General features: G+C 43.0%; 11 protein-coding genes and 2 pseudogenes across 15 annotated transcripts; 7 read left to right on the forward strand and 6 right to left on the reverse strand.

Moving 5' to 3' along the window:
- Nucleotides 1-12,221: 12,221 nt before the first annotated feature.
- Nucleotides 12,222-14,103, forward strand: LOC133922518 (desmethyl-deoxy-podophyllotoxin synthase-like). The gene is made up of 2 exons (XM_062367882.1): nt 12,222-13,197; nt 13,283-14,103. Exons 1-2 carry the CDS (start codon nt 12,292-12,294, stop codon nt 13,904-13,906), a joined length of 1,530 nt encoding a protein of 509 aa, XP_062223866.1. The 5' UTR covers nt 12,222-12,291; the 3' UTR covers nt 13,907-14,103.
- A 904-nt stretch (nt 14,104-15,007) lies between these two features.
- Nucleotides 15,008-18,112, reverse strand: LOC133922519 (uncharacterized). Its single transcript, XM_062367883.1, has 5 exons — nt 17,902-18,112; nt 17,569-17,621; nt 15,834-16,022; nt 15,659-15,739; nt 15,008-15,579 (listed from the first exon to the last, which is right to left on the reverse strand). The coding sequence occupies exons 1-5, from the start codon at nt 17,953-17,955 to the stop codon at nt 15,414-15,416; spliced, it is 543 nt and encodes a 180-aa protein (XP_062223867.1). The 5' UTR covers nt 17,956-18,112; the 3' UTR covers nt 15,008-15,413.
- A 4,528-nt stretch (nt 18,113-22,640) lies between these two features.
- On the forward strand, nt 22,641-26,506 carry LOC133922520 (PTI1-like tyrosine-protein kinase At3g15890). The gene is made up of 4 exons (XM_062367884.1): nt 22,641-22,901; nt 23,600-23,759; nt 25,309-25,571; nt 25,648-26,506. The coding sequence occupies exons 1-4, from the start codon at nt 22,867-22,869 to the stop codon at nt 26,312-26,314; spliced, it is 1,125 nt and encodes a 374-aa protein (XP_062223868.1). The 5' UTR covers nt 22,641-22,866; the 3' UTR covers nt 26,315-26,506.
- An 8,291-nt stretch (nt 26,507-34,797) lies between these two features.
- LOC133923236 (desmethyl-deoxy-podophyllotoxin synthase-like) lies at nt 34,798-36,428 on the reverse strand. The gene is made up of 3 exons (XM_062368655.1): nt 35,523-36,428; nt 35,168-35,424; nt 34,798-35,113 (listed from the first exon to the last, which is right to left on the reverse strand). Exons 1-3 carry the CDS (start codon nt 36,426-36,428, stop codon nt 34,798-34,800), a joined length of 1,479 nt encoding a protein of 492 aa, XP_062224639.1.
- Nucleotides 36,429-38,956: 2,528 nt separating this feature from the next.
- On the forward strand, nt 38,957-40,655 carry LOC133920679 (desmethyl-deoxy-podophyllotoxin synthase-like). The gene is made up of 2 exons (XM_062365276.1): nt 38,957-39,862; nt 40,032-40,655. Exons 1-2 carry the CDS (start codon nt 38,957-38,959, stop codon nt 40,653-40,655), a joined length of 1,530 nt encoding a protein of 509 aa, XP_062221260.1.
- A 1,541-nt stretch (nt 40,656-42,196) lies between these two features.
- On the forward strand, nt 42,197-45,487 carry LOC133923237 (desmethyl-deoxy-podophyllotoxin synthase-like; annotated as a pseudogene).
- Nucleotides 45,488-45,915: 428 nt separating this feature from the next.
- Nucleotides 45,916-50,676, reverse strand: LOC133922521 (uncharacterized). The gene is made up of 5 exons (XM_062367885.1): nt 50,123-50,676; nt 47,774-47,912; nt 47,020-47,246; nt 46,757-46,930; nt 45,916-46,668 (listed from the first exon to the last, which is right to left on the reverse strand). The coding sequence occupies exons 1-5, from the start codon at nt 50,330-50,332 to the stop codon at nt 46,582-46,584; spliced, it is 837 nt and encodes a 278-aa protein (XP_062223869.1). The 5' UTR covers nt 50,333-50,676; the 3' UTR covers nt 45,916-46,581.
- Nucleotides 50,677-53,532: 2,856 nt separating this feature from the next.
- On the reverse strand, nt 53,533-60,600 carry LOC133922522 (probable sucrose-phosphate synthase 2). Its single transcript, XM_062367888.1, has 13 exons — nt 60,306-60,600; nt 60,101-60,190; nt 58,863-59,071; nt 58,456-58,519; nt 57,239-57,937; nt 56,986-57,093; nt 56,701-56,832; nt 56,401-56,577; nt 55,844-55,897; nt 55,689-55,751; nt 54,876-55,580; nt 54,621-54,748; nt 53,533-54,106 (listed from the first exon to the last, which is right to left on the reverse strand). The coding sequence occupies exons 1-13, from the start codon at nt 60,492-60,494 to the stop codon at nt 53,830-53,832; spliced, it is 2,895 nt and encodes a 964-aa protein (XP_062223872.1). The 5' UTR covers nt 60,495-60,600; the 3' UTR covers nt 53,533-53,829.
- Nucleotides 60,601-74,187: 13,587 nt separating this feature from the next.
- LOC133922523 (pyrophosphate-energized vacuolar membrane proton pump-like) lies at nt 74,188-80,793 on the forward strand. The gene is made up of 8 exons (XM_062367889.1): nt 74,188-74,548; nt 77,622-78,196; nt 78,389-78,768; nt 78,852-78,938; nt 79,028-79,358; nt 79,609-80,019; nt 80,098-80,157; nt 80,285-80,793. The coding sequence occupies exons 1-8, from the start codon at nt 74,299-74,301 to the stop codon at nt 80,489-80,491; spliced, it is 2,301 nt and encodes a 766-aa protein (XP_062223873.1). The 5' UTR covers nt 74,188-74,298; the 3' UTR covers nt 80,492-80,793.
- An 801-nt stretch (nt 80,794-81,594) lies between these two features.
- On the reverse strand, nt 81,595-84,432 carry LOC133922524 (uncharacterized). 3 transcript variants are annotated; one of them, XM_062367892.1, is made up of 5 exons: nt 84,271-84,428; nt 84,063-84,141; nt 83,857-83,987; nt 82,335-82,393; nt 81,595-82,185 (listed from the first exon to the last, which is right to left on the reverse strand). In XM_062367892.1, exons 3-5 carry the CDS (start codon nt 83,974-83,976, stop codon nt 81,843-81,845), a joined length of 522 nt encoding a protein of 173 aa, XP_062223876.1. In that variant the 5' UTR covers nt 83,977-83,987; nt 84,063-84,141; nt 84,271-84,428; the 3' UTR covers nt 81,595-81,842. The 3 variants fall into 3 exon arrangements, with proteins under 3 accessions (XP_062223876.1, XP_062223874.1, XP_062223875.1); XM_062367890.1 differs by lacking the exon at nt 84,063-84,141 and having other exon boundaries at nt 84,271-84,432; XM_062367891.1 differs by lacking the exon at nt 84,063-84,141 and having other exon boundaries at nt 83,857-83,996; nt 84,271-84,430.
- Nucleotides 84,433-89,932: 5,500 nt separating this feature from the next.
- LOC133922525 (protein S-acyltransferase 24-like) lies at nt 89,933-92,994 on the forward strand. 2 transcript variants are annotated; one of them, XM_062367894.1, is made up of 7 exons: nt 89,933-90,215; nt 90,527-90,584; nt 90,714-90,791; nt 90,880-90,978; nt 91,200-91,278; nt 91,356-91,504; nt 92,091-92,994. In XM_062367894.1, exons 1-7 carry the CDS (start codon nt 90,208-90,210, stop codon nt 92,520-92,522), a joined length of 903 nt encoding a protein of 300 aa, XP_062223878.1. In that variant the 5' UTR covers nt 89,933-90,207; the 3' UTR covers nt 92,523-92,994. The 2 variants fall into 2 exon arrangements, with proteins under 2 accessions (XP_062223878.1, XP_062223877.1); XM_062367893.1 differs by lacking the exon at nt 89,933-90,215 and having other exon boundaries at nt 90,354-90,584.
- A 6,391-nt stretch (nt 92,995-99,385) lies between these two features.
- On the reverse strand, nt 99,386-102,456 carry LOC133920680 (uncharacterized; annotated as a pseudogene).
- Nucleotides 102,457-117,726: 15,270 nt separating this feature from the next.
- LOC133920681 (protein RGF1 INDUCIBLE TRANSCRIPTION FACTOR 1-like) lies at nt 117,727-119,272 on the forward strand. 2 transcript variants are annotated; one of them, XM_062365277.1, is made up of 4 exons: nt 117,727-117,852; nt 117,950-118,198; nt 118,301-118,441; nt 118,754-119,272. In XM_062365277.1, exons 1-4 carry the CDS (start codon nt 117,844-117,846, stop codon nt 119,066-119,068), a joined length of 714 nt encoding a protein of 237 aa, XP_062221261.1. In that variant the 5' UTR covers nt 117,727-117,843; the 3' UTR covers nt 119,069-119,272. The 2 variants fall into 2 exon arrangements, with proteins under 2 accessions (XP_062221261.1, XP_062221262.1); XM_062365278.1 differs by having other exon boundaries at nt 117,731-117,852; nt 117,953-118,198.
- The last annotated feature ends 9,255 nt before the right edge of the window (nt 119,273-128,527 follow it).

Genomic DNA, 128,527 nt, shown 5'->3' on the forward strand with positions numbered 1-128,527 from the left:
GAACTCTACCGAGCGGCAGGAGAATGGGGTTGGAGATAGCCCGACAGGTGAGCTCAGGAAGCTCCATAGAGTCTCACAAAAAAGGAAGCCCAATCCATCGTGATTCGTCTCGTCGTCATCCCAAGTGAGATGGATTTGCGCGCCTGGCCTGATGTACAGCGGCCACAGTGGCTGGGGCACACGGTTGCCGAGACCGGACGACGAACCGACCGGACTTGTAGCCGAGAGCCCGATATGATCCAACGGTGAAGTGCCGGGGGCCCAGGGTGGGATGACGAGCCGGTGCTTGGGAGAAGCGCACGGTTTTGTAATTAGTCTTTATTACGAGGAATAAGTTTAAATTACTCTTCTAAATTATAGTTGGTGTCCGAACAAATTCTAAACTATTAAATCGTTTATTTTACTTCCTCCAACTTCAAATACCGAATCACATAACCTCTAGAGTGGTTTATAACAACGAGTTTTATGACATGGCAGCCACATCACACATTTTTGCCACGTGCCTACCACGTCATCTCTCTCGTCACCAGCTGGCCTCCACCTTACTGCTCCTCGGCGTGAAGGGACGGCGCGTGGCATGACGATGGGGCTACGCGCACGACACAGGACGGTGGCGTGATAGCGATGCATGGTCTCGAGCGACGCGGGAGTCCACGATCGCAAAAAGGGAGAGCAGAAAGGGGAAGTGGCGCCGGATAGGAAGAAGGCCATACAGGTTAGCTCGGCGGTGGCGCGCTGGCTGGCGACGCAGGTCGGGTTGGCGTGCAAGCATCACCTGCTGGCAGGGCGACGTGGTGCGCGGGCGGGCCTAGGACCACGAGTCCGGTCAAAATCTTTGATCGCGGTAGGCCTCCTGTTGGCGTGCACACTACCACGATGGTGCTCTTCGTTGCCGGTGAATGCAGATGCCAACTAGTTGTTGGGGGTGACACTAGCATCAACACCTCACGGAGAACTCAGCTGAGTAGGAAATGGCTGTCCGGCTTGGCCAGAAGATGGCCAGTGATAGCGACCACAGCGTGGCGGCGCTTGACGCCCATAGAGATGCGCGCCAGCATCGGGCCGGAGCAAAACCATCGTGCGCAGAAAGGTGTAGCAAGGATGCTTGGTGCTCATGTATTCATGGACCCAAGAGAGAAGCAGCAGACATAGGACGCGATGGTGAGGGGCAGAGAGGTTCGCCAGTGTCGGGGAAGAAGATGTCGCGGGCTCGAATTTGGAGTGGAATCGGCGAGGTTCGCATGGGGAAACAATGGCGAGTCTCTCCGCGCTCTCCCTCTTGCTCCTCGTGGCTTAGGGCTCGTGGATTCGACAGCGGCACTTCGGATTTGGCGGCGGTGCATCAGGATTCGGCAGGCGGCAGCTTGGCGCGCCGCTCTTTGTGTCGGCAGTGAGGGAGAGATGAGAGGGAGGGAGTGAGCAGAGGGAGTGAGAGGCATTAGGAAATGGCACTCGGTGAAGAGGCGGCAATGATGGGGAGTGCAGTTGTAGCATCTATGCCCTTAGATAAGTGGATAAGTATTTCAGTGATTAATAATAACCATATTATTGTGACTAGTGCGTATATTTTGAAGGAATTCAAATTCTTTAATTTACAATGATTGAATAGTTTTTCTTGATCCCTCGTAGAATTCTATTGGTCGATCAAAGGACTTTTGTGTCAAGATTAAGAACCTTCTAATTCTAAGTGTCACAAGGTGATGAAGGACACTTGGAGTAGTTATAGGTCTTCTTTTGTCTTTTGACCGTACTATAAAGGGGGGCTAAGTGTTGTAGCTTGATCTAATTGAGTCTAGACATAGTTGGATGCACATTTGCAAAAATCTAGCACTAGGTAGTTCAAAGAAATCCATGGGTGAGAAGTTGAGAAGTTAGAACTCAAAGTCGATTCAATTGGACGAGTTCCAAGAAGTTTGTTCTCACCGGATTATCCGATGTGAGAAGGTTTTTTACTCACCGGACTATTTGTCTATTCTGAGAAGACTTCAACTGAACTCACCGGATTGTCCGGTGATAGAAGAAATTATACACTGTAGCATTTAACAGAAGAGTCATTTTTCAGAGAAAAGTGAAGTTATATACACCGGATTGTCCGGTGATCTGAAGGGTTCATACACTGGACCATTTAACATAAGCTTGGTATTTTTGGAGAAAATCATAGTTGAACTGACCGGATTGTCCAGCGACTTAAAGGATTCATCACCGGACTATTTAACCGAAGTTTCATATTTTTGAGAAATAGAATATAACTCACCGGATTATCCGGTGATGCTATGCGGAAGAACACCGAAGCATTTTGCAAATGTTACTGACAACTGTCAAATCAGTAGGTGGAAAAAGTTAACTCACCGTATTGTCCGGTGTTAACAGAGACGTGTGCACCGGATCATCCGGTGTTCACAGAAAAAGTGAGTGGTTGGGCAACGGCTAGATTTGGACCTCTAGCCTATATATAACTCCTCACTTAGTTCTATTCATCTCTCTTGCAACCCAAAAGCATTCATACACATTGTGTATCATCTAGAGGCAAGGGAGAGCACTTGAAGTGATTTGCAAGTTCTTAATTGAAGATTAAGGACTCTATTAGTGCTCCAAGAGTAGTGAGTGTACATCTAGTTATTGTTTTAGGTTTGATTGGGATCAAGTGAACTAGTTAGCTTGTTACTCTTAGTGGTTGGCAACACCTAGCCGGTCGTGGAAATTGGAGGTGTTCTCGGTGAGCTTTTGGAGGTCTTGTGGGAGCCTCGGGAAGTTCGTGTACTTGGTTTGATGCCCGTCAATCTGGAGATGGAGAACTGGCAATCACTAGTGAGCACTTGAGTCTCGGTGACTGAAGGGGGAGCAACATTCTTATGTGGATGCTCCAACGAGGATTAGTGGAGAGTGCCAACTCTTCGATACCTCGGGAAAAACTTAGTGTCCTCTTTCCCTACTCTTGTTACATTCCGCCTTTGCTTCTAGCATTTCTTTCATGCAAGTTTCAATTCCGCACTTTACTTATGTTCTATATGCTTGCATGTGTGTTCTTACCTTTCTAGCTTGCTAGATCGTCTAGTTGCTTTCTAGGCTAAGGTTGCTTCTTGTTCTAGAAATTGATAGTTGGTTTAGTTATTAATTAGTGCCCTATTCACCCCCCTCTAGGGCCATTAGATCCTTTCAGCAGTGCGCGGTGAAAGCGGGGAGGATAGCCCAGAAGATAGAGAGAGAGGGTGGCACACACAGTGGGCTACCACGTCAATGAAACCACCACCACATCATCAAAATTGTTGTTGCAAACCACTCTAGGGGTTATGTGATCCGGTATTTGAAATTCAAGGGAGTAAAATAAACGGTTTAATAGTTTAGAGGGTTATTCGGACACCAGGCATAGTTCAGGGGAGTAATTTGGACTTCTCCCTTATTACGAAATACTGTTGGAGCCGTGGGCGCTATCGGTCATCGGCCACATGCACCAACTCACAGGTGCCATGCCCTGCGGGACCTCGTGCAGTGCCACAGCCCACTCATGATGCTTCGGCTCGACGAGCTTCCCGTCACGGTCGCCTCGTCTTGACGCCGCTCGCGAGGTCATGAAGACCCACGACACCGCGTTCGCGTCGAGGCCGATGAGCCCTATGCAGGAGCTGGCGTAAAAGGGCACCGATGGCGTCATCTTCACGCCCTACGGTGACGGCTAGATCCTGGAGCTTAGGGGAAATCCCAGCACCCCATCAGTAAAGAGTTAATTTGCAAAAAAAAAAAAACTATTCGTGTGGTCACAAAATAACCCATCCATTAGTGGGATGGTGAGATCAATTGTAGCCTTTGGATGGGAATTGGACGAATGACATTCGTTGTTTGCACGTTTGCACTCATTTGCTTGTTTTCACCAAAGATTTTTCCACACAACTTACCCTTGGGTGTAAAAAATTACCGATTAGGCCACTCGGTGTTTTGGCACATGAATTTTTTGTTGTTCCATGTTATAGATCAAGGGATGGCATCTTCTCCACTTGATCCAAGACCTATTGTCAGGTCCCATCCCCTCTCTGACTCTTATCGCCCACTCCATTGCCACCCGATGTTCCATTGCCCATCACTCATTGAGCCTAAGTCCTCGCCCCCACCCCTACCCCCACCGCTTCCTTTTTTTACTCCGGCAACCTTCTCCATCGCACACTCTCTCTAGACTTGGCTGTCATCACCAGATCCACAGTCGCTGGCCTTCGCCTTGCTAACCCTGTTGATTTGACACCCCATCCCCAACATGCCCATCGCTGGTCCTCTACCATGACCGGTTTTGCCCCCGCAACATTGCCACCCAACTGTCTTTTTGGCCTACCTCTCCGTCCATCACTCTAAAACCACCAACCTTTGGTAAACCCTAACCGTGAACCCAAAGTCTCACCTCGCTAGAGAAGCTTCCCGTCAACAGAAAAGGACCAGCCAGTCGGAGCAAGAATCAAGTGTCATGATTTTAAGGTCCAAAAATCGAGTGAGATCGACAACATCCAAAACCTTGGGTGTTTTATAGCAATTCCGTTTATGATTTTATGTGCGTGTTACTTGTGCGAAGCACGAGGTCTAGACAGTTGACTTTATTTGAGTTTTTCGTTTGTATTTTGTATGGATGATGTGCTGAACGCATGGACTTTTTAGACAATTCGAGATTATATTGAAAGCCATGTTTTACAGTGGAGGACCGAAATGACGACAAGAGAGGGGGGGGGGGGGCGGGGTGAATAGGAGCCTTCAAAAAATCTTCGACAAGAATAAGTCCTATGTCCAATTCAAACCCAACGCACCTCAAGAACGAATCATAACTAAGCGCAACACCATGTACAACGAAAACAACATAAAAGTGTGCTCACAGCAAACAGCGAAAGTTCTTCGACCAATACTAATGAACAATACCTCTGGCTGGTACTAATGAAAAGTACTCTGGCCAGTACTAATAAACAGTAACTCTGACCAGTACTGATGATTAGTAACTCCTACTAGATGGACAGTAATTCTGCCCAGATGAACAATACCCAAGCAGTGCACCGACCTATGAGATAGTCCAAAAAAGATCTGGTCACTGAAAACATTTGTTCACATATGTTCAGGATAGGAACCGGAAGTTCCGAATTGATAGCAGAACTTAAAATCTAAACTAGAAACCTAACCAAACGTGGTCCAAATCTAGTGAAATTTTAGCCAAAACTTTTCACGTATATGGTGAATCTTTATGCAAAAGATCTCCTCAAAGAGATCAAGAATTCACCCTCGATTTCATGGATTTGACAAACATCACATAGAGAGGGAACTTTTAGAGAAAAACAACTAAAAGGTGCTTGTGTGAGAAAATCATTTTGGAATCACTCTAGATGTTCTCACACATGTCCTAGCAACCTTTTGCCCCAACAGAATCACTCGAAACTGCTGCCAAAAGCAAAGAGTGAAAAATCAAATCTTCAAGAACAAGAGATTGAAAGGAGGGAGATCAACAGCATCACAAATTTGCTAAACAACTGATGAATAGAAATAAGAACATAGAAAGATTCATAGGTACATGGCTTGGAAGTCACCCTTCATCCTCCCACTTTTGATGAGATTATGTTTAGAGCTATGAACCTTAACTTCTCTCTTTGAAACTCTAACCAAGCCTAAGAAATATTCAAATGAAAATAGGTCCTGGAGAGATCAGTTTGCACCAACCCTCTCCCATATATATACGCAAATGGACAATTCCAAAAATTCCCCTCAAGACTAATACATAGTTATTATCCCTGAAAGGCAAAATGGTCTAACTCTTTTGTTGTCCATCAGATGGACTCGACGCTTTCATGACTCTGCTTCGTCTCCACGCAAGCTTTGTGATGATGCCACGCATCCTCTGACTCCGCCTTCGGTTTTGAGGAGAAACCGAAAAAACTGTCTTGCATGCTTCTCCAAGCATGACTCCTCGATGTTGATGTGTGTCTGACCTCCGCCATGACATTTAACGCCTTCAAGTCTTTGCGCTCCCGCCACCGGGCCGCCTCTTGACTTGCCATCGTCTTTATGCCTTGACTTGGTCAACACCATCTTCATCACCCTTTTCTCCCCCACCATGTTCTGTTGCGCCCTCCATGTGGGCGATGCGGATCGCGCATGGCTCCACCCGACCTTGCACGGTCCGTCGGCACCAAACCTCCACTTGACCTTCACTGTCTTGTCGTTGACCGCCATGTCACATCCATACACTCACACATCATGAACTAAGAAATATGTCTCTTCGTCATTATCGATGTAAAGAGTATAGGGGTTCCCCACCGGGATGTCCCGTGACGACCGATTTTTTCATTATCCGCTTTCGTTCTCTAGCCCAGGCCTATCGCGCGACCAGTTAATGCCAGCGCGACCACAGCACTGGCATTCGCAGGATTTCCCGTGACCACCAATTTAATGTTGCTACTCATGTCATTTTACTTCCCTAGGCAGTTCACCCCGGCTGAGGCAGCGTGGCCGGCGCAGGGCTACCATGTCCCGTCCCTCAACATTCATTGTTGCGGGACATGCTTGCAGACAAAACAGGGGGCGTGGCAGGCGCATGTGGGAAACCGGCGATGGGACTGTGCAGGCCGGATGACCCGAGTGCGATAAGCGAAGACGTGTCCGATGGATGGGACGAGCATTGCAGCACTCCAAGGTAGACACAACGCATATGTATCCTATAATGATAGCCTATGTAGATCGTCTAGTTTGGTATGGGTCTATTTGATAGGCCCACGTGTGAGACTCCTTTTCTCCTGAGCTATAAGGGGAAAGGAGTCCGCCTTGGTAAGAGGAGGGCCCCGGAAAAAGAGGCAAAGCAGAAACCATACTCAATGAGAAGAATACACAGGATGTCGGGCTATTACCCCAAGGGAACATGAACCTAGATAAACTCTAGTTTTCTTAGATTAACACAGGTACATCCCCTAGAACACAGATCACGCACCCGTCTTCCGATACACTCCGAAATCAATGTCAGGGATTAACCCTCGACATTTGGCGCACCAGGTAGGGGGAGCACTTTTGAGTTCTGATAAGTGTTGTTAATTTATTTTGAGCTACCCATGTTTGAATCCCCGATGGCCGACGAGTCCCGCTCTGAGGATCCGAGTTGCTGCGAGGTCTTCTTCATGGGATACGACCCAGACAAACCCGATATGTTCTAGATTCAGGACATTGGATCAGGATTCGAAGGCTTTGGGATTCGACGAAGAGCAGCAGAGGCATCCATGTCCCCGGCGCTGACGGGTGCTCACGAACCGCGAGCTACGAGGGAACCCACCTCATCAACGGTAGCCCCACCTGGAAGAGCGCTCACCGCGTTGGGACGGCCAACAGCCCATCCCTATGGTGCAAACCGAAACCATTGGCCAGGTATGATCCGATTAGGTAAAAGAGTACCTAGAAACTGATCGGTGTGTTGTTTCTTCGAGCAGGTTCAACCCAAGGATGAACAGAAGGGTTCACACTTTGCACTTCTGACATGGGTAACAACCACTTCCCGTTGGATACGAGGATTTCAGAAAGGTGACCCTCTCCTCCCCCGACACTGACCACCCATCAATAGGAAGAGGGAATCCTTGTCCTACCTTTAGTTTTCAAAACGGTACTGGTCGCTAAATGAGGCACGCTTCCTCCGACCAAGAATAAACGAGCACATGATCCTGCACAGCAGGTACATGGTTCAATTCTATTTTTCCAATTATTAAATGTGTAGCGGAGTATGAGGGCCTCTTAACTGGAACACGAGCATCACCCGCACGAGGGAAAAAAACGCTTACGATCGATGAGAGACTCGCTACTAGGTGCAACCCTAATACCAAGGGGTTTCCTGTGCTCGGACCAGACGATGATGATATACCATTCCTAAGTGAGAAACCTAGAGCAACGCGCCAATGACCAGGAATTCACTCACGTCCCTCGCAAGGACTACCTCCTTGGCTGATGGGCTGGTCCGTCTGTCTCTTCTTGCGAACCCGTCCTGGTTGGAGTCTTTGAAAAAAGGTTCACACGACCACCCATCGCAGTCTCGGGCCAACGTGGAAGGGACGCTCCGCTTGGAAACAAAACACCAGAGGCAACACCTTTGGAGGCAATGCCTCCCTCGGTGCTGTCGACCTCGGATAGCCATCATGTGATCGTCCTGTGCAATTCAAGTACGACCTGGATGAATCAGATCTCGAACTACCTACAGAATCAAGTAACCCCTAACGACGATGTGTTAGCATAAAGGGTCACGTGGGCAGACTGCGAGAATCCTCCTTGGTAGAGGGACACCTTTACCACCAAGAGAGCAACAACTCTTTACTGAGTTTTGAGTTTTTTCCCTGCTAAATTTTGAGTTGTAGCCTATAAATAGTCCCCTTATTGGTCCAAGAAAGTTCTCTAGGACTTCCATTCTGATTTCTTGAGCACTTAGCTTCCTCCTCTCCCACTTTTGGTTTAGTGATTGCATTTTTTAAGGTGTGAGAGCATCTAGTGCATTGTTTTGTAGCATTTGAGCTTTGTGGCACTAATGATCCTTAAATCAAGCGGCATCGACTTGTTACTCTTGAAGGTTACCTACTCCTAGACAGCTTAGAGGTGGTGGCACTGTTGAGCCCTTTAAAGGAGATTGTGAATGAGCCACAATGGTGATTGTGAGAGGTTTTGAGCACGTATCACTGGAGTGGTAAAGTGCTACTCTAGTGGAATCGAGGTATTAAGTAGTTCATTATACTAACTCGGCTTAAGATAAAATTACTCGTGGTGAAAATTGCATACTTGATAAAGGAGTAGTTAGAAACTTGAACTCACCTCAACATGGACTAGGGATGATAGGCAAATCACCGATACCATGGGATAAAATTATTTGTATCTTCATGTGGTATCTCTTATGTTATTTATATTCATGCAATTTACTTTATGCAATTTATCTTTTTAGAATATAAATTGTTAAACATCACCATAGTATTGTAAACATCGACATAGTTGTAGCTACTTTATTTTGCCCTAGTAATCTCTAGTTTAACTTTTGCAAGTTTAATTTGATCGTTTAGCAATTAGTTTTGAAACCGTCTATTCACCCATATTCTAGTCGGTATCCTTTGATCCTACAACTGGTGGCGCCATCGGTGCCTCGCCACACCACCAAACCGCGGCCCACCGCTTGTCTGGCTGGCTCCCTGTACCTCCCTTCTAAGCCCGGTGAAGCTCCAGCACCCCAAAACCCTAAAACCTCTAACCCTAACTTTGCCGGTGGCCACCGTTCTTCATCGCCTGAAATCAAGTTGGTTTTCAGGCGGGTGAAGAACAAGAGGATTGTAAAAGAAATCAATGGTTGTCTCCTGCAAAACAAAAAGAAAAAAAATAAGGCAGCTATGTTAAAGTTAGTATCCATGCATGCACCTATAATAGCTGAATATGTGCACTACGCATAGAAAACATCCATGCACACACTTACACCTATGCACATATGTAAATCTATACACTACACACAGATTAAATAATCATATCTTAGTAAAATCGACAGAACCGTCCATAATTCCGCATTGTGGCTTCTATTGTGAGAGACAACATTTTTTTATTTGGGGGGTATGCCCCGGTACGCTTTTGGGTAGGGAGCGAACAAGGATATAATATTATTCAACATGTTAACATGGCTTGGTGCATTAGTACTAACATGTACAAAATCGTACTGTCTCCATGTTGACAAAGAAGAAAAATCGACAAGAAATACCGAAGAAAATGAAAAACATTGGACTACTATTTAATTAATGGTTCAGATGGATTTTATACATATCTGTCTAATTGGTTGTCGACAGATTTGTCCTTCAAAATATGTCTAATTTTGAATCAAACAAAATCTGCCACAATATTCTGTCTGTTTCTCGTAAGAAGGCGCGACATCTGTCAACAAATTTGACAAGACAGGTCTATAGGAAAAAAGCCATAAACCCATTAAGAAGCCCAATCCGTATAAAAAAAATACAAATCAGAAAATAGAAACCCACAAGTTGAGCAGCAAGCCAACATGATCAAAACACAAGAAGTAAGACCTATATCAATGAGACACATTGACAAAATTATTTTACACATAATCTTGTGCTTTCACTTCACTAAAAAAAAGGGCAAAACTCTACAATTAGCCCCTCATCAGTAAGACTCCACATTCACAGATACATTTTTACTGGTGTTCAACTTGACTAAAAGCTCTCTAAATAATATAAGAAATACTTCAGAATAATACTTGGAGAAAAGAAAACACGACGAGAATAGTACAAAACACAATGAGTTGCAGCACTAACTGGTTCATAGTAATTCTTGCTCCACTTGTGTCTGCGATATTGTCTCACTGAACAAGTTATTGATAATTTGAACACGAATGTTCCGAATATCGTCGTGAGAGAACTCGTCAATCAACTTAGTCCCCAAATCTCCACAATTATGTGTACCTGATCACAAAGACACCACAATCAACACTACAAAAACAAAGTTTCATAGACAAAAATTACTCACGTAAGCATTAAAATACATAAACTAACGGTAAATAGATATACGGAAAATAAGCCCCATCAAACTTACACAATGTTTTGCTTAGAGACATGTGAAAAACCAATATGGAACATGTGAAAAAGTATCTCAGCAACAACAAACTCATCCCGCACAAGTACGAAATGTGGCACCTTTTAATACCATAGAAATACACTAGTAAGATGTAACAAAAGAGACATAAAGGTACTACACATAAAGAAATAGAAGCAACCACTGGGAATAAAGAAAGAAAAAGCGGTAGAGAAACACACAAACATGCATGCATGCGTGCACATAGAGAGAGATCTATACACACTGGGAGCAAGGTAGAGGTGACATATGTATAGAGAGAGGTAGGGATAAGGATAGTTACATAGAGAAAGAAAGAGAAAACATAAAGGTAGAGACAGGAAGAGATAGAGAGAGGAGTTATATATAAACAGAGAGTTAGAGACGAAGATAGAAATAGAGATATAAAAAGAGATAAATAGTATAAATAGAGAAAAATATATAGAGAGAGATAGAGAGAGGGAGAGATACCTAGACACAAAGATAGAAAAATAGAGACATAGAGAGGTAGAGACAGAGATACATAGAGAGAAAAAAGAAAAACACGCAGAGAGAGGGGTAGCTATATATAAACAGAAAGTTAGGAATAGAGACATAGATAGATAGATAGTAGAGAAAGAGAAATAGAGAGTTAGAGACAGAGATACGTAGAGAAAGAGAGATTTAGAGAAACAAAGATGGAGAGAGAGCATCAATACACATACATATTTATAGAGATAGAGATAAAGAGAGAGACATATTACACTCAAGAAAAGAGATTGAGCTTATTATAAACACACACGAGAGAGAGAGAGAGACTGCACATATATCCGCACGTGTACATGGGTTTGCTTGGAGGAAACACATACAGGTATGCACGCACACAAAGCAAAGGGGGAGAGTTAAGATGCTCCCGCCGAGCAAAGATGTCCTACAAATTTAGATCTTGACATGCAATTTGGTCGACTTTAGCTTCCTGCTGAAGTTAGGTTAGCAAAGGTACCTCTAGCAAAGTCAGTACTGTTCATGGGATTAGTTATAAGAGGGAAATAAAAGCTTTTTAGCGTCCTTTTTAGATCAATGCAATCAACAGCCATAGCAATCCGTCGGCTATGGTGAGAGGAGGTGAGCAATTCAAGAGAGGTGCAGTGCAATGATAGAGAGTGGAAAAGAGAGAGGGAGTAATCTTTTTTTTAAAAAATAAGAGAGAATTTGCCGGTTGCTTTTCAACTAAGAGCGGGGCACGAGTTCTCTAGCCTCTTCCATAGGTTGCTGGTGCATATCCAAACCCGATAAATGAAAAAATCTATCGGAGGACAAATCAAGTAGCGCACAACTATCAAAGCATATTAGAAAGCCACAAATTAGACAGATTTTTTAGCACAAAATCCACCAATAGACAAATAGCAAAATTCTAAAATAAATTAGATACATAGTTCTTGCAAATTCTAGAAAAGGCGTCAAATGCAGTCAAATGCACAGCCATAAGCCGTACAAAAACTGCAGCTTCGGATGTACTACTGCTCTGATCAGCAAAAACGCACGTACAGCAGCCAGCAGCTCCTGATTAAACAATCAAGTGTTCGAGAAGAACGGGATTAATCAAAGTCAACCATCAATTACAGATAGTTTATAAAGTCGCACCCACGTACACATCCGTAGACTACACGGCACTGCAAGCTTGATCTTCCATCCTTGAGACCTTGACTCGACAGTCGACACTAGAGCTCGTTAATGGCCATGGCCGCCGAGCTGTCGCCGTACTTGCTGCTCCTTCCACTCCTCGCCTTGCCTCTCGTCGTCCTCGCGCTGTCCCGCCGCGGGAGGGACGATGCCCGGCGGCGGCTGAGGCTCCCCCCGGGGCCGTGGGCGCTGCCGGTCATCGGCCACCTGCACCACCTAGCCGGCGCGCCACCGCACCGCGCCCTGCGGGACCTCGCGCGGCGCAGCGGCCCGCTCATGATGCTCCGCTTCGGCGCACTCCCCGTCGTGGTCGCCTCGTCGCCGGACGCCGCGCGCGAGATCATGAAGACCCACGACGTCAGCTTCGCATCGCGGCCCATCGGGCCGATACTGCGGCGCGTGCTCCAGGGCGCCGACGGCGTCGTCTGGGCGCCCTACGGCGACGGGTGGCGGCAGCTGCGCAAGGTATGCACCCTCGAGCTTCTCAGCTCCCGCCGCGTCACCTCCTTCCGCGCCGTGCGCGAGGACGAGCTCGCCCGCCTCCTCCGCTTCTTCGCGTCCGCCGCAGCGGCGGGGGCGCCGGTGAACCTGACCGAGCGGATATCGGCCTTCGTCGCGGACTCCGCGGTGCGCACAATCGTCGGCAGCCGGAGCGAGCACCGCGACGCGTTCTTGCGGCTCTTCGAGGAGGCGCTCAAGATTATCCCAGGGTTCAGCCTGCCGGACCTCTTCCCGTCGTCACGCCTCGCGATGCTCGTCAGCCGCGTGCCCCGCATGCTCGATCGCCGTCGCCGTGAAATATACGCCATCGTCGACGCCATCATCCAGGAGCACCAGGAGAAGAGAGCCGCCGGCGTGGACGAAGACGAGAACTTGCTTGACGTGCTCTTGAGGCTCCAGAAGGACATGGACTCGCAGTACCCTCTTACAACCCTCAACATCAAAAGAATCATACTTGTAACCTCTCTTCACAATCGTCGATACCTCCACGATATCCCCCCCCCCCCCCACACCCTCGATGTTCACTCTGTTTCTTCCACAGGACCTGTTTGTTGCTGGCAGCGAGACTTCGGCGACGACGCTGAAGTGGGCAATGGCTGAGCTGATGCGGAACCCGACGGTGATGCGGAAGGTGCAAGACGAGGTCCGGGCAGCATTCGCCGGCCACGACAAGGTGACCGAGGACGGCCTAGCCAACCTAAACTACCTGCAGCTGGTTATCAAGGAGACGCTCCGGTTGCACCCGCCGGGGCCGCTGCTGCTGCCGCGGGAGTGCCGTAGCCCGTGTAAGGTGCTCGAGTACGACGTGCCGCAAGGCACCATGGTGCTTGTGAATGCGTGGGCGATAGGCAGGGACCCGGCGCACTGGGACACGCCCGAGGATTTCGTGCCGGAGAGGTTTCAGCAGAGTGGAAGGGACTTCAAGGGGACAGACTTCGAGTTCATCCCTTTCGGCGCTGGGAGGAGGATGTGCCCTGGCATGGCTTTTGGTCTGGCGCACATTGAGCTCGCGCTCGCGGCGCTGCTGTTCCATTTCGATTGGAAGCTACCGGAAGGGATGAGCGCCGAGGAGATGGACATGGCGGAGGCAGTTGGGATCGCGTCACCCCCAAGGTCCGACCTAGTGTTGTTTGCTACCCCTCGGGTGCCGGTGCCAATGGATTGAATACACATTCCCACACCCGCTTTATGGTTTTTTCGCTTGCTCTAAAATAGGTGTTGTTTTAGGTTGTACGTAGTTAATTATTTTAAATTTTAACTGTAAACTATTTTTTATATATTGTGTTTGGATATTTGAATAGGGTATGGATAGATTTGTCTCGATAAGTATTTTCATAATAATATACTTTTAGTTATATTTTATCAATATATTATAACAAAATAATAATTAAAGTTGTATTTTAGGACCGTGCCTATATCAAAAGACATTTATTTCGGAATCGAGGAGTATATGCATAACTAGAAGAAGTATCTGTGCAACAGTGGATACTATGTATTCAATTCATGTACTGAACCATACCTAATCACAATACTTTCTGGCCATATCCACTTTCGTGTGTTAAAATTGTCCGGACAGTTTCATACAGCTCTGCCGATAAGCCATTTAACCATTCTGCCCTGTGCCCTCAAAAAGCTCAACTTGATAGATCATAGGTTCTGAATTGCCTGAGAACCCAATGGGTCCTGGGAAAGCTTCTGAACCTAGCGAGAAAATGCTATTGGCTGTGTCTATCTCTTCTACTTGATAGTCATTCATTCTTTAATTCCTCTTACATACCTATGATTATTTCCACCTGACGCAAGTGAGCAGCCTTGATAAACCGTGTGTGCAATCGAACTTAGCGCCTGGGGGTGCTCGTCTTGGACTTGGAGCACGGCGTACGCGAAGGGGAGAACATAACATGGAATGCAAATGGAATGGGTTCCCTGGCTGCAATACCTGACATTCAACCATGGCAATGGAAAATTGATTGAGGTTGGTGCGTTTCCTTCGCTGATCCTGCGAACTCATCCTGAACTTTGATGAGATGGCTCTTTCCTCGCAGGGACTATTGCATGTGAAATCATTTCAAGAATTGCAACTGTTGTTTTCAACGGAATTTTCTAAAAATGTGTCCTCGCCAAAAACAAAAAAAATCAAGAAATTAAGGGAAGTGGGGTACGATATCCGTACGAAACAGACATTTCGGTTCCATTGCAGATTACAGAATATAAACGAGTGTCATCGCCATATGCTGAAAGCAATGCATACAACAGAACATCAAAATTTCTGGTAAAACAATTTCATAGGAATGGTAATAACAGACAAAGTATACAGTACGACAACACAGCAGGCATGTGACAACGGGATCCTAGCTCTGCCAGGTGTCACGTTGATCTCAAAATTTAGAAATCCTTCTGAATTTTCTTTTCAAACTTGCAGCATAAGAGCCTTACAAATACATAACTAAAACTTGAACACAGTCAACCGTACGTACAGACCTTTGATTTCGTACAAGGAACATGCGTACGAATTGTTATACATTTTAACGCCCAAGGCTATGCTGTGCTGCATTTCGCATGCAAAATTCATTCCTTTCAAAGCCATCAAATGATCGACCCCTTGAACATATCAGTCGTTGCTATGACAGTCTAAACACGAATCCAGAAAATGCCTCATTCTGCCACACTCTTTAACTCAGAAAATTGCCCTTGGATGAAAGGAGACGCAAAGCCTTATTAGCATTCTTCAAAACTGCATTGGATCTTGGCACCTTGTTTTTCCTTTGCTCCAAGAAATCAAGGGCATTCTTCACATGTTGTGTCGACCAAACATCTTTCAACAGAATTGTCTTGGGCCTGATAAAGACATTAGCGACCGCTGGCATAAGTATCATTTCAGAAAATTCATATTAGATAACAGGAACATGAAACATACCCAGAAGTTTTGGATATCTTCTTCCTTTTTTGAACCTTCTGCTTCACATTTTCTTCCTCAGAGTCTGACGAGAAGGTATGCCTGAGGAGGCCAATGAAGACAAAGTAACCAATGAAGTCCAGCTAGTCAGAAACAAGGATTTGAATAGCTCACAGTGTAAGGGAAGTGCACATACTTCTCACGTGCTGCAAGCATTTCAATTACACTATTGGGGAGCATGCCAGGCATAGTATATGTCTCCTCATTCCCCTCATTCTGTTTGGTATCTTCATCTTTTACTTCCTGTGGCGCCGGCTTATCTGGTTTAGAGGATGTTCTTCGTTGAGCCCACCGTTTCCTCCGCTCCTTTCCCTCCCGTGTTGCTCTGCAAGAACACATAACATTATTATCTCAGAGAGGCTCAAATTAAAAGAAATAGTGATAGCACCCTGGTGATCACAAGAGCCCAACATGATTCAGGTAGCTATTCCCATGGGTGTTCCAGAAAAAAAAAAAGGAAGAATGTAAAGGCTAACCATAAATCATAACAACTATATCATCAGATAGCTGCAGAATACACCATGTGCTATGTGCAGAACCGCATAGACATTAAAAACAAATAAATCACATATAAAAGCTCTACATTTAGGCACAAACATTATAAATCAATCTGTACAAGGAGACCATTTTTCGAGATTAATCAAGCACTGAGAATAATATATTTCTAACTATAGTCATTTGGTTACGGGCCTAACAAAATCTATACTGGCAATTGCATATTTTTAAACAGGAGAACAATAGGGTAGTTAAAGCAGGGCATAAGGTATCTAGCATAGTTCACGAAGACGAGTGGAACTAATCTCCATAGCAAGTATCAAGTAGCCAGGGGCGGACCTAGCATGGGCTTAGCCCAATTCATTAAGGGATAGCACCCCGTCAGGCCCGTGTAGCACCCCTTCCCCCAAAGCAGCAAACTAGCAAAGCCCAGTTCCTTGCCTCCCTCAGTCCTTGGACCTGCAAGAAAGCGAGTGCAAGCGGCGAACGCCCCTGCCGGTGGCGGCCCCTTCCCTGCCTGATTCAGTCCGGCACTTCGGTCTCCAACCGCCCTGCTCCTGGTGCCCCTGCAGCCTACGCCCTTCCCAGTCCCGATTTGGTGATTCCCGACGCTGCCAGCCTCCGGCCACCCTGCGCTGTGCACCACTGCGCCCTGCAGGTCCCCTTCGGCGGTCTGCCCAGAGCCACGAGCCTCCCCTGCTGCCCCGATGGCTGGCGCACGGCGCTGCCCCTGCAGCTGCAGCTCTGCAGGCTCCCGGCCTGGCTCCCCTGAATCCTGATCCTATCAGGCCTCTGCTCCCCAGTTCAGGACTTCAGTTGGGCATTTGGCTCTTGGCTGTTACCTGTTAGCTCCCAGCTCCCCTACACTACACTACATCCACTCAGGTTGATTCACTCAATAACTCATGACCCATTCACATAATTCTTTGTTCAGCAATTCAGCATCTTGTGAAAGTGTGAATGATATGTTTCAATTTCGAATCGAACTATGGAATTAGTGTTACTGAGTTAGGAAGGAATTAAATTGTGTTTGGTCAATTGCAAGTTAGCAACATTGCGTGTCTGTGTTTATGAATGCTCTTATGCTCTAATCTATACATGACGTTATGTTTTGTATTTTTAAATTTACCATTTATATTTTTGTCAATTGTCATGCAATTCTTATTTATACATGCTATTTTACAGCATTGAAAACTGGTTAAAATTTTAGTGCTTATAAATTAGCAATCCCTTGGTTGAAATCCTGGGTCTGCCACTGCAAGTAGCAACCACTCGCATTGAGTCTTTTTTTTTTTTCAGGAACAAGAACAAATTAAAGTAGCGCATCGGGCAGCAGTGTGTCCATTCCAGCCAATAACGAAGCATAGGAAACACACCTGATGACACTATCCTTCTCAACTTCAGTGATCTGTTCGTGCTTCTCAACACCCTAAAAGACAATAAAAATCACTCAGCATCATCTCGACAGATTTCATCGTGAACAAGAAACAGGATTACAGCAGAGGTAAGTAACCGACAACCCTAATCCACAAAAAACACATGCTTGATAAACCAAATTGACGGCGCGTGGCAGCGCAATCCTCTTAAGATCTTATCTACTCGTCTACCCACTGTTTGCTAGAGCGGTACATACACACACGAAGCGTATGAAATCGTGGTCTATCCCCGCGTGGGATCGGGTCCTCGAGTGGAAAAGAACCAAGATGCACCTGGACGGCGGTGAGCTCCTCGGGGGCGCCGTCGGAGTCGCTTCCGCTGTCCATCCGAGCGAACTGCTTCCTGTATCCTCCTTATGGCGCCGCCGGCGGAGAGCACCGGGAGCTTCTGCTGGTGGAGAGGTGGTAGCCGCCGCCGCCGGGAGGGTTTTGGGGGTGTGGAGGAGACGAGGCTGGAGTAGCCGGGTGTGTGCTGGGCTTTCATCGAAGGCCCACTCTTAAGGAGAGAACGAAGGGATTTTTAATTTTTATATTTCGAAAATCAAATATTTATAAAAATAGACGTTTATTTAAAAAATATAAAAATAGACTACTGTCGCCCATTTCCTATTTTTATAATTCTTTGATTTTCGAAATAAAAAAAAACTCGAGAAAGAAGTGGGATCCTACGTGCAAAAAGCTCATAATTTGAGAGCGCAGGCAAATTATTGTATTTTTTTTTCAAGTTCAATCAGATTGTAGTTCAGCTTTAAGTGGCTCTCCAAGAAATAAAGTTCGAGTAAAGAAATCGCATTCAAAGTGTTCAACCAGAGTTTATTTAGTACTCATATAAAATTAAGTTTTGAAATGAAGGATGTAATTGGTTGTCAAATCACATTTAAAAGGCTATGAAACCATAGGACCATAGGTCACGGAATTGTATTACTCCTCTACCTTTACCTTCTTTTTCATCTTTTATTTTCTTTAGGGTTCTTCTCCATTCAAATCTTGTATAGAGAGTGATTCTTTAAAAAAAATAATTCTGTGTTTGAAAGTGATTCTTCAGTAATTTTTTAAAATAAATTATATAGAAAAAGTGATTATGTGCGAAAAGTAAATCATAGAAAACTATTTTTTAGCTCCCTAGCTTCTAATTCATTTCAGATAATCACTCTTACGGATTCCACTTAGAGAACTAAAAGCTGAAAATTACTGTTTGTCAGAGCTTCTCTGGTTCCAACCAAAAAACTACTCTAAAATCTCTACCAAACAGACCCTTACTTCTTCTTTTTCCTCTAATTTTTAATAGAGTTTTAGCCTGTTAAGCCCCAGCCCCTTAGATCCGCCCTGAGTACAAACCAAATTATTTTTAGTCATTGGCCATTAACACATAGGTTTAGTCATTGGCCATTAAACACTTGTGGTACACGGTTGGACTAGCCACAGGCGGCGTAACATTAGACGCTAGGGTGTGGTCTGGTCAAAGTTCACAAGATCACTTAAGCTTCAAACAAGAAATAAATAAAACGTCTGTTTCACCGAAAGTTTCAACATGGCATCACCATAACAACAGCTGATGACGTGTTTGTTTCTGTGCCGTTGCAAACGAGTCCCGTGATGCTAGGGAGCGAAGGGCGCAAGGGGAGAATGGGTCAACGCAGCCCTTACACGCATCCAGCGGAACATCTTACCGTCCCGGCTTGAGACTTTGGCAAGCAAAGAATATAATCAATCTCATGATGAGAGCGTCAATCGTCCAAATTAAGGGGTTGTTTGGTTTCTTACACCAAAGTTGCTTGTCAGAAAGAAGTTTATAGAGTGCATCTGCAATGGCATTCTGATCATGTGGATCAACTAGGAGACCGTTGTTCAGAACCTGAATTAGCATACACCAGAAAACAGACAGTGATGTACTGCAGTTAGTTGAAATGTTTTTTGAAAAACAAATAACAGTTACCGATGCCATAATGGAAGGCAAACACACCTGATTAATTTCAACATGGGCTCCGTTTTTTGTTGCAATTATAGGCAAACCATTCATAGCAGTCTGGTTATGGATATAACACATTTTTTTTACTAAGGGATGGATTTATATTAAAAAGATAGCACAGTATGTCCCCAACTTGCATCGCACCCTTGATCATTTCCCCTCGCTCTGAACCTGTGTCTACCCTAAGAAAAAGGAAAAATACATTGAGGTCCTTGAGGGTCTTCTCCTTCGCCGAGCTTTGTGTCTCCAATCGCCGGCACCGAAGATGAACGCCGGCACTAGAGGCAGCTGTCCCAGCGAAAGGCTCCGAACTTTAGAAGCAGCCACATCAACCAGCGCCCTAGGACCCCTGGAACGCATCTAAATCAATGAACGTACGTCGACAACTCTTTCACCGGATGGGAAAGAAACCTGGCGCCACCACCTCCAAGCCTGAGGAATGGCCAAAAACAACTCCGCGATGGCTCACTAGAGAAACTCATGCCAAAGCCGCCCGAAAGACCGATTCGGTGCCGGCGACATCGCCACCAGCCCGAAGAAACAACCCAACCATGGGGATGAACCAAAACAGCATCACCTTCGCCAAAAGTCCAACCAAAACTAACCTTCTTCTGCCATTGCCGGAGTTGTTGCGGTCACCGGAGATGGTGAAGAGGAGCTTACCGCTGGAAGGAAACATCATCACCGCTGCCAGCCTGCACGAGACCTCCTTTACGGCCGAACGATACCCTAACCTTCCTAATTTTATTGAAGGAAAACGAAATATATACATCGGTCGTCGATCTCGCTGGTCCCCCCGCCCCCCACCTCCGGTGCTGAAGTGGCCACCGCAAGCGACAAGGAAGCGACGAAATCGATGCCAAAACTCGAAACACCCTTCGGTCGCCCCGTTTCTAATGTAGCAAGGGGAAAGCTCTCACCTGCAAGTTGATGGCCCTTTGAATATTTTATATGGATATAACACATTGGATGTAATTAGGAAACTAAGGGGTTGTTTGTTTCTCGCCTCTAAGAAATCAAGCCAAATTTTGGTTATACTAAAACTAAGGTCATGCAAAATATTGTTTGATTTGAGATCAAGCTAAAATTTTAACCGGCTAAAAATAGGGACGGCCATTTTGGACATCAAAATCTTGACTAGCTTTGCTTTCTTTCAAAAATTTGGTTGGCCTAACGACGGCCATTTTGGATGTCGAAATCTTGCCTAGCTTTGCTTTCTTTAAAAAATTTGGTTGGCCTAGCGACGGCCATTTTGGGCATCAAAATCTTGCCTAGTTTTGCTTTTTTTCAAAATTTTGGCTATTTTTTCGAGACGTAATTAAATTTTAGCCTTAAACTAAACGAAAACTAAATTCGCTAGACATGGCCAAATTTTGGCTTAACTTCTTAGACGCAATAACCAAATAGTTCCTAATAAGCCAAGCCCAAATTTGGTTGTGGCCAAATTAAGGCAATACCAAAATTAAGCTCTAGAATTAGTGTTTAGTTCACGATCAAACCAAAAACTAAGATACTGTCAAATCTGAGAGCATGTCATATAAGACCTACATATCATTAATTTTTTTTTCCAAAATATAGCTAACATGGATCTTGTTTCGTAGATTAAATCATAAGAAATACAAGGGTTCAATCGGATTACAAATATGATACATAGTTTAGAACATATAATCGTTTGAAAAATTGCTAATCCAAAAGGAACCATTTAACACAACCAATAGCCTTGGTTGCTCTGTTTAATGTAGCTAGGCATACCAAAATTTGTTGAGGTTGACCAAAACTTGGCTTTGAAGCAAAGTACACCCAACTTTTTTTTGACATGGCTAGTTATATACCTGATCAAACAGCCTCTAAACGACTTTTCTTAATTGTTTTTGCATATGTGAAATGCCTAAACTAAACGGACCAATAAGGGTTTCTTGTGCTGGGGCGCTGCTCGTGATGCCTTTCCTTCTGGTCCTCGGCTTTTTTGGTACTCTTGCTTCTTTTCCTTTGTTCTTTTATTTCACCCTCTTTTCACTTTTGTTTGCTCTTTGTGGGCTCTCGTTAATTTTTTATGATAATTTTGCACAATTTTATATACTATCATCTTTTTAGGTCGCGTTAAAAACATGATCTTACACTAGGTAAGATACTAGCAAAACAAATTGCCAATAATAGGGGCAGCCAACTGAAGCTAACAATATGATTCAAAGTTTGTACGAACTTCGTTCGTACCACGGGCATCTTCTCGAAACGGCATTTGATTCTGCGAGAAAGTCCACACGAAGAATCCAAAAGAAACGACATTTCAAGTTGAAACGGTCAAGAATAGGAAGCTGCTTACCAATCCATTCAAAACTCGCATAAAAATTTGTTTTCTTGGCTACAATATAATAGTACACCCTCATGATTTGTACTTAGCAAAGTCTTCCGCAGGGATGGTTTTCTTTTGGTCAAACGTAGCCATCATCCAACAGCCAAGCCCCACACCGAGCATTCTAGTATTGTTTAGTTACATAACGAATTAGAATTGAATAATTTTATTTATATATTTTATGTTAGGATGATTTATATATAAATGTTTGTTTGTGAGTGAGATAAAATAAATTTATTTTAGTATCTCAGGTCTATTATTAATCTCACGTTCGAAATGAGACGACTGTATTCTACTATTTTATTTTTAAAAAATAACTTCATCCTAAATTTTTAAAAAATATTCTTTAATTCCAAACTACCCTATCTAACTACTCTCCAGCTTAAAATAGAATGAATCTGCTCCGTGACATCCGTCCCACAAACCGAACTATACTAAACCGCCCGCCTGTCCACACGGCAGCAGCAGGTCATCGCCCGTGGCCCCACGCGTCAGCCACCACCCGACCCCGACCCGTTACAGCGCCGCGTGACGTTACCGCGCCAGTTTAAAACCGACCGTTACACCAGGTGGTTCATATCCCGCCAGTCAGGCGGCGCCACGTGGGCGCGGGGCCCCGGCAGCTCGGCGCCCCGCGGGTGAGCGGACCCCGCCCGGGCTGCGGCTTTGCGTATGGTAGTGGGGGGAGCGATTGGTGCGTTGAGCCGACACAACCCCCGAGAAACCTCTCTCTCTCTCTCTCTCTCTCTCTCCGCTGTCCCGAGGAGGCGAGGACGTCGCGGGCGTCGAGAGGAGGCGGCTTTGGCTCCCACGGCGAGCGAGCGCCTGGCAGCGCGGTCTCCGGCGAGCTGGGAAACGCGCGGGCTCGTGCTGATTTGGAAGTTTTGAGGTGTCCTTGCTGCCGGGGCCTCGGGCGATGGGGTGGGCATCCTGCTGCAAGAGGTCGGACGGGTGAGTGCTTGCCGGCTTGCCGCGCCGGGGATTTTTGGTCTTGAAATTGCGATTTGGGGGCATGAACTTGGGTTGTTCGATTAGGCGAGAAGGGCGGGATGACTGAGGAGTGAGGACTAGTGGGGGTTTTGGGGGAGCTGGTGGAATAGTTTCTACTCTTCTTTCACCCTCTTTGGTCTGCGTGGGAGACAGATAGGGATATTTTGGGGGAGCTGGTTTGTGTGCAACTTTACCTCGGTTTGTTACACGAAAAAATTGGTCTATCTGGGGCTACGACTTTAGGAGCAATTTATTTTGTTAGGTTTGAATGCTTGAGATGTGAGATGATTTTGTGAGCTTGATGTGTTTTCGTGCGTTGGTTAGGTACTTGGGTGAGCAGCATGTATAATCGCATCTTGATTTGGAGTGAATGAAGTGACACACTGATTGGATGTTTGAACTGGTGTATTAGTTCAAATTTCACTGTTTCCATTGGGAATATTAGTCTTAATTTGCTGGCAGTTTTTTTAGGTGATTTGCAGTCAGGTTGAAAATAACAGAATGTCAAATTTATGTAGTTTGTTCAAAATGTGGTGCTTCTTTGTGGGGAAGAGTTGGGTAAAGTGACAATATTTGGGGGCTGCATTAGCACCTTTTCTTTCCTTACTGTACAATCTGCTAGGTAACTCACGTCTTCTACTTCACTGTTGTGTTCTTAGGGCTGAACCTGGTAAGAGGAAGAATAAGAAGGACACAACGTGGCGGGTCTTCTCGCTGAAGGAGCTTCAGTCTGCAACCAACAATTTCAATTATGATAACAAGCTCGGCGAGGGTGGGTTCGGCAGCGTCTACTGGGGCCAGCTTTGGGATGGATCACAGGTGCAGTCTCTCTTGAAAAAGGAAACGCAACATCTTGCATTGTGCTGTGTGCACACTTTTGCTGTATTTTTAGCTTCTAGCGTTTTTGGTATTGTTGGTAGTGATGGAGGGACCTGCTGATGGTGATGATTGTATCTTAGTTTGTTTATTTTCACCTTGTAGTGTTGTTTTTGGTTCTAGCAGCATTTGGAATCTCAAATGGAGTTCACAGCTGTTCTGTGAATATTCTTTTGAAGATGACAGCCATCCAAACTAGACCTTAGCTTGAGATCATGTTAAGCATGAACTTTTTGGTCCTAGAAGAGCGCTGACTTTTTCTTACTACTAAAATTATAGCCATAGCATCGTTGTAGATCACATGATCAACTAACTATATATGATAATAGGTGTAAGCACAAACTGAAGAGGTAAAGAAACCACATAGCATAATAGAAGGCCAGTTAACAATCAGTCAATCACAGAGTCTTGACAAATACAGACAGTTCCTCTACTTTTCCTATGTGTATCTGTTTTAATCCTCTTCACCTAATATTCTAGAAGCAGAAAAACATATAACATCACAATATTTTTGGATGGAAGATAAACAGCTTGGGAGTTGGGAAGGACTGGGTAACTGAAGTCCCCCATTGGATTTATCCTTTTTACAAGATTTAACATAGGAGAGATAGAGAAACGATGCTAAATATGATGATAAATTTTCATGATCATTATTGAGGAGGATGGAGTTTGATTATGCTGTGTTGACACTGATATTGCAACGAACTAGCTTTTGGTGCAATGGCATAACCATAAACTGCTACAGCTTACTGGTTTGTGTTTTCCTGGGATAACAAACATACAGACTTGCTAAAGTGTTAAGGGTGTTATTGTATACTCGACTTATTTTAGTTAAGGGGATATGGCTCCATTACCCAGATCGCAGTCAACTAAAATTCTATTATACCTGGGTCTGCCTGGACCTGGCATGTTCATAAACTTTTATTTTTTCTAGTCCATTCACATATCAATCACTTCAGCTAGTTGTTGTTGTTTGAACTCTATAGCAAACACCTAATGGATCCAAAAGTTTGCATTGTTCTTGCTATATGTATGAAGTGTATTTTCATTATGGGCATGGTTAAATAAAAATGGAGCTCCTGACTCATGGGCAGGCTATACTTAACGATCTATTATTTGGTAGTCTATAACAAAAAACAAAATCCCCTACATTGAAGCTTCTTGATTCCTTCTACATTTCCAAAAGTTGTTTACAAATATAAGCGGTTATAAGAGCCTTCAAATTAAGTGGGTTTGAACTGTCAGGGCCAATCTCATTCATGCGACAACAGCTTATTGAAATGCTGGAACAAAAGATTAACAACTTTTTGTGGGATCTTGAGCTATGTGGTCCTTGTGGGCTCTTTGGTTTGTTTGCGTACAGTTTGAGTTTTTCAATAAAAGTTTCATGAAAGGACCACGTACGTTGTATTTACTATTTACCGTGTACAGTTTCAGTTTTTCAATAAAAGTTTCATTTTCTCTGCAACTTAACGCTTCAGTCATTAAACAGATTGCCGTGAAAAGGCTTAAGAGTTGGAGCAACAAGGCTGAGACTGAATTTACTGTCGAGGTTAAGATTTTGGCACAAGTGAGGCACAAGAGCCTTTTGAGCTTGCGTGGATATTGTGCTGAAGGCCAGGAACGTCTGATAGTCTATGATTATATGCCAAACCTTAGCTTGCACTCTCACCTTCATGGACAGCACGCAGGTGAATGCAATCTTAGTTGGGAACGAAGATTGAAGATCGCCATTGATTCTGCAGAAGGGATTGCGTAAGCCTCACAACATCATCTCATCATATTCATCATACTGATGCAGTTTTACATTTATAATCTCTTCATTTTGTAGTTATCTTCATCACTATGCTATGCCGCATATCATTCATAGAGACGTCAAGGCGAGCAATGTTCTCTTGGACTCGAATTTCCATGCCCGGGTCGCTGATTTCGGGTTCGCTAAGCTCATTCCAGATGGCGCAACACATGTCACCACAAAGGTGAAAGGTACACTCGGTTATCTTGCACCGGAGTATGCGATGCTTGGGAAGGCCTCTGAAAGCTGCGACGTCTTCAGCTTCGGAGTAATGCTTCTAGAGCTTGCCAGCGGAAAGAAGCCAGTTGAGAAACTAAACCCCACTACGAAGCGAACCATAACCGAATGGGCACTTCCACTCTCCCGTGACAAGAAGTTCAAGGAAATTGCTGACCCAAAGCTCAAAGATGGCTTCGTCGAGGATGAGCTGAAGCGAATGGTGCTTGTTGGGCTTGCGTGTTCTCAGAACAAGCCAGAGCAGAGACCGATTATGTCTGAAGTTGTTGAGCTGCTCAAGGGAGAATCCGCTGAGAAGCTTTCCAACTTGGAGAATGATGAGCTGTTCAAGCCTGAACAGACCAGCTCGTACCAGGGCTCATCCGGACCAGATAGCTCAGATTGCATAATTGAGGAGAAGAGTTCCAAAGCAGATGTGATAGAGGAGGCAGTCGATTCCAGTGAGACTGTGCCCTCAGCAAGGTAGTCTGAAGCATAGGATGATATTGTCAAGAGGTGACATGAGCTCCCAATCTGGGAGAAGTGTGCTTATCTAAGTGTATTTAAGTTATTCCTTGTTAGTAGCAGGTTATTTGGGTGCTTCCCTACCCAGTTCACAGATATCCTCGTCTGTGTACGGTCAATTTGATTTGGTGTGGTTGTCTTATGGCTTGTAAAATTCTGCACATCTGGGGCTGTTGTTCACTGTATTGTTGTGATTACCGTGTATCTATCTTAATTCATCAGCCCATAGTTCATCAAATTGGTCCTTCCATGGCATTCACAAGCAGGGAAAATGATCTTTTTCACCCTGTACATGACTTTCATGTGCAATTCTACCTAAGATGGTTCCTTCTGCAAGGTCATCGGCAGGGCATCTCTAACAATACAATTTTCAAAAGATATTGTTCCCAATTTTACATACATCATAATACTTAGAGCTATTTTTTATTTTATCTCTTTCAAAAATTAGTTTATAAGATTTTTTTTCACGTCAGCAAGAAAGATTCCCCTCCATATCAGCTTTATCTCTACCTAATTTACTTCTCTTTTCTCTGTATGCTATAATAATAAAAGTAGCTGCTATAGCTGCCCTCAGTGTAAGAAATTTCTACGTAACTGATCATCGCTCGAAATGCTTGCCGATTTCTCTGTCAGTGTAAGAACTTCCAATGTACTGAATGAAATAAACAAAGCAGACCCCAGAGCTAGGCTGGGTATCTGAAATCGGCCCTAAGAAGTAAGAATGTTGTGGCTGAAACAACCTGGTGCCAATCAAGCAGTGCATCCAGCTTTCCAGGCAAGATTCGGAAGTTACAAGACACAGGCTAGTGCTGAAGAAACAAGTATGGGTGAGCCGTGAGCCGTGAGCCACAACAATACGAAAGCGCCCATAACCATGTCGCACGGATACATGTATACAGCTACTAATGTAACTCGCTAACCCATGAATATAATAGCATGCAACTAATGCAAATACAACAAGATTAATCTAATAATTACCCCCTAATCTTGTTGCCTTTATTTCAGTACCTCATCGCCAGGCTTCAAAGTAGCGCTGGCTCATCGTCGGCATCTGCCGTGACGAGAAACGCTTCTTTCTCCTTCTTGCATTTCTTCTCCCAAGAGTAGTGCCCGTACTCTTAGCAATTGTAGCAGCGCACCTTTGCCTTGTCAAAAGTGCCCTTCTTGTTGTTGTTCTTCCAACGTGCTTTCCACTCCTCCTCTGTGAGGAGCAATGGGCTACCACCTGTTTCAGCTTCATTATTATCAATCTCATATCTCTCCTCAACGGACTTGAGACGGCCGGTGAGCTCTTCAATGGACAACGTCTTCCAGTCAATCAGCTGCTCGATTGAAATGGCCACCTGTGTGTACTTGGGGGGGGGGGACAACACGAAGGAATTTCTTCGCCACGGCCTCATCTTCCAACGTGCCTCCCAAAGTACGGATGTTGTTGACGAGGCCCGTCAGTCGCATGGCGAAATCGTCCACAGACTCGCCTTGCTTCATGCGGATCAACTCAAACTCTTTGCGTAGAGACTGTTCCTTCGCCTCACGCACACGCTCAACGCCGATGCGTATTGTGCGCACCGTCTCCCACACCTCCTTCGCCAAGTTCTTCACGGCAAGTGTCGACAACATCTCCGGTGGCACCGCTTGGAGGATGGCTGATAGTGCCATCCTGTCGATCTGGTAGTCCGCACCGCCGGGGTCGATGGCCTCCCACACTCCTTGAGCCTGCATGTTTATCTTCATCAAGAGAGACCACTCGATGTAGTTCGTGGATGTCAGCATGGGGTAACGCACAGTCACCTCCGCCTCCTTCACATGCTGCACCACTAGCTCACGATTGCCGTCGTTGCCACTGTCGCTCTTGCTGGCATTGCCGTCAACGACGCGCGCTCGGGGCGAGGATGGTGCCGTCTTCTCACCGGCGTCCGCCATCACAGGCTCACGAATGCCTAGCTCTGATACCAATTGTTGAAACACACACACAAAGGCAAGCAATAGCACACGAAGAGGAACCCACAGAGGCTTTGCGGCACAACACAACTTGTGCATTTTTATCTTGTTTCTCTTGAACTGAAATGAATACATGGTCTGCTATTTAAACACACGCGCACACAATAGCTAATCACCTTGCCGTATCCCACGATGTGCACATCTAGCCGTAGGAACCGGTATGCAACAACCAGTGCCTAAACTAACTCGCTTACCTGCATGTAACAACTAGCACATGTCCAGCAATTTTACTCGGTTCATCACCGTACCAATGCATGCGTCCATGCAAAGCTCCACTTGACATGTTCTTTCTCCTGGACGTGCGCCACGACTCGACCTGCCGCGACTTGGCCGCAACACTGACATATGCATAGCTAATTCATGTAACACAATCGTGCACTCACCTCCTGGCTGGCGATCAGCTCTCTACGCACTCCTGATCCGGTTACTACGCCATGCGCACGTATACATGTATACAGCCACTAATGCAACTCGCTAACCCATGAATACAGTAGCATGCAACTAATGCAAATACAACAAGATTAATCTAACACTGTCCTTGGCGGGGAGGTGGGAGACGACGTGTAGGAGGATGTCATCGGGGAGGCCACTGATCTGGTCTACTCCGTCGCCGTCTTCGGGGTCCTCAGCGGTGGCGCAGGAGAGGGACACTGTGGTGGAGACGGGCGGCTTGGGGGAGGGAAGCGTAGATGAAGCCGAGCACCGTGTTCTGGCGGCCGTCCAGCGACCCAGGGTCCAGCCCGTGGCGCATCACCGCAAGCATCGTGTCGTCCATGCTGAGGCTGTCGCAGCGCGGGCGCGGCCAGCACACGGCGGTGGGGATGGTGACCGTCATGCCGTGCGCGTGGAGTAGGGTTTTGGTCGGAGAGGCGGCGCGGTCAAGGGTTCACTGGACTGCAGTAGCAGCGGTCACCGTTCCACTGCTCTGCCGAGGAGCCTGGAGGCTGCTCCATTTGGTTCGACCTGTACATGGGCCGATCCAGGCCGGAGCTGAAGAAGCCAGCTCAGCCCAAAAAGCCTTTAAGATGAGTTTGCGTCTCTAAACTGGAAAGCCCAGCCCTTTCGATGCGCCGCCGTCTCGCCGGAGTCTCTGTTCCTCGTGCCGGAACCCTCGTTGAGCCATCTGTGTTTTTGTTTCAGTTTCTCAACTGTGCTCAACTATGTCATTTATGTATTTCTTGGAGAAACATGATCCGTTGGTATTACTCGGAGAACATTATCCATCGTTTTCTTTACCGAAAGAAAATAACTCATTTGTTGGTTTTGGTTTAATTACCATTGTTGCAATCACCCGTACCGCCTTAGCGAGTTCAAAATGTTACTATAAAACATATTTTATATATTTACCTATTTTAAAAACCCCAGTACAACATATAGATATATACATATACTCAAAGAAAATTCTGTTTTGATATGACACACAAGCAACAATTTTAGAATTTGATTCCTAATAGGTTGTGGTATAACCACCGCCACTAACCTCCTAAGCCAATACTTTGTTCTCTTTTCACACTGCTGGTTTCTGAAAAAGGAACCTTGGCTGTGTAGGCTGTTGCTCAACGGTCACTGACGATTAGCCAGAATTCTCCTGTTTTGAACCTTGATCGAGCCTTCTCTATGTTTTTTCGTTGATTGTTATTATTCTCTGATACAAAGATACATAGATTTTATGCACATTCTAAAATAAAGATATGCTGCTCACTGTGGAAATGTGCTTGTTTCGCTCGGCCCTGACATCGTTTGAGCTACACTGTCGTCTCGTCGAAGAGGTCTGGTGGCTCACGTGGATGACATCGTAGGAGTCATCCGCTGATAGGATCGCACTGAGCTAGAGAAGCAATCGAGTGCGAATCGAAGTAATCGGAGAAAGAACAGAAAGAAACCTCTGGCAAAATTGGGGAAAGTAGCTACGTACGGCTACTGTATTCTACTTACAACTCAAGCAATACATCAAGTCTGAAATGTTCTCCCCACATATGACTTGGCTGATTAAATCCCCCAGTTTAATTATAACATTACAGCGATAAAATGAAGATTTAACTGAACTTAACAGAATAGCTTAATCTATCATAACTGTAATTCTCTGACAAAAGTAACAGAAAGGTAATAAAGCAGGCAGGCCAGTTCTCAGCCGTTGATCTCCAACAAAGAGGTATCCTGCGATCCACAATGTCCACGTGTCTTTACTCTCCGCCTTTAATAGCTCTGTCATGACTATGCCCCCCTATTGCGACAACACTTGCCCCCAAGTGTCTGATGGAATGAACAACTGATGGTGCTGGTGTTGAAAAACCTTGAGGCCACCACTCCTTGATGATTTAGCTATAAAAATCCGGAAAGGTCGATATGATGAAGTCCCTATCCTCCCAAGTCGCCTCATCAGGAGTGTTGATCTCCCACTGAATGAGCCACTGGGTAATCATTGAATCACCTCGAGGTAATGCTCTTGTCTCCAGGGCAACAATTGGAGTAGATTTGATGCAGTCATAAGAGTCCACCATTGGAAGGTCTTCAGAAGGAATTGCTTTAGGGCCGAGATGACTTTTGAGCTAGCTCACATGGAACACAGGATGAATCTGAGCTTGAGGTGGAAGTTACAGTTTTATATGCCACAATACTAATCTTTTGTAGAATTATGAAGGGACCATAGTATTTGGTTACAAATTTTACAGAATTTCTGATTCCAAATGCCATTGTTGATATGGCTGCATTTTTAGATAGACAAGGTCACAAATGTTGAAGATTCTTTCAGACCGTTTGAGGTTAGCAACTTTCTTCATTCTTGCTTGAGCTTGAGATAAGTTAATATTCAGTGAATGAATCATACTGTGTTTCTCATGAAGGAAGTCCTTGGCTGCAGATTCAGACCAGGAACACTCACTTCACTTACCAATGGAGGAGAAAATCCATATAAAGCCTGAAAGAGAGTGCACTTAAGGGGTGAGTGGTAATTTTTGTTATACCACCACTCAGCAAGAGGTAACCAAGAAGACCATCTTTTGGGTTTAGAGAAGACCATGCATCTCAAATAACTTTCCAAACATTGATTAACACGTTTGCTTTGTCCATCACTTTGTGGATGGTAAGCGAAGCTGAAATTGAGGGAAACCTTGAAAGATTTGAAGAGGGCTTTCGAAAAATCACTTGTGAAGATCCTATCATGGTCTGAAACAATAGTAGTTGGCAATCCATGAAGCTTGAAGATGTTGTCAATGAATACTTGAGCCACTGTGTGTGCACTGACAGGATGAGAAAGAGGCAGAAAACGAGAGTATTTTGTCAACCTGTCAACAACCACCATAATGATATCCTTGCCACTGGAATTTGTTCTTGATTATTAAATCATTGAGCTTTCTGTAATCAACTCAGAATCTCCAGGTTCCATCTTTTTTTTAGCTAAGATGGAAGGTGAGGAGTAAGGACCCTTACTAGGTTGGATCAATCCTTGCTCTAACATTTGTTTTACTAGTCTTTCAATCTCATCTTTTTGATAGTGTGGAATCCTATATGACCTCAATTTAGGAGGAGTAGTACCTGATTTCAATGGAATAGAATGAGCACAGCTTCTTTGGAGGCAAACTAGTAGGTCCAGAGAATACATATTTGTACTAGTCTAATAGAGAAGTGATTATCAAATCATATTGTTGTTCCTTTCATTTTCATAACTTATAAGCTTGAGTTATAGGATATAACCCACGACCCCTTTAGACAGCAATTTGTCAAAGTTTTTAGTAGATATTGAACAAGGATTGTTAGCTGATGAATAGTCATCCAAACATAGCTGGTTATGGCCACGCTTCTGAATGGTCAGTAATCTGCGTTTGAGGTCAATTTCTATAGGGTTGTGTTCAAAAATCTAGTCACAACCAAAAATGAGATCATAACTTCTGAGTTCTAGCAGCTAAAAGTTGGAATAAAATTTCTCTTTGTTGATTGTGTATGGACACTAAGGAACATATCCACCTGATTTTAGCTCACCACCCCTAGAAAAAATCACAGCTTGTAAACCTATGTGTTGAATTGAGCATTCAGCCTTGTGGGCAAAGGATATGTCCATAAAACTATGTGTACTGCCACTATCCACAAGTGTTATAGCCCTTTTCCTGCCCAATATTATCAACAAGCAGAATGTTGAAATAGTTCTAGTACCTTGTACTACTTGTTTTGATATTTGCATGAGAGATGATGACTGAGGCATATCTTCTTGCTTAGGCCGAATGTCTTGATCACCATCAGAACAGTGCAACTCATCTTGTTTCAGGGAAATGGCATGAGCACCTCCTTGATAAAATCTGTATTTTTGTTTGTGTTTTGGAGTCCATGGGACTAAACATTTCTAACATGTACTTGTATCATTTGTCCTGGTGGTAAGATTTGGCAGTTTCTCAATCCTAGTAGTATTTTGCACTCTTTGGGTGACCTGTTGAGATGTGGCAATTTTTTGTTATGAGCTCATTCCCAATGGCTATTTGGTTGATCCAACAGGGTATGTATTATAGTATTTCCTGCTCAATATTGCTCTTTCCAGATCTAGTGCAATCACATAAGCTTCCTCCAAGGAGTTAGACATGTGTGGTTTGAAGAAGTGCTTGATTTGGTCTTTTAGTCCCTAACAAACATCTAATGTAATAATATTTCTAGAGGTCAGGATGTTGTCTTTCCATTCTAGATATGAGTTCTTCAATTATCAATGTATAAGGACACAATTGTTTCTTGAGATAATGAATGAAACTGTTCAACCACATCATAGACACTATGTTTAGCAAAATGATTACAGACCATGATGCAGAACTAAGTCCACTTGAGTTGCCTTGGAAATAGACGCAAGCTTGCCACCAGTGCTCTACATGCCCTGAGCAATATAATGTTACCATAGAAACCCACATATCAGGAGGAACTGCAACCAAGTCAAAATACTTTTCATATTGTCTTATCCATCCATTTGGATTTTCTCCTTGGAATGTTGGGAAGTCCAATTTGGGTTTGGATATGGAGAGGTTAAAGGAGTTTACCTGTTGTTTGTGCCCCCATTTGTCCTGATGTAACTAGTGAGTTACTAGTGTAACAGACCTAGAATGGGGTGGGATGTAACTATGTTGGATGAGACAGTATGTAGATATATCATGTGACTGTGGTCTCCCTCTGATTTTGTTAGCTGAGACATACCAGAAGGATCGAACAGAGATAAACTCTGCGAAAGCAGTAGCAGGAACAAGTCAGACAGTGGTAGATAAATCAGACCTGGCAAATATCGGGAACAAGCAAGATGTTGAGGGTGTGCGTGAGATGCAACCGAGGGGTGTAGCCGATAAGAGAGAGCACATCCCTAGCATAATTGAAGAGATAGAGATAGGGGATCAAGAGCATAATTAGGTAGGTCTTTAGGTGTACCGTACATACTATCATTTTTTATCGTCGTGTCTTCATGGTTAAGATCCCATGTAATGTTTGTCATCGTATATCACATGTTATGTTTGTCGGCGTTTGTAACCTCCATCCTGGGTAATATGCTAAGAATGCTTCACATCTATAATTGTTCATAAAATTAGATTTTGTATCATCCCAACAATACATCACTGAAAAATTATTGATACAATTTTACATCAAATACATAAACAAATATCGACAAATTTACAATGATCCACAATTTCCAAAATATCACTACTCCATGATGCCATATTGGCCACTTTTTGACCGTTTGATCCAAAATTTGCAACATATCAATTTCAAATATTTTTCACCGAACGAATGTGCACTATTTTTTAAATTGAGCTATACAAACGTTAAATTAAAAAAAACAAACAAATTTCACCAAAGCTAGGGAGGGGCTAAACCTATACACCCTCTGAGAGGGCGGTTAGGACAGCGGGGGCCCCACCCACCCTTTGAGAAGACGGTAAGGGGCCGTGGCCATCCTTACCGCTCTCTGAAGGCGGTAGACGCCTATTTCTGTAAATCTTGCCACCAAGAGTCTGTTTATTTAAATATTTAATTAAAAAATATAAAAATAAAAAACTCTCCTCGCATTCCATCCAAACCCAGCAGCACAAGCCTAGAGCTGGGCTTTGCAGTGGCATGAACTGAGTTTTGAACCTCTCACTGTACTGTGGAAGTTCAAACATTTTCTTGTTTGCTTCTTATAGAAACCTTCACTTTTTGGCAGTGGAAAAAAGACAGAGGGTTGCATATAAAGATGTCCTCCCCCGTTTCTTGTTACAAAACACAAACAAATTTCAAGATCCAACATGTGGAATTTATGATACGAAAGTGGTATTACCGTGAACAGTATTTTATGGGAGAAATTAAGGGCTGAAGTGTAATTTCGACAACGACGCAACTTGTTTTGAAATGGAGGGAGTACTAGTCAAGTCCTCCAGACTTGCACATAGTGCATCTGACATCTTCCATGTCAGCACTGTGGGCCCGCAGAAATGTGTGAAGCGGCTAGGGCGCAGCTTGCAGGGGCACACGAACAACTGGATGCAGGTAAAGATCATGCTTCCTCCGGATGGTGATGCCCATCTCCTCCGTCATGTCTAGCTCGCTCGGCGGCAGCCCGCCGGGGAGCTCCCAGTCGAAGTGGTACAGGAGGGCAGCGAGTACGAGCTCCATGCTGGCCTGCGCAAACGCCATGCCGGGGCACATCCTCCGCCCCGCCCCGAACGGCGTGAATTCGAAGTCCGTGCCCTTGAAATCAACTGTGCCAGCCTCAAACCGCTCCGGTTTGAACGTCGCAGCATCGTCCCAGAACTTTGGATCCCTGTTGATCGCCCAGACATTCACAAACACAGTAGTGCCCTTTGGAACATCGTACCCCATGACCTTACATGACTCCTGGCACTCCCTTGGGAGGAGCAACGGTACCACTGGATGCATCCTTAGGGTCTCTTTGATGACGTGCTTTATGTACTTGAGGTCGACCAGGTCGTCTTCGTTTACCGTTGGCTGCCCTTGGAGCTTGTCACGTACCTCGGCCTGTGCCCTGTGCATCACCCTTGGGTTTCTCATGAGCTCGGACATGGCCCATTGGAGCGTATTCGCCGATGTCTCGCTGCCGGCCCCGAAAAGGTCCTATATGTGTAACAAGAAGACGCATTTCTATGAACTCATGATCGAGAACCACGTACAGGAAAAGAAGAAACGTACACAGACATGCAAGAGTTACTTACAAGGACGACGGCCCTGATGATTCCCATGGTCAGCGGCACCTCGAGGCCACCTTGGTTATGTATCCTCAAGAGCACGTCCACTAGGTCCTCCTCCTGCAAGGTGCCGTCTGCGGCCGCGGCCATGGCTGCCCTCCGCTTCTCGTGCTGCCTGATGGCGCAGTCCATCAGCTTGGATTGCTTACGGTGGTTCGCCTCCGCCAGACGCGCCGTGCCACCGATGAGGCTTGCAAGCCTCGACGACGGGAACAGGTCGCCGAGGCTGAACCCCGTGGTGATCTTTATCCCCTCCGCGAGGTTTTCAAGGAACTCCTCCCGCCTCTCGAACCGGTCGCCCATCATGGTGCGCACCGCCGAGTCCGTGATGAGCACGGCGATCCTCTCGCTGACGTTCACGGCCTCGCCAGGCTGGGACGCCGCGATGGCGGCGACAGCGCGGGCGACCTCCTCCTCCCGGACGTGACGGAACGACTGGACGCGGCGGGCACTCAGCAGCTCCAGGATGCTGATCTTGCGGAGCTGCCGCCACAGGGCGCCGTAGCGCGCGAACACCAGCCCTTCCCCGTCGGCCATCATGATCCTAATCGTGGAGTTCCACGGGCGCGTGGCGAAGTTGACGTCGTGCGTCTTCATGAACTCGCGAGCCGCGTCCGGGGATGACGCGACGACCACGGGGACCTCCCCGAGCCTGAGGTAGATGAGGGGCGCATCGAGCCGGCGCGCGATGTCGGCCATGGCGCGGTGGGCGAGGGGGCTGCGGAGGAGGTGGTGGAGGCTGCCGATGACCGGTAGCTGCCACGGGCCTGGCGGCAGCCTCAGGCCATTGTTGTCACGCTTCTTCAGCTTGAGAAGCACGAGAGGGAGGAGGAGAGCCAAGAAGAGCCACATGGAGTACCCGAGCTGCTCCATGTCATCAATGGCTAGCCAAGAACTCAACGGAAAGATCCTTGGAATGGCGTGTGCATATGAATAAGTTTGGACGGAGCATATATAACGAGAGCACGAAAGATTAAAAAAATGTTTCCATTGTAAGCAGCTCGTTTGGCGCCAAGCCTGTGGACGTCTCGTACTTTCCATCGCGACTAATACAAAACATCGAGGGATACCGCGCGTGCATTGTTCTATGTGATGATTATATAAGGCCGTCCATGCATCATGATTAATCTTCGATTATTTTCTATTAAGAAGATGAATTAAATTAGACAACTTAAAAGAAAAGGGAATGATTTGCTCTCAAACCACTGAAATTTGGTCGGATGCCAGTCACTTGTCTCTAAACCGCTGGATAATATTCCTAATCAGCAGCCCGCGCGACCCCCCACCCGCTGCAGACCCTCCCCACCGCCTCCTCCTGTCACCTGCCATCCCATCCGGTGGCTGGTGGCACCACCACGGAGAGGAAAATTTTACTAGCTCTTGCGGATGTATGAATTGTCATGATTATTTATTTATGTTAAGATTTATATTGAAAGGGTAAGTAAAAAATTATATAGTAAATAAGAGAATCAACAGATTGATAGATATCAGATAAGAGTGATGAACGAACGAGATAATTTATATATCCACACTCCCGTACGAAGTTGTCTTCCCCCACCATCACCATATCACTGTCTCCGCACCCTCCCTCCCTCCCTCCCTCCCTCCCTCTCAAGGGCGGATCCAGAATTAGCAATGATCCTTGTAATATGTTTGTGAGCATTATCTTACTCAAAGATCACTATAGGCGTGAATAAGAAGTAGCCCACAACTATTAAAATTGTGTTAACCATGTCTTGAGGTTCCAGTAGGTCAAACACATGATGAATTCTCCTTGTTGCTGAATTATATGTGTGATTTGCGCATGAATGGCGCGGAGAAGACCTTTTATACATGATTCTTCGGTTGTGTGTGGTTAATTAGTTGCATGGGACCGCTGTGGCTGCTTGATTGGTTTGGTTGTACAGATTACTACAAGTTGGTGCAAGATTTTGTTGGGTTGAAGGGGTGAGCTCAATGGGGTAAGGAGCACCGTTTGTCGTCGATCTACAATCTTGCACTCCAATATAGTTAGCACACATGCATCCTCTATTGTAGTCATGTAGTAGTGAAGCTACAAATTGAGACGTAAAAATGGACGGAAACTTGCATGAACGTAGCTTGCACGTCCATCAGTGCCATGACGACAAGACGGTATATATATATATATTTCGACGGCCTTCGAATCTTCGATATGTCCAAGGAGAGTGTCGGATGAACTCGGATCCTCCGTTGTAAGCTGTTTGTTCCGGGATCATTACAAGATAACGAATAATAAGATACGAGGTACACCTTCAGCTTAGGGTCCGATTGTGCCTTGATCGACGCCGTCGCTGTACAAGACATGCATAGACTATGTCGACCGCTTCTCCCAGTTGGAAAGCTGCCTTCCATGTCGATACCTCCTTGCCAAAATAGCCTCGAAGACCGGGCACGTTTCGCGGGGCGGCGTCTGGGGTCGCCGTCGAATGGGGACGAGCCAGCCGCCGGCCGGCCGAGCGGCGTGCGCGCAGCTGGCGCCGGCCGGCCATGGTAAAGCGGCGTCGACGACGACGTCCTCGCATGGATCGAGTTATATACGGTGCTCGTCATCGCAGCGTGAGCCCGTAGCATCTGCATGCACGGCTGCACCTGTACGTCGATAGCAAAATCCGTGCAAAACCACCCACGGCAACGCTACTACGTACACACAATGTGACGCCGGCTGTAACGTGACGGACCGCAGAAAACGCGACTAGATTTTTTTTTCCGGGAATGACAGGAGTTCTACCTTAATTACTAGAATGCTTACAGTGTGCACAAGAAAGAAAAATGAAAGAGCCAGCCACGGCCCATCCGCCGACCCGATTGAGAGGTCTGAGAATGCAACAGACCTAAAGACTGTCTCTCTTATAGACCTAAAACAAGACGTCTAAGGTTGGTTCTCTATCGTAAGGTTTGCAACCTCGTATTAGCTGCCTCGAAATGTTCTGAAAGATTTGCCGGTTCCGTTCTTTCCAGTATTCCACGTGATGTAAATGAGCAAATTTGTGATGATATCGACTCGTCATGCGCCTGGCCACTGCGCGGTGAGCGCACGGCTCCTCGGTTGCGTCGCCTGCAGCTCGATGACATGATGCACGCATGGCTGCAACGCCAAAGTGGTATCGTCGTGTGGGCGACGGCAATGCCGAGCTGCCGACCATTAACATACAGTGGAAATCGGGAAATATAGTGCACAGCCATGTACGATGTACCCCACTCTGAAAGCTAGGTCTACTTTGTTTCTACGCACCTGCTGTCATCTTGTGTGCTCGGATCAAACCTCTTTATACACTGGCACCTGGCCGGCCGGCGCGAGTCGATCACTTGCCTTGGCTCGTCCATTAATTCACCACCAGTGCATCTTCGTGCTTCAGCTAGCTAGACGCGCGCCAGTGTTCATGGAGCAAGCGACGTACCTCTGCCTCTTCGTGGCTCTCTTGCTCCCTCTCCTGCTCCTCAGGCTGCTCAAGAAACGCGACGGCGACGGCGTTAGGCTGCCGCCCGGCCCGTGGAGGCTGCCGGTGATCGGCAGCCTTCACCACCTCATGGGAAACCCGCTCGTCCACCGCACGTTTGCCAACCTCGCGAGCCGGCTGGACGCGCCCCTCATGTACCTCAAGCTCGGCGAGGTGCCCGTCGTGGTGGCCACGTCCCCGGACGCCGCGCGCGAGGTCATGCGGACGCACGACGTCACCTTCGCCACGCGGCCGTGGAGCCCGACCATCAAGATCATGATGGAGGACGGGCAGGGTCTGGTGTTCGCGCCCTACGGCGACCTGTGGCGGCAGCTCCGGAAGATCAGCATCCTGGAGCTGCTCAGCGCCCGCCGCGTCCAGTCGTTCCGCCACGTCCGGGAGGACGAGGTCTCGCGCCTCGTCGCCGCCATCGCCGCGACGCCGCCAGGGGAAGCCGTGAACGTGAGCGAGAGGATCGCCGTGCTCATCGCCGACTCGGCTGTGCGCGCCATGATCGGGGACAGGTTCAACAGGCGGGACGAGTTCTTGGTCTCGCTTGAGGAGGGGCTCAAGCTCGTATCGGGGTTCAGCCTCGGCGACCTGTTCCCGTCGTCGCGGTTGGTGAACTTCCTCAGCGGCACGGCACGGCGAGCGCACGCGAACCACCTGAAGAACTTTGAGCTCATGGACTGCGCCATCAAGCAGCACGAGGAGCGGAGAGCCGCGGCGGCGGCGGCGAACGGCACTGTCGAGGAGGAGGAGGATCTGGTGGGCGTGCTCTTGAGAATTCAGAAGGAAGGTGCCCTCGACGTGCCTCTCACCATGGGAATCATCAAAGCCGTTATCCTTGTAAGTGCAAACAAGTAGCTTCAAACAAGGTTGTAAATGTTTATTTGTTTTCATTCTTTCTGCTCCCTCCTCAATGAATTTGTTGCTCTCTTATATATCTGGTCGAAATCAACCACTCTCGTATTAATCTTCTCAGTGAGAAAACATCAATTTATTCCGTATTATGTAGGATCTATTCAGCGCCGGAAGCGAGACATCAGCAACGACACTACAATGGGCCATGGCTGAGCTTATGAGATACCCGAATGCGATGAAGAGAGCACAAGCAGAACTGCGCGATAATCTAAAAGGGAAACCGAAAGTAACCGAGGATGACTTGGCCCAGATGAAGTATCTCAAGCTCGTCATCAAGGAAACATTGAGGTTGCATCCGGCGGCACCACTACTTGTCCCAAGAGAGTCCAGGGAGTCATGCAAGATACTTGGGTATGATGTGCCAAAGGGCACCACGGTGTTCGTGAACGCATGGGCGATCAGCAGGGATCCTAAATATTGGGATGATGCTGAGGAGTTCAAGCCGGAGCGGTTTGAATCTGGTGCGATCGACTTCAAGGGCATGGACTTCGAGTACATACCGTTCGGTGCAGGGAGGAGAATATGCCCAGGAATGATGTTTGCGCAGTCGAACATAGAGCTTGCACTCGCAGCCCTGCTATACCATTTCGACTGGAAGCTCGCAGACGGGTTGAAGCCGAGTGAGTTGGACATGACTGAGGAGATGGGCATCACTGTTCGGAGGAAGAATGACCTGCTTCTGCGCTGCATCGTCCGCGTGCCGCTCCAATCCACATAATAGCTCCTTTAATATTTGCCTATTATTTATGTGCAATTTGAGTTCTTATGTAGTTATCTTATATCTAATTATGAGTGTATTATGTAAGGAAATATGAGGACATGAGTCTTGTTATAGCTGAATTCGCACAATATAGAAGCTTGTAACCCTCACTATATATGAAGTCCAATTCGGTGGCGTAGGATTCGTGGTTGAAAAATAAGTAGTATTTTTAAGCACTTGAGAAATAGCAACTCTCGTATTATAAACCACTAGCAATCACGCACCTGTTATACACACGTTGAATCATTTATGACAGGAGCTAAAAATATTTTTTAAAAATAATTAAAAAAACCGAGAATGCATCCTAAAGCTTCTCACAATATAGAAGCTTGTACGTAACCCTCACTATATGAAGTCCAATTCGGTGGCATAGGTTTCGTGGTTGAAAAATAAGTAGTATTTTCAAGCATTTGAGAAATAGCAACTCTCATATTATAAACCACTAGAAATAACGCATGTGTTACACGCACGTTGAATTAATAATGTTGTGACATGGCCAAAAAATTCACGAGAAAAAATAATTGAAAAACAAAAGCGGATGATGTATCCTAAAACTTCTCAACTTAAGATAGCGAAAACATTCTCATATTTGCACAGAGAAAGAAAATGACACATAAATGAAAAAATATGAGGTCGAGCTAACTTCCGGCACGCAGCATGTGTGACGAAGCGGGCTAAGAGTTGGATGCGATCATGTGAGGCATGAGAGGTGATTAGTTATTGGCTAGGGGAGATGATCAAGGAATTTGATTACGTTCCTTAATTAGTAGGGTCCAAATACAAATTTGAGTCATGTGATTAAACTCGTGGACGATAAATATCACAAACTCATGCATAACTTTTACATTATATATCTAATTATTATAGAAAATATAGATTATTGATTCTAGTTATTTGATATACATGAAAGTAGATAATGGTGTATTAATATTTTTTTTAATGTTGATAGCGCTTATTAATTGTAGGTTCCATATTGATTGGAGGTTTTCAAACAATTGAGAGGAGAGGAGACAGGGATCAATTTTGATTGTGGATCGTTTGATCGTGTAAGATGTATGATAAAAATCATTTGAATCTGTCATAACTCATCCGTTTTAAAGGAGTATAGATAAACATTGAATAAGGTGAAAAGAAAAAACATCTAGCAAAAAAAAGAAACTATGATTAAACACCAAATTGGAAAGGATAAATCATAAAATAGTGATGGATATGGCCAACTCTTAAGATTTGTATGTAGCAAACCTCTAAGTAATCTCTCAAATCCTTTTAACGAAATACACTTGTATTTTCTTTACAACAATATTTTCATAATTTTGACTAATGCCTATTGAAGTTACAGTGGAAATCAGTAACAGCAGGACCAAAAAACCTGCATGCCTTTTCTGTGTTCTCGCTTACTAATCCACTGCAACATACTGGTCCAGATACATACACCTAAATGCTTCCCGTGAATTAAATCTTCCTCTTTTGTTGCTTTGCGTTCACTCGCTTTGTAACGGATGACAGTGTGACACAACCTCTCTAGTTTACACCAGAAAAACTGATGACGCCTTCTTTTTTTAGCAAAAGCTTTGTGTGTGGAGCTTTATAGAAAAAGTCCAGAAACTGATGACAACAGTAAAGTTCACTACTGAACATAAAGTGGAAATTGCTCACTTCAGAGTCCAGAATCAATCAAAATCTGCTTTGTTTCTTCCCACAAGTGTCTCTATATAGCTCTCCTGCACGAGCGCCATGATCACCATGGAGCAAGAGCAAGTCACCTTCTACTTGCGGCTCTTCTTGGCTGTCCTCCTCCCCACGCCGGCCAGAGGCTTCCCCCCAGGCCGTGGCGGCTGCCAGCCATCGGCAGCCTCCACCACCTCCTCGGCAAGCCGCACGCGCACCGCGCAATGGCCGACCTCGCGCGCCGGCACGACGCGCCCCTCGTGTACCTCAAGCTCGGGGAGGAGCCGTACGTGGTCGCGTCGTCCCCCGCCGCGGCCCGCGAGATCCTCAGGACGCAGGACGTCAGCTTCGCGTCCCGGCCGCGGAGCCCCACGATGCGTGTGGCCGACGGCGCGAGGCTCGCGTCCGCGCCCTACGGTGCACACTGGCGGCAGCTCCGCAAGATATACAACGCGGAGCTGCTCAGCGCGCGTAGCGTGCGGTCATTCTGCCGCGTGCGGGAGGAGGAGGTCGCGCGCCTCCTCGCCGCCGTCGCAGCGACTCGGCGGCGGGCGAGGCCGTGAACGTCAGCGAGCGCGACGCCGTGCTGGTAACGGACGCCACTGTGCGCGCCATTGTCGGCGACTGGTTCTAGGCACTATGTGAAAAAATGTCGTAAGTGGCAGGTTTCGTATCCATCGTCTCGAGTGTTATTGATAATTAGTTATAACGATGGATTAAGATGTATCACTAATTAGATGAGTTATTAATAAAAGTTATAATTTTGATCAATCATTTATTACCCGTTATAAGTGATATGATCTACTTATGACTGATTAATATTTTTGTGTTTTTATAGAAAAAATTAAAAAATATTTTTTTAACTAAGCCAATCCAACTCGGTGTCATCACCGCTCATCACATATCCCTTGCAATTTTTTACACTGTTTTCATACTTTGCATTTCATGAAAATCAAACTCGCGACCTACTCTCGCGCTTATAGTAGCTTTACCACGAATAAATATCTTTTTAATATTTTTGCCGAAGTCATAAGTGACGAGTCCCAGTTATGACCCGTCAGTAATGTTCATTGTACAATAGATATATAAACTAGTTGACCCAGAGTGTCTTCGTTAAAACAGACATAACTTTTATATATGAACTCTAAATTCGATATTTTTTTATTCTACGGACATCTACAGAAAAATTACACCCGTTTCTCTCCCACTTCGTCAGGTTCAGTAATTTTTTATGCCAAAAATGGCCTGAAAGATTGAGCTCTCGCCCTCAGAAGTTTCTGCACCATTTTCGGAACGCGTATTTATATCCATAACCGTCACCCTTACATCAAACTTAAACAAAAATATACAATGATTCCTATTCTAGTGCTGCTAAAGTGAGAAAAAAATAAGATAAATAAAACAAAAATAAAAAATATTTCACTTTGAAACCAAAATATTTCACTTCAAGCAAGATATGAAAAGCAAATCCAACAAAAAATTAACACTTTTAACTTGAGATTTATTTCTTCTAGATGAATTCAAAGCACTTTCAAAGCTACCCATTAACCATTTTTTAATTTAAAACTAAACACATGACAAATTAAAAATCAAATACTTTTAACTTGTTTTTTTAATACACTTTCAATTTGAAATATAGATCTTCTAACTCGATAATACTTAGAGTTTGTGACCCTTACGTTATTCTGATATTAATATACTAGTAGACTAGTGTTGTATCAAGTTATGTCATATAGGACAGTAGAATATATAAGTGATTGATCGTAACTATCTTATTACTGAAATTGAGCCACATATTTGTGAATATTGTCATTAATGACGGTTATAACTTACTCATCACTAATAATTGGTCTAGGAGACCCATTATTGATGAGTTTGTTATTAATGATAAATCAAAACTTGACCAGTCAACAATAATTGGTTTAGGATGATCCATCACTGATTGCTGACAAATCAAATTTTCATCTGTCACTAATTACTCGTTTAGAATGACCCGTTACTAATAACGACTCGTTATTAGTGACGTGTTACAACTATGATCTGTTATTTTTATTATAAGCGATGGATCATATAACAACACATTACTTATATAGTATCTCATTTGTCTATTTTCACATAGTGAAATGCGGGAGGAGTACCGGAGGGAGTGGCCGAGGTGAGCAAGCTCCTCCTAGGGTTCACCCTTGGCGACCTGTTTCCGTCATCGAGGCTTGCCAACCTCGTCAGAGGCACGGTGCGGCGAGCGGAGGCGAACCACCTCATGATGTTAGAGCTCATGGACTGCGCAATCAGGCAGCACCAAGAACGGAGGTCGGCCATGTACGACGATGAGGAGGACATCTTAGACGTGCTGCTGATGATACAGAAGGAAGGGGGTTACGAGATCCCTCTTACCATGGGAGGCGTCAAAGATATCATCCTTGTCTGTATGCCCCATTGCCACTTCCTTCTGCTTCATTCTTGGTGCCTTCTTAATTAGTCAGTCTAATTTTCCAGTGTTGATCAATCTGTCATCTGCTAGGATCTATTTCTTGCCGGAACCGAGACGCCGACGGCGACGCTCCAATGGGCCATGTCGGAGTTGGTGAGGAACCCGAGAATTTTGCAAAAGGCTTCAGCCGAGCTGCATGCGCGACAAGCTCCAAGGGAGGTCGATCGTGACCGAGGACGACTTGCCCGGCCTAAACTACCTGAAGCTGGTCATCAAGGAGACCCTGAGGCTGCACCCCGCGGCGCCAATGCTCATAAGGGAGTGTGGAGAGTCATGCAGGGTCCTCGGGTACGACGTGCCCAAGGGCGCCAACGCGCTCGTGAACGCCTGGGCGGTCGGCACTGGGGAGACGCGGAGACGTTCAAGCCGGAGCGCTTCGAGAACGGCGCGGTCGACCTCAGGGGCACGGACTTGGAGTTCATACCGCTCGGGGCGGGGCGGAGGATGTGCCCCCGGCATGGCGTTCGCGCAGGCCATCGTGGAGCTCGCGCTGGCCGCGGTGCTCTACCACTTCGACTGGGAGCTCCCCGCCGGGGTGACGCCTGGCGACATGGACATGGAGGAGGAGACGGGCGTGGTGGTCCTCAGGAAGAACGATCTGTACCTGCGCCCGGTCGTGCCATGCGTGTAGCTTTATGAGTAACCTGGTTGGAAGGTACTAGTATAGTCAATAAAATATCTAACCGGTTCGAGGTAAAATTGTTGTGCTTTGTCAGCTGCGAAGGCAGTGGCCGCTGACACAAGTGCCAACTCAGTGGATACCTTGCGTATCAATGACGAAGTCACTTCGTACAATTACGTGTGCAGTTACGTCAGACTAACCGCTTCCGCTGCGAGGATGCCTGTGACCTTGAGCTTGTGAGCTGAACTGGTTGGTGGTCAGATGCAGGAATCTAGCAGAGGCAACGAGCTACGGTGAGAAGCGACCATCCTGATTCCAAATTGTCTAGGCATTCAACGAACAAACACGAAAACAAATTTACCAACGACGGTGGTTCGATCAGAACATTCATACTCAACGTAACCACTGTCCAAACAAGAGCTTTGGATGCAGATATATTTCAAAAAAGAACAAATATTTCTAACTGATCAACATTCTTTGTCAATGTCAACATGTGGAAAATATAAATATTTCACCATGTCGTTTGATTCTTTGTATTGCACCATTTTACAATATATCTGCTCTTACAATTCAAACCCACACAACCGTGTTACAGGCAGGCAGTAAGCACTAAGCACCGAGAGCACCCCCAACCCTAACATGTCGTTTCATCTTAATTCTTCCTGGAGCACAGAATTTCTGCACCTTAACATTGACACTTTATTGTTGCATGTCCGATGAATAGGTGATATATTCAACATTTGAGCTCTCGACCTAAAGGTGTCTTAGTCTACCTATCACAGTAGCAACATCACTCCCTTGCTCTACATTTCCACAGTTACGTAGTGCTGTGGAAAATATTTGAAACCCACAAAACCAACGTTACAAGTAAGCACTAAGCACCGAGTGCAGTGCCAACCCTAAAATGCCATTTCATCTTAACTTCCTGGGGCACACCTTAACATTGATGCTTTGTGTTGCATATGCCCGATGATTGGTGATATATGCAACAATTGAGCTCCCGGCCTAAAGGTGCTGAGTCTACCTATCACAGTAGCAAAAGGTGAATCCCTCACTTCATATCTTGGGGTGTTCAGTATGAGGGATATAACCCCTGAGGTTTATTAGAAGACATCAGGCGGAAAATGGCCAGGCATAGAACTGTTCTGTTGAGCCTGCTTCAGATGAACTCTAAGTGCATAATTATTTAGCTGCAATGAACCACAATTCACATTTTACCTTATCTGTAGGATAAATATCTAAGGATCAAAACCATAAGGGATGAGGACTGGGGAGTACCTCAAGAGTTTTTAGCTGCTCCTGATACTGCAAAACCAACTGTTTCAGGCTGTCAACCTCCTGAGTCTTCACATCAAACTCTTGTTGGCGCTCATGTTGTATTGCAACACCCCGCTTCAGAACAGCATTCTCTCGCAGAATGATTGCCAGTTGCTCCTTTAGCATCACATTTTCCTATGAAGAAGTAAAAATATAGCCACTTAAGCTTCCCAAGGGGTACAAGTCCTACAGATCAAAATGGCATGTGATGCATGCTATATTACCCTGTGCAAGTTCTGCACTGCTTCGGCCCCTATTCGCTCCATGATGAATTTTTCAAACACCTCCAAAGCCCTGGAGGTGCGAGCTCGTGCATCATCTATGTCGGAGGAGCTCATCATCTCTTTGACAAATAGCTCAACCCACTCAGAACTATGATGACTAGTCTGACAATTATCAGTTGCAGGTGGGTTTTCAGTTACTACATCCAAATGGCCATTACTAACAGCACCTGCCCAAGATGGAGAATCGTAAAGTTAAAATTCAGAATTTCATTCACAAAAGAGATACGATTCATGAAGGTGTAACAATATAAGTTGGTTGCTGACCTATATATATCCTAGTTCCTAGAACCAATAGAAAATTAGGTAGTACCCCCAAAAACATACACATAATAGGCCAATTGATAATGGAATGACACAGCTTAATAGCTTGCTTTAGCATAGACAAAGTACATGCATTCACTGCTAGTGCTACTTCAAACAAACCACAGAGAATGGAACATTGCCAATTCACAATGGGAAATCCGGATTGATAGAAAATAGCCATAAACTGCAATATCGGAAAGACAATTAAAGATGCCTCCTTGAGGCATTGTCCAACATTGTTAGAAAACATCAAGCAAGTCTTGAAATTCGTTGCATCAGCAATCTAACAAATTCTTACCAGTAATCAAATCGGGTCAATGCATGTAGATGCACGACTATGCTACAATTTTTAGCATGCCACTGTTTTTCAGATTAAATCCAATCAACGTACCCTCAGCCGACAACTTAAGAGCTGAAGGATAGCCATTCTCAGATTCACAAGCCTCAGCTGACTCCAGGCGCAGCTCATTCAAACTCTTTATTGCAGAATCTAAATCATCTCCAGATGCCTCAAGAGCTCTTTCAAGCAACTGGCATTATTTTGAAAGTCAGTATCATGCCAATGAAAATCAACATCATACAGCTAAATAAATACCTCCAACTTTATTCACTACCAGCCTACCAGGACAAGCTATACAGCAAGTAGAAAATCCAGTCATGGTCAGTCTCTAAAATGGTAAGGTCAAAACAACGTACCCAGCTGCACATAGCAAACAAAGTAACCAAAAAAATATGTTTCATAATAAGGATACAAGACATCAGATCTATACGAGTAAGGCAATATAAGAAAATCTTACATGTGTGGGAGAGGAGGCATAGACATTATCAGTTGTTAGCTGGCACAAATATGTACAGGTTTCTCCTAGAAGCTTGCTATGCCAAAATAGGAGGGTGATCGATAAACATATACATGCAATGATGCAACTTATCTGTATCTTTATAGTTAGTAGCAAGACATCTCAAACAATATTGATCTAGATGCCTAGTTTCATTGGATTCATATATGATATAACTGAAAGCACTATTTTCAAAAACCATGCAGTGAGAATTTTAATTGCACAACAAATGATGTCAGTTAGCACTGATACAAAAAAGGCTTCCTGAAACCTGTGAACCCAAAGTGACTTTCAAATAAACGCAGTACCCACCAAGGCACCAACTAATTCAATACCTATTGAAAGCTGAACACCTCCTAATTAGTTAACTTAATATGCAATGTTCTGAGAAATGCTGAGGAATCAGATCGTCAAAGTTCTTGCAGGATATACTAAACGAAATGTAGAAACTAGATGAAGATAGAGATAATCCTGCCATAGATCAACTAACACCACACCCTCAAACTGGAAATTTCTGGCTTGGCTATAGCAGAGGCGAAACAAGTTGCATGTACTGCACTCTTCACATTTCAGTATCCACTATACTTTGGGGAATTAACTTTTTTACCACCATACCGGATGGCTCACTCTAAAATACCACCTTACCAAATTTCATCCCTCAAATACCACCCGGGCCCACGTGCCGTCACGTCGTGCCGCGCCATCCCCTTCGCGCCGGCTGCTCGGCCGAGAAGCCACCGCCGAGCTCCCTTCTCCGCTGCCGCGCCCGCGCCACTGTCCCGACCTCTGCACACCGCCGCTCCCCGCCGTCCCACCGTGCGCGCAGACGCGTCGCTGGCCCGTTCCACGCAACTCTGGCGCAGACACGACGCTGCTCGGCCGTGCGCAACTCCAGCGCAGCCGGCTCGCGCAGCCTTGCTCAACTCGAGAAGCCCGGCGCGCCGCCTCCTCTCCCGACCGACCACCTTTTCCCCCAGCCATCTCCCTCTCCCGGGACGGTGGCGAGCGACGAGACGGCGGGACGGCCATCTCCCTCTCCCTCTCCTCTGCGCGCACGGCGGGACGGTGGGACGTCCATCTCCCTCTCCCTCTTGTCTGCGCGCACGGCAGGACGGCGGCGAGATGGCGAGACGGCGGGACGGCCATCTCCCTCTCCCTCTCGTCTGCGCGCACGGTGGGACGGCGGCGAGCGACGACGCGCGGAGGTCGGGACTGTGGTGCGGGCGCGGCAACGAAGAGAAGGGAGCTCGACGGCGGCTTCTCGGCTGAGCAGTCGGCACGGGACGGCGCGAAGGGGATGGCGCCAGCGTGACGGCGCGTGGGCTGGATGATATTTGAGGGATGAAATCCAGTAGGATGGTATTTTGGAGTGAGCCATCCGGTAGGGTGGTAAAAAAGTTAATTCCCCCTATACTTTCATTGCTTGATAAACGCCCAAAATATCCTTTCTTTGATCGAAAAACATACTGTACAAAATGAACATATACACATCAAAATTTTTGCTCCATTTTTATTAATATAATCATCTCATGACTCATCATAACGCCACACAACAACCTGAAATCAAATGGTCCAAACGCTTGAGAATCCCTTGGGAAGTTAACTAATTAGGAATAGAGTCCTCTTTCAGCACTTAAACACCATAACCTGCGAAAAGAGTACAATTTCCATGTGCCAAGACTCCAATCCCACACTAAATAATACTATTTAGGTTCACCAAAATAGTAGCAGAAGCAGCCTTATCCGATTTACTGTTCCAAGCGCCAAAGAATCTAAGAACCTGATCCCCATAATATCACAAATTTCACCAAAACCATGAACCGAGCCACCTATCCGCATCCAAACGCCAACTCCCACCAGAATTTCGCAAATAATAAACAAATAAGCAAACCACAGAGACGAACCTGGGGATCCATGTGAGGAAAGCGGGTGAGGAGGTGGTGGACGAGAGCCTCCCTCCGCCGCGCGGCGTCGTCGAAGGCGCGGGCCGGGGAGCAGCGGGACCTCTTGGAAGGGTGGTGTTGGTGTTGGGGAGGGGAGGGAGGGGAGGAGGAGGAAGGGATGAGCTCGTCGGCGAAGATGGAGGACCTCTTGCCGCACACTACCGCAGACATGGTGGCCCCCGCCCCCAACGCTGAGTGACTGCGCCGCCGATCCGTTCGTCGCCGCTCGCGCTACTCGCCCCCGCCGGCGCCGAACACCATCCGGCCCGAAGGGGTCCGGCCGGTGACTCCCACCTCACGCGGCGATCCACGGCGGGATGGGGCTCGCGCTTGGGTTCGGGTTTGGGACTCGGAGGCGGCGCGCGCCGGTTGGCCGGGCGGTGGCGGAGGAGAGACGCCTGCGTCGGTCGGTTCGGAGATGGGGAATCGGTTGGTTGGGTTGATGTGTTTTTCGCAGGTGTGGTTGCTTCTTTTGGTGGAATGGAATGTCTACTTAAGTTGCGTTTGGATTGGTGATGGGTTTGGGATATGAAGTGTTGGGTAAGGATGGAGATATGAAAATTATAGATTTGTATTATGTTTGAATAAGTTATATTTGAGATTGAGATAAGAATTTTATTAGACAAAAATATCTTTGTCGACATCGCCGCTCGCCATGGCCGCTGACACCTCGAAGCCCTCCTGTCCCGCGGCGCCGCATGCCATGCCTCGCCGAAGGCCTCCTACTGGTGCGTCTTCTGCTTCTCCAAGATTGTCTCTGGCGTCGAGTTCCCTGTCACCGACCTCACCTTGGGCCTCACCATCGGTCGCGCCACCTCGAACCTCGTCACCGTAAGGTCTACCTCCATGCACCTCTTCTCCGGTGACCCTCTCGAGCCGATCCTCAAGATCTCTGTCGTCGACAACCTCACCTTCTCCTCCTCCTTCTGCTCCGACGGCGCCCTCCTCACCGCCAGCGACAAGAAGGGCGTCGTCCGCGTCTTCCGCGCTGACAAACCCACAGCGGGGCCCCTCTGTTGCTCCGCGCCCACGCCACCGAGACCCGCGTCGTCCGGTACCCAGTCTTCGGCGGCGACAAGCTCCACCTCCTCACTGCTGGTGACGACGCGCTACTCACCTACTGGGATGTTGACCACAAGCACCAGCACTATTGTAAGCCGCGAGCAGATTCAGGTGAATGGGTAATGCTACTTTGGAGAGGTAAGCGAAAAGGCGATGCACTGCAGCGAGATTGCTCGCTAGCGCTTCGGTGAGGGCAACTGACGTCCACTCGCATTTCCCAATCTAAACTCACCTCCCCCATCGGGATATGAATGCTGGGATATAACTCTTCCATATCCCTATCCCACACCTTTTTCTTTTCTCAAACCCATAATCCAAACATTGGAAAAAACTTATCCCAACCATTGTTTCCCTTTCCCACCCCACATATCCCATTTGCCAAACGCCACTGTAGGGCACTAGAGGGCTGGAGTAAGTCGAGTAAATCGAGAGGCAACGGATTTCAGACCCACCAGGTAGGTTCAGGGGTAAAAGTTGACTTATGGGGTCATCGAATCGGGTATCGATTCGAGTTGGGGCTAGAATTTAATCTGCACCCATGGGTTTCCTATAGGCTTTGATTTGGGCCGGGTCCGAGGCAACTGCTCCTCCCTCTCCCTAGTACGGTGCCTCCCCCTCCCTGGCTCCCCCTCACCCACAACCAGCAGCCACACCATCATTGGGTTTCGGATCCACCATCAAGTCTCGGTTCCCCGTCAGGGGTGGGTGGTTTTACACCCGGTAAGAATTTCGGGATCATGTCGGGTTTGATATCTCAGGTTTCGAGTTGGCTATGTTCTCGCTTCATCCGGCACCGACCTGCCATCGTCACTCTTAAGCTGGAGTAACGATACTTTAGTCCAGATGTTTTGCACTGTGGTTTAGATTAAAAAAAATTTAGAGCTTTTTAAGGGAATTGCTAAATCTCATTTCGAGATGTTAAAGAAAGCGTGAAATTGTTGGATCATGGAAAATAGCAGTCATAATTTGGCGAAAATCATATGTTATCCAAGCAAAAGTATATTTTGAGAAATAATTGAACCTTGAGAATTTTGTAGAAACTTTATAGGCAAACGGGCCTTAGAGCCTAGGGCAATTTTAGCTTATGCGTGGCGTGTAGGGTACTTGGATTCTATCCCGCTGCTGTTGGGAATGAGATTGTCTGACTTCACCCTCCGGTGAAGTCAGATGATTTCAACGAGCTGCTAACCGTTGATTCGAGATGAACGGAACAGATTTGATGGTACAGTGTTGTGAACAGAAAAAATGTCGCTCAGTAACTAACGGATTTGCTACAGTTCTGTTGCTACAATACCGCTTCTACAATGTTCGACGTCAGAGGCACTGTTCATCCTCTCACAAAACATTATTCCTCGGTGAAGTCAAAGGAACCGGATCCCTCCTGCTGCTGCTGCTTGCATGCCTTGCTAGTTAGATCAACTTTTTTTTTCTCGTCTGATAAAACTTGATCGAGACTTTGATGCATAGAATCATTCCTCGTATAATTTTGTTCTTCCCCCGACGTTATCTGTTTACCAAACAGGTGGCTTTTCACTCGCCGACCACGGTCCTTTTAAAACTGTTTGGTACAACTTCAACTCTATAATTAGATTTAAAGTTTGTAAACTAAAATAAAATAGTTTAAATATTTATTTTTAATATGAAATGTGAATAAGATTTTCACTTAAACATTTTAAATCTAACTTTATCTTTAAAAAAATTTAGAGCTAGCCATAATTTTTAAAACTAGAGCTTTTCCAAACATTACTTAGCTTGGTGATGTTGGATCGTTGCTCCACGGGATCGGCAGCATATACGGATCAGATGCCCCTCGCTCGCACGTGAGACCACGCGACTGCAGCCGACGGGCCGAACGGACACACGGCCATCGCGGCAGTGGCAAAGCTGGAAGAAGATTGTTAAAAGGGCCAAGCTAAGAGATAGACTCCAATACACATTAAATTTAGTATTTTTGCTAATACGTAGCTGATGAATATTACAGTTTTCTAAATAAAATTTCGAGCTAAGGGAGTCATGGCCACCTCTGGCCAAGGAAGCTCCGCCCCTGCATCGCAGCTTCGTGACCGACGCAGGCGCCTCGGCGCACGCGTGTCGTGTCGTGCGATTTGGGCAATCCACTGTGGGTTGCGGCATTGCCGGCACGTCCGCTCATGCGAGTGCCAGCTCCGCAGGCTGCTGCCGTTCCACGGCCATGACGTTGGGCTCTACTTGCTATTGAAGAAGAAGAAAGGGCTAAGTAGGTGTTTCAGTAACTGGGAACATTACTGAAAAGGAACAAAAGGATCCATCCATTTCTAAGCTCATCAACATTGTGCCTTGGAAACATAGGCGTTCTGAATCATTCTTTCCTTTGCATTTGTTTTTCCATTATCAATGTGTGAACCATCTTTTTTGCTTGTAATAATGTACTCAACACTGCTTGCTTCAAAATTTGGGTATAGTACAAACAAAGGGGGCAGTTATTCACAGCTCAAGAATAGGTCACGCACAAAACTCTACAACCTACAAACAAAATCGGCATTTCCATCAAACATGGAAACAGTGGCACTTGGTTTCTCTCTTTCTCGTTTTCTGCATGTGGTATGGAAACAGAAGCTCTGGAGGTGTTATTGTGTCAGTATACCCATCTGCTGCAGAGCAGACTTCATGTCATCTGTGCTGTAACCCTCAACGCCGATGATATTTGAGCTGTCAAGTGCGACCACATCCTGCAAGGGGTATCTCCTGACAGTATGTATCCTGTTTGCAGGAAGGTTGAATTCTCCCTTCAGGATGACAGTCCTGTGGAGACCTCCCAGCAGTTCTTCATAATCTGAATCACCACTTTCACCGACAAGGACTGCAACATTTGGCACCTTTATCCCCCAACGTATACACAAGTACCTAAGGAACGGAATATTTTGTCATCGGGTAACAACACAGCTAACAGACATGTGCGGGCTAAGAGCCCGTTCAAATAAGAAACACAAAGAAGCCAGCCCTCTACTCAATAATGTCTAGTGCAAGCGGTGCTGATAAGATTTGCGACATTGTTATCTTGAGAGAGAATACTGGACCTTCAATCTCATCAAATTTAAGCAATAAAATCCTATTGAATATCTACTTGAAGCAAAAGTATGCATTACGTACGACTGTTTAAACAAACTTGGGTAAATTTATAACAAATGGATTGTAGTGTGGTCATTTGTGCACAGTATGCTCAAAGTGGAGTATGAGGCTTCACCCCTTCCCATGTTTATGTAGGAAATATTCAGCATTTCATGCTTTGCTTATACAAATAAATATTCATGATATTTTTAATCAAACGTGACCTAAATGCTGGAGCAATTATACCTTAAAAATATAGACTGATAATTGAAGGGCAAGACTCAAAAATATATATATATATATGCCAAACCTTAGGGCCTGAGAACGTGATGCGTGAATAGGAACTACAGATAGTCTGGTAGCACTGTGGTTATATAGCGCGTTGCAACGGAGAGATTGGATTCTCATCAACTTCCTCAACTCCTTTAAAGGAGGTAGCTACAGTAAGGAAAATTGTCATGTCAAAAGTAATGAAGGGAATATGATAAAATACTTAGAATGAAGGGAACACATATGCACACGAAATTTCTAGAAAGTAAGATATGACTGGAAAATAAAGGCTTACATGATTTGGATTGACCACTTTAAATGTGAGACAATAGGTTGAAGAGTGTTCTGGATCTTCAAAAATAATTTGCCTCTCGATTCTCCCCTTTCTTTCTACCACTGAAGTAGCCCACTTCACTAGATACTTCCTTAGGCCTTCTCCTCCCCAACGATACTCGATATGTGACTGGTGATTCTGATCTAATACAAATGTAACCTTGGAATTGCTTGGCATTTCACCATAATATGAAGGATAGTAAATGTTACTCCCACTATTGCAGATGAAAGCATCGAAATCAGTAGGAAGCATGCCTGCAGAGACTAGCAGCGAATGTATCTCCGATATGGTCAGTGAAGTTGACAGCACAAAACCAATTGAACCCGATATTTTTTCTGTATGTATGACCTCAATAGCATTTCTTATGATCCGGACTAGATCTTCCTTGCTAACAGAGTCTACAGAAAAAACAATGATATGCTTCCTTCCTGAAATAGGTGCACTACTGCGCTCCTCTTTGTTACCAATAGCAGGAGACCTTTGGCCAAGAGTCAATATCCTTGATAAGTAATTCTTGCAGTGTTCAGGCCATGAGAATTGGTGGATATTTTTCAGCCCATTCTCTCTGCACCTTGACCAAAGTTGCTTGTCAGAAAGAAGTTTATAGAGTGCATCTGCAATGGCATTCTGATCATGCGGATCAACAAGGAGACCATTGTTCAGAACCTGAATTAGCATACACCAGAAAACAGACAGTGATGTACTGCAATTAGTTGATATGTTTTTTGAAAAACAAAGTACAGTTACCAATGGCATAATGGAAGGCAAACACACCTGATTAATTTCAACAGGGGCTCCGTTTTTTGTTGCAATTATAGGCAAACCATTCATAGCAGCCTGGTCATGGATACAACACATTGGTGGTAATTAGGAGACTAAGAGATAAGGTAACAGATGCAACAGTAAATTGGAATCGTAAGAGTTCTGACCTCTATCAGAGTAACCCCAAATTGCTCAAAGTAAGCTACATTTACAAAAGCACCCTGCAGAAAGATCAATAGATGATCAACATCCAAGTGTATAGTAAAGGGACACAAGCTCACAAAATCAAGAATTTGATAGTCCTTTTTATTTGATTTTTTATGTACATCTCAGACATATGACCTTCTATGCCAGAACCAAGTAAATAAGGGCCTGTTTGGTTCACAGCCACACGTTACCACAGTTTGCCACACCCTGAGTTAGGCAAGTTAGACTGACATAGGGGCCTGTTTGGTTTGCAGCCGCAGCTGTGGCGAGATTCCATTCAGCCATCTAGGTACCACATGTCAATGTCTAAAAAAGTGTGGCATGATTCTCTTAGACTATCCAAAGTGTGGCTAGGTGAGTTTGGCAAAAAAAATTTGTGGCAAACAGTGGCAACCTTTGAACCAAACATGCCCTACAAGATAAGCACATTAAATGATTGGTTCTAGACCGAGGAAAAATAAAAGCAGCATTAATAAACTAACACGAAAAAGTTTCTAGTCATTTCAGAACAGCATACCTTAGTTCTTGCGGCTAAACGATAAATGTCAGGAACTTCTGAGTGCTTATGATGCTTGGGGTATGCCACTTGACCATACAAATCGTATTCATCAATCAACGTAAGCACTGATGTCAAGACAGCAGCACTCATATTGTGCATCTTAGAAATAGCTTCGCGGTTACCCATTATCAATGTCTGCAATACAAAATCAAAAGTCAGCACAATAAAAGCTAAGATCATTCGACATACTACGTGATGTGCTTATGGCACAATAAAAAATAAACTATGGAACATCGAGACAATTAATTTCAATCTTACAAGATTTGCAAGCTCCCTTAGTGGCCGACATTCACCAAATGCCTTTACAAGCGTTGTAATATTCTTTTCAGGATACGGGCGAGCAACAGCTAGAATCATAGGCTTCCTAGGATTTGTAAAGAAGCGCATAATCTGCCATCAGTTGTACATATATGTATAGTCAGTGTTTGAAATTAGAAATACAGGATTGACAGGCCGAAATAAACCAACTATATTAAATACTGAGTAAATGATTCACAAATAAGTGTGACCCCGTATATAGTATGCTGAAGAAAACACGGTGACCTGAGACCAAATAGGTGGATCCTCAGAGGCTGGGGATGGATTGTCTTCTTCACCATCCATATCAAATTCATGAATGATATGACCAAATTCAACTCCAGGAGGAATTATCTGCAACGCCATGAATAGGAAACAATATCAAATCAAAGTCACAATAGATAATTGGTGCAGTTACATCTTGTGCTAATTGCCTAGACAGAATATACTTGCCATGATCAAAATTATCAGTAAAGGGTAGGAAAATGTGTATACTCACAACCATACGAGGCATAAAACGGCCATAACAATTAGCACCACGTTTGACTCTTGCTCGAAGCTTCCTTGCGAGTATAACCTCAAAACCATCATACAGGTTCCACTGCTCTTCTATCTCTTGCCTAGTGCTTGCAATAACAATTTCAGATGCATCAAGAGATAACTCCTCTGCCTCAATCCGGCACATTATTTTGTATGTCATATTTATTTGTTCCCTTGTTTGTCGCCCTTGTTTGAGAAGCCCTTCCAATTTATCTTTCCCGAGAAAATGTCCTGTGAACGCCATAGGAAGGTTAAGTGCTCCAGAAAGCAGAGCAGCAGCAATTCCTGCACTGGCATAATGCCCATGAATCACAGCAGGCCATACTGGATGCCCACAGCTAATTTCTTCACCTATGGCTTTTGACATTCTCACAATATGGCTGAGTGCACCATCAACAAATTCTTGAATGAAAGGCCATAGATGTTCTTTAGGTAGATACTTGTCTTTTGGACCAAATGGTATCCGAATGATATATGCACCACTATTCTCTCCTCTTTCCTGTTTAGAATTTTTACCGCTTGTTGAAACCAACAGTTCTGCAGGTTCACCATAACTACGATCAAAATTTGGTGCTAAGATTTGTCTTGTTAACAGATCAACCCGGTAAACTCCAGGAGATGAACTCAATGCTTTAGCAAGTTCAACCACATATTTTACCTACAAAATGTTGAAGTAAAATTATGCACTTATCTGACCTTTTACTTGGTGGAAAAAAAATCTCAGATACCAAAATAAAAATGTGAGTATGTTATAGCTTTGTAGGGTACATTTATTTGCAATGGGGGGAATCAGTTTGATCAATCAAATACTAAAATAATGACATAAGATTTAAATGTTGTTGAGAAAATGAGTAAAATACTAGAAACTCTCACACAGAAGGAAAATTACCTAATTATAATTAGATAACAACCACTGAGTGTTATATAGAAGTTATTTAAACTCAAAAGATAAGAAACGGTCCTAAACCATAAATTAGCACCCATTAAGATAGATTCTTCAGTTAAATTTTAGTTGAGAAAGAATTGGAGTCTATTTAGTTTCATTAAGAAAATAGTATTTAAGTCAAATTTGAGTTGTCAAATACTGAAAATGTACGTAGTATACTAGAACATGCTGTGCACTTGCACGGGTCAATAGGTGGTGCTATACTTATTAGATAAGTGTAGCAGGATTACCTGGCCACCAGTATCTGAATCTCGGCCTAGCTCCATATTCTCACCGCGGACTAGACCATGTAGACTGCAGTACAATGCACAGACTGATTAACAAAGGAATGGCATATATGCAACTGACAAGTTTCAAAATTGCACATTTGCCACTGTAAAAAGGGCTAACTGCCCATATGCCACTACAATTGTGAGAAATTCATTGGGCTTTCCACTAAAACATGACAGTAGGGAAACACTGTTTGATTTACGCTAAAGAATCATTTCTTGCTTGCTCTCTCCGGAAAAAGAATTGGAGGAACTTGGCCGTTTCTCCATCAAGAAGGACCCAAACCTCTTACTCTTAGAACACGTGTGTTTATCAAACAAAATAGATATATAGACAACATTTTACTTTGAAGGAATATTCTTGATACCTGATCAATACTATGTATAGCTTGTCAATTGAACTTGTCTTAGGTGAGCTCCCTGTGGTGCTGTCACCATATGCAACAGATGGATCACCAGCATCTTCTCCCTTTTCTCCTTCAAACAGATCTTCAGACATATCTGCAGTAGCATCAGCTCGTGTTTTCTCGGTGTCTGGCTGGCGTTTCAACATACGACAGGCTTCTTCTTTCTCAAACTGCATATCCGAACACGTATATGAAAAATAGAGGACAAAATAGAAAGATAAGGAATTGACACAAATCTAATACTGGCCTCTCATGAAAACAGAAACAGAAGCTCAGGGCCTTTGCACTCTTTGATATAAAAGTTTTACATACTAGAACTAAAACAATGTAGGGTACTAAGTAGTTATTGAAGAAGTATAGAGTGTAAAACCTGAGCTCAACTGGTTAACCGGAGGTAGACTAAGAATACTGTGCAAAAGTGTTTAACTATAAGATGGAGGAACTAGCCAAAATTGAATGTGTTGTGTCCTGAGGATACAATAATAGCTAGGTAGAGCTTTGGAATAGACAAAAAGGATGCTGGAATGGGATGTGCCGTATCAGCATGCCCCATAGGCTCATCTACTCAACTAGTGGGTAGTGGTTATTCATGAAATTCCATTGTTCCCAGCATCTGTCACAATTGTACTAGCTACTTGCCAAGAGAAACCATTCACAAACTAACACAGTGACTACGACACAGGGGTGACAGCTGAGAAATTTTGGACTTAGGAGTTACCAAACTGTAACGTCAAAACTGTATCAGAGCCCAATGCTGTCTGAGAACAACTCAGGTAACAGACGCAACAAACCTACCCAGCAACAACAACTCAGGTAACAGACGCAACAAACCTACCCAGCAATCTCTGCACGCGACCTGAATTTCCATGGTGCCTTTCAACTTAATTTTTTCGCAATTTTATCAAGGACGGCCAAACGTCCATTGCTGCAAAAAATGACAAGCATACTCCGTAAATCAATAGTGTTTTACTGATGCAAAACTCCTCCTAACTGATCCGGTGCCCTCCAAAAACATCACCTATGCAACATCTGTGCAATCTTTAGCTCTTCCTATTCAAAAGCACTGGTCGCTCTAACACGCTAGAACTAATCAACGACCTCTAAACAGAATCGTCGCCACAATACCATCCAGCGTTAAATGACAGTTAGAACTAGTACAGTCCAAGGAGAGAAGGAATCGGAGAAAGAACTGAGCTCACCTCCTTCTTCTTCCTCGCGAGGTTCCAGATCCTCCACGTCATGTTCTCCAGCCGCGTGTTCCTCTCCTGCGGGCTCCGCATCGCGTTCGCCTGCGGACACGGCACGCCCAGATCGGCCAGGGAAATCACGAGAACAACAACGGCGGGAAGAGAAGAAGAAGAAAAACAGAAAGCGGAGGTGGAATTCGGGCGGCCACGGACGTACGCGGAGCCATGTCTTGTAGAGGTCGGTCTCGTCGTAGCCGGTGATGACCTCCTCGACGAAGTATCGCGCGGGTGAGAAGTGGCCGCGCTCGCGGAGGAGGAGGGAGGGGCGGTCGCCGCCGATGGCCGCCTTTCCGGCGTCGAGGATGGCGTCGAGGTAGCTGTTGATCCAGTTGTCGTTGCCCGCCATCGCCGCCGCCGGCGATGAGATCCCGGCGAGATCGGGGAATGGAGGGGTGGAGGCGAGGCGAGGCGAAGGGAGGAAAAGGTAAGGAGGAGGTGAGAAGAAATAGCCAAGCTAATTTTTTTATTAAAAAAAAACCTACGTAGAAATTATTACTTAGAAAAAAAAAGAGAAGGAAAAGGTGGCCCTGTAATGGAGTAGACTAGAGCGAAGTGACATAAATATTTGTTTAATTCAACGCATTTCCTATATTTCGGGCGCATAAAATCTCCGAACTATCCATTATGTGAATACGCGAGTTCGCACGTTATGGTATATTGTCGAAGATAGCTGAAGGAGGCCAGAAGATGGGGAAGCGAGGCAAGTGGCAGCGGGTGGACACGAGGCAGTCACAAGGAAGAAGAAACGCCATAGGATAAAGGAAAAACACATCAATCCAATGTAAAATCATGTAGCTGTGGACATTGATCGAAAGTCACATGTTTTCAGACGTTTGCGTCACCCTTAATTCAATTGGTTTCGTCTAACTAAATTTTAAGGTTAATCTTTTCCCAGTGAAAAATTATTTTAATTACTAGTATTTGGAGGAGTTTTCAATTTTGATTTGATTTTGGAACGCTTTGGTGCTGTATTTTTCATCATTTTATTTCCTAGTGTCCTATTCACCTATAGGTGTGGGAGAGTATGCTATGTTCGGACACACTCGTTGCGCAATTATAGGCGTAGTCGCGTCTCTCTTACAGAATTTAGTTAAAATTAAACAAAAAAAAATCGTTTCAAAGAAATTAAACAAAAGAAAAAGGCGAAGTTGTGCATGAACCCAATGGGCTCAAAGCTGCTATTTTCAGGGCCTTCTTCATAGAAAGGCTTCCCTGGGCCTCTAGGGCCCATGACGATTAACCAAAAAAAAGTTTTCAGAGAGAGGTACAGAGTACATGCACATCCAACCGAAATTTTTACAGGGTTTGCGTACCCAAGATTTATTAGAACTATTCATTTGTATTAAAATTTATATTAAAAGTTGCGTAAAAAATTATAAGATATGTGAAAAGAATCAATAGTGTAGGTAAATTCACGGTTGACGTTCGATGGCAATTGATATTTTATTAATTTCTTCAGTGTACTAGATCAACTTGTCCTAGTTTTTTTCTGGCAAGTTCATTGCCGACTTTTTTTACATGTACTCGATTTTGCATCATGATTTCCCCAAAACTGAATAACTGGACTGAGGATGGCGCTACCTACATCGGAGATCGACAGTGAGCGGAGTTAGTCTGGCAAATAGATCTCCTATGGTTTTCTTCCGCCTAACAACACCTGCACTATCTATTGCATCTCCACTTTATTCATGCACTGTGTAGCATCCTTCATTGCATGTCATATACTCATTGCAATGCATATTATTTATTTAACAAACGATATTTTATAGAGTCGCGAGTTTAAACACGAAGGTGAATCAATTGAATTGCTTAGTCTTGCATAGATTATCGGTAAAAGTTGAGCAATGGATGTCACCGTCGTCTGCGAGCTACAGAAATTTCAACTACAATTACAAAGAAATAATATGTTGGATTGATGAGTTAAAATCGAGACGAGATGTGAGCAGGTGCTAGGGCAGTTCGGAAGAGGAGATATAGGTGTCATAAACCGCTTGTATCGTTTAAGCACCGTTTGTGATGCCATTTAACTTAAGCATTTTCCGTACTTTCACATATCGATCTAATGGTAAGATAAACCGATTATTGTATACTGTGTTAACGCTTGCCTTACGTCCCTATGACACGTAGAAAAAGTACGAGAAGATGCAAGGTGGCAGGGAGCCTGAGGTGTCCAGGACACGCTCGCGCTAACCCCAGTGCCATAGGGGTAAGTGCAAGTGGGTAGTTCTAAATATGAAAAAGGTTGTCTCGGGAGTCAAGAGGATGGATCCGAGTCGTATGGATAAAGATGTACTATGTAGGATGTAAGAACAATTCGAATTGTTGCGCTTTCGTTTATGAGCATGCTTATGTCTATTAGGCAACATTGTAGAGTTTCGTTTAGTTTGGTAAATGAAAAGTACGTGGGGTTCTGGGAGAAGCATATGCTGGTACTTATTCGAGTTAAGCAAGTTTACTTTATTGAGTATTATGTTTATTATCAGTCAATGCTAGGTGTTCATACCAGTATATTGGTTAAATTGCTTTTTCACTGAGTCAACTTAACTTTATGATCATTTTCTTGCTACTCAACTCAATGCATTATTCTTAGAATCGAGATAGTATATACCTATATTGTGTAAGTCTTACGAGTACTTTCATACTTATGATGCTGCCCTTAAGTTGATGTAGGTAATAGAGAACTAGTTTATATTTACTTTTATCCCGTTGGTGCTGGAAATGGGTAGGAGTAGAGATCGAATGTCTGAGTTAGTCCTGGTGGTGCCTTATAGGCAATGGTGTCACTGGTCTTTTATTTTATTAACATTTTTCTGCTGCGTTATAAAACCTTTGATCTAAGTAGAAACTAGAACGTTAAGTAATATTTGTAATAAAAGTTAAATATACTCTGTTCATATTTTATGATGAAATTATGTTGTAAACGACATATGATGTGGTCTTTGGCTTTGTTGAAAATATATCAGGACTGTCGAAATTACTTCTGTTTAATCGACTTAATTATCGATTAAGTCAGGAGTAATTTGAACGGGTCTGACACGCTTACACCGTGCCCAATTTTTGTTGCACAGAGCATAACAAAAGAAGCCTAAAAAAATTAGGTTCATCAGTTTTGGGCATGTCAATATTTAATTATGAATTTATCAATATTTAACACATTCATTTAATTATAGAAAAAACATTGATACATTCATGCATCCACATAATTTTAACATGTAGACGACAATAATACGAACCTAACTAAATTTATTTCATATTTTTTTGGGGTTTTAGATATTTTCCTGTGCATTTTAGATTATTTCAACCGATTTATCAATATAACTATTATTCATTTTGCTATTTTTTAATGTCCCCAAAAATTATTTGTACGTATATACATACATATATGTATAGGTATAAATGAACACGTGTATATGTATATGTCTACATATATGTATGTATAGGTATAAATGAACACGTGTATATGTATATGTCTACATATATGTATGTATATACATAAATACATACATATACGTGAGAATTATATAAACAGTAGCTACAGTAATTTAACCTTTAGAATCGCTTTAAAACTTGGTCTTTTAATATATGTAATAGATTAGACCCATATGACTAAATGCACACCTCTTCAATGTTTCAGGGTATGTTTTTTTGGCTTCTATTTCTGTCTCTTCTGCTTCTAGATTTTCTACTAGTTTTCTAAAGAAGTTAGAAATTTATTTCTGAGAAAATAAAGTAAAAACTGAGAATCTAATTGAGAGTAATTTTTTTAAAATAGTGTGCTAAAAAGTAAAAAAATTATTGTAAAAACCAATAGATAAGATAAGAACAACTTTAAAAAAAATAAAAAACAGAAATTCAAACAAACAAAGTGTCTCCTATGCACTGGTTGCGTAGTCGACTAGGCGGAAGGGGAGCAGACCATCTGAGAACATATCAGAGAAGGAGAGTAGAGAGCAGGCTACTCACCAGATCTGGAGAGCGGTTGCCTATTGGAGGGAGGCTCGGGTGGGTGGCCACGCGAGCGGGCGAGACGGCTTTTGGCTAGAAGCACGGGCAGCTACCGACTAGGGCACGGGTGGCCGTTGGCGTGCTCATGGCCGGCTACGGCTCGAGGCCCCGTTGATGTGTTCTTGATGAGGTGAAGGAAAATATCTGGATTCTACGATCCTATCTCTCTCACCGATGAAACAGCCTCGAATCACATTGTTTGCCACAGAGAGGTGAAGAATCTATTCATTCCGTGATCTATCCCGTCTGTGTTCTTTGTACGCATGATCATTCTGTAGTATCTTGAATAAAAGCAACTCTCCCAAAAAAAAACATAAGAGAATAAAGACGATTCTAAGAAGATATTTAGGTGTTTGAAAATTCATCATCAGCGATGACTCATCGGAATATTTTAGCTTAACCAAATATTTAACCTTAGATGGTAGATACCTAACAAAGGGCGTCATTGCTCTCCTGAATAAAGGCAAAGTAGAGTACTAATAATGCTAGCATTTAATCACTTTGTTTAGCTTTCCCTGAACAATCGAAATATCGTATCGATCTGGTGCTAATAGTAGGTTAGCCAAATTAGCACGCGTAACACATAGCTTTTCTGATCAAGTGTAAATATTATAAGAAGAAGGTCAAGACAGAGAAGTATGTATGCCAACTTTTGTTGAATTTCAGCTCATTTCAGACGGCTGAATTTTTTTTAAAAAAATTCTCCGTATGACAGCTGAAACTGACGGTTGGCATCAATACTCAAACTATCCACGAGTGCATTTCAACTGTTGTGATAAGTATATGCAAAAAAATCATGTCTTCTTCTTAACCAAGGTGCCATGTAATGAGTGATGATACATATACAATCCTTTCCTTCTGCTTAAGTAGTGAGTGACTATATATATATAAACATGATGACACCATGACTTGGCTCTAGAGTTCTGGGTCAAGTAATACGTTGCTTGTAAGCCAAGTATCTGTTCATGCAATTTAGTAATAGCAACTGCCTTGCCTGCCTTTACTTTATCAGTAAGCAGAGTTTGACACGGACGGTAAACAAGCCCGAAACTGACAGGAAATACTGGGCTCTAACCTTAGAGCAAAATGTAACATTTCAAGAACAGCATCCAGCTTTGAGCCTAATACTTGTACCTAACTGAAGTTTCAGAATATAAGCAAACTCTTTCCCAATCAGACACACTGGCTGATGATTAAATCGGCAGTAAACAACTAAGCTATTGAAGTATACGTGAATTACTTATCTTTCTCTATCAGCTTAAGCTTTTAGTGACGATCAAATCGGCAGTAACCACCTAAGCTATTGAAGTATAAGTGAATTGCTTATCGTTCTCTATCAACTTAGATGAATTGATTGGTGCATATAGCTCAATATGGTATTAAAGTCAGATGTGTTCTGACGGGCACAATTAAACAAAAATTACAGTCTACTCCTATTTTCACATCTGAGGTCTGAGGAAGCTTTCACGTAAGGTAGAGTATTGAAGTATAAGCGAATTGTTCATATTTTTTTTTATCATCTTAGGTTTTTAGGTGAACTAATTCTAAGTTGGTAGAAGACCATATTTTCTAATCTCTTTTCATCTAAGAAACCTTGGAAGAATTAGGTATCTTTGTGTTGAGAAAAAAATATAAATATCTAAACTCGAGTTGAATATGACTCAACCTAAAGTCCTAAACGACCAACGAGTTGAGCTATTCCATATCTTTCCTTATCTCTTGGCAGCATGTAACCACCAGATAGAGCCATGCACATAAGGAACCTGATCTAATAGAGAATAAACTTAAGAACATCTCTAATAGTTATAGATAGTTATTATTTTTAGTTAAGAAAGTATATTTTCAAAATTTATATGAGACTTATCATTCACAATTATTTATATCTCACGGAGGAGAGATGCTGAGATGACTTACAAGTACTTTATCTTCATCTCTCCTTCACGACTCTCCTCTCTTTTGTGAGATATAAAAAATCATACTAATCATAACATTAAAAATAATGTTCTCTCAAATAAAAAATAACAGCTATTTTTTACTATTATAGATGCCCTAGTGCACTACCAAACAGTGGTCCATTCCCTGAGCAAATGTACCTACACTGCAGAGCAACTACGTCTCGTCGCCACCCATGACCATAGGAACTTTGTGTCCTGGCCTGAAAGAGATAAGGGCTGATAGTGGGATCGGAAGAGGGAAACACAGTAACAATACTGTAGCGGTACTGTTTATAGAGGCCGACAGTGGGATCGGAGGGAAGAAAAGATTAATAAAAGGTAGTAAATATGATAGCTGTTGGAGATAAAAAAAAATAAAAGATATTGTAATAGTGATAAAAAATATTGTAATAATATTTTTAAAAAAAAAAATTAAAGTAGCTGTTAAAAGTGACCTAAGAGCACCGATCAGAGCATGCACTCTGTAAAGCAGGAGGCATCTATCTATATCAATCAGAGGCTCAGAGGCAGGTCACACCTTGGAGTCTGAAAGCGACAAGCTCCATTCAGAGAATCACACGTAGACGTAGGATATGCCTGTGTAGATTCTCATCTTTGTTCTCCAACTTTTTCCCTTGCATACATGATTGCACTTGTGCATTTCTACCAGCATATGTGGCAGGACATTATTATCCCTGAACCATTGTGGTCTGAACTTTGTGATCTGAAACTGGTTCATCCCCTCTGACCATCTCAGATCCACAACGTATGGCAATGGTGTTTTTTCACCAAAAAAACAAAATAGAATCCCCCCTTTGAAAAAACAAATATTTTTCTGACACTTCGAAAATTGGCGGAACCAGGCTATCTATTATATGATTGGAGAACTATGTGTTCAGTGTTCCTTGTTGGTGCAAACAAGGTACAGTGTTCTTCAGCGGCGTTCCATACAAGCTACCTATAGAGAAGGAATTTGCGCAATTCAAAAAATCTCATCTAGTTGGAATATCTAGCTTTTATGTTGGAATATGTTCTTGGCAGAGTATATATGACAAAAGAGAACCCCACTCAGTTGTCTATATAGGAGCTAGCTAATATATATATATACACACACTCTAGTTAATGTTGTTTCACCTTAGGTATAATTAAAAAATATTAGAATTATAATCCGTGAGACAGGGAGCTATAAATAGACTAAAAAAATGAGTTAAAATTGCATTATGGATGAACGTAACTCCTAACGAATTACTTATATAATGATATAGAACTTAAGAACACGATTGCAATCGTAGTACAATCTAAAATGTAACTCTGATCATTATATATATATATATATATATATATATATATTAATTGATTGTAACTCGTTGGCTTCTCGTGTTGCAATTATGTATTTATAGACGCGCGGTTTTTAACTAATCTACTAGCGAATTGTAACTGACGGTTTTTTGAGTTGTAACTAAAAATGTATACAGTGGTAAACTATAATGTGCTCAGACGTAGAATAGACTCGTGCGTGACAGGGAAAACAAAGAGAAAACTAGTGACCAAATTCAGCTGTGCAGTTAGCTGGTTCTTTCAAACTTGCTGTGCAAGGGCATTTCACAGCATGGAATTTAAGGTTCAAGAGTTTGGTGCTAAATCGCCTTCTGGGGCCTCTGTGATATATGAATACTGGTTAAAGTGACATATGCTCTTGAGTAACTGCTAAGTGCTAACTCTAATAATTTTTTTCTTTACAAAATATTGACTTGCGCATGCATGACAGTAACAACAAAATTAAATGAACTAAGTGGAAGCTGCCTGGTAACAGACTGGTGGTTTGAGCCAGGTTATTTTGTTTGGTTTGCCAACATGTAATTTGTTCGTTTAGTAGTGTCATGAATTTACAAGACCGTGTCACATTCAAGCGCTTTTAGGGTGAAAAAGAAACTCCAAGCGGCTCACGTACCATTGCTCTGACTAAAGAACATGATGGAAGCATTAAGTTAAGAAAACGGAAAAATTCTCCTCACTTGCCTAACATCAGTCCGGCTATAGTGTGCATGCTAACACTCATTCGATTTTCTAAAATGACTGCATATCTACTGGAATCGAAAGAAAGAATTTTATTTTGATGAAATAGTAGGCTTGTCCCCTACTAGTTATATATATTGATTAAAAATAAACAAAAGTTTATAGATAAGCAAAGCTAGGGAACTAAAAAAGTGAAAGGAAAAACGAGGAATTATAAAGAGTCCAGCCATTCAATAATCTGGAGGAAATATTTGCTCTTCGCCCTACGGATAACCAGAGTGAATTCCTGAGTAAAACGAGCTCTATGAGCAGCCACTGTTGGATCCACTCCATTAAAAATTCAATCATTCCTTGTGGTCCAAATGCACTAAGACATTAAAACAATCACCTCCATGGAAAAAAGGAACCTTCAAAGAATTTTTAAAATGGTTGAAAGCTTGAAGAGGCTGCATTCGGGTTGGAGCTTGCAAACCAATTGATGCCCAACAGTTTGGTACAAAGTTGCAGTGCAAAAAATAGATGAACATTGTTTCTTCCCTTTGCAGAATACAAAGATCACATGTATACGAAGGCAGCTGCATACCTTTTCTTTGGAGTAAACCACATGTGTTCAGTCTGAACTTCATTAGCAACCAAAAGAAAACTTTATACTTTGATTGACAAGATGAACTCCATAGCCAACTATATGCTGGATGTACTTGAGTGTGCCCCATGAGGACTTTATATGCTTTAGACGATGAGTATAGACCAGTTGCCCATATATAGTTCCATGTGTCATGTTCTTTTGTGGTTGGTTGATTCTGTAAAATAGTTTCCAGCTCTGAGTAGTGCTCAAAAGCTTGCACAGATAATGGAAGTTGAAATAGCTGACGCAGATTTTCTAACACCGATACTGCTTGTACTGTGATCATATCATTATTTGCATAGGACAGAAGCTTTGGATAAGAATGACCAAGTATCCTACCATTCCATAAGTCTTTCTAAAATATAATCGTTGAACCATTCCCTACAGTGGATGAAGCAATACCCTTATAAGTTTTCAAAAGCTTGATTATATCTCTTCACCAGAAAGACCCTTGTTTTGTCATACCCGGCAGATGTCCATTAGTATAACAATTATCCCATATGAGCTTAACCCATGTCAGATATGCTTTGTTAAAAAATACTTGTGCAGATTTTTGAGAAGAAGCGTCTCATTCTGCACCTTTTGCTTGATCACTCTAAGGCCTCCGTCCTTTGGCCTGCAAACTATTTTCGAGGCTGCAAGTGGATGTTTTTTTGCATTGATATCCGATCTTTTTCATAAATAATTAATTACTATATACAAAAGTGCTCAGAATCCCTGAATTCTCAGGGCCTTTGCTACTGTAGCTAGCTACTGTAGCAGTGGCCCTGTGTATGTATATGTATATATATGTATACATATATATGTAATTTATTTTTTTGGAAAATTCTAGAAAAATGTCAAAATGAATATTAGTTACATTAATAAATTAGCTGAAAAAAATAAAATGCAAAAAAAAAATCTAAAACTCAAAAAAATATGAAACAAATTTTTTTAATTAGTATTACTTCCACCTACATGTTAAAACTATGTGCATGCATAAAAATACTATTGTTTTCTCTATAATTAATTGAATGTGTTTAACATTAATAATTTCGTAAATAAATATTGAAATGTATAAATTTGTGAACCTAATTTTTTTAGTCTTCTTTTGTCGTGCTCTACACAACAAAATAAAAACGGGCACGCGCAGACTAGTGTTTCTTATACTTATCAATTTGCTTGAAATACAAGATCTTTTTTTTTGAATCTCGGGAGATTGACCTATCTCTCGTGAAATTCATGCGTTACAAATATGACACAATGTTGATTTCCAATTGATGATTAACGTTGTAAAGCTAGGCAGGGACAATGATCCTTCACATGATATGATCGAACCACAAAAAGGTTATCACATCACGGTTTTCTTCCAAAGGTGAAAACGACTTGATTCTCTTGTTGTTGAGTTGTCTTCTGTGTTCAGAGACATTTTCAAACGTGTATGATTTTGTGTGCCCTGCTGTCTAATCCAGCTTGTAAGTACACGACGGGACTCCAAACTGCCATTTTGTCGTGGAGATAGACAAGTTAGCAATTTTTTTAAGAAAATAGACAGTGTTAAACCATTTGACCTACGGAGAAAATGAAACCCATGAATTGTCATATTTCAAGCTATGCTTGAGATGATATGCATCCCTGGCTCTGAAGTTTTGCTGTGGGATTTGCAATGACCTGAATTTAGGACCTCTTTGGAGAGACGCATTATTTTCATTATTTTCAGGGTCTAGTTAATATCAGTACGAACCACCGAATATTTTAATGGCAATCCACTCTTTTCACACAGGCCCTTCAGGTGAAAAAGTGATGATCATCTGAAACTTAATGGAATGCGTATCATCATCTTTTTTTTTCAAAAAAAGAGACCTGTCAATTATATTGATAAGAAAAAAAAGCATAACGGGCTGACATATATGATTAATTAAGGAAAAATCAAACAAAAACCACAAAACAGTACTGCAGGTTAACTATCTAGCTAAAATAGACCTAAAATACCACAGCAGTGACGAAACTGAACGCACATGTTGCTTGTGAAAAAAAAAGAAAAGCGTAGTAGTATACTTTGAAGTTTGAAACTTTCAAGTTCCAACTAAATATATATCTAGTACCTTTAATTATGTTTCAAAAGACTCACGCGAGTCACGCCCCGGAATTCACTAGCAATTTCTAAGAGTAATGCTCAGTTGTTGTCTTGCTGACTGTACCGGACTATGACGAGTGCATTTAATTAATTTTGCTATATTTTCCTCTTAATTAGGTTTAAGATTACATCATGAAATGGTACTTGGCTCAGGCTAGTAGTGGATACAGAAAAAAATGATCGAGTGCTCTATTTATTAGGCTAGGGGCACTACAACAGAACACCCTATCAGTATCGGTTGAAAGATGGTTTCATTGCTGTATTTTCTTTTTTTTTAACCGACACTCTTCACTCAGTACTGATAGTTGGCCACTATCAGTACCGGTTGCCCACTTGACAATATTGCTATTTTTAGTTAATAAAAAAAAGAGAAAATTGACGCCGGTGGGAGCGGCATTCGAGCCGGCTCGGATGCCGCTGTCGCCGCCGCTACCGCCAGACACTGCCAGACGCACCTGCAAAATGCGGGGGCTCAAAGGTTGCCGCCATAGCACAATGTTGGATCCCTCCGCAGATGTGCCCTCTCTATCTCTATAGGAGAGGAGGAGGCTCCTGGAAGAGAGGAGTGGGAGCAGAGAGGCCTGTGCAGGACTCCTGCACCCGCCAAACCAACTCGCTGAGCAGCAGCTCAAGGCAGAGGGAGCTTAGGCTCAGATCTGCTCATCACCGACCTCTCCGACCTCCCCTCCATGCTACTACCCCTCCCACCTTTGCCATGCACGACCGAGAAGGCGCACACGAAAACAACGACCATGGCGGTGCCGATCCCTCGATGCCCTATCTGGACCATGACGCCACTGCCTAATTCGGTGCGTCCTTGAGCGAGGAGAACGAGGCTCGGTCGCTTGAACAGGGAGGTCGCTGGATCTGGATCCGTTGAGGGAGCGAGACAATGGGAGGCAGGGAAGGGAAAAGGGATGCATTGGAGAGAGTGGCGGAGTAGTTGGAGTCTTGAAGAGAGGCCGGTGAGGCCGGTGATAGGAGAGAGAGAGGTCAATGAGAATCAAGCGGAATGAGAGAGAGAGAGGGGTCGGTGAAGAGATAAGGGCGTGCGAAAGAGATAAGGGAGAGAGAAAGAAGGAGTCGGACTCACAGCACAAGCCAAAACTCTAGTCCATTAAAATTTCAGGTCCACACACCATATCAGTGCCGATTCCAATTATCAACATGCACTGATAGTATCAGTGCCGGTTTTTAATATGAACTGGCACTGATACTGGTTATTAGTGCTGGTTTTTTCCCCAATGGACGAGTGGATGCTTGGTTTTGCTACGAACCGACAGTGATACTCTATTAGTGATGGTTTTGATCAAACCGGCACTAATGAGGCGACACTTATAGCTAGTTATATAGTAGTAGGGTCCGAGTGTTCCACTTGTTGAGCTAGGGATGTCACATTGATTGCTATATATGATGGATTACTGAAAAACAAAAATTTAACTTGTGTATGACTAAATCCTGTAGTCATAACATGGATTTTCCGGACGATTGCTATGTCACCGTTTCATTGAAGATTAGGAAAACTCGTGTCTTCAAAACAGGGTTAACAAAAACGTTTGGGATCCGGAAATTGCTACCCGACAATTTTCCAAAATTCACGAATATCACGAAAACCGCTCAAAATTCGATGAGAATTCGCTCAAATTCACTTGATCAAATTTGTAAATCGGAGATAAAAATCAACCGAATCGACGATTTGGTAACCGCTTGATTTGAACTGAAAATTGTTCGAATTCCATCGAAAACCATCCAGATTTCCCATATTTTGTTTTGCGATCGAAAACTGCTCGGTTTCAAAAACTAAAAAATAGCTCAATCTTGTAAAATAGATAACTAATTCATCTGAGCTTCAAATCAAGTGAAACAAATTTTGTTAGTTTCATTGTAACATGATCTACATTATAAAAGTATTTATACTCATAAAAATATTGTATATTTTCTATGAGAAAATGCATTTGCTAAACCTAGTTAAATACATAGTTAATTCTTTGCTAATCCAAAAATCATGAAAATAATTTTGTTAGTCTTCTTACATGATATATGTCTTTTAAAAATACATGAACTCATGAAATAGTTATTGCAACATGCATGATTGTGTAAATATGTTGCAACTAGATTAATTCATAACTAACCCATCATATCTCCAAAATTAGTGAAACCACTTTTATTAGTTTACTTATACTATGCTTTATGTAGGAAAAACAATGTTAGACATAAAAAAGTTAATTACAGTGTTGTTTTTTTAACATGTTCACTTTATGCTAGTGAACTTTGTAAAAATTATGGAGAAATTAATAAAACTCTAAATAAAGTGAAATCAATTTTAAAGATCCTCTTAAGATACACCTGTATAAAAAAAATATGTTTGCATATTAAGCTTTTTTTTAACGTAATGGACTAAATCATCGTATTCATACGGCCCATTTTAACATTTTTTCTTTTTTTCAAACTTCCTCTTCATAGAATATGACGCAAACAATATTATTTTTAAATTTTTTCACAGAAGGTCATAAAATTGTCTTTAGTATTTTTAGAATTTTTGTGATTTTTTATTTTCATTTTATTTTTTAATTCAAATTTAAAAAATCGGTCAATTCTAAATACGGTGCGGATCAAATTAGCCAATATTCACAAATACCGAGCGGTTTTCGACGATTTTTCAAACCCTGCTTCCAAACGGGTCTATATTTGTTTTCCATGTACGAAGTTAGGCACTCAGCAGCCAAATACATATTCGCGACATAGAAATCAAGAACATAGAGAGGTAGCAAAATAAGGTGCATATATAGGAGCATTGCATGACTGGTGTTGAGTCTGTTGACATGTTTGCAGTGCAGGTGTGTTGAGCGGCTGATTGATCAAGATCAGGTGGTCTTAGGTCACCAGGCCAGTGCGCGATGCAGGTTGCAGAGAGCGAGGATGCTCGAGCACTGTCTCGCCGATTCTCCTTTTTTATTTTTATATCGAAGACGTGCAATACACATATTTCATTGGACGGCTCTGAAGACACTTAAACACGTTTTATACAAACCCTTTACAACTCAAGATTGGATAACATATAAATATATTATGACTTAGACCTATAATATGTCATTTATTATGAGAATAATTTATATGACTTACACCTATATGTTATACACAATAATAACATATAAAGACTATGATAAATTATTCGGTGGTAAATTATGAAATCTCGCAAAAAGATAAGAATTACAGAAAGCTGAAAGTCCAAAAATACCCTTCTCCCCCCCCCCTGCAACGCAGTCACTCAGAGTCTCACAGACCTCGCTGCTCTGCTCGCCTGCCCCCCCCCCCCCCCCCCCCCGCCCTTTATAAGGCCCGGCTGCGACTCTGCTCCTCTCCCCCCTTCCCATATTCTCGTTTCACTCCGGTTCGCGGGAAGCGAAAAGCTTCGGGAAAGGGAACCCTAGGGCTGTTGGAGTGGTCTCCGGCGATGGCTTCGGCGGCGATCCTGCCGGAGCTGGCGACGCAGGTTGTCATCCCGGTTGCGGCGGCAGTGGGCATCGCGTTCGCGGTGCTGCAGTGGGTGCTGGTCTCCAAGGTGCGGCTCACCCCTGAGCGGCGCGCGGATGGCGGCGCCGGGAAGGGCGGCCCGAGCGACTACCTCATCGAGGAGGAGGAGGGGCTCAACGACCACAACGTCGTCGTCAAGTGCGCCGAGATCCAGAGCGCCATCTCCGAAGGTGAGAGATCCGAGGGCTGGCTCTGTGAGTGCATAACGCGTGCGGGTTTGCAATTTTACTTCACCTTTTGGGGGTGGATGCGCGACGATGGGGATGTTTGCAGGATGCTTCGGTTAAGATCCTAGGCTTTTTTTTAGTTGGATTTAGTTGGAAATGATCGGAATATTACGTGGTTTGCTTAATGGTTTAGGCGCGAATTGCTGCTTTTTATAGGGTGATTCTGATTTTTGTTTGCTTCCGGTACTACGTTCCCAGGAAAAGAAATACAGGAAATCCCTTTTGTTCTTCTTAAAAATATCTGAAATATTCCATTCTAAAGGATAATATCCCATCCGTCTCTTTTTATCGAACCGACTTTAATTTATGTTTTGAGGTAATTTGGTTTACTTTTTTTTGTTCGGTGATATGGGATCGTCGTGAGTATGCAAGCTAATCTGAACTCGAATTTAGCTTCTTTAAATCGAACTAGCTTTCATGGAGGAACAGATTACTTGCCTGTGCACGTGTCAAGTAAAGGCGTCGTTCTTTTTACAGTCCTTTTTCTGAAGTTATTTATGGATTTTTTTTTCTTCACCTCACGTATGGATTATCAATACTGTTGCATTAGCACTCCACGCTGGTTGGATCTAGGCAGGGCATTAAACTATATGATGTTGCTACTTTATGCGGCAGAGATTCAGTTTACCGCGTAGCCTAAGTGTCGTTAATTAAACCCTAATCCGTTCAAGCCCAGCTAATTCTAGCCCACCTAGATATCTTCTTGGAGGTATCTCTTGGGAATGTGTGGGTTCTTGGTCAGAACAGGTGGTAATAAAATAGTATAATTGGTCAAAAGTTGCCTGTGGGGTAGGGGTGAAAACAGGATGGATATTTCCCGCCCTCCGGTCTGAAGGCTTGCGAAGCAAATATGGGATGATTGGTATCCGTGTCCGATACTATTTAACACTATCCGCGTCTGACTCCGGATTAAAAAAAAAGATAGGATACAAGATGACTGGTATCCGTCCGAAGTATCCGAATACTAGCTGTTATGGGAAAAACTATTATTATTTCACTTAAAAACATGATAATATATAGGTAGATTGTTACACATCCGTAGATAGATAATACTAAATGTTCTTATTTTCACATCTCAACGATCACTGTCTCTATTCTCACTTTGATTGCACCCCTATACTGTTTAATGTGTTGTGTGAGGATGTAAATAATATAAAAAATTTCTATCTATCCGACTAACCGAAAGCTTGCGGCACTATCCACTTCGACTCCGACTCCAAGAAAAAAATGTTGGATAAGATACAAAATGACGAAATAATTATCCGGCACTATCCGTGTCCGACTCCGACTCCGAGAAAAAATATGAGATAGGATACATGATGACCTATATCCATCCTTAGCCGATCCGATTTCACCTCCACTGTAGGGTAAGAGAGGATAAGTTCTTGCAGTCTAAGAAAGCCCAGAAGTGGGGCTAGAGATAAAGAGATAAGTTCTTGCTGCACGTGGTCCTCGCTCCTCAGTCTTCACTGCAGCCGATTCTGGTAAGATAACAAAATTCTAGTGCCTGCATTACTGTAGTTGGTCCGGAGTCCATATCGTGGGAACCGCGTCCGGCTACTTTGGTAATTTCATAATTCATTGGAATCCTTGCATCATGCACGTGTACTGGGAAGTACCGAGGCACATTAGCTCTTCATATAATTCGGTAAGGCATCCGTGGAAAGAACTGTTGCAATCAGCTGATGCTGACAAGTGAAGTAGGCCGGCTTGTAGTGGGTTCCAGTACCATTTCAGAGCTATTTGTTGGTGTGGTCACAGTAACGTTAGTCTAATAGTCTCTTTATGCATCTGTATGAACATAACTAGAAAGTAGAAACATGTGTCAGCTATTTTTCTGAGTTAAGGACTGAATGGCATTCATCTCTGATTGCATCTGGGCACAATAGTTGTATAGGTTGATTGTGGTGTTTAATGTGGAGGTGACTGCTTGTGCTCGGGTTTACTGTTTACATGACGGGCCAGAGACGTGCCATGCTGTTTGCTGTTGCAGTGAAACCTACCGGAGCTATTTTAAATTACTGGAACTATTTTGGCATTCACAGCCTAATTTGCTTGGAGTTCCTTTAAGTAGGCTGAGTTAATATGAACACTTTATAAGCTTGGTGGATTAGATTTGGTTGGCTCCCGTTGCACCGCCAGTTGGCTGGGTCATGTTGTAGTTTTCCAGATAGTCTTGATGGATAAGTTTTCATTGGACCTCGTGGTTCACTGGTTCTCATTTAAATTAGTACCAAATTAATTTGTCCTTCAGGCTGCTGTCATCATTTACCATTTGTCTGTAGTTCTGTGTTCCAGTTGGTTTGATGTTCACCCATGTCCTTGGTGCTGTTTCTGACTGTAACAACGTTAAAAGGGGAAAATTGATTGTAGCTATCGCCAGAATCTTAATTCGAAATTTTTGTTGGGATGACTAACAAAAAATACACAATCAGCTTATGTGCACTCTAAAGTCTCAACCAAAGGTGGGTTTTGCTTGATTAAAGCCATGCATGCAAGTGAGGGGACTACGATGAAATTTGTGCATTAGTGTGTTAAGAATGGCAAATATGGTGTACATTCATAACTGTGTCTGTATGGGAGAATTTTTTCTGTACAACTTTTGGCTTGCTCATCGAGGAGTAAAGTGCTATGCCCGTTTGGGCCTGATTGTCAGTGGGAGCAATTTTTCACGAGTGAATATGTTCATGCACATGGAAGTTGGAGGATTTTCCATTCCAGGATTTTTCACTCCATTGTATTGTTGACATGTGGTGCTAACACGCTAGGGCCCATGTCAAAATCGAGTGGCAATCCTCAAGCGCCAGAATGGGGTGGCACATCCTCTAACTTTCCTTATTTTAATAGTGTTTGCAGTTCAATAGCATCACCCTCAAATTTGTTGTTACTTCAGAGTTGATATTATTGTTTTGTGGCATATTTTGCTCATTTCAAGTTTTTATTTAGCAAGCATGAATACATTGTCTGCAACTACGAAATTCACTTGCCATCCTGTTTCTTACTTTGTTATGAACAGGAGCAACTTCTTTCCTTTTCACTGAATACAAGTATGTTGGATTATTCATGGGCATCTTTGCAATCCTTATATTCCTCTTCCTTGGGTCCGTTGAGGGATTCAGCACGAAGAGTCAGCCTTGCCATTACAGCAAGGATAAGACTTGCAAGCCTGCCCTTGCGAATGCCATCTTCAGTACTATAGCATTTGTGCTTGGTGCAATCACTTCACTGGTGTCTGGCTTTCTTGGAATGAAGATCGCAACTTATGCGAATGCCCGGACAACTTTGGAGGCCAGGAAGGGTGTTGGGAAGGCATTTATTATTGCCTTCCGATCTGGTGCTGTTATGGGCTTCCTGCTTGCTGCCAGCGGTCTTTTGGTTCTTTACATTGCTATCAATTTGTTTGGAATCTATTATGGTGATGACTGGGAAGGTCTTTTTGAGGCTATTACCGGTTATGGCCTTGGTGGTTCTTCGATGGCTCTTTTTGGCCGTGTAGGTGGCGGTATTTATACTAAGGCTGCTGATGTTGGTGCTGACCTTGTCGGGAAGGTAGAAAGGAATATTCCTGAGGATGATCCAAGAAACCCAGCTGTAAGAATTCTTTCACTTGAATTCTAGAAACTTCCAATTCTTTAGTGCTATCTTGCTACGCTGCGATTGCTTAGTGTTCAAACTTGCTTTTTGTCATAGCATATAGCACGACATTCTACTTGCCATGGTAATAGGTTGGTGGTGCCCGAACTGTGGTGTAAGAATGAATATGATCTCTTGTTGTACTTGCAGGTCATTGCGGACAATGTTGGTGATAATGTTGGAGACATTGCTGGGATGGGATCAGATCTCTTTGGCTCATATGCTGAATCGTCATGTGCTGCTCTTGTTGTGGCCTCGATCTCATCTTTTGGAATCAACCATGAATTTACTCCTATGGTGTACCCCCTTCTTGTCAGCTCTGTGGGTATTATAGCATGTCTCATAACAACGCTGTTTGCAACTGATTTCTTTGAGATAAAGGCTGTGAATGAAATAGAGCCTGCTCTCAAGAAACAACTTATAATTTCCACCGTTGTGATGACTGTTGGCATTGCACTCGTCAGTTGGCTAGGCCTTCCATACACCTTCACCATCTTTAACTTTGGTGTCCAGAAGACAGTGCAAAGCTGGTATGCAATTTTGGGATTGGCTATTGAAATTTTGTTTCATATAAACTTTATATCACAATCTCAGTCTGCTTTAAATTTATCAGGCAACTGTTCTTGTGTGTGGCGGTTGGTCTTTGGGCTGGCCTAATCATTGGTTTTGTTACTGAGTACTACACGAGCAATGCCTACAGGTATTTGCAATTTTTTGCTTGCCATTGAGTACAGTGGTAGCCTTTCTTGTTTGCTTCCAATATATCATCTTTGTTGTTTTCTGTTTCAGCCCTGTACAAGATGTTGCTGATTCCTGCAGAACTGGAGCTGCCACTAATGTTATTTTTGGGCTTGCTTTGGGATACAAATCAGTCATTATCCCTATTTTTGCTATTTCTTTTAGTATTTTCCTCAGCTTTAGCCTTGCCGCCATGTATGGTGTTGCTGTGGCTGCTCTTGGAATGCTGAGCACGATCGCCACAGGTCTTGCTATTGATGCCTACGGCCCTATCAGTGACAATGCTGGAGGAATTGCTGAAATGGCTGGCATGAGCCATAGAATTCGTGAGAGAACTGATGCTCTAGATGCTGCAGGAAACACCACTGCTGCAATTGGAAAGGTAGATATGAGCCTCCTTTTTCGTATCATAGTTTCATGTGATTGCACAGCAAGTTAAAAAAATGGTTTTACTGCCATTTTCATTTGCAAATGCAGGTTAGGGTCCATGCATAGTTAAATTCAACGTTTGCTTTGGTTTAAGAGCTCGAACACCCCTAGAAAGTGTAGTCTTTTCTATTTAGATCATTTTATACCCCTTCAGTACAAGTAGTTTTCTCTAGAAAAATTATCTCATGGTTCTGTATTTGCAGGGTTTTGCCATTGGCTCGGCAGCCTTGGTATCACTTGCACTCTTCGGTGCTTTTGTGAGCCGGGCTGCTATCTCCACTGTTGATGTTCTGACACCTAAAGTATTCATTGGACTCATTGTTGGTGCTATGCTCCCATACTGGTTCTCGGCAATGACCATGAAGAGTGTAGGCAGTGCTGCACTCAAGATGGTGGAGGAAGTCCGCCGGCAGTTCAACACCATCCCTGGGATCATGGAGGGCACCACAAAGCCTGACTACGCAACCTGTGTCAAGATCTCCACTGATGCATCCATCAAGGAGATGATCCCCCCAGGCGCTCTTGTTATGCTCACCCCACTGATCGTCGGGATTTTCTTTGGGGTTGAGACCCTCTCTGGAGTCCTGGCTGGTGCTCTTGTCTCTGGTGTTCAGGTTGGTATGATAGTTGCATTTCAAATTTCGGTATGATAGTTGCATAAGTTTTTCCTTATTCCGTTTCACTCTTTTCAGATTGCCATCTCTGCATCCAACACTGGTGGTGCCTGGGACAATGCCAAGAAGTACATTGAGGTAAAGTTACACGCAGACTTTACTGATAACCATTTTTTTGTCTGGACCTGCATAGTACCTTAACTAAAAATCTATTCTAAAAGAAGTGCATTTACTAAAATAACATTTTGACCTTTGGTTTGTTCAGGCTGGAGCTTCAGAGCATGCCAGGACCCTTGGCCCAAAAGGTTCTGACCCTCACAAGGCGGCCGTCATTGGTGACACCATTGGAGATCCTCTCAAGGACACGTCTGGCCCCTCCCTTAACATCCTCATCAAGCTCATGGCGGTCGAATCGCTCGTCTTCGCCCCCTTCTTCGCCACTCATGGTGGCATCCTCTTCAAATGGCTCTAAACTGGCAAGATGCGTGGTACAAATTACGGTAGCTTTGCAGGGGAAGAGCAGTATATCAGCAATACAACATCTATGGCATACGCTTTGCTCCCCTCGAGTTGATGAACCTTATTGTGTACTTGGTTTCAGTTTTCTTGGTTCCAGTGTTCTAGTTCCAGTTTCCGACCATATGTTTTGATCCCAGAATTTCTCCTCTAGGTTTTGAGTCCATCTTCATAAGTCATCAGCCCCTGCGGGGCATGGGAGCATTGGAATACTTCAATTTTCTGAGATAAAATGATGATGATGACAATTTTCCTTCTTGACAGTGATTAAGATGATCTAGCTTAAAAATGACTTTTTTGTGAAACATAATGCAAACGGAAATGTATTTCTTTGAAGCTTGTTTGATAGGGTAGTGTAATAGTTTTGACAAATGTAGTTTGGTTTTGCAAAAATTTCTCTAAAATGGTGATTCCTATGTTTAATATCAACGGTTTTCCTAACGACAACGAAGATGCTATGGTTTGTGCTGAACTTTGAAAAACAGTTCTTGCCGTTGCAACGGGTGCGAGCTGTTCTTGTTGAACTGTGATGGTTCTAACTCGTGAGAGGCGCATAGAACTGGAGATATTTCGCAGACTTTCATGTCTGGCCTACATTGGCTCAGCCAAACTAAGTAGAGGCAGCCTGGTCAAATTACGTGATTCTTATAGTGAAAGTATTTAAGAAAAACAAACCAACTCGAATCTTATAGTGAAAGCATTCAACAGCAAAGTTCTCTCAGAGGGGAACGCAACAAGGCCTGAAGAGCCAGTGAATCTTTAGGTACGAAGGAAGCAGCAGCTCAGATAAACTCGAATCAGTTGGCCTCAGCCTCCCAATTCCACGCCGACAGGTAAAATTTGTGCTACTCAAGCTCTTGCCGAGGCTACTGGCACCTTGACAACCTGCTGTTCGTCCTGGAGTGATTTGGAAGATTCAGCCCTTCTGCCATCTGAATTCTGCTCTGTCCACGTCAAAGTAGCCATCGTCATGCACATGAATTTGGAGCACCAGATATGTTCTCGACCATACATGCCTCAACTCTCAGTAAGAGAACATTGTCAATTGCAATACAAGACTGAAGCAAACACGATTTACAAACCATTCGGAGTATGAGGGGTTGATAGCATTCTGAGATACATAATTGAAGGAATATTTTAATAGTGCAATAATAATGAAATGTTCCTTTTTTTGTTTTCAAACTAGGCTATGAATTGTCCACCACAACGACCAAGCTAAAACCCCCTACCCACTAACAAGTAACCTGCTAGGCAGGGGTGAACAAAGCTGCATTCCCTGCATGTAAGCTACAACTCGTAGCCATTGATCATTTCCTCTTCTTGGTAGGTGGTTGGGGGACATCATCGTCATCCTCCTCCTCCTCCTCATCCTCCTCCTCCTCCTCTTCCCCCTCCTCCTCATCCTCCTCCTCCTCCGCATTCTCATCGTCCTCATCATCTCCACTGTCATCATCATCGCTCCCTCCTTCACCATTGGCTGCAGGATCATCGTCGTCATCCTCCTCCTTGTTCCCTTCCTCATCAGAGCCATCTTCATCAGCAGCAGCATCCTCATCATCTTGGTTTTCAGCATCCTCATCATCTCCCTCCTCATCATTATCATCATCAGACTCTCCATTATCCGTGATCTCAGGCACAGTTTCATTTTTACTTTTGCCCATAATCGTTGGGGAAAGGAAGACAAAAACAATCCTCAGCTTCGAGAGAGACAAGAAACAAATATGACTATGGCAATAATAATGCGACACATGTTTGACACTAGTGAATGCTTTGTCAGAGAAAATGCAGAAGGGGCATACCTATTAATCAAATCCTGCTCTCCGCCAGATGCAAAGATTTTGTATTGCAGTGACAACATCTGGACAACAAAATAACAAGGGCAGACAGCATTAGGTACCTTGAGGTATATCCTCAATTTAAGTGCACAAACAATGCAATGATATAAAGGGCAACATCTTAACCAAAAACAGTCACCAAATTATTACGTTAGCAGGCACCAACTGAAATAATATTCCATTGTTACCAACGTCCCCTCTCCAGTGAATCAATTATTCTACTTTTACTTATCTCAACAAAACTTAACTTAAAACATGCATTGCACTGTCCTTTCTAAATGACGATCACACTACTTGTTAATGCAGTCATTAGAAACACCGAAACTACTACAGTACAGTGTTACCGGGACACTGGTGCAGGTGTCAGAGTCCGACTCGGGTGTAGGTGTCCGATTCGGCAAACTCTAGAAAATAGGATTCGGGGATTCATCTAATTTATATTAATATTATATTAAAAATACATTATTTATATTTTATTAGTAAATAATATCAGTATTTCTGAAATAAAACATTAATTTGTGATTAACACACATCAAAACATCTGGTTGTAGCTTTGTAGGTATAAAGGATGTGTAAACAAACTACACAAAAGCTGCAAAAAAATATAAAAGAAAAAGAAAAAAGAGAAAAAGGGAAGGGCTTGGCTTGGATTGGCCCAGCCCAATAGATCCAGGCCAACCCTTCCTACTGCAGCCCACTAGCCCACTAGAGCGTCAATTACTCACATCACCGCCTCCCCTCCCGAGTCCTCCTCTCCACCCCCGCCTCGTCCTCTCCTTCGACGCCGGCGTGTTGACTCGCCGAACTTTTTTTGACACGTGTCCCGGTAACACGGCTACAGTATCGAGCACTTGAAGTACAAACCTCCAAATGTCAAAAGCTTGGCCAAAATATTGCCAACAAACAGAACAGCACCTCACCTAATGCTCATTAACAGCACACTAGTGCAAATAAAGTTAGATACTTGACTTGCTAGTCCCGAAGACCAGCTCAATGTTTTTTCACGGGCTTCCATAGGATTTAAGACACAGCTAAGGAGGGGGGGGGGGGGATTGCCAGATCCTTCGCAATTCCATCACAGGCGCGAGCATAGAGAAGATAATTTCGGCAAAAGAAACAACCACTACCAGATTCCCAGGCACCACCAAGGGAATCAACATCCATAAAACTGCCCCAGATTCCTCACATATCACAATATCCTAGCCTTAAGAACAATACAGAATATGGCAATGCTACCAAATCCTAGAAATAGCACAATCCGACCTTGGAATATCTGAAAAGAGCAAACTAAATCCGCGCAAACCATCAACAATTTCTCAAGTGAGCCAAATCTATCAGCAAAAGGGATATTAAAAACAGCAACACTAGCATCTCGTTACATCGCAAGATCCTTACAGTAACACAACTATTGCACAAATTCAGAGATAATAAACAAACACAGTTATTAAGTAAAAGAGTGTGAGAAAAGAAAAGGAGAAAATTTTACCACGGCAACCAGCCCAACAAGCGACCTTTGCACCTCCAAGGCGGTCTCCGCTACGAGCAGCCGGGCCAAATCGGCAGCCTTGCCACCTCCGTTGCTCTTGCTCCCTAGCAGCGCTTCCATATCCAAAGAAGCTGAAATTTCTAAACCAACTCAGAGAATTTCATCAAACCAACCGGAAACAGAGAAAGATGGCATGAATTCGGAACCTTTTGAACTAAAGCGAGATCTACTGGAGAACCTAGGGTGATTAGCAGGAGCGGACTTGAGTTGGGCATGGGTGCCTAGCTGAACCACCAATTTTTTTTTTTTAAAAAAAAAACTGGATTTGATTGCTCGCAGCAGGTAAGAGATCTCCCGGAGCAAGTAAATCTGAGAAGAAGAAGAAATCCATCCAAGAAAGTTAGGGTTCCTTACCAACGAAGGAAAGCAACCCTAAGTCGAATGGATCACCAATCCACTCCAATCAGTGCCAAACGACGCGCCGCAGGTGGGGAGGGGAGCGGGGGGATGGCTGCCGCCTGCCGTTCGTCGGTTGACAGAGGGGCCAGCGGCGACGGAGCGGGCGAGCAAGAGGGGGGAGAAGACGCGGGTGTGAACGAGGTTTCGGGGCCCAGGACTGGTCCGGGCCTGATTTGGGCCGATTGCGGCCCGACACAGTGAGGCCGGAAGCCCAAAATAGTTACGAATATTTTTCGGTATTTTCTAAAGAATTGTCTATTTCAACTGAAAAGATAAAAAAAACGTCTATACCTTAATTTTTTTTCTTCTCAATGTAACATGTCCAGAAATATTTAAACAAAGACTAAGGGTATGTTCGTTTTAGGTTGCTTTTAGTTTCTACTTCTGTTAGAAGTTCAGAAGTTCAAATAAACGAGTTTGCTGAAAAATAGTTTTGGAGAAGTCAGAAGTTTGCTTATGAGTAAATGAATTATAAGGTGAGAAGCTAACTAAGAGTAGTTTTTCTAAGAAGTAGTGTGCTGAGAAGTTAAAAAATTATTATAAAATTAAACAGCTAAAATTCAAAATTAGTTTTTTAAAAAACTAAAAACACAGGTTTTTTTTAAAATCAGAAACAGAAGCTCAAATAAATAAACGCTAAGTTGGTAAGATACTAAGCAAAAAAATGTTAGGTTTGGTATATCGATAAGCATCTCTATTTAAGACAAAGGAAGAAGGAGCCAACGATTTGTTTGCCTGCGGCGAGCTGAAGCTTTCAAACACCAATTGCTGCCGTTTAGGCGAAAACCGGCAGAGCGGATGCAGCTAAGACTGTGTACGCATTCGTATGTCTTTTTAATAACGGGATATGGATTATCCCAATATCTGCATCATGAGATGCACACATCCATTTATTATCATTACAATGTTGGTCAAAAACCTGACATACCGGGTATGAATGATAAAAATCTCAAACACCTGATCATGGCTAACATAAGTTCAAAAGCAATTTCCAAATGGCGACATGTCTTCTTCATACGAGGGCACTCCACCTCCTTGGACCAGAAGCATAACTACTGTACGCCTCTAAAAAGTACCATCAGTGAACTCCAGGTTCCGTTTTGCCACAACGCAAGACGTTCGTTCCACGGAATCCTCATCCGAAGTGTATGCATTCATATGTACAGTACTTCTCACTAAATGCTCACTGTTTGTCTATTTGACAGATACTTACTTATACATCAGTTAGCCAAATACTTTGTGTATGAGTTATATTTCTCGATCAATATAAGATAATTTTCCCATTGTCTTATCAGTTCATCTCTAGATTAGGAACTATTAGCAAATTGGATGCTCCAGACATCACAAGTTTCACCCGGTCTAAACCATGTTTTTTTCCCGAGGAACCATGTATAGGATGAAAAATACTCTAATGTATTCCTACCTTAGGGTATGTTTATTTTAGTTTAGGATTTTAAAAAACAACTTTTAAAAACTGAAGCTAAAACAAACAAATAGATTACAATCTTCTTTTCAAATCTAATATTATTTTCTACCACAATCCACAAGCTATCTTCTACCAACTTTTTACAAATTGTGACTAAAAAATAGAAATACTCACACAAGCCTAGAGTAATTATTCACCAATACTATTACTATTTTTGAACCGTTCTTTTTTTCTTCCCGTCCTTCAATTCTATTCAGTCTCCTCCTAGCCACCACCCCCTCCCAAGCGTCTCTACACCCCCGACACCGCCCCTCCCCGCTGCCAGCGTCCCTCTGTCCGCTGGTCCCCGTCGTCGCCCACGCCACCGCCCAACATTTCAATTAGCACGATAAGCCTCACATGGTGTATTACAGACAGTATACAACTAAAGTAAACATACAACCCACTCCAGAATCTAGGATGACAAATAACCTTCAATTTTTTACAATCCAACATTTTAAAATCTACAATCTATAAGTTGTTTTTTAAATCTTAAGGTAAAACAAATGGACCCTTATATTAACCTATTTACTACTTGGGTAGCTCCCATATACAGAAAATACTCGTAAAAGATAAATCAATGTCTTTTGTGTGAATCAAGTTAAATCAATGTTAGAAAAAAGAGGAGAAGAAAAACGACGATGCTGACCAGATAAAAAAGACAAATTACCAAAATACCACTTGTGAAACCCTACTTTACCAAAATGCTATTGAGCTATGTCACTTATAGGTGAGGTCTGGATCCACATGCATTAACACACTTAGTGGTATTTTGATAAAATATAATTTCACTAATGGTATGGTGGCAATTGAAAAAAAACTCACAAGTGCTGCTAGTTTGGGTCGGTCGTCTCGTCCAACGCGGCAAGCCACGAATGAAACAAAAAAAAAAAAGATAATTTTATGTGCCACTGAATGTTAATAAAATTCTCATTTTGTTATAAAAAAACATTGTCAAATTATTTTTTTATCCTCTAAGTGATATTGCCATCATAACAGAGATGACGACTATAGCATTGACAAAATTTAGTTAACCTTCATTGGCACACAATAAATTATCTCTACTACTTAAAAAGTCTCTAATGAGTTCCGCGTCCACACTGAATCTCACGCCCACCCCTGAATCCTTGCACCATCCGATAACTCATATTCATTCAATGGTTCGACATCCATTGCATCAGAAGGCCACTGCGTCTCCTGCCTCCATGACCTGCCCTTCGTGTTCTGCCCTCCCTCCCCCCCCTAAATCACGCAATATAGACCACAGCTCCACCACCACCTTCGTTGTGTCTCGCCACTGAGCCACCATGCGTGCTACCAAATGGGTTGACCGCAGCCTCCTTTGTCGATCAATGCCTAGTCGCCGTGTGGTTGTGAGCTGGACATATGAAACCCATGCTTGCTCTTTTTTTCCTAATCAGAATTAGAAATTTGATCAGAGCATCAAGCAGCGCAACCCGGTTCGATTGCTGAAATGATTTTAGGCACTTTTACGGCAGGAGGTGGACCATAACTCGTTGACCATGCAAAAAGGGGCAAAGGCTCGGGCGTCGCCAAACCCGTCAACCACACACCCCTTTGTCGCGTGTCGCATCACCGCAGATCAGAGTGCGTGCCATCTGGCCATCAATCCCGCAGTCGCACCATGGATCCACCGTGCGCGCTACGCCACTGATTGGGTGGAGCACGAGCCCCTTTGTCGCGCGTAGCCTCGCCGCAGATCAGGTCGCGTGCCATCTAGCCAGGAACCTCGTAACCGTGGCACAACATCGTCCTCCCCGATCATGGCCAATCTGTCATGCTCGTCACCGAATCCCTCACGGTAATTCGATTCCGGCCACACTCCCTTTCATCGTTTATTGTCCTGAGTGTGCACCGAAGAGAAGTCAACTCCTAGGCAGATTCCTGATAATCCTATTGGCTTTGGTTAATGTCGGAGGATTAACTCCAGTTGCAAGGATCCCGAGAGACCCCTTTTTAGAGATTCGGCCGGGGGGATGATCTTGAATACGTTCGTCGGAGGAATAAATAGGAATGAATGCAACGGCCGGTGGTGGGGGTGTTGACCTAGTGCAAGAAGAAGTAAATGCACCGGAATTTAGACAGGTTCGGCCGCACGGGGGCGTAATACCCTACTCCTGTATGTATGCTATAACTTTCCTGGGGAAGTCCCACAAGGATGTTGCGGGTTACAAGAGTGATGGTCTATCTAAGAGCTTGAGGCTCCTTGTTCTTCGGCTGGGACTTGGCTCAGCCTTCCTCACAATGTTTCTCTTGCGCTGTGTTCTTCGTGTCTGCTCTTGGTCTCTGTTTTGCTATTCTTTGTCTCCTCTTTTTGCCTTATGCTGCTTCTGTGCCGCCAGCTGCTTTAAATACTCGCCGGCCGCGACATGCCCCGAACGGAAGGAGGGGGCTCGAGTTCCGAGATGCCATAAATGGAAAGAGCGTCATCATTTCCTCTGGGCGAAGTGACCGGGGGTGAAAAATGCGTCGCGCGCCCGGTCATCTGTCACCATAAATGCCCTGGCAACGGGCGCCGTGGAGAGAGCCCACCGGGCAGCCGCAGAGCAACCCGGCGTGCCCGCCCTGTCTTGTTCCCCTGCCACAGCAGCGTGGCAGACGGAATGCCTTAATCCTTACGACGTTATCCCGAGACAAGCCGGATGGCATGGGACGGGATCCGTGCAATTAATAACCCCACGCCTCTCTGCCAAAATATGACAGAAACTGACGCTGAGCGCGGCGGGAGCAGTTGGAGGCGACAGGCCACGCACGCTCATTAAATGCGGCCTCGGGCATTTGACTGGTTGACACCTCATCGGTGGGCCCCTCGGGGGTCTTTCTGGGTCGTCGGGGTACCGAGTGCTCGGGGGTACTGTTCACATCCCCGAGCACTCTCTCCTGAGAGTACCTTTCCTTGTCCTCGGGGTGCCGAGTGCTCGGGGGTACTGTTCACCTCCCCGAGCACTCTCTCCGGAGCACTCTTGTACGGACCCTCGGGGAACCGAGTGCTCGGGACTGCCGCATGCAGCCCCGAGCACTCTCTCCCGAGCACTCTTGTACGAATCCTAGGGGAACCGAGTGCTCGGGGGCTGCCGCACGCAGCCCCGAGCACTCTCTCTCGGAACTTAGCTCTCCTGATCGTCGGGGGACTAGGGTGCTCGGGGGTGACCGTACACCTCCCCGAGCTCTTTCTTCCCGGTACTTAGATTCCGTGGATCACCGAGGAACTGGGGTACTTGGGGGCCACCGACTGTGGTCCCGAGCACCTTCTCCCGGGACTTGACCTTTTCTCATCCTACAGGAGAGACCTCGCGGGATGGCGCTATGTGGCGGATGGCTGGCCTGGCCTCGAGATTCGAGGACTCCCGGTTCCTGATATACCGACAGTTAATTATCTCACATTTCTTCAAAATCTGCAATGTGCATAGTTGAAACAATGATGATATTTATTGGTCGAGATAATTTCTTGTTTCTTGCTCTTATGTTTCACCTTTTCTTATATGATTAATTGATCCATTCTTACCAGTTACTGAAGATTTCAGCCTAATTGATCCATTCTTATGTTTCAACTTTTCTTATATGATTAATTGATCTATTCTCTATCCAGCTTGTGGGAGAGGGAGTTGATCCAAGGCATTAAACATTCTACTACCGGTATATACTTGTTCTCCATGTTTTTTATGACACTTTATCTGTTTGATAACTATTTTAAATATTTTAATTTTGCAAGACAACTCCCTTGCAGGTTTAGCACACAGGATAGTATTTGTTTAGCCCTTGGATGCTTGTTGTACAAAGTTATTTTTTATTCTCAGCTATTTTTAGTTGAGGAAAGGATGTGAAATATTAAAAAAAAGATTATTTTTATCCTGCTTGGATGCTGATAGGGTGCAATAACACTACACCATAAGTAAGAGAAGAGCTGTTTTAAATAAGAGAAGAACTATTTTGTTAAGATTTTGTCGACTACATTACATAGTAGGGTGAGTTGCTTAGTTACAATAAGTCTGCTATGTGCATGTGGGTAGATCATGGCTTCAGTGGAATGTTGATTAGCTTCTGCTTTGTTGTTGCATCCCAGTCGATGTGCGGGATAATGCAAAACTTTGTTGTTGGCTTCTGCTTTGTTGTTGCATCCCAGTCGCTGTGTGGCAATGCCAATTTATTTGATGCTTCCCATGCGCATCTATATAAAGTCTATTACGGTGGAGCAGAACTAGTGAGGCTATCAACGGCCAACTGCAACAAGGCGTCAACTCTCATTATTCTAGGGGCTTGGACTCTCTGGAAGCATAGAAATTGTTGTGTTTTTGACGGCATTGCAGCAAATTTGGCAAGCGCCTTGCTGCTTGCCGAAGAGGAGGCACAGCTTTGGGCTTTGGCTGGGGCGCGAGGGCTTTCCCTCTTGACAGCTCTAACCCCTAATGTCTAGGTAGTTCTTTAGTCGTTTTATTCTGTAAGAAAAAGGCGTGAATGTAATTTGAGAGCCTTCTGTGTGTGTGGGGGTACTCAGGGTTCTTTACCCTTCTTTCTTCTTTAATATAATAATACGTAGCTCTCCTGCTTCGAGAAAAAAAATATATAAAGTTTGTTACACGCAAACACCTTACATTTCAATTAGTTTAATTCATTGCAAATCTATATATGCAACACCCAACACCCTGCTTCTTTCATGTCTTAGTTATGTATTTTGACCATCTAAAAAATTATAATGTGTCTGGAATGTCCATACTGTTGTTGCAGGAAAGATCCTGGTTACATCAGCAAGAATATAAGAGACACACAAAATCAAAGAGATGATGTAAGCTTCAAAGATTTAGGGAGCTACAGTGGCCTCGTGTCGATATGCTTATCTCTTGCTTGATTATTGAACTACCACTTTCAGATGATGTAAACGTGCAATATTTATCTTGTGTTTTTGCACCTCTAGGAACCTTTGTTGAAGAGGGGTCTGGACAACCCTGAAATTCTGGATGGTAATTGGTCTCAACTATGTATAACTTGCAAAGTAAGTTTTTCTTTATTGAGCAATCAGTGGTTTTTTCCCCTTAGATTCACCTTTTTCTGAAACAACCTGATTTGTCTAGTATTAATAGATTGTTAGGCCTGTACGCTCAAAACACTGCTCTACATGTGACCGCTGTGTTGAACAATTCGATCATCACTGCCCTTGGGTGTCTAATTGTATTGGAAAGGTGCTCATTCTATCCTTATTTGCATTCAATATTTTAATAATTCAGGGTTAAAAAGTTAAAGTTTCAGGGAAACATCCTAAAAACTACACTTAGTGTATACACCCTAGCAAGGACTGAAGAACTAGAAAAGATAGTCCTGTCTCTGGTTGAGGAATTACATCATTTTTTTTGCTATCCGATTTTGAATATTAATGAAAAATTGTTATTGCTTGAAATCGCAGAGGAACAAATGGGAATTCTTTATGTTCCTTATCCTAGAAGTTTCTGCGATGATCATTACTGGTGTAACAGCCATCATAAGTATGTTTACATTTTCTGTTATACACGAAATTTGTACTGGATTAAGGAAAATTTGTTTATCAACTTTCTTGTTGCAGGAACCGTAGGAGACCCGGCTTCTCCAGCATCATTTGGTGGATGGCTTAACTATACAGCTATGAACCATTCCTGGGTGGTGTCTTTTGTCATAATGGACCTCTTCCTTTTCTTTGGCGTTATAGCTCTAACTGTAATTCAAGCATCACAGGTATGAACCAAGTTGATCTCTGACCCAGACGGATCCACATTAACACAAGCCTTGCAAGAGTTCCCATTGAGTAATGACCCATCTTCTGCCATGTCTGATCAACTAATGATTCACTCCGACAACGTCTGGCAATGCATCCATTAGGCACCAGCACAGTATTTACGAGAACATATTCTTCGATGAAAATTTTGAATGCTGTCAGCGTTATTTTTACCCACTTCTATGCCAATATGTTTTTAGTACCCCTTTGGCGCCAAGTGCCAGTAGTATCTTGTCTACAATTCCTATTATCTGGTCTTGGCATCAACATGATTCTGTTGTTCTGTTAATGCATCTGCCATGTTCATGTATAAATGTATAATTGTGTAGATTGTTGCTTCACAGGACATGGTTCTTCAGATTCTCATTGGTCATATGTCTCGTTCATACTAAAAATAATTGCCTTATTGGGCTTCTGTTTGTTTGCCTATCCGCTGCTTCTAATATTGCTCAGGCATTATAACTTTCTTTTCCTGCTTGTAATTGTTCTATCTTTAATCCACTTTTCTCCACGAGCTGACCATTTCTTGCTTTTTCTACCTTGCAGATATCAAGGAATATAACGACGAATGAGATGGCAAATGCCGTGAGGTACAGTTATCTCAGAGAACCAGGTGGCAGATTCAGAAATCCATTTGACCATGGTGTGCGTAAAAACTGTTCTGACTTCTTGCTGAAGGGGTACAACGAGGATATTGAGAGGGTTGAACAGACATTGCAACCTGACGAGGAAACGGGAACGATTCAGATGACAAGAAGCGCAGTCTTGCAGAATGGCGAGAGCATTCCACTTCATATTAATGGCACTGACCATGGTTGCTCCGATTCCCAAGCAAACTCAAAATCTCATGGTCAACTTAGTCCATCTAAGTGTTGCAATCACAGTAAGAAAAGTGATAAGACCCCTTTGGGCCTAGGACTGGGCCTTGGGCGTAACAATCCCTCTAGCCGTTATGCACGGTCTCTTCTTCCCTTGTGATTCATCTGGAGAATGCAAAGGTGTTCCTTTTTCTGTACATGCTTATTACACAACCATAGCTTTGTTTGGGCTATTTCTTCATTGGTGCTTCGTGATCTCTCTGGCTGCACTGACATTGTTATGATGCTGGAAGTGGAGCCCCAGATCTACCGAGTACTGAAATGGCTATAATAAACGTCATCTGGGTTGCATGAAGGCTTCGTAAACATCTTCGACTCGTATCTTATGAAACACCAGAGAAATTTTGTCAAGCTATGTAATTTTTTTTTTGGGTGCAAAAGTGCACCAGTGTACAACGTCTCGGCGTTATGTATGTACATGAGGTTGAGGGTTGATAGTTCAGATACCATCCCCTCTTGAAGTATAGTTGTACACTAGAACTGTACATTGTAGAGTGATTTCCCCTGTACACGATGTGTACACATGAAACTGGTTTGGAGCCGGCCTGATCAGTGATCTGTTTCTCCCCTCTTGTTTCTTTCTCTACTTTTTCAGAACTAAATTGCCAGTGTATTATTTGTTCTATGAAATTCCGTGAATTTTTAAATGTATTACTTCTTGCAGTCCTATGCAACTGGTCTCCCTCGTGTACCAAAATGGCCAGCCCTTTGCTTCGAAATCTTTGAAGCAATCAAGCCTGATGAAGATCTAGAGTGTAGCAAAATCTTATTGCTTACTCGGTCAAAAACATTTACAGATGAACACAGCCCAGCAACAAAGGCCTACTCGTTCAGACTAAAAGAACAAGGCCGGATCACTGGAGGACATAACCGTCCACTCCATCGAGCCTACTAGGATGGGCGTGGAGATCCGAATCCCCTGATTTCACAGAGTTAGAGGTGCACAGTAAAATACGAGAGCAACTACAATAACCAGCAGTCAAATACTGTAGCAACGACCGGCCACGAAAACCTGTATCATTTTACTGTTTATAGTACTGTAGTACTAAATCTTATCTATCCGTTTACGATTCAACGGCTCACGGTAGTGTGAAATTATCGTAACTTCACTAATTAATCAATTGAGTTTAACTAGAATTAATCCACAGATCTTCTCACGCTCATGTCTAGAGCTTACTGATCCGCGGCACCCAGTCTCGAGGGCCTAGGCCGGATGATATTCACAGACACTTTGCAACCTCGGCTTCCACGGCACCCGCGCAAGGATTGCACGTGCGGCCGCCGCCTTGGCCGCCTCTGATCCGGACGGCGCCGCCGTCGCCTTGGCCGCCGTTGACGACGACCGGTGTAACCTGCACCGGAACGAGCCTGGATGCGTCGTCAGCGCGCACATGCAGTACTTGGCCGGTGCACCGGCGGTCTTGGAACACGGAGGAGGAGAGGAGTTCGTGGTGGGTGGTCACTGGTGCAGGCGGTGACTAGGTGTTAATGGTTTACGGGTAACAAGTGAGATGTCTAGTGTCTGATCAAGGTGGCTGCCTAATGTGTGCTGCAGCCTACATGCACCGGAGCGCGTCGTCTCCTTGTTGTTGAGTGTAAACTGCCTCCTTGTTTGGAGGCAAAAAAGGGTAAAAAGCAAATGCGAGATCCTAAAAAAGGAGAGTTTATCCAAGTGGAAGGATAAAAAGAAGCAATCACAGTAGGCAAACACGGGCCCGCTAGCCAGCCTCTCGTTCTTCATGTTATGAATAGACATTTTTTAATGTTATATCATGTGATTAATTATTAAGAGTTATGTCTATTGGAAATGAATGTCTTTCCAATAGATATATCTTTTTATCATATCTATTCAACATGTATAAATATGTAAATACTTCATGAATTAATACAAGATTTTCACTCTCTATTCTTTACTTTCTGTCTACTATCGATTTTCTACTGCAATATATTATCAGCACGATTGTTCTTCCACTCGGCAACAAGCCACAACATAGAACACCAGAGAGACGAAGGCCTCTGCACAGAAGAGAATAGTGTTTCCTCTTTCACCGACGATGCTGGATACAATAGGAGAAGGATTACCGCGGCAGTGGTGCCAGCTTTCTCTATTTCTGGCACCACTGACTCCGAAGCGGTAGTCCTTTGCAACGGTGTCACCATCCTTCACTACACTGACCGACGACGCACTGATTCAGTGGACGAACAAATTAGAAGGCCACAAGAGGAGCAAAGGTAAGTTGATGGCATCCATGATCCATCTTACCTCTCTGTGATGCTTAACTTCAAGGCGACAACCGAACGAGGTAATTACATAGTGTAGATCTCAAATCACCAAGATAATTACACAGTGTAGATCTCCAATTATGTAGCTAACATGCTAAAAATAGCATCTCTGTGATGCTTAACTTACAACATGTTCTACAAGAATCAAGTAACAATCAGAATCTTCTGCAACCAGAAAATCTCATAAGCACGAAAAACATGTTTATCAAATTTGCTTCTTACGATATGTTTAGAGATCTTAACTAGTCTCCCAATTTCTTAAGATACCATGCTATCTTTGTCCTATTAAATATTATAATACAATATTATATTAGCACTATAATACTACATAAAGTTTGTATGTAATCTATATATTTGATAAGAATTTCATATTAATTTTTTCATTTCTATATATAGATTTCTACGGGAGTCAATCCGATGGAGAAGAAAATATGCCTTGTGAACAGTTACACTACAAACTCTATATTATACGGAACCAAAATATTTTTAAACTCTTACTAAGAGACAAAAAATATTTTGATAATTATTAGACGTGATACAGTGATTATTGTCTCTGATCGTGCCATAATTACTCTCCCTATGAGTACTCAAGTCATAATTAATGTTGCTCTATTATATCCCGATTCAGCTCATACCTTATGAAGTTATAAAGACATACGTCAAAATGGTTTTCATATCGAAACCAATGATGACAACAATAGAGGAATTTCTTCTCTTAATCAACGGATATGGCAAGCTTCCCTATTCACCATCTGGATTGTACTATATATATATATATATATATATATATATATATATATATATATTAAACTCATACACATATTATGTATAAAATAATTTTTCTATCTTGATCAAATCAAGACTTGGCATGATTGTCTTGTTCACTCTACCTTAGAGATGATAAGAAAAATTATTAACAATTCTATTGGTCACAGTATTTCTAAAATCTTCAGATTTGTGTACACCGAATGTGTCACAGGAAATTTAATTTTAAAATTCTCTTACCTTAAAATTCATAACTCGTCAACTATTTTCTTGAACGCATTCAAAAACTTACATGTGGCTATATTCAGCAATTTTATAGACTATCTAGGTACTCAATAATGTTGATTGATACATCTACAAAATAGTCTCACATGTGTCCTTATCCATAAGGCAACACACTTTTGTCAAACTCATTGTTCAATTAATAAAAGATTAGAGCAAATAATTTTGTACGCAGGATCAAATCCATTCACATGGATAATACCGTTCCTTAATATGTATTCAATTATTGTTTGATTTTGGGCACTACTGCATTAAGTACCCTATGTGCATATTCATAGTCTAGCTGAATCTCTCATCAAGAGAATCAAATTATTTACATGACTAACCATAGAATTGCAATTGTCAACATCTTGTTGGTGACATGTGGCTTTAAACACCGCATCATTAAACCAAATTTATCCAACTACAATCATACGACTCCTTCCGTTGCAATTAATAGGTAAAATTTTGACATCAACCAAGTATTTTTCATTTGCGAATCGGTTACGTTCTGCACGTACCGATATCACTACAATACAGCATACATCAAAGGGTATTGAAGATCTATATGAGATATAATTATCCATTAATCATATAATACCTTGAGTCCCCCAAAGGGGACATATTCATTACATGTATGCTCATAATATTGCGAGGATAATTCTCGGTATTAGGGGAAGATAAATACCACAAAGAATACCATGAATCATAAGAGAATATCATATACGTTCGCATTCAGTCCTCATATCTACGTACCAAATATCTAAACATTTATTCAAAATATTTTGTATTTGTAACATATTATAAATAATCTATCAGATGCATTTACTCGTCAGCAAGGTGTCATCAAACAATTCCCGCTATTAATGTGTCAGAAAGAGTGGAGGTACCTAACAAAAACCATCCAACTTCCAAATCAAAAATAAGAGGGAGATAAATATGGCCACAAAGGATAAAGCTTCTTACAAGCTATCACAGAAACAGAGAAATCTCTCCTTAATAACAATAAATACAAATTAATATCAAGTTCATAGACACCTTATGGATATTTATTATCCAAACGCCTATGAATATTCAGCATACAAATGCTCAGCATAAATGTATATACAAATTCAGATGCTGAGTCATAGAATACTCTAACTCTATTTTTTTGAAAATACATGGAGTTAAACAGGATAATATTTCCATAAACTATATTGATTCCATAGAATCAAACAATAAAAAACTACAAATTATCGACATATATTTCTCCAGACCAAAAGTCCTAGACAGAGTGCTTCAGCACTCAACTTAGTCAAACCAAAGATGGTAACGAAGGAGAATCACTTTTGCTCAACAACACAATAGCTTCCCTATGGAAGCAAAATTGAATTTATTTCATAAGGTGGTGAAATAGGAGGCATGTAGCACAAGGATTCACTCTAAGACCCGACATCAATTATAATGCTACATACCCCGTGGTATGTTTGAAAATTATATTCTCATATTCAATATCATTAGCATATCAAATAAAATTAGATAGATTTGGACATGTAAGTCCCTAATAGACTTGTATTCTAAATCTAAATACAATATCATTAGCATATCATTATGTACATCTTAAAGTTACTTCGTAACTTCATAATTGATGTCGGGTTGATTGTGGTACAACTGACTAATAAGTTCCTTCCATAGAATAGTTACTCCAACCACAACGATTACATATGTGTGTTCATAATGAAATTCCAATTGAATTTTGTATCATCTCCAAAACACACATGACAAAGTATGTAATTATCTTATAACAGAATTTGAGATGAATGATTTGGTTAAAACTAAATTGCGATTAAGTCTGCAACTTGAGCATATTCCTTCTGAAATATTTATCCATCAGTCTACTAATATCCAAATGATATTAAACAATCATACCCATCAAAGCATTTATGATCATTCAATCCCTAAATATGAATCAAGATCAATTCATACCTTAGGTTGACGATGAAAAAATATTGAACCTAAAGTTTTATATCTTAATGTCATCAAAGCGCTCATGTATCTTGCAAATTGCAACATGTCTGATATCGTATTTACAGATAACTTGCTAGCTTAAATAGCACAGCTCCAACAACACCATTAGGTGGGAGTCAAAGATGATATCCACAAATATCTTTATGGCACCAAATCTTGGTTTTCAATCAGAAAAATCAAGATATGACTATAGTGAGATATCCAGGTACTAGCTATATAACTGATCCCCGTAACATCAGATCAAAGACTGATTTCATAGTGATATAGCCTTCTCATACGATCATACAAACATATTTCAGTGGCTAATTTCATCTATCATTCTGAAACATCATATACATGTGTATAGCTTTGTAGAATGATAAACCACATATAACTATCATGTAGTATTAGTTTCATTGAATTACCAACCATTATCTATAAAGATGATTCTGCGTGCATTTCTCAAATGCAAGCATGTTACATAAAGAGCAATATAACCAAATATATTGCTACTAATTTGTTCTATCTTCATGAATTAAAATAATAGGGAGATATAAAACTTGCAAACTAAAGCATGTGATAATCTCGTATATTTATTCACTAAGTTCTTATCAACTTACATATTTCAAAAATATATTCACGAAATTGGTATGTGATGATGAGTTTTGCAAGGTTTAGGAGAGTGGATCCCTGATTAGTATTCTGCTCGTATTATATTGTACACTTTTTCTTTATGTGTTTTTCATTTACGGTATCTCTTATTTTTTTTCTTTAGGGGTTTTTAAAGGAGGTATCAAAGACATATTTATTATTCTCTAAATTCGCCTATAGGTTTTTCCTTTTAAAGGTTTTCCATACGAATTTACAAAGAGATAATAATCAATATATATTATATACTTTTCTCCTTATTTTCCTACTGAGTTTTAAAGGAGTTTTAATAGTATGTCACTATTATTCCTCCTATTTTTCAAAGAGATTTTTCGAATGTTTTAATATGATCCATGGATCATAATTATTATTCTCTAAACTCACCAATGAGTTTTTCCTATCTAAGTTTCTCATATAAATTTACAATGAGATAATAACTAATATATATCATATTATTTTCTCCTTATATTTTCATATTAGATTTTAAAGGAGTTTTAATGACATATCAACATATTATTTTCTTATCATATTTTCACATAGGGTTTTAAAGAAATAATTGATCAAGAGAGTGTTATGAATAGACATGTACTTTCATCACGTCTATTCAGCATATATAAATATATAAACACTCCATTAATCAATACAAGATTTTTGCTCTCTATTCTCTGTCTCATATCAATTTTCTACTGCAATACTTCCCAATCAGTTCCTGCATCCTTCATGGTTTGACCGCATTCGGGAAAATGCAAAACCGCATGAGCTTATGCATACATAACTTATCTTAACGGTACATTTCTCATATCTAATACTCATCTATCCATTAATTCTCTTTATCTACTTATAATTTTTTTCATCTACTACGGTACGGATCTCAAACGCAAATGACTACACGTTCACACCATGCCACGGCAGCGCTTACGAGGTGGGCGTTGTTAGCTGAAACACTAATGCAGGTTACTTCAACAAAATGTACGATCTGTTGGACACTGTAAGACCTAATCAAGGTGCTGATACATGTAATTCACCGCAGCTTCACCGGTAAGGCCTCACCGAGCTCTTTAGCAGCGACCTCTCCTCCACATGCAACTTGTACGGCGACGGTGCCAGGAGCTCCTTGGCCTCGCTCCTCCGCCGCCGCTCCCTCGAGTGCACGACCCACAGCACCACCGCCAGCAGCACGGCGACCGCGGCGGCGAGCAGGCCCCGGAACACCTGGCCGCTGTACCGGCGGAGTCCGGGGCAGTGGTCCTCGCCGATGGACCGGAACGTCTCCCTGACGAACGTGCAGTCCGCCAGGCCGGCTAGGACTGGCCCGTAGTGGTACAGCCCGTAGCTGACGTTGGCCGCGCCGACCAGCTGCGCGTACATGGACGGCGTCACGCGGCCGGCGGTGGAGCACACCTCCGGCCCCGACTCGGCGTCGACGTTGGCGCGGCACACGTAGGCTCGCCACGCCTGCCGCGCGGCGTCGAGGGCGACCTCGCCGGGCTCTCAGGCGCGGTCGCGGAGGTCCGGTGTGTAGGGGTTGCAGAGCAGCGGCACCGGCGGGCCGGACTGGTTGTAGTACAGCGGCGCGGCCTGTGGCGGGAAGTCGCGGTTGGACACGTTGGACAGCGCGCCGTTGATCACGGCGACGAGCCGGTAGTTCACCTCCTTGCTCCGGTCCAGCGCCTCCGTCGCCGCGGCGGTGTCCACGCACGGCAGGATGTCGTCTAGCGCCGTGTGCGCCTGCGGCTGCCGCACCCACTCGCCCATCGCCACGCAGGTGTCACCGATCACACTGGAACATTTACACAGTAATTTTTTTCTTCAGTTACATGTAAACCTTTGTTCAGTCATTCAGGTGCGAAATCAGAAAGAAATTGATGGTGATGCACATATGTATAATTTTAAAGCAATATTATCAATTTTAACTACTTTAGTAGTCAAAATAAACTACTTAGTGCTAAAAAAATTTGTAGCCTGATGCGTGTGCATCACCTTTAGCTCAATGTAACTTCGCCACTACCGTCATTCCATGAAGGACAATACTACTGATGCGCAGTTTGGTACAAGAAATGCACTATTTTTTTTTTTAACATTGCTGCAGGTTGGTAGCCAAGGGTGCTCTGATCTGCACTCTGTATGTAGTGCGACCAAACTAGCGGTACTGACTTGTAAGCAACAGGTACAACTATCAGGCTCAGCAAAGGCACTTACCTGTGGAAGAGGAGAAATGTACCGCACAGTACAAACGTTCCTGCAACCAGCATCCACCCAAGAAACACCAACCTGCATGGAAGTACAGCAACTGTGACTCAGCACCAGACTCCCAGGCTTCATCCAGATTAAGTCAACTCTGATGAAGCTATGCGTTGATGCTTACACGTAGACAATCGACTCCAATCCACAGACCGAGAACACTGCAAGAAAAGGCGTTGCAAAATCATTCGGTATAAGCAAATAAGCTGAAGAAAAAATCCATGGCATTTTCATGTGTCCAGTGGATTCTGAAGTAAAGATGTGCAGAAATGTGAAATCACTTGCACAAGTGACTACTTGTAATAAGGGAAAAAACTTTCGACTTGGATATATTCTATATATCCGGTAGAAAAAATACTATATTTATCGATATTTTACTTAAATTTTATTGGTATATCTGATATATCTGATAAATAAAATTTACCCGTAAAAAGAACATGCTTGTAATTGTGCTCGACTCACCAAGACCGAAGAAAGCAAGGATTAACAATGCAGCTGCAACAGCAATCAGAACCTTCCTTCTGCCATGGAAGATGAACAAAATGACTAGGAGGAGCACATTATAAAATTTTGCCTAGAAGAGCGAAGGTTCGGTGACGTACACGGCCTCCAAGGCGGAGTGGATCTTGGCGACGTTGCTGGACGTGCGGGTGGCGAGTTCGTCGGAGGCCGCGCGCACCTTGCGCACGACGTCGTCGATCCTCCCCTTGACGTCGGCGGGCAGCGTGACGGGCCCCACGCCGGCCGCCTTGGCGGTCTCGAGGAAGCCCGAGAAGCTCCTGAGGTTGGCCACCGTGTCACCGGACTGCTGCACCACGTAGTCCACCGTCGCCGCCGTGCTGCCGTGGAACCGCCCCTGCCCGTCGTACAGCACGGCGCACCCGACGCTGCGATGGGCGACAAAGAGAGATCAGTTACAACCCTGACACGATCACAAAAAGTGTACATAAGAGAGGAGACGGTGGTGGAGTGATCGGCCGGGGAATTACGCGGCGGCGGCGGTGGCGACGAGGAGGAGCACGAGCGAGACGACCAAGCACGAGCGCGAGTAGGACCCGCCGCCGCCGGGGCAGAAGCAGAAGCAGCAGCCGGCGAGGAACAGCGCAATGCCGAACACGACGAACCAGACCCCGGCCGCCGCGAAGACCGGCGCCGCGGTGAAGCCAACCGACTGCGGATCGAAACCGCGGGAACAGCAATTCGATGAAGAACAAGATTTCAGAGCACAAAAAGGCAAGCACAAGAATTGCAACATGGGATCTTTACGGAGAAGAACTCACGGCCCAGTAATGCTCGTCGCTGATGTTCCAGCCGCCTGTGTAGTACCTCATCCCGTCGAGAGGGTCCTTCCGCTGCGTCTGCGCCGCCGCGAGCACGAAGGACGAATTCGTCCCCGCCGCCGCCGCTGTAGACGACCCAAACAAGTTAAACGCATTTCGACGCATCACAAGATTTGGCAAGATCGATGGGAAAACGAAAAACAAAAGTTAAAAAGTTTCAAGAATCTGACCTGATGCATCAGCCGCGAACAAGGACGCGCCGACGAGGAAGAGCAGGACGATGTGTGTCGCACGAGGCGCCGCCACGATCATGGTCGGCGTGGGGATGTTTTGGCCCGAAGCGGGGGGAGTCAAGACGGCGTCAGGCGAAGTTCAAACGACCGGAATGGAGAGGAGGACGGAAGCGTCGGCCATGAAAACCTGAGGACTGTTTGGTTGGTGGATTGCTTGGAGATTTGGACGCGAACAGGGGATGGAAGAAGAGGGAGAAGACGACTTTGCCGGTTCCTCTTGAATCTTGGCCTTGCTGCCGAGTTATAGCTTCCGTTACTTCCCCAGGAAAAAAACGCGCCGCTCAGGAGCAAAGCTCAATTACTCTCTCCCCCCTGCGCCCATCACAAAGCTCAATTTCAGGACAAAGTTTCTTATTTGCCATCAAAATATAAGATAATTCTTTTCATGCCATTTCACAAAATGAATTTCTTTATTTATTATTGTTTCTAATTTTTATTTTTCTCACTATTGCTGTCCATTTATTCGGTAGAAAAGGCAAGTTAGCTCTTGGGAGAAGGACGACAACCTCATGCACGGCTACCGTGACGAACGATGATGGGGGCTCGAGCAATAAACCACTCTCGGAAGCAAAAGTAGGGAGAAGGGGAAGATGTCGAGGATGAGGAGGACGGATGCGCAGGGGACTGCACCCCCATTACGAGCGTTCATGTTGGCACTACGACTTCATTGTTGTTCACCATGGACAGCTACGTCTGAGGCCAACGTCTCTCTTTGAGAATAAATGTATCTTTTCTATAGATCAAATGGACGACAGTAACGAATAAGAAATAAAAATTAAAAACAGTATAAATAAGAAAAATTATTTCATGAAATAGTATAGAGAGAATTATTTATCTTCTGATAATAAATAATAAATTTTCTTCAAATTCAATCGCAGAGCAGTGCATGCACGATGCGATTGATGTTTGCGTGGATCGTGTGCTCGCCTGCCCTGCCATGTGAACGAATGAACGAACGAGCCGAAGTGGTAGGGGTAGTAGTGCCACGTAAAGTGGTCAATGCTGTGCAGCTGTCGCGTTTCCGAAATTGGGTTGCATGCACCACTCTCGTTTTCTTATTTTAAGCTCTATTTCTAATTACACTATAAAGATATATCTTTTATCTGATATTATGTATAAAAACATAGGAAGGGGGCTGCCGAACCGGATGGTTCCTAAGGCAGCTCCAAGGGGGTGACCTGGGTTCGATTCCCAGTGCTTTTTCAAAGCGTCCCTTATCTCTTTCGGTAAGGGTATGAGTTTTTTAAAATATATATATATAAAAAGATAGATTTTTTAGATTAATATTTTTATGATCAGGATCTAAAGAGGAGATACCATATAATTAAGAGTTAATTTTTGAAAACCATCACTTTTTTTCTTAACTATCACAAATTCACCACTTTTGTTGTCTATTTCACAAAACCACCATTTTTGTTGCCTATTTCACAAAGCCACCGATACTTGGACAGTTATCTCACATACCCATCACTTTCGACATTTTTGCCTATGAACAGTAACCAACGCCCTAAAAATTTCACTCATTTCTCTAATCCAATGAGAGACCTTCCCAAGATTCAAAATTTTTAGGATGATTTTTTTGAGATATTATAATTCATATGAAACCCATTTTGATTGGTTTGGACCAAAAATCCTAGGCCAAATTCAAATTAAAATTCTTCAAAGTTACAATCTTTTATAATTTCTATAATTTTTAAGGATTCAAAATAATTCTCTAAAATCTATGAAAATTCACTAATATTCTTCATAAGTCATGAACTAATTTCTAAAATTATTTCAATCTCTAGGTTACATAGAAATTTTATGAGTTTCTTCATAAGACATCGCTCTTCATTAAACTTAACAATTTTAATGAGGAGCGATACTTTGTGAAGGAACTTATAAAATTTCTAAGTAACATAGGGCTTTAAATAATTTTAGAAATTAGTCATAACTTATGAAGAATAATAGTGAATTTTCTTAGATTTTAGAGAATTATTTGAATCCTTAAAAATTATAGAAATTATAAAAGATTGTAACTTTAAAAATTTTTAATTTGAATTTGGCATAGGATTTTTGTCCAAACCAATCAAAATGGGTTGCATATGAATTATAGTATCCCAAAAAAATCATCCTAAAAATTTTGAATCTTGGGAAGGTCTCTCATTGGATTAGAGAAATGAGAGAGATTTTTAGGGCGTTGGTTACTGTTCATGCAGGCAAAAATGTCGAAAGTGGTGGGTATGTGAGATAACTGTCCAAAGTATCGGTGGCTTTGTAAAATAGGCAACAAAAGTGGTGGCATTGTGATAGTTAGGGCAAAAAAGTGGTGGTTTTCTGAAATTAACTCTATAATTAAAGTGGGTATGTTGATCAGTCCAAAAGAGTTTGGTGCACTGGGTTTAACTGATACCAAGGTGATGAATATTCGTCTTCTTTCTAAATGGATTGCGAAATTAGAAAGAGCGGATAATGATCTAGTTTGTGATATTTTGAGAAAGAAATATTTAGGAGATAGAGGGTTTTATAGTAGCAGCAAGATTGGATGTTCTCGGTTCTGGAAAGTTTTGCATTCTATTAGAATTTTTACAGTTTTGGGGTTGATATACATCTTGAAGAATGAGAAAAAAATTAGATTCTAGTTAGATGTTTAATTGGATTCTTATCCTCTAAAGATCAAATTCGAAAAGTTATACAAGATCTATTTTCAACAAGAAACAATAGTGCATCAGGTGCTTATGCAGGGCTTTTCTAATCTAAATTTTAGAAGATCTTTTGGTCGCACAAAAATATGATTCTCTCAGCTCATTAGTTGATTAACAAATGATTTAAGGATATTGGATGGTGCAAACTCTGTGGTATTAGAGAGACTACATACCACATTATATTTCAATGTCCAATTGGAAAATTCGTTTGGTGTGTCTGCAGAGATGTTTTTCATTGGTTTTCTGTGCTAAATTCTTTTAGGACTTTTAGAGAGTTGTTTCTTGATCCTAGAAGTTCTAGATACAATATGCTTCTTATTTTTCTTTTAGTGCTGTTTGTTGGACTCTATGGCTAACATGTAATGATTTTATTTTTAAAAATAAATTTTGTCCCTTCCCACATGCGGTCATTTACAAGGCAATTTTATTTATGATAAGGTGGGAATTGCTTGACAAAGTGTCTGATCGCACCAAGATGCAAGATATGCTGCAGAGAATCAAGATGGAGGTGGATGTACATCAACAACAACACCTAACCGCGAGGCTGCTAGTAGAAATTGGATAATACTGATGCTTCTTAGTCTTATTGTCTTTTGGTGATCTTCGATTGAGAGTTTTGCAATTTAGCATGTTGACTTTTAGTTCTTGTCTCTTTCGTTGTTGCATAGAGTTGTCTGGTATAGGTTTGGGTTAATTCAAGTTTCCTTGATAGATAATACTTTAGCCATACTATGTTGTCGCTATACAGTATGTTAGGTTTCCCATGTGGACTGCTGTACTTGGTTGTTTTCTATAAAGCAGGTCATGCCTTTGGTCTTAACTTAGGACTTAGAGGGGTTTCCAATCTATTTTTTCTTTCTTTTTTTCGAGAACATGCAATGCAATTGAACGTCTGATTCAGTTTTTTTTCCTTTTGCAAGTGTTTAGTTCAGTTCTAATGTGTGTATCAACTGAGTCGTTTCACGTTGGCATGACACTTTATTCAGCTGAAGTATCAAATGCGTCGTGTCCCTCGAGAAAAAAGGGTGCACGCCAGGTGTTTTTTTTTTTGGGTGGGGGGTGGGGGATGCCGGTATTAAGTAGATCTGAGAAAAAAGCCCAAGCCCGGCCCAATTTTGGCCAGCCCACACAGGCCCCTCAGCTGCAATGTGCGGGCTTGGGTAGCAGGTTGTTAGCCTGAAAAAATAAGCCCGGGTCGAGCACAGCCCAAAATATTACATTTAATTATTTTTAGGGGAAGTTAACCTTTTGCTATCTTTAGACTCTGTTTGTTTTGAATTGTAAAAGCTAGATTTTAATCACAATCTGCAAGTTAAAATAAATAGTTGAATTGTAGTCACAATCTGCAAGCTGAAATAAACAGTTAGATTGTAGTCACAATCTACAAGCTGAAATAAATAATTAGATTATAGTCACAATCTGCAAGCTGAAATAAACAACTAGATTGTAAAAGTTGGATTATTACTGCAGCCTCCAGATTGTAACAATCCAGCAATCCATCTTTCACCAGCTTTTACAATCCACGATCCAGATTGTTACAATCCAGCTTTTATAATTCAACTTCTTACAGTCAATAATTTGCAAGCTGTTTTTCATAATATTCAGCTGAAACAAACAAACCTTTAATAATGGTCACTTTTCAAATACCACAGACTTTATCGTCCTTAATATTTTGCTATAGGAAAGAGGGAGTTTCTTACCCGCGTGTCATTTTTGTCCATTTTTGCCACCACCTGGCCCATCCGATATCGCAAGACATGGGAAATGTCTTCCCTGCCCATCCACACCGACGCCGACACCAGCACCCAACACGACAGTGGCGTTGTCCACAACTACTGATCACCGACAAGTGTCGCCTCTCGCGCTGGCAAGGCTGACCCACCCCCTCCACACTGTCTTTGTCGGTTTTTCCTGGCCAGCTGCCATCACTCTCACCGTTCGGTCTAACGTTGTCGCCTGTTATCAAGTTGTTCAGCACGCCGTCGAGATCCACGCCTCCACTCGAGCATGTACACTCACCTGAGCCGGTGGGAGAGGAGAGAGGGGGGAGTGGAAGCAGGGGGTGGAGAGGGAGTAGTGGCCATGGTGAAGGAGCTTGAGGTCGTCGGTCGATAGCAGCGTTGCTGGTGTAGTGGTGGTTGGAATGTGGGAGATGGTGCATATTGTGTGGGTTGCGAGATGGACGAGGATGAAGTGGTGGCATGCGTGGGCGAGGCGGGAGAGCATGTGCGTGTGGAGGTGGAAGTGATGGATAAGCGTCTCGGTTGCCGGGGGGGGGGGGCAGGAGGAAGGGAGAGGTTTCGGGTCGCCCATCATCGCGCACACTGCCAGAGTAGGGAAGACATTTCCCATGTGTTGCCACGTCAGATCGACCCGGTGGCAATGAAAAAGGGACAAAATGACACGCGAGTAAGAAACTTCCTATTTCCTGTAAAAAAAAAAAAGGATGACCAAGTCAATGTCACTCGAAAAGTGACTATTTTTAAGGATGACAAAAAGTTAATTAACTTTAAGACCGGGCCTGTGCATTCAATTTACGCTGAAACAAACCAAGTATCTCTTCGGGCCGATCTAGCCCATGTTCAGGTCTACTTAGTTAGTAACAACTTATTTTCAAAATAAATAAATAAATTATAATGTCACATCAATCGGAAAACAGTTGACGTTCCGGAGAGAGGGGTATCTCACACACAAAAGTACGTACAATATTGAAGAGCTAGTCAGCTTGATCGCTAATACAACATGGTTGCACCTAACGTCGTGTAGCCAGTCAACATCCAAGCAACTATATATAAAAAAAAAACCCAGCTATACGCTTTTCCGCGTCAAACGGTATAAACAATCGAGTTGCAGGTACCCCGAACGGTGTTAGTCTTGAGAACGAAGATTAGTTGTTGTTCACCTAAACCAGACACGAAATTACAGGCATGTGCATGCGTGCATACAAAACTACGAGGACTCGTTCAAGGTCGTCAACGGCGTATAGGTTTCACTGTGCCAGGCGACGACGCTCCAACTTGGCCCCGCGCCGCCCGGTGCCCACGACGGTCCAACGTCTCGGTGCAGTTTGACGGATTGGGCCGCGGCCGAGGCACCCACCGCGCGCCGTGCCGAGGCCGGCCCACGCAAGAAAACCTGCGCGCGGGCCTCGCTTCCGCAGACTTCGGCTCGGTTGGGCTGCCCGACCTAAATCCGTTCAGCCTAAAATTTCATGATCCTTAAAATTTATCTTTTTATTTTACAAATTATATTTTTATTTGAAATTTTTTAAAGAGCTAGATGATAACATCACATACACTAAATAATTTTTTAGAATCTTTTAGGATTATTTTGATGGTGTTTTTAATTTTGAATGTATTAGAACGTAATATTTTTTATTTTTAAACTAGATATCGTCCTTTCAACGGATGATACGAGTCTAGATTGTAATTTGAAATCAGCTCATATATTTGTAATTTTTTATTTAAAAATTAAAAAAATATCGTGCACTTCGCTGGGCCGCACGCTCGTCTAGTTCTTCCTAGCGGCGTGGGCTCGGGCGATCTGGTGGGAGGTTGTTGGGCTGGGCTGCCGGGGTTGCGCAAGCTCCGGGCCGTTGATTTCTGAATTTTGATTGCCGCGGTGAGCCCAGCGGTTTGCCTCTGAAATTACCAGGTTGGCAAGGCAGTTAAGGCTGCATTAACCCATCAGTCTAGGTTAAGCATAGCGAAAAAAAGCATTGCTTAAGCAGGAACCCAAGTGTTAATGATGTAGCAAAGTTGTTGTGGTGCTGAGGATGTCCACGTGGCATAGTGGGATCAGGGATTTAAATTTTACCAAAATTTTGCGAATTTCAAAAATTTTAGAGGGGTCGAAATATTTAATTCTGTTTTCTTTCACCAACATATGTAACCCATAATCAGATGATGAAAAAATAACCAAAATTTTGGCAAAATTTTAATCTTTTTTGATCTTTTTTTCGGTGAAAAAAAATTGTAAAACAAAATTGGGAATAGTTAGATGTTTGCTCCTATAGTGTTCCTCATTATTTAGATAACACACCAGTGTATGTTTAGTGACGAAGTGCATGCCAACGCACCATAATATTCTAAAAGTGTGTGTAGTAAGGTCCGATTTTGCCGGCAAACATATAATTCATGTGCACAAATCTAAATGAACTTAAATTTCATAGATGAATATAATGACGGTTGTTGTTATATGTAACCTTATGCTTTAGAAAGTTACTTATATTACGTAACTCTGGTTAAAACTCGTATAATATTTTTTTTTCCTAGACGTAAAATATATCTTTTACGAAAATAAATCACTGCTCAAATCTGAAAGAGAAAGAAAAAAGAGGCGACGAATTATGCAATTAACCGGCTCATATATTTGCAATTTTTATTTAAAAATTAAAAAAAATCGTGCACTTCGCTGGCCCGCACGCTCGTCTAGTTCTTCCTCGCGGCGTGGACTCGGGCGATCTGGTGGGAGGTTGTTGGGCTGGGCTGCCGGGGTTGCGCATGCTCTGGGCCGTTGATTTCTGAATTCTGATTGCCGCGGTGAGCCCAGCGGTTTGCCTCTGAAATTACCAGGTTGGCAAGGCAGTTAAGGCTGCATTAACCCATCAGTCTAGGTTAAGCATAGCGAAAAAAAGCATTGGTTAATAAGGCACCCAAGTGTTAATGATGTAGAAAAGTTGTTGTGGTGCTGAGGATGTCCACGTGGCATAGTGGGATCAGGGATTAAAATTTTCCCAAAAATTTTGCGGAGTTCAGAAATTTTAGAGGGGACTAAATATTTAATTTCAAAATTTTCTTTCACCGACATATATAACCCACAATCAGAGGATGAAAAAATAACCAAAATTTTGACAAAATTTTAATCTTTTTTTGGTCTTTTTGTTGGTGAACGAAAAAAATTGTAATACAAAATTGGGGATAGTTAGATGTGTTGCTCCCATAGTGTACCTCATTATTTAGATAACACACTGGTGTATGTTTAGTGACAAAGTGCATGCCAACGCACCATAATATTCTAAAAGTGTGTATCGTAAGGTCCGATTTTACCCGGCAAACATATAATTCATGTGCACAAATCTAAATGAACTTAACTTTCAAAGATGAATCTAATGACGGTTGTTGTTATAGGTACCTTATGCTTTAGAAAGTTACTTATACTACATAATTCTGGTTAAAACTCGTAAAATATATCATTTTTTTCCTAGACGTAAAATATATCTTTTACGAAAATAAATCACTGCCCAAATCTGAAAGAGAAAGAAAAAAGAGGTGACGAATTACGCAATTAACCCCTCGAAGCTAGCTGTGGTAGTAGAATGGTCCACACGGAAGCAGCCACACCGCATCCCGTCCAACGCGACCCTCGATGCGATGCACGTGAGGCGCCTTCCCCGCATTAACCTTGTGTCAGGCGCCCTCACGTGACGGGCACCAACCGGCCCCTGCCCCACCACGCTCGATCCCGCCACGTGTGCGTGCTTCGGATTGTCTGCGCAAAGGGCGTACGTGCACACGTGCGGCGGTGCACATGCGGACGTGCGACCCCAACGGTGTTGGGGTCTCGTGGACCATCATTTTGTATGGTTAATCCGCGTCAGGCTTGAGGAACTCGCCAATCTCATTATTCCTTCGGTGACACTTGGGTCCCAGGTCGTAGGGCCCACATGTCATGGTAATAGGTCATGTGATGAATCCAATTCGGCTTCCGTACGTTTGAACGCCTTTGTTAATTCGATGGAGCGATTTGACCGGAGATTAAGGCCATAAGACCGACAAAGCGGTGTTAGAACCATGAAAGCTTACTCTGATAGTCCAGTAGCAAAGCACCTTTTCAGAGAGAGACGGGTCCACTGGGGTGATATAATAAAAATATATTTGGAGGTTTAGCTTCAAGATTTTTTAGCTGTATACCTCTAGCTTCAGAAATTTAAATTTATGATCTAGAGCTAAGGTACACTAAAGATGTTTGTAAGAGTCATATTGCTTGTATTTAACACTATAAATAAAGTTTTAAATTATTTTTTTTAGCATACAAATTTAAGATCTGACATGAAATTGGGAAGTAGAGTTTGATCGCATAAGATTAAAAGGTCCACTTGGTGTGGTGGGAAGCAAATTCTACAGGACTTTATCGTACGAAAAATCATTTCTCTTATGATGACATATGTTCACCTGCTCTTTCAATATGGTGTGATATGTCCCAAGCTATAAATTCATAATTATAGGGTCATATACAAACAAAGAGACAACATCTATTGCTTCAACATTACTCATCGCTAGACTAGTTAGTAATTCTAATTAGTCCATAAAAGAAATCCTAAACCAAATGAAGAACGTAGTCTTTGAGTCAAATCCTACGAGTTGAATGCTAGAGCTTAAGGGCCGTAGGTTTCACAGTCTTGCTATTACATGAGGCTTCAATTTATGAATGATCTAGTCCTCCGTACATTCTTAGGAGGAAGAATAAATCCATTGTTTGACATTGGAGAAGCTCCTGCTTACAATTGACCATCAAATAAGTCTTATTTCTCACTCCATGCCATGCGGATTTCAAATTTCTTCACGGCAGTGACATGAAGCGAAGAAATCTGAAATCCGTATGCATGGTGTAGAGTGAAATCAGACTTATTTGATGGCAAATTATGGAACTGGACTTGATATGTCTAACTAGCAAGTACTCTCCCTTAGTTTTCATCTTTCCACTCCGTCTTTTAACTTAATGTTCCAATAAAAAGTTTGGACTCTGCAATATGGGGACAATGAACTTTCAATTTGAGATTGAAGTTTGAGTTGAAAATTTGAAACTTTTGCCATCCGCAATTTGCACTTTGAAATGAAAGTCTGAAACACTGTCAACATGGAACTTGAAATTCAAAAAGAATTTCTAATCTTTCAACTTATGGCTTGTTTGGATAGATGGGAGCGAAATAAAAAATAATAATCTCAGGATTTTGTTCAAACAAGGTAAATTCTAAAAATCTCAAAGCAATCCCTCGTATCCAAACATGCTCTTAAGAACTAGAAAGTCCGAATGCACACATCATAATACACCACTTATTTTTGGGTTCGAGGAAATATGAAGCAAAACTTAACTCTCTCAAGAATGGTAACATTGAAGCAAGAGAATCAGAATCTCTCTGTAGCTTTCCTGTTTAGCCATGCATGGCAACAAAAAATCCTATACCTCAGCCACATGTCATGCTCTATCACTTTCCTCTAATCTCCTTTTTGGTCATTCAGCATCATCACTTTGTAAAAAAAAGTATGATGAAATGTCTTTTCCTAAAAAATATGATCGGTCATTCAGCGTGTGCATGGCGGGAATTGTTCTATCGTCTGGTCGCGGGTTTGCAGACCTTTGGAGCATGGGGGTCTCGGCATTCATAATCTCGAGTTGCTTAGATGATCTCTTCAGATGAGATGGATGTGGTTGCAAAAAACACAACCAGATCGACCATGGAAGTCATTTGCCATCACACCCCCATTCGAACGTTAGTCTCTCTTTGTAGTGTCTGTGATTTTCGTGGTCGGGGATGGTAAGTCAACCCTCTTTTGGTCGGATAGATGGCTACAAGGTCGCTCCCTGGTGGATTTGACGCCAAATTTGCTTAAATTTGCGCCAAAGAGGGCCATTGCTAAACGTTCAGTCTTTGTGGCCTTGGGGGATGGTGCTTGGATCAGTGATATCAGCAGCGACCTATCCTTCCCGGCGATGGAGGAGTACCTGCAGATTTGGGACTTGCTGCAGGATATAACACTAGTTGACGATCGCCCTAATGAGCATCTCTGGAAGCCTTCGACCTTGAGCACCATTGGGTTCGAGCCCTATAGGAGAATATGGAAGTCCTGGGCACCACCGCGAGCCAAATTCTTCATCTGGCTAGCCACGATTAATCGTTGTTGGACGGCGGACCGGCTTGCACATCGTGGACTCTAGCATCCGCAGAGTTGCCGCCCCCTATGCGATCAAGAAGGCAAAACTATCCAACATCTTCTCCTAGGATGTGTCTTTGCTAGGAAGTTTTGTTCAAGGCCCTACAACATGCTGGACTTCAGGACTTGGCGCCAGGAGCTCTTGTGACCGACGTCCAGCAGTGGTGGCAGCTGGCATATCGCAGGACTCCCAAGGAACTCCGTAAGGGTTTCAATTCCTAGGTGATTCTAGTGGCTTGGTTCATTTGGAAGCTCCGCAACCGTTCTGTCTTTGATGAGGCTAGACATGCGGTGAGATCTCTGATGCGAGACATCAACAGGGAGGCTAGGTTGTGGTGCATGGGAGGAGCAGCTGGTCTGAGGACCTTGATGCAATGAGTCCTAGGTCGGGGTAGCGTCTATTAGACCAGGGCGCGAATATAAATAAAAACTAACTCGGCCATCAGTATGACTTTGTACTCTATCATCTCTTTATCTTAATATAATAACATGCGGTTCTCCTGCGTGTTCGAGAAAAAAAACTTGATCGAACTACAAGAACTAACAAAACATCTATTTTCCTACCTAAGACTAGGTGCAAGAGGCAAGAGTAACTGCAATCATGATCAAGATAAAAAAGGTATCAGAGATGAAACTGAGCAGATGTTTTTTTTTAAAAGGAAGAAACTGAACAGATGTTGCTTTTGCATTGTTAGAATACACCATGTTCTATTTGACTTCTTGAGTTGAAGATCAATTAGACAGTTTAAGGTGGAGGTGTCTATCAACTCAAGCCTCCCAGGGATGATGGACCCTCTGCAAGACAGTTCAAACATTTTAGAAAATCATCAAAAAAATCACATCAACATGTCCAATGAATCGGTACAGTATCATGTCAAAACTTCTAGAGTGTAACCATGGGCAGTCCAGAAAAACCAATTCAATGCATCTAGGTAAAGAGATACATTTACAAACCTTATCACATCCGACCCGAGACAAGCTAGTAATTATCACATCCTATCATATCCACACCTGGAACAAGCCAAAGATAGATCACTAACTGTTAGCAAGATTCAAGTGGTAATTATCTTTTGGAATCTAGAACACATACACGTAGAAGCTAAACAAAAATAACTTATTCATTTATTGAAACTAGTCAATTACAGTAACTAGGTTTAATGATATCCATGTTGAAAGGTTTTATAGTAGAACTAAATGGTAGTAGTATGTACAACACCCTCCATAACAATAGGCTCTAAACGCATAGAAAGTAACTGCAATCTCGCATTAGCAAATTCATTCAAACTTACTAATACTCAACAAAGCCCTGGGTCCCAACGGGTTTACGACCGAATTCTATTACGCTGCTTGGCCAATCATCAAGAAAGACGTGACCAATGCGATCACTGCTTTTTCTAGCGGTGACAATAGGGGTCTACATTGTCTAAACAATGCACTAATCATGTTGCTTCCCAAGAAGGATGAGGCCTCCTCGCCGGCTGATTACCGTCCGATAAGACTCATTCACAGTTTTGATAAATTGATCACCAAGGCCCTATTATTGCGTTTGGCACCTTGGATGAGTTCCCTAGTCATGAGCAATCAAAGTGCTTTCATCGGCGTCCGTTCAATTCATGATAACTATAAGCTAGTCCATTCAACAGCTCGGCTATTCAAGAGGAAGAAGAAGCCTAAAATTCTTTTCAAATTGGACATTGCGAAGGCTTTTGACTATGTGAACTGAGCTTTTCTTATGGAGATCCTGCGGGCGTGGGGTTTTGACCACCGTTGGTGCGGTTGGATCGAGGCCATCCTCAGCTCTTCTTCATCCCAGATTCTCCTCAATTCCATGCCCGAGCCTGTCATCGACCATGCTTGTGGGTTGTGCCAGGGAGATTCGCTCCCCCCCCCATCATCTTCGTGATGGTCATGGACATTCTTTCGTGGATCTTATCTAAGGCAGGTAACGAAGGCATCATCGACTCCATGGGGCTTGACCCGATCAAGCATCGCTGCTCTCTTTACGCAGACGATGTGGTTGTGTTCTTATCACCAACCCCGCTGGACATCCAAGTACACCTTGCTATCCTCCACTTCTATGGGGCGGCATCCGGTCTCCAAAACAACTTGGACAAGTGTGCTATTGTCCCTATCTCTTGTTCTGAGGAGGACATTGCGAACATGAACGTCTATCTTCCTTGCGCTCAGTCCTCCTTCCCCATCTATTACTTGGGAGTACCACTAACGACCGGGCGTCTTTGCAAATGCCATTTCCAACCGATTATCGACAAGGTTGCTGCTAAACTTCCAACATGGCATGCCAAGTTGATATCACAACGGGGTCGCGCTACTCTAGTGAAATCAGTGATGTCATCAACTTCTTTACACACCTTAATCTCCATACTTATCCCTCCATGGGTTATCAAAGAGGTGGATAAGATCCCGAAGGCCTATCTTTGGACTGGAGAAAGAGAATTATCCGGAGGTCGTTCCGCCATTGCTTGGCCACGAGTGTGCCATCCAATAATTTACGGCGGCTTGGGTATTCAGGACCTCTGGTTGGTCGGCATGACTCTTCGTTTGCGTTGATTGTGGTGGCAACGGTGAGATCAAACCATACCTTAGGCCAATCTCCCTATCCAGCACGAGAAAGAAGTGGTCGCACTCTTCGACGCTTCTACCAAATTTGTGGTGGGTAACAGGGAGTCAACGATATTCTAGATGGATGCTTGGATCAATGGCCGTTCTATTTGTTCGCTTGCACCAGACCTCTTTGGCTGTGTCCCTTCATCTGCAAGGAATAAAACAGTCAAGACTGCTTTGTCCGACCGAAGATGGGTTAGCGATCTTACCGGACCTCTGTCTATTTTAGCAATTTGCCAATACTTGTAGCTCTGGCCATTGCTGGAAGGTATCTCTTTAAGATCTAAGCAAGAACAAGTACGATGGAAGTGGACATCTTTTGGAGAGTACTTGGCTCGCTCCACTTACTAGCTCTTGTTCTAAGGATCTATCCAGTCCGAAGGCGTCAGTCTTGTTTGGAAAGCTTGGGCACTCCTAAGGTGAAGTTTTTCGGTTGGCTCATGCTCCACGGGCGTCTCTGGACGGCCGCTCGGAGGAAGCGACACGGGTTGCAACTTGAGGATTCTTGCTCATATTGCTCACAGGCATCTGAATCCACTGATCACCTTCTCCTTCACTGCAACTTGGCACGAGAAATTTGGTGGCGAGTCTTGGCATTCAAGCAACTAACCAGAATATTTCCTTCTTGGAATGGTGGATTGAACTTAGGCAGCGCGTCGCCAGCGATTTGCGCGATGGCTTGAACTCCCTAATCCTCCTCACATGCTGGAACATTTGGTTGTCTCGCAATGACATGGTCTTCAATAGTCACCGCACCTCATCGGACTCCTTGATAGCCCGCATCTAGGACGAAGCAGCACATTGGTGCTCCGCCGGAGCGAAGAAACTTCCACCTCTCCTGGAACACCTTTTTAGCTTTAGCAGGATAGTTTAGATGATGCTTAAGCTAACTCATTTTTGTTGATTTTCTTCTAGCATAAGCTGTTCAGCTCTTTAGTAAGTTGCTCCTATTCCCCGATCTGTTAAGATTGCTGTGTAAGAGCCTAAACTATTTTTTCTACTCTTAATACAAAAATACATAATTCTTCTGTGTATTCGAGAAAAAAAAAAACTAATACCAAACCACACAAATTTGTATTCAAAACAAAAACTGTTGGAGAGTTAAAAAGAGTGTAGTTTCCCCGAAATAATTACAGAATGCACTACACTAGCAGTTTTGTAGTTTAGCATTTGAAGTTTAAAACTCAAGTAAAACAGAACCTATCCTGTAGCAAACACTACGATGGGGCAAAGCCCAAGGCAGTAATTTGTTAGTGGAGACAGTGGATTTATATTGAATGCATGTGTTGCCCAAGAAAGGCCGTACTCGCCCCCACACATAAGGCTCCAAACAGGGAATCAAAGAGGCTCCTTGGGCACTGCATTTGTTTAAGAGAGGTGAGCTCTGTAGCCAAGGCTAGAGATTTGAGCTTTGGTCATAGGTTAAAAAGTTGGCACAAGGGTTGGGAAACACTAGAAACAGCATCCACGTTCTCCTCACCTCCCCACCTCCCTTTCTTTCCTTCATAATTGTTTTTGTATGTCTTGTTGGCTCACTATGTACATGTCACACTAGCCCAATCTCCAAGAGATGCAAAGGATTTATATGTTAAAACTTCAGACCTTGACGTGTTCCAATGTCATTGCAAATGAACATTTGTGAAATATTTCTTTTTACAAGAAACAGTTCAAGCGACTGAAATTCAAAGTCAATTCTTTGCTAACATGAATAAGATTTCAGCAATTGACTGTTAATAATATGTTTTGCCTGGTGCTTTGTCATAATTCTCAAAACAATTATGTCACAGTAAAAGTACATTTGAATTCATGATTGCGGTCCTGCAAAACTAAATATTCATGCTGGCAATTCACTACTGTAAAATTCTTTAGAGAAAGCATTATTCATTACAGAATATCCTGATGAAACCATCAGTAAAATCAGTAGACTTTTCTTTGAGAAGGGAAAGCCACTTTGTGTGGGAATTTGTGTGATCTCAGAGCAGCTATTGGAAATTTTGTGAGAATCGACCCCAGCAAGTTTGATGCAAGGCAAACCTGGTACAAGATGATTTGCAGCTCCTTCCAATGAAATTACATTTTATAAAACAGCTTCCCCTTTTGAAATTATCACGTCCCAGCACCTGCAACAGAAATTCTGGAACATGTTCCAAATTTGAGTCACAAAGTAACTACACATGCCTATCACTCTGTCATAAAGCAAGGTGCATTCCATGATAGTGCCATAGATTAAGGAGTCAATTGTCAAAAGCCCTAGTGATGCAAATATATAGACCCCTCTCCTGGTTGAGTCTTTAATACTTCTTATCCCACTAAACACCCCACCTCCCATCATTCATAAGCTAAGACGTATCTCTCTTCCTCAAAACTCCCTTCCCCATCCAACCCAGAACACACAGAACACCAGAGGGCTTTACACCTACATACATGATCATGGTAAGGATTCTAACCTTTTTTCATGCTCTCCTGACAATTCTCATATGAATTCGCCATTTACTGATGCAAAAACTGTTTGGAATTTTTGCAACATCAGCAGGGGAAGTGGAAGCCAGCATGGTTAGAGGCCCTCAACACACAGAAGTTCTTCGTGGCATGCTCCTTCCATGAGCACGCCAAGAAGAACGAAAAGAACATCTGTTGCCTTGACTGCTGCACCAGCATCTGCCCACACTGTGTGGCAGCACACCGTGTACACCGGCTCCTGCAGGTACGCCGGTATGTCTACCACGATGTCGTCCGGCTGGAGGACCTTGAGAAGCTTATTAATTGCTCCAGTGTTCAGGTACATCAAATATGCATAGTGCATGCATTTGAGTCTGATAATTGTTGTCTGAGGTTCAAGATGCAAGCAGACTTATAATTCTGTATCAACATGCTGGTGCAGTCTTATACGATTAACAGCTCCAAGGTTGTTTTCCTGAAGAAGAGACCACAGAATAGGCAATTCAAGGGGTCAGGGAATATCTGCACCTCCTGCGACAGAAGCCTTCAAGAGCCCTATTTTCACTGCTCTCTGGATTGCAAGGTGATTAACTAGAACTAATAATCAATGGTTATTCTAGGTGACTTTTTGCAATTGAATTATGATGGATGAGAAAATAATAAAGCGTAATTTATGCTAAATGAGTGGAGCAGAATAATTATGGTCTAGAAGGTACCTAGCAAGATCAGTATTTGACCTTGTTTCTCATTTGATATTCCATGTCAGTCTGTTTCTACCTGAAGAATCAGAGAATTAGGATAGCACTACACAGATAAATGTGAGAGCAATAATATGAGATGAAGTTTCTAAGACATGCATATGTTTTTTTTTGTTGATAATTTGCATCTTTTTCAGGTAGAGTATATACTACGCCAGAAGAAAAACTTGTCAGCATACTTGCGCCCATGCAAGATCTTGCAGCTTGGCCCTGACTTTTTCATTCCTCATGATGCTGACGACGAAACAACTCACTCAACCCTTGTTGATGTTGATGAGCCCATGGGATCATCAGACTCTGACAATTTGAGCACACAATGCACAAATTTTGTCCGAAAGAAGCGGAGCGGACCATATTTTTGTGCACGGTCTGCAAACAGAGTCTCCGACGATGATATGGCCACAAACATGAGCAGAAGGAAAGGAGTTCCTCATAGATCACCTTTGTGCTAATAAAAATCAAGAATTAAATAGTTTTTCCTTTTCTGTACTTCCATGTTCTTTATCTCTTGGACTAAGCTGGTGCACTACCGACAGAATTTTGTCTTGATGGAACCATGTGATTTTAGTGTACATCACCAGAGGCAAATTGTACTCGAATTCTTCAAGTATATGCACCAGTTCATATATATGTACGCTTTAACATAGTTCATGCTATCCCCTTTTCCTTAGTTCTTTAAGTATTCTGTTGTTATTGTTCGGAAAACCAAAAGCTGTCCGCAATTTTTTAGTAGGTCCTTAACTAAGACTAATATTTAGACATGGTATCCATTATGTCATTGTTCTTAATGCTTGACATGCCTACAACTACTGCCAACAATAAATACAAAAATTACAGGTATTTATTCAATAGCTAAATCCTAAGAGTGTAATTTTGCAGTTAAGCGGAGGAACAAGTTTATTAATTTTCCTTTTGCATCCACATTTGAAGTTCCGGACTAAACAGAGGGCTTCTTTTGAAGGTGAAGGCTGTTTCTATCCCTGTAACTGAAACTAAACCTGTCATAGCCTGCAAACAAATAAACATACAAACAAAACAGCATTAGAGTGTCATCGCCACATCTAGTCACACTTGGAATCAAGTCAGATCTTTATTGGAATTATGGGCACTTGCAGACTATTTTTGCGAATTAGTAACTAGCAATTGACCTAAAGTTTTCAATGAAGTGGAACAGAATACAGCGATTAACATTTTGCCATGTATAACCAGCAATAAAATCAGCGAAACATTCTACAATAGCCTCAAGTCTAGCAAAAATGCTGCAAGTATGTTCGAAATATTACTGGTTATTACACTTAAACAGAATTAAGGGAAAATAATTTGTGGAATTACACACAGCAGATTTAATAAAATGACAAGTCATGAAGCAACTGCGGTCAATCAAAGTTTTTCCACTATTCCTTATTTGAAAAACTATAATCTCAAGAACTCATGATGCAATGTAGTAGCACATAAAAGATGCAACGTAGATGCTAAAAATGGCATCCTAGAAATACTTTCTTGTTGTAATATATGAAAGCCCTGGCTAGTTATTTATTTCCATAGGCAAGAGGTGTGTCGAACATAGCAAAGGGATGTAGTTGTAAAGGTCAATTGACAGAGAGAACAACTCTCTCCTACAAAACAAAATCTTGCAAAGTTGTTAGTTTACCTTCCGTTGCCCATTTGCCTGTCTACAACCAAATGGTTAGAGGAAAAGGTACAAACTTCTTGAAATTACAGTAGTTTCCATGCAAGCAATCGTACTGTAGCAAGACAACACTGTTGGATCTTGTTGATTACATTTTGCTTCACAGGGAAGCGTTAAGAGCACAAATCTAAAATAAACCTCAACCATTGGAAGTTGAGCAATTCTAGTTTTAACTAATGAAGTCCTCAGTGATGAATACTCAGATTATCTCGAGATCAGAACATGAGACTAGTATTTTTTTTTCCATGCACCTCGTGATATGATTCGACACGTATAGCTGGAAAGCTCGGGAAGTGCACTCGTGCGCGTCATCGACTGAATATTATAAGCGCATTAAGATAACCTAGTGTTGATTAAAACAGTGAAATCTTTGTCATCCTCTCATGATGATGATTATAAAAAAGGGTTTGGTCTAGTTAGAGGTGAGCTCTCCCACTTTGACTTTGACTGGAACCAGCCATACTATTTCTCTTGTATTTCAGTAGGCATTTTAACCACTGTAATTTCTTAGTACTGTCCATTGTGTTGTCGTTGCTGTAATGCAGATGCACGCACCATCTAGTTTGATGGCAGATCTCAAATTCACACAAACAGGTAGGGTCTAAGGTAAATAACATCTAGTAACTGGGACAACATGCGTGTTACTGGAGTATACCCAGATGTAATTTTCAAATGTTACCAAAATGGTTATAGATGTCTGGTGATTCAGACGTACATTTGGAGTAGTATTCATTTCGGAAGGGAGACAACTAAGTGGCAGTTGATCATGTCATGTCAGGCATGTTAAGCCGAGCTCGCTAAACCACCCTGATCGGATCAAATGCGGTGTTGTACTCTTGTTCAATTCAAGTTAGCATCAAACAACTGAGTTAAACATGTTTAATCATGTTCGGACAAAATCAGGTATACGAAACAAGAAAATAATCTAAATAGTAAAAAGGGTAAGAATAACAATTCAATCAGCACTGAACCAGCACAAATATCAGTATATTTGTAAATTGTTGCAAAGAGCCAGCCATGAGCCATTCAATCCTTATGATGGAAAATGCATAGATGTTGGCGAGAAAATAAGACGGCCATGTTGTTTGAAGAACCGTCTGTTAGATTTTTAGACAGAAAAGCAGTTGTGCCTTAAGGCTCAAGCCTTCAAGGACAAAACATGCAACTAAACTTACTTGCCTTTGAACCATAACAGTTTCACAGTGACTTTATTAGACTATTAGTACTCATAGCTACTAATTCGATACCCCGCAAAAACGATACTAATTTGATAAAGTATGGTTCCAACTAGTCATGCTGTCACGGTACTCAGCCAAACATACTTCATTTCTTGGTGAATCATTCTAAGGAACACATCAGATGAAAACTCGCCATGAACTAGGATGATGAAGACTCACGATTTAATCTGCCAGACTGGGTCTTGGACAGCTCAGAATCGAGGCTTCTGAGAGGGCTTGTGGCCTTGTGAGCAAGGAGGACACAAATGTAAGCAGAAAAAGTTGGGGGCTTTCTTCTGCAGAGAAACGTCTCTTCTCTGTCTTGCGATGAGCTATCTAAGGTCCGATTGGGTGCCACAGATCGTGTGTTCATACCCTCATATTTTAGGATGAATTCTCACATGATACACCTCCAATCACACTATGTAGAGAAGCATCCATATCAACACACAAGAAACCAACTTGTTTCAAAACCTCTGAAGTTTAGGACATTCAGTGGCTAAGAGCTAATTTCTGGCCTATGCCTTTTTTACTTCCTCCGTTGTTCCAACAAAATAGTAATGTCCTTTACCTTGGCCCCCCGCAAGTTTTGATTCCCAAATCAGCTGAGAATTTATTTGAGCAGTAAACAATATATTGCACAGTAAGTCTCTTCAAATCTTTGAACAGTAATGTCACCGGCAGGAGCGCCATTGCCAAGATGTAGTAAACCTAAAACCACCCATTTTAACCTAAGAATAATCCTTTCCATCATCATAAAAAATACTGATCATCTCCACAACTCACATCAGGTGAAAGTCAACCAAATGCACGTATTGAAAAAGCTCACTTAACCAACTCAAATAGTCAATTAAATTAAGAAATGTTACCATCTTCTGTTCTGGGGATCCTCAGTCAACTAATAACCATAGGACAGAGTATGAGTTGGAGCAGGATTGGTGAAGATCTCTAGATATGCTGACTACAAACACAGTAGGTGTGTCGATGGGCTGTGAACAGTAAAACAAGGTCAGTAAATTAATTTTTCCGCTAATTGTGACAGCCTGATTTTTCCACCCTCCCTCTCTCTGATCTCTTTCTCTCTCTCTGCCAAGTGGACCCCACACGTCAGACCCTCCCCTAACCTCCCGAATTCCCTTTTCCTTCTTTGAACCAGCGCCCGTTCTTGAAATCCCGTCGACCCCGCGTGCAATCAAGGCTAATAAACATCAAGTGATGCTGCAATTGGAAGTTGGCGACCGCGGATTGAAGAGAGACATCAATTTCGCGAAGGAATCGGGCTACAAACATGGAAACAATCATGCATTTCCTCCCGCCGCTGCATTAACCCTAGCCGGCCCCCGAGCTCCCCTCTCCCAGCTATAAAATCCGCATTGGACCCTCGGCCGAGTCTCCTTTTACTTCACCGCGCCCGCACCTCCAAATCCCGTCGGATTTCCCCCACCTGAGAGCCCTTGCGCCGCCGCTGAACTCCGCCGAGCCACCCTCGCCATCGCCATGCTACTCCACGCCGCCCCTACGCTGTCCGAGCCTTCACCCGTGTTCTCCAGCTGCTCCTCGTCGTCAAATTTCGTCGCCATAGCCGAGCTCGCATCGGCGCTGGACCTCCACTGAAGCAACGCGTTGTCGCCGTGCGACCTCGAGCTTCCCTGGCTTCTCGCGACCCTTCAAACGGACTCGGCATTGACATCCGGTCAAAATTCGCCATTCGCCGTGGACTCCCGATCATCGCAGCGCCATTTCCGTGCTTCTCCGGCGAGCCTTCGTCGTGCCAGCCCGTCGCTGCCGTCGTCCCGAGCCAGAGCCGAGGTAGGCCGCCCGTGACCGTCCGATCCGCGATCTACGGCGTAGATCGAATAAACCTTATTCGTTTCGGTCTCACCTAGTCAGCAAGCCTCGTAAGCAACCTTCTCTATCGTGTAAGCCTAGTCAGACTGCCACGCAAGAAACCATATCCGATGTAGCAGCCCAGTCATCAATCGACGTCATCTTTACGCAATAAATCTGTTTTTCCTTTTAAAACATAATTTGCGAAAATAGAGTTTTTACGAAAAATAGGTTTTTCAGTTCAAAAAATTTCCTAAAAATAGAAAATGGTTTAGATAAATATTTACAAATGTTTTTATCTCTGTTTTTATTTTTAAAAATATTTAATATTTTTTAGTGTAAAAAATATTGTAAAATGTTAGAATAAATGTTTTTTTGGAAATGGTTTAGAAAATCTACATTAAGTTTGATAATGTTTTAAAAAATTATAAAATAAATGTTTTTAATATGTTTTTCTGCATATAAAATTAGTTTTATTTTCATAAAAATATAAATAAATTCTATAAATTGTTTTATTCATTTGTATGCTATAAAATAATTCTAAAAAAAATTTAAATAAATGTTTTAGACTTTTTAAAATTAATTTTAATCTTAGAAAAATAATTTTCGTTATTTTTAGCATTTTAAAAATTTGTTTAGCTGTAGTTTTCGCCTCGTTGCTCCGATTTTGACGTTTCTTGCGCCTAAATTATCCTAAAATCATGTCCTAGCTAGTGTTAGCAATTATTTGTTGTGTTAGCTTCATTAGGAGTTTGTTCTTAGTGTGTTTTTCTCTCCACATGTATACGATCTTGCCTCGGAGTCATTCGAGAATTTTACAAAGTTTTGTTTTACAAATTGCATACTCGTCAAATATAATATCCCATAGTTAGGGTTTACTAGTTTTCCCCCATTTTCCTTGTAGCTGTAGAATGGTTATCATGTTTTGGGTAGAAAAACGCTTATTGTTGCTTACTCATGGGTAGCTTAGGCAAAGTGTGTTTTGGTTAATATTGATGTCGTTTGTTAAAATGTTTAGATTTGGAAAGTAGGATCTGCAAGTTTGGCTTGATGGTTGGCATGTGGATGTGTTTCAGGCAAGAATGTTGGCTTTGTCGGATATTGGTTATCACCCTGTGTTGGTTGATGGCGGTCTTCCCTAGACCATATTAAGGATTGGTTTGTGAAGTGATAAAAGGACTGGTGATGTCCTAAGAGGGAGATGAATTAGGATATTTAAAGACTAACCTAATTAGCTCTAAAAACTTTATAAGATAAAATTATATTAATTTCTATCTAAATATGTTCTAGATTTATCTAGTGTGTCTACACTACTGCTCAAAAGTTTTGCAACATATAGCTAATCCTAACAAACTATTTTAGAAAAGTAAATACACAAAGGTAGATTATAAGAATGTAAATGCGAAAGCGTAAAGACGGTAGAGAAAACAAATTCGGCACCAGGGATTTTTATCCCGTGGTATCGATGGTATGAATGTCATCCCTAGTCCACATTGAAGCTCCACCAAAATATGCTCCCGGTTGTTAAGACTTTTCCAATCACGACTCTAGAGTCACCAAGTCACAAAGACAAGGCCTCAACCCAGATGAATCACCAAGTCACAAAGGCAAAGTCTCACCACTAGCTTCTCTTGGTCATTTGTCGCTATCTTCACTTCGGAGATTGAGCCACGAATGCAAGGATCTTCACGTCCCCGTACACTTATCTTGTTGTCACCCCACACAAAATCAAAGGGTCAACAAGCTTGAGCAACTCCAGCTTAAGGTGGCGGCGAGTCACTAAGACTTTAAGGCGCCGAAGTACCACCCGGTACAAGGTAGGATCACTCATTGATCCACTCTCTAGGCATCAATCACCTAGCAACACTCTCTCTAGACTTATAAGCACTAATCACTTACTAATCTTGTAGTTAATTACCTTGGATGATCATTTTAAGTACTTTGATGGCTTGAATGTCTTCTCAAGTGTCTTTGTGTTTCTCTAGACTCTTGTACCTTCAAATGGCCGAATGGGTGGGTATTTATAGTCTCGAACCCGCCAATTAGCCATTGCCCCAACGGCTCAACTTTACTGTAATCACCGGTTGTTCTAGTGTTAACAGTAATACCATCACCAAAACATCTGATGAGTACAATCTCAGAACTAGCCATTGGACTTCCACTCAAAACCTCTGCGAACAACGAATACTCCGGTGTATATGTCATTTCCATCACCGGACTATCCGGTGAGTTATCCTGAGCCAGACCGCGCCACTTCTTATCTGTGCAAAACACTCCAGTGTAAGCCTCCGGTGCACTTCCTCTTGACATAGGACCATCAGGTCAGTTCATCTTCGTTCTTCGTCATTTGGAATCGCCTTTGCAAAAAATACTCCGGTAAAGCCTCCGGTGCACTCACTTCCCATCACCGGACCTTCTGATCCATTGTTCTCTGATCTTCAATACTAGCAACCCTCTCTGTAAGAATTGCTCTAGTGTATATCTTTTGCTGATCTAAAATTTCATCTATAATTGGTATAGGAAATATGTTTTTGATAGTGATAGAATTCAATTTCTGATAGTCCACACAGAAATGCCATGAAGCATTCTTCTTCTTTCAATCTCATCTTTGTGTAAGTGAGAATTCACTGGAGCTTCACCAGGAATGAGGGGAATAGTGTGATCATATATTCTGGCCGGTGGTAATTGTGTTGGTTCCCAAAAGCATCCTAAAATTTAGATAGTAAATCCTTGACAATCACAGTCACACTTGTCTCAATTGGTGGGTTAGAACATTCTAACAATGCAAGAGCCCACACCTCATTGCTTTGGAACCATTTAATGACCTGTTCTGCTAGCATTTCAGAAATCTCAACTTTAGGTTGGGAAACTCCTTGTAACTGAATAGTTGTACCTTTATGTTTAAACTGTATTATCTTGTCTTCCAATGACAAACCATGGTACTATGTTGATTCGGCTAATCATAACCCAAAATGGCATCATAAGCCTCCAAATCAAGCACCCTCATATCAATTTGAAATATATGGCCTTGAGCCCACCATTCCAACTAAGGTACCTTCTGATCACTGATCAAAATTTCCCTATTAGCAACCTTGACTTGAGCAGGTTTTGCTGGTCGTGTTTGAACTCCAATCCTAGGTAATAAAGAGGCATTGACAAAACTATGAGAACTACCACTGTCCACCAGGATTAACATAACCTGATTCTTCACTAGTGCTCTAATTCTTATCTTGTCCATCTATGCAATTCTAGCTATATCATTGAGTGACAACTGACACGATTCAGTGGTGAGGGTGTCCTCCATAGCCAACTGATTAAGGACTACTTCAGACAACTCTATGTCTAAGTCATTCAGAGCAAGTGCATTGACTTGTGCTTTTGGCTTTTTGGTACACCTACCAGCATGTGTGGAATCAAATTTGTCTCCACAATAATAGAAGAGACCATTAGCTCTCCTATAATCTCTCAACTGCCTTTCCTTTCATAAACTTCCCCCCAGTTGTACAAATTTGTTCTCAAATTTCCTGTATAGAGGAGCCTTTACAGAACCATTCTACGGAAATCTGAATTTACTTCGTTCCAACACTTGCTGTTGCACCCTAGCAAGCAAAGCTGCTCTGTCCACCATTTCAGGGATTTGAGATTGCACAGATCCTCTCACTTCATCCTTCAGTCCTCGCACAAAGTGTGATACGAAGAACAATTCATCATATCCTGTGTTGTGCATAGATACTTGGTACCTAATATCTTCAAACTCTTTAGTATATTCCTCCATTGATCTAGATTGTTTTAGTTCCAATAAATCACCAATTGTGTTTCTATAATCATGAGCACCAAACTTTTCTTCCACAGCCTGGATAAATTGCTCCTAGGTGCCTAACCCATGTGTGAGCTTATACACTTGCAGCCATCTCACCGCATTTCCTTCCATATGCAGAGAAGCTGTAGTATCCCACATTGTTTCACTGACATTATAGAGATAAAAGTAATCTAGACATTTGTCCTTCCAAATCTTCGTATTATCTCCATCAAACTTGGGGAACAACAATTTTGGCAATGTATGACGATGCAGATTGTGACTCGTGCCAACACCTCGGTTCAGACCAAACATCGAACAGGTGGCTGGCGGCTCACTAGAGAATGATGGTTGTCCGACCTGTGAGATCCGGGTATCTGGGCGCGGGAGGAGTGGATCACCTTGCGTATTGCCCATAAGTGGTGGAGTGGTCTCTTGGACCTCTAGCGATGCAGCCAGTTGTTGCACGATCAACTTCGCCACTGCTTGGTCGGTCGCCTCCATCTGTTTTGACAGAACTTGCTGGTCTCGAGTGGCTTGCTCAACTCCTTGGTGTTATGTCCAACTGTGCTTGCATCTGTTGTTGTGTGGTGTCAATGGTGCCGACCTTCGCAAACAGCATATCCAAGCTCTCCAAAATTCGCTCCCATCTACCTCGTGCCTTCTTCTCCACCGCCTCCATCGCCTCCAAAATAAATTGGGTCTATGGTGAGGGTTTAGGGGGAAACATGGTGATCACTCCACAAGCTAAGCCAACCAGATCGGGATTTATGGGATGTCAAATTTGTCACAACCGGAGTCAGACGAACTCGATATCAACCAACCCGCTCTGGGATTTACAGCTCTAGCCGAAGAAACGTGGGATCAACAACTGAAGAAGCGGGTGCCGATGACCGGTGAATCTAGTACCATCTATCACAACCCTTGGTCGCCGACGAGTTCCACCAATGTGTGAGCCGTCGATCAAGCACAACAGAGAATGAAAGAGAACGAAAGAGAAACGCAAGGAGGAGGAAGAAGGAGTGGGCAACTTGCGTTTGTTTTCTTTCTTGGCCTCTCCACCAGATATATGCCTAATTGTAACCCCCACGGCTTACTCACACTACCCTCTAGGCCCCACTCACACCTACGCCAGCCAATCACTCAATGATAGCGACGACACACCGATTGAACTAGCTTACTTCGCCTCCTCCGTTCTGGCTTCTTCATATGTGGTCACCTGCGCCACATGCTTGATAGGTCAGCGCGTTGGAGGCTACATGCGTGGCATGTGGCGGTTGCTTCTCCTCTGGCTCCGCCGCCTCCTGCCTCCTGCGAACCATTTTCTCACAGGCAACTACATGTGTTTCAAATACATATGAAATAAATTTAAAATATAACA

This window comes from Phragmites australis, chromosome 6 (genome assembly GCF_958298935.1).
Source record: "Phragmites australis chromosome 6, lpPhrAust1.1, whole genome shotgun sequence".
NCBI lineage: Eukaryota > Viridiplantae > Streptophyta > Magnoliopsida > Poales > Poaceae > Phragmites > Phragmites australis.

Coding starts and splice junctions, on each gene's coding strand:
- LOC133922525 (XM_062367893.1), top strand. CDS start 90,495: ATGTGTCTGGAATGTCCATACTGTTGTTGCAGGAAAGATCCTGGTTAC. Junction 91,279..91,355: donor TGGTGTAACAGCCATCATAA/GTATGTTTACAT, acceptor TTCTTGTTGCAG/GAACCGTAGGAGACCCGGCT. Junction 91,505..92,090: donor CTGTAATTCAAGCATCACAG/GTATGAACCAAG, acceptor TCTACCTTGCAG/ATATCAAGGAATATAACGAC.
- LOC133920679 (XM_062365276.1), top strand. CDS start 38,957: ATGGAGCAAGCGACGTACCTCTGCCTCTTCGTGGCTCTCTTGCTCCCT. Junction 39,863..40,031: donor TCATCAAAGCCGTTATCCTT/GTAAGTGCAAAC, acceptor CGTATTATGTAG/GATCTATTCAGCGCCGGAAG.
- LOC133922524 (XM_062367890.1), bottom strand. CDS start 83,976: ATGGAAGCGCTGCTAGGGAGCAAGAGCAACGGAGGTGGCAAGGCTGCC. Junction 82,394..83,856: donor TTGTTGGGCTGGTTGCCGTG/GTAAAATTTTCT, acceptor TTTGTTGTCCAG/ATGTTGTCACTGCAATACAA. Junction 82,186..82,334: donor GAGCAGGATTTGATTAATAG/GTATGCCCCTTC, acceptor TATGGGCAAAAG/TAAAAATGAAACTGTGCCTG.
- LOC133922521 (XM_062367885.1), bottom strand. CDS start 50,332: ATGTCTGCGGTAGTGTGCGGCAAGAGGTCCTCCATCTTCGCCGACGAG. Junction 47,913..50,122: donor TTCCTCACATGGATCCCCAG/GTTCGTCTCTGT, acceptor AAATAATGCCAG/TTGCTTGAAAGAGCTCTTGA. Junction 46,931..47,019: donor CAGTGCAGAACTTGCACAGG/GTAATATAGCAT, acceptor ACTTCTTCATAG/GAAAATGTGATGCTAAAGGA.
- LOC133922520 (XM_062367884.1), top strand. CDS start 22,867: ATGGGGTGGGCATCCTGCTGCAAGAGGTCGGACGG. Junction 22,902..23,599: donor TGCTGCAAGAGGTCGGACGG/GTGAGTGCTTGC, acceptor TTGTGTTCTTAG/GGCTGAACCTGGTAAGAGGA. Junction 23,760..25,308: donor AGCTTTGGGATGGATCACAG/GTGCAGTCTCTC, acceptor GTCATTAAACAG/ATTGCCGTGAAAAGGCTTAA.
- LOC133920681 (XM_062365277.1), top strand. Junction 118,199..118,300: donor TTAATTGCTCCAGTGTTCAG/GTACATCAAATA, acceptor ATGCTGGTGCAG/TCTTATACGATTAACAGCTC. Junction 118,442..118,753: donor ACTGCTCTCTGGATTGCAAG/GTGATTAACTAG, acceptor CATCTTTTTCAG/GTAGAGTATATACTACGCCA.
- LOC133922519 (XM_062367883.1), bottom strand. CDS start 17,955: ATGGACAGCGGAAGCGACTCCGACGGCGCCCCCGAGGAGCTCACCGCC. Junction 17,622..17,901: donor AGGAGCTCACCGCCGTCCAG/GTGCATCTTGGT, acceptor ATTGTCTTTTAG/GGTGTTGAGAAGCACGAACA. Junction 15,580..15,658: donor AAGATATCCAAAACTTCTGG/GTATGTTTCATG, acceptor TGTCTTTATCAG/GCCCAAGACAATTCTGTTGA.
- LOC133922518 (XM_062367882.1), top strand. CDS start 12,292: ATGGCCATGGCCGCCGAGCTGTCGCCGTACTTGCTGCTCCTTCCACTC. Junction 13,198..13,282: donor ACATCAAAAGAATCATACTT/GTAACCTCTCTT, acceptor TTTCTTCCACAG/GACCTGTTTGTTGCTGGCAG.
- LOC133922522 (XM_062367888.1), bottom strand. CDS start 60,494: ATGGCGGGCAACGACAACTGGATCAACAGCTACCTCGACGCCATCCTC. Junction 59,072..60,100: donor TCGCGAGGAAGAAGAAGGAG/GTGAGCTCAGTT, acceptor TCGGATATGCAG/TTTGAGAAAGAAGAAGCCTG. Junction 54,749..54,875: donor AAGTGGTCAATCCAAATCAT/GTAAGCCTTTAT, acceptor TCCTTACTGTAG/CTACCTCCTTTAAAGGAGTT.
- LOC133923236 (XM_062368655.1), bottom strand. CDS start 36,428: ATGGAGCAGCTCGGGTACTCCATGTGGCTCTTCTTGGCTCTCCTCCTC. Junction 35,425..35,522: donor TCATCAGGGCCGTCGTCCTT/GTAAGTAACTCT, acceptor TTACACATATAG/GACCTTTTCGGGGCCGGCAG. Junction 35,114..35,167: donor GAGTCATGTAAGGTCATGGG/GTACGATGTTCC, acceptor GGCGATCAACAG/GGATCCAAAGTTCTGGGACG.
- LOC133922523 (XM_062367889.1), top strand. CDS start 74,299: ATGGCTTCGGCGGCGATCCTGCCGGAGCTGGCGACGCAGGTTGTCATC. Junction 74,549..77,621: donor CCAGAGCGCCATCTCCGAAG/GTGAGAGATCCG, acceptor TGTTATGAACAG/GAGCAACTTCTTTCCTTTTC. Junction 78,769..78,851: donor CAGAAGACAGTGCAAAGCTG/GTATGCAATTTT, acceptor TAAATTTATCAG/GCAACTGTTCTTGTGTGTGG.